The sequence below is a fragment of the Anas acuta genome, chromosome 1 (assembly GCF_963932015.1).
Source record: "Anas acuta chromosome 1, bAnaAcu1.1, whole genome shotgun sequence".
NCBI lineage: Eukaryota > Metazoa > Chordata > Aves > Anseriformes > Anatidae > Anas > Anas acuta.
In genome coordinates, this window is record NC_088979.1 from 95,058,404 (window position 1) to 95,184,588 (window position 126,185).

The following is a 126,185-nucleotide window of genomic DNA, read 5'->3' on the forward strand; positions in this document are numbered from 1 at the left end:
ACCAGGCAGCTGCCCTTCCAGCACCTACAAGCCCATTTTTTGTACCTTCCAGGTATTCCCACTTCAGCAACAAGTGATGAGACTCCAGGCAGCACTCTCCTTCACTACACCATTATTATTCATCTCTGGACGAATAATCCTATCCTACAGAAGGTATTCTGTTCAAAAACCCTGCATGATCCTATTATATGGCATTATATATTTGCACAAGATAGGCATGTCAAGGCAACTCACGCAGTGCTCAATCTGGCCATGCCTAACTTCTGAGTGAACAGGAAACAGGCCTGTGTGCTTAAACCAGCTTTTGTTCCAGAGCTGTGCACCTCACAGACTGGACGTAGGCTGGAGATCCCAGACAGCTGGTTCTGTTGCCAGCTGTACCACCAAACTGCACAGCAACTGCAGCGAGGTTTTCTAGTTCCCCAGGCCTCCCCTTCCTCTTCTGTGGAATGGAGACATCAATCTTGACATCATTTGGAAGCATTTTGAGAACTATTGAGGAAAGATGCTAAGAGAGAGTTAAGCATTATCACTGCCCTCGTGCATAGCAGGTTCAGTGTGCAATCCGTGCATACATGCATTTTAAATGGCTGCTGGAGGCAACACAACAGGCCAAACAGAGTACAGTTTGGGTAAATCCTAGATCCAGGTCTTCAGGCAGCTCATCATCATGATTCAGGGGCCTGAGGCCAGAGATGTATGACACATGAGTTTATGCTTCAGTCCCAAGCTGGCTGTAACTACCATATGATGAAGATGAAAGCATGAGTTAGAACAGCAACAACCAATGGAAGGGCATAAAATAGTGCAAGAAAAATGAGTGAATCATGCTTACTATGCCAGTTTTGCCAACTCCTACCCACTACTGGCCTGAAACTTACACCGTGGTTGAAATTACACAGGACTTGTTCTTAGTCAGCAAACAAGCTGTGTGCATAACTGATCTAGATGTCAGGATATTTTTTTCACAGTTATTTTATGTGACACATCTGAGCCAACACGTCTGGTGTACAAAGCAGGGAGAGCGAGCTCTCAGATTAAACAGAAAACTAGCTTAAGCCTTTGAGTTCAGAAGCTTTTTCTTTGTTTGACCTATTATGCCATTAAACCAACATTGCAATGATGCTTAACTTTGCAGCCAATTGCATCAAAAATCGAGATTTGCTCTTGATGGCCTTTTTGAAGTGCAAAGCATCCTCAGAGAGCTTGCCTCTAGCTGACATGGGTTGCACTGTGCTGTATTGTTAGAGATTGGTCAGAAAGAGATTTAGCTGCAAGTTTAAACTTCATGAGTAATTTAATGAAGGACTTCCATTCTGATACTTTGTTTGAAAAATACAGCATGAGTATGCACATTCGTGGATGATGATATGGTCACACTTCACATAGCAAACTAATGGCACTTTTCTAACTTACTACTCTCTGTAAAAAAAAAAAAAATGTTATTTTCTAGATTTCAATTTTCTAGATATAAATGATATTAAAAAAAATCATTCGAGTTGATGAGATTTAAAAGCAGGATTACAGAAAGATTGAAAAACTCCATTCAACTGGAGAAAGTAATTCGCTACTCAACAGATTTGTGCTTTGCTGCTGATCAGAAGACAGTAATACCCACATTAATATCCACATTACCAAGCACCGTAATACCACACAAGAGCAACAAGCACACACTTGATGAGATTACAGCTCCATACATTTGGAACTGGTAAAAGGAAATAATTCTCAAAGAGCTCCAGAGCCAATCTGGGGAATTTTCCGCAACAGAAAGCCATTGTGATAAATAGCACAAGCATCTCTTTGAAAAGAACAGGATCATTCTCTGGACACTAAACAGCTATGCTAGTGAAGATAAGGACAAATAGAAACACACACATCCTTTCCAAGGACAGCCTTATTTTTTCAGTCTTGTCTGTGGCCTTCAGTGAAAAGAGGCAGCTCCAGAAATAAAGCACTAGTCTGCTGCTGTGGTAAATCCATATTCATGTCTCTAAGTAACCTAAAGTTTCCATTGTCTGCGCTTGGCAGAGAGCTAGCCTCAAGCAGGATTCAGGCCTCTAGATAAGCTTTAGGTCAAGACTGAACCAGAAGCAAAGTGTTCATGGAGTTCGGGGACAGCAAATCCCACAAAGAGTAGAATGAGAGTTCATGTAAATCTTAAATCTTATGAGATCACCTTTCTCATACACTCGGTGCCTTCTTGGGCTGCGATGGCATGAAAATGGCTTCAAAAGAAACCTTCTGAATACATTGCAACCCAAAACCCAGTGGGCCGTGCCTGGTATTAGGAAGTGTTACTCAGCTCAACGCTGCTGCTCCTGACCAGAGGGGCAGGATTGAGCCTAGCTCTCACCTAGCAGAGGCCAGGTCACTTTGACCAGGCAAAAGGAGGAGGAGCAAGGGGAGCCAAAAAGCATGATATTCACACACATTCACCTCAGCACCTGCAAAACAGTCGCAACACATCCTGCACAACCCACCAGAGGTTTCTCAGCCCTGAGCTAGGTATCACACCCAGGCAGAATATCAGTTAGTCCTGCTCCCTAAATGCAGCTCCCTCCACCTCCTCGCTGCTCAGCCGCCCCACCACACGGAGCAAAAGCAAACAAAGCTCAGCGGGGAGCTTTGCCGCACGCGGGTGCAGTGCCGAGCCCCCCAGGAAAGGCAGTTGCACCCCCTGCAAACCAAACAGCACTTCCCAGAGCCCACAGATCCCCCGTGCCCCACCACATCTGTTTTTCACAACCTGGTTTAATCATCACATTGCATATGTGAGCGAGGGCCAAGGAGGGACAGAGATGTTGTGCCACCCTCGTAAATGCATCTCCATCCCAGAGAGGATTTCTGTCATATCACAGAGATTTACAATTTTCTCTTCTGTTGGAAAACACATCTATTTCTCAGCAGCACGAGGCTAATTCCCTGCCTTGCCGCCTGCAGCTAGACTTTACCACGTTTTACTACACTGGGCTACCCATTTTAATGCACTGACAGTTTCACTTTCTCTGCGCAGTGTGTGTTTTTGAACTCGCTCCACAGCATGCTGCGAAGCAGACAAGGGAGGAGGGAGGAAAGAAGGAAGGAGGGAGGCGAGGGAAGGTGGATCAGCCCCGTGGAAATGTTGCACTTCCCTGGAGATTAAGCTTCTGTTTTCTCAGTAGTCCCAATAAGGGAATCTAAATGTTTAGCAGAGCGAATCTTAAAATAAGATTACACGTACCGCGCTGTCCCAGCCAAGAACACTACCCCTGCTCAGCAGCAGCCCAGATGCACTGGCATAAGTTCACACCAACTTGTGGTGGGTGCAGAGAGAATAACTGTTTGTGTTGTCCGCTCGCAGCTCCTCCATTACTCATAAGCCCCAAGAAAACACCTCAAGGGGCTGTTCTGCAGTATTTGCTTAACGACACAAATGTGGACGGCTCTTTGTGAAAGAAGGGAAGGTCTGCTTCTCTCTTGCAGAAAATACCCATCACAAAGCAGCAGAGCCCCCACTGGTTTCAACCACAAAACTGTTGTGCCCAGTAGACCCAGCTTCAGCCCACACCCCTGCCCTGCACACCTTACAGCCTTGAGCCTGCCCTGTGGTGTTTTAGCCTAGGTTACTCGAACAAACACCGGCTACTGAGCTAAAAAACTCACAGCCCCTTCCATTAGCCCACAGCAGGTCACCCGGCAGGATGGACGACCAGAGCATGGAGCTGGGTTAGCTCAGAAAACCACTCAGCGGAGGGGAAAAAAAAAAAAAAAAAAAAAAAAAAAAAAAAAGAATAAGGCCACAGCAAGTTTGTAGTCCTTCTCCATTCATTTCTACTCACTGCATTGACCGAGTCATATGCAGTCAGTTCCCAGCTAATTTCCTAGGTTCAGCTAGTTGAAAACAGGCCAGACTCAACTTACCCACTGTACCCTTGCAGTTCCCACATGCAGTCTATTACATCAAGGAAACATCCTATGGTTTCGTGCCAGGGAGTACAGTTTCTGGGAAAGATGCCACCACTTCTTCTAATCAATTGTTTTAAGATGACACTACTTCACCAATGGCTGAAAGTGCCACTCTTGGGGACATATGAAAATAATTCCTTCATTTTTAGGTCAAACATTGCCCTACAGCACCGCACAGCCCACATTACAAGAAAAACTGAAGTGAGAAGAGGCCCTTTCTGGTATTGCGACGCCCAGAACAGAGCACAGAGCTCCTAGTGTGGTCCCATCTGGAATGTCCTTTAATATCCAAGTCAATGAGGTTTCAAGTCAAGAGGATTAGCTTAATCCAACTAGTCCTCCCTCCTTGGGGGTAAGGGAGGGGAGAAGTAGTTTAGGTTTCAACCTCAAGTGATATCTTAGAAGCCCCCCAGCTAAGAGAGGGGATATAAGGCCTGAAATTTCTCACATTAAAAAATAAAAAAAGGAAAAAAAAAAAAAGGAAAAAAATTCCAACATTAGCAAGCCATAATCCATTTGCCATGAGAGCTATTTATCATGCCATAAAGAAGCAAGGAACAGACTAATTCAATTTTGCCTTAGTCAAGTCTCAGCTGTAAGGGAAATCTGAGGTTGCCATAGGTTTCCTACTGAACAATGTGAAACGTTCAGACAAGATGGACAGGGGTGTGAAGCCCACGGTCTGAGGAGCAACTTGCAGTACCTGAATCAGCACTACTCCCCTTTACTACACCCATTTGGCTAAAGAGTAAACAAGGTACACCTCATTTGCACTAGATCTCTCTACCTGCTGAGCCTTAATTAGCAGCTGAATGTATTCAACAAAGCTGGGATCAATTATCTCAGACAGCATTCCCAGGAATTAGATCAAAAGACACACTGGTACCTAAGGAGGGCCAAGGAGGAAGAGCAGGAGCCAAAATTACCCACTTTGTCCTGTAGCCTGCTCTGTTTCATACACAAATAATCTACAGCAGCAAGGCACACCTCCACCACAAAGCTGCAAAAAGCCTTTAGCCTGGCATCAGCAAAAATGTACAGAGGGGGCAAAGGATCTGATGGAGTGACTCCTTCTGAGAGACACCTCATCCCTGGAAAACTCGCCAGGAAGAAGTGCCAGATCACATTTGTTGCCAAAGGGTGTCTTCACTGTAGAAAATTTCCAAGTCGGGCCAAAACCAGAATTTTGTGAACTGTCTTTTTGGTGCCCTGCACCCTTGAGAACCAGGCCACATGTGCTCACAAAACAGTTCTCATGTACACAAGCAGAGCTTCGCCTAAGCTGCTCCAGCAGGCAGGTTCATAATTAGCTAATTTTGATTTGATGTTAAACATGGCTGAATTGGGGAGTCAAAATTTAGGCTTCTTTTAGACAGCTGATGCACTTCTTGATTTCACAGGCTGCAAAAGATGACAGGAAAAATGCCAGCGCTACAATAATTTTTCAGTAAAGAATCCAGTTCTTATAATAATACCTGCCTGAAGTTTCCCCGTTGCTGAGCACAAATGAGATAATAACTCAGTGAATTGTTCACATACAATCAGCCATCTAATTGTGCGTGCAACTGCCAGGCTGGAATATGCAAATATACCTGCAGAATGAATATGTGCAATCTTCAAAGTGAACTTTAAAAGTACTGTGGTGACAGGGAGCCAGTAAGGTCTAGTTCCAAATGTCTTCTATGACCTTATCGTGAGAATAAATGGCGCTTAGTTAAGGAGTTCTCAATCCATTTCTGACCATTTGACTTTGAGGTGACTTTTCCTACCTACTAAACTGCCTTCCCAACACTCATCCTTCACACTGCTGTGAGGCTGCGTGTAAAATGGGACTTCGGTAAAGTTCTTCATCAAGGTAAGAGCACTGGCTCTGCTCCATCTCCTGGACTAGTCCAGAAAGCTGGCCACCTCGTTTCAGTCGCAAAGCGGCTGACAGTAATTGCTTGTTCTGTCTTGCTTCTAAGCAAATGAGAACAAGGACCTAAGGAACAATAGAGTAGAAATGACACTTGTGAAACAAGCATGTTGTAAGTCCTAGATAATCAACTATGACAAATGCATTCATAAATGTATAATTGTTACATGGAGTGCAAGGGGGAGGGGGTGGGACTGCAGAGGTACTGTGTTCAGGCTCACAAATCATTGAAATTAGAGAAGGAAAAGTAACAAGCCACCTGGGGCCAACACAGAATCATCACCAATGAGAGTTCATTAATAAAAGGCCCTAAGGAAACAACATATGGCTAAATGGGAAGATTCAAGAGGCTATTCAGGCCAGGCTAACATGCAGTTGCATGTTTGGAAAACCACTCATAATGAAGGCAAAGATAAATGACTGAGCAAAAAAAAAAAAAAACAAAACAAAACAAAAAAAAAAAAAAAAAAAACAAGAGAGAAATCAGAACAGCCAAAATTGAGTTTAAAAAATAAATAGCCTGAGGTATTAAAACAAATCAACTAGAGGTCCTTTAAGGCTTTGTCTGCATTAGTGCTTCAGTTCAGATCAGCAGCATGCTTTTGAAGGAAATCACATCATTTTCACTTAATATGTTTCGTTCGTATCTCAGAGCAGACAAACTGGATTCTTGTTGGATGAAATTAAACCAGATGTACACGGGGAGAGCAATGAATGTGCTGCAGTTGCTAGGTTGAGGTCACTTTGCAGGACCAGGCTTGAGCAAATCTAAAATAAAATCCCCTTGAAATTTGTAGTGTGTGTGGGTACTGCATCTTCATCAGCACCAGCTGTTCTGCTTTGCAGGTCTGCTCCTACTGGACATCACTTTGTGCTAACATTTACATAGCCTCAGTGTCTCCAAATCTTGAAATGAGAATCTTAAATGACATCTGAAGGGAGAAATGTGTGAAGTAACCTGAGAACTCACTCAGTTGGGGAGCCTTTAGCAAAATAATCAAGGTAAACACTACATTTCTGAAAAGCTAAAAGACTCCTTTGCACCAATCTTTAGCACTAAAGATGTTGAGGAGGCAGGTAACTATCCAAAACCTGCATTTTTCAATACAGGTTCCAGCTGACTAAGTGATGGATGCATCAATAGTAGTGACTTGTGCTAGGGCACAAGAATGGGTTTAAAGAGCACTCACTTTCTGTTTACCCTCTTAAGTCCAGGGGAAACTTCCATGTGAGTCAAGTCAGGTTCTTAAAGAAATCAGTAAATTCATTGGAAACATTCTCTGTTTCAACAGCTGGGAAGACAGCACAGGTTTGTGCCTTTTTTTTAAGAGAGCTTTGGAGCTGAGTTACAGACCACTAGGCCTCATGGCTCAAAACAGTGTAAGAGCAAGAGGTCCCCAGGAATATCACTTAGACATTATCATTTCTAACAGAATTCATTTCTGTCCTACAAAACTCCTGGGTCATCTGTTCCCTGGAATGTAGAAGTAAAGGCACTGGAGAACTGGCTGAAAAAGTTTTGCAGGTACTCAAAAGACCGCCAACAAAAGTCCTGAAGAAGTCACCACAGGTGTGGGGCAGATGTGGCAGAATTGCTCCAGTTTAATGAGGCAGTACTTGACTGATCTGCAAAGCATCTCCATGCCATTGTAACACAGTGACTGTCACTCGGGTGTCCATGGTCTGCAGTCACAAAATGATCCTAAGCTGTAAGAATGGGTACTCCCGTGCAGCAAAAAATATCTAAAAGCAGGAAACAATGACATCAAAGTCAATAGTCAATTTTTCTCAGGGCCAAAGGTGGTAATGAGAGTCTTATGGTGCCACACTAGGTCTGCTGTCTTTAAAGACGAGTGCTGATGACCTGAAAAGGTAAATATGCAGGGAAGCAGCAACATTTCCATAGTGCACAGTTATCTAGGTCTGTCAGGCAATAAGATTTTCCAGAAGGATGGACAACAGTTATATGATGCCAAGCAAAATTTAATACTCATGAATAATGCACAGTGCAGGGAAAACTGCCTTTCCTTGTTGCAGGGAAAACTGCCAGAACTGCATCAGCTCAGCAAAGGGCTATGCATGCCACTTCAGATGAGTCCAGGCTACCCTGACTCAGGGTTTGAGAGCAGTCAAAATACTAAGATGTTCTGCCTGTAGATGTAGAAGAACTGGCCTGTAGAACAGCACAGAGAGATTATCACCCCAGCTCCCTACCTAAGCAGAGTTACAGAAACAGCAGCAAAAAGGCCCTGATCACCTCATTTCAGAGGCAGCATCACAGAAGCCACTGCAGGTCACTGCCCTCCTGTTGTCCTCTTCCATCTGCCAAACTCAGTCAAAACAAGCTAAGTTAATTTAAACTGTTTATACAATAGGGTTTTGCTGCCACAGCAGACGCGCTCTGATTGGAACAGGTTAAGGGGTATTCACACAGACAACTATGCCATCAAATCAAGAAAAAATGACTTCTTTATGTAGTGAGGTTTGAGAAATAGCAGGGGATAGGCTTGGAAGAGTGGGAAGGGGTCAAGACCCCATTTCTCTGCACCATAAACAGGACAGATTGACTGTACCCAAAAATTGCAAGGCAATTCTAATATAACTGTTCAATTATCTAACACCAATAACTGTAAGTACTGTTAATGCTTTCTAATGTGATGGTGGACAAAATGTTTTGAGTTCTGGTCTTATGAATCAATCTTTCCAGGCCTACTGTGGTAAATGCTAAGCCAAGAGGATCCAGAAGAGTAAACTGAGAGCATGTTCTCATTGAAATCTCTTCTTGGACATTCTGCAAGGCATTAGTGACTTGTCCCAGCTTTAAACCACCCAAGGGTAAAATGCTGACAGTCACCAGAAACTCCAAAATATGGCTAAGGTTAATGGCTGCTGAGGTGACGCTCACCTTCGCCTCTTCTCACCACTCTCCAGGCAGCAGACAAGTAGCAGCCCCACCACTCAGAGGGGAAGCTAGGCAATGTTTGGGGACGTTTCGGCAGCTGCAAGGCCTTATCTGTTGAGACCGATAGCTTATTTCCCACATACAAAGAGGGCCTGCAAATGTCAGCACTCTCATTCACTTATGCTGCACAGGAGTTATCTAATGGACAGGCAGAGAGCAGTTCGAGTTCAGCAGGCACTGCCACTGGAGACGGACGGAGAAAGAGTTAAAAGTAGATAGACATTGGCTATCACATGATACACCAATTTTTCTGTTCTCAATGCTCACATTTTTTGGCCACAAAAGGATACGTACGTTGAAATTGTTTGTTTGGGGGTGGAGGAAATGGGTGTTATGTTTATCTGTAACCATCGCTCTCACACAGCGTGTATGTACTTGTTCTTTTAGCCAGGAACCAGTATGCCCAAACAGTCTTATGAACACAAGTAAACAAAGCCTGAAGTTACTTAGGCTGTGCTTACATGGTTGCTTGAATCAATACAAGTCTATGCTGCCACTGACTGAGTCTGCTTGGCTCTTGTGTTTAGCACACAGCACATCAGCACACTTTTGCTCGCTCTGCCTGGGGCCTTCGTGCACCAAGAATTCAAGAAGTCAGATAGTGATACAGATGAGGGAACTGATTTATCTGTAAACAGATCTTTCTTGTCAGGTTGGTTTTCAGACAGATCAGGTTGGCATGGTGTATGACTTCGCTGGCATTAATACCATGAGTATTCACTGGAAAGGAGAGGACAGGGGATTGTGGTCGACTTTTCAGCAGAATCAGCCTCTTATGTGTAGGCTCATATTTGAATTCCCTTCCTGTCAAAAGGAACTTAGGCACATATTTAAAACTGGCCTTGTGTCTCAGATGCTGAATAGAGCTTTGTAGTGGTTTTAAATTCTACCATAAATAAAACTCTATTGTACTCATAAAATCTCTACAAGCAAGTTTCAAAAAAGTAAAATTCTCCATGTATGATGGCTTCTAATATTATGCAATATTGTTGTAGCAGCATAAAGTCATAAAATATGAACACGAACATGACCTGAGATCATTTTGTGACTGTAGTTCCAACAACATGCATTCATTTCAGAGCTGATTGAAACTCAACTTTTCTCATTGAAGTCTGACATTTTGAAATTTGGTTTTGATCCAAGCATGAAACCAAATGTTTTAGCAATTTCTCAATAAATGGACAACCTAGAGGGGAAAAAAAAAAAAAAAAAAAAGAAAAGAAAAAAAAAAGTTAAAAGGCATGTTGTTTCCAGAGTCAATTTCAGGACGCAGAATTTTAATTTTAAAACATATTTTATTTTATGGAAGTTTTCTTACTTCATATTTTCCTGATATTCCATGACTAATCAATAGAATTATGCACTGACTAATACTGGCATGTCATAATATGACATATCATAATGTAAATATCCTTCTATTCAACCAAAAAGCGTTATTTTTAACACCATTAAGGGCAGTTTCTGCCTAGTACTGATCAAAACATCTTTTTTTCTCTCATAGGATAGTTTGATGCTTTGACACAGAAAGAAAGGAAGATGAAATATTGCAGTCAGCACTAAGCAGAAGCTCCTCTAAATTACGTTTAAAATAAAATAAAAAGTAAAATTTAAGTGATAGAATGTTTGAACTGCATGTCATACTGTATGCACTACATCAATGCTAACAGTACATACAATATCTAGAAATAGTTTAAAACAATGAAAAATACAAAATAAAGCAATAAAAATACTTTGAAATAAAAATAACATTACAAGTATACAAAATTATGTTATTTTTCCAAAACAAAATGTGCAGCAGGAGGAAGAGAGTAGCAATCTATTTCATTCTGCTGCAATTTCTGAGCCCAAATCTGGCTCCATCTTACTGATGAAAGCATTTTTCTTTGAAGCTGATAGAATCACTTCTGTGAGAATAGCAAAAAAAAAAAAACACAGGCTCAGAAAATGTCTTTCTCAAAGAGAATGAAGGCATTAAAGAAAAAAAAAAAAAATAATGTCAAATTTCTATTATTTTTTAAAAAAATCATTTCTGTGTCACTACTAATTAACGATCACACCTTATCTTTACTTTTTCTCTAATAACCTTCAGGTGATCTGGAATATACTGGGATAATACCCAAGCAATTTGTCCCAGTATTTAAAATGCACAAAATAACTGAATCCAGTGAACAGTTTCTACCTGACTTTTTATGTTTGCAGGGAAACATTTTTCTGCAGCATCTCTAGCTTTGCTGATGCCTGTGCAATGGAAGAAGAAATCCTGACATGGTGTGTACCCACTCCAATTTGCACACAGCGACCCTTCAGGGACCTGCCAAAACTCCAAGAAAACATAAAGCTGGAATTTGCAGCTGTGAAGCATGCAAAAGACACAAATCAGCCTGAGTAGCAGTCACACAGAAGCACATTCCTCACTAAAGATAAGGCCACAAGCAGCTCCTCAAAGTCAGTCCCAGGCCCATGACTAAGTAACACATTCAAATATTGGCATTTTTCAAAGAGTGCTAAAGCATCTCTGTTGCCTGAACCACAGGGCAGATTTTATTCAGGTGGGGTTCAAAGAAAAAGGCCAGGGCTTCTGTGCAGGAACTCAACATTTGCAACATGCACAGTGACATGTGGCAGCCATTACATCCCCTAGGACCATCAGGCCTCTACCTGTCCTGCAGGCCCGGACAGGACTTATTTAACTGGTGTCCTAAGCAGCTAAAAATAAATAAATTAAAATAAAAATGCTTAAAATCAGGGTTATTTTAAATTTCAGGTCAAAATGGGTGGACAGTAGATCCCAAACTCCCCAGAGTCCCCACTGTTGGGAAGTGGCCAGCTAGGCCTCACTCACACCATGGCCACCTCCCCCTGTATCTCCGGGCACTCTGAAACCACCATAAGCCCAGGACACCCTCCTGCTGTCAGCTGTCCAGCTCCATATTGGGGTGAACATCAGATTTTTGGGCATGGCTGTTACTACCCTTTGCGAATGGTGTAGGGAGCAAGTCAGAGTTGGTTGGGTGCTTGTTTACTTTCTTTCTCCCCTTTGCTGACAGCCTGAGATGTTAAGAAGCCCATTTACATAAAGTAAAGAAATTCTCCTAATGAAGAGTGGAAGAGAGAAAATAGCTTCATCACCAGAAGCAGCCCCCTGCTGTGTTTGAGATTGGATTCAGAGCGTCTACTCCAGATAGACACTGCAGTGGGCTGAGGTTGGAGCCGGTGTCTGGCAGTAAAAACAAAACCCCACAACTTCTCAGGGGAAATAAATGTTGGGAGCTGGAGGATATTAAGATCTGTATCTTAATATTATGTCTGATTTAACAGGAAAGCATCTCATTAATAGTTGGTGGCTTTATGGGAGAAGAGTTGCTTGTGTTGTAACATCTCCCATCAGTGCAACAAATCTTACCCTAAATGTAGCTGTGGACATAGAGTAATGATGGGGACTTTGTTTCACAACCTGAGAATGACAGAGCATTACACAGAGGGAAGGGCTGGCACCTGCTCTCAAATAAGCAGTTAATTTTATATGTGTGTGTTTATAAAGCTCATACAGGTTATGATGGCACATGCGTAGATGCATCCTTTCTCCTCGAGTGTTTTTCAGTTTTACAAACTTAGCTGGTTCTGCTCTTATCTGAGCATGCGTGGCCATACTGGAACTGTACTGACCCAGACTTCATGCAGGAACCTAGAGGGTGCTCATGTCCTGGCTCTGTAAGGTACATAGGTAGCCATTCCAGTGAAGCCACGTATATGCATGCCTGCAAGGCTCTAAATTCCAGATATCTCAGGCTGAACAGCTTACAGACTCAGAGTGGGATGAACTCCCTGCAGAAAAACTAATAGGCATAACCACAGTTACTATTGCCTGCTTTGCAGTGGGCATTCCTCAGCCTTAAGAGCTTCTCAGACCACCCTGATGCCAGTCCCTTTCCAGACAATTTTCCATACAAGTATGGGAACTGAGTGACCCTTCCCAAAGCACATTCCCTGTTGTAGTTAGCTACAAGCCAAAACACGTTCCTCTGGTCAATTGTCAGTAGACTGGGACAGCATCATCTACAGCTGGCTGAAGAAAGCAGAACAATGCAGAAATGGAGTATCACAATATCAAGAACAAAATGCTAGGCAGGTGTGCATAAGCCAGCAAGCAGCTTTAGGCAAACAGGCAGTGAATGGGCAAGTACAAAAGCCAGAAAACACAGACACATGTTGCTGTGGAAAGGCCTCAGAAGACCATCAGAACCTGGTTTACATGCCTTTTTGCCCAGATTTTGGTTAACTTCGTACTGCTGGACAAGCATTTGGAAACATTTTGCTTTACAGTGAACCTAAAGCTCTAGTATCTGTCCCCAGCCAAGTGCACAAGCCCAAGCTTTTCAAAAAAAAAAGTGCCAGGAGTTCAGTGTAAGGAAAGAGTCTCCAGTGTAAAGGGAAGCGATCTGTGACAGGAGAGATTTACCTAGATTCAGATACCTGGTCATTAGGTATAAAATCAAGAGCCTAGCCTTCTATCACCATTCAGGTGCTTGCCATCACACTTTCCTCTGTGTCCTTACCTTCTTTAGTCCAACCGGCAGTATCTGCAGAGGATGTGGTCTTAGCCACACCAGCCCAAATGCAGCACCTGGATTTGTCCACACAGGCAAGGTGGCTGGCCTGGAGTTCAGACCTGAGCTTGGAGGTGTAAGTAATGTGAGTTGGCGGTATCAAAAGTGCCTGTGGAAGCAGAGCTTGAGTGTAAGCAAATCCTTCCTTGCACCTAACCTTTCGTGCCCAGACAGCCAATTGCTGCAGCCCAGGTAAGGGCCAGAGAAAGTCAACTCACAGGGAGTTCAGGCTCAAGTGTGAACGTAATGCCTGAAATAAGTAGGCACTGCATGTTTTCTGTGTTTGTGCTTTTTGATCTCAAACAGTTTATGGATACCTTAGGAAATCAAATCGAAGAGTGATGACGGCCATAATTTGGATGATTGTTTTCTATAATTTCTTTCCTCAGTCACTCTTGAATTTTCTTTTCTCTGATTAGAGTACTTGGTTGTTTTAGTCAAGTGTTTCCTCATACTATTTCATTATTTTCCTTTGCTTCAAGTCTTCCCATTTTTTCCTTTGAAAATCACTTTTTCCATTAGTCCAAGCTTTGCATCTATTCTTTTACTTCCCCTGATTCTCTCCCTTTTTCTCTTGTTAAATTTCTTGCCTTCTACTGATCCTCCAGGGAAAGCCTCTTGGAATGTATATACTTATCTGCCATATATATATACAAAGCTACAAATAAACAATATGTGTATAAATATAGATGACTTCTGAAAAGCGTCTAATAAAACTGTTCACTCTAATGGGAAGCTGTACATCAGAAAAATATAATCATGAGCAGTGTAAGACTTACAAACGAGCATTCTTACAATCACAACTTGACTTCTGTTGCTGAAGGTGACAGGCACAGTGCCCTGGGCTGCCTTTGTTCTGGGCTTATGCCTTCCACTTCATGCTTCTTCCACTCTTCTACCAGTAGAGGATGTGGAGAATCTTGTCTACAAGAAGAATACCAGAGACAGTATGAAGGGTATAAAAGACAGTGGGCAGATCTGGAAAAACCCAGTACCTAAAAATCAATACATCAACATCTCATCTCGCTTTTTTTTTACTTTTTTTTTTTACTTTTTTTTTTTTTTAAGGTCAATGGGGCAAGGAGAATATGCATTTTAGAAAGTAAATCTATATATTTCTCAAACCCCAAAGTGGGAACCTGCCTTTTTCAAACAGATGGCAAGTTGTAGGAAGCTCGGCAAAAACAACCCTCATATTTTACAGTGTGAGTGATTAACCAGTGGAAGAGGCTCTCCAGGGGAGGGACTAGATTAGCTTTCACTTGAAATCTTCATTTCAAGTCTGGCCGCCGTTCAGAGAGAGAATCTATGCCAAACCGAACTTGTTGGGCCAACTCATAACTGTTTGGAGTATGGCAGTAAGTAGAGCCTGTGATAACCAGTAGATTAAACTAAATGATCTAAGGCACTTTCTGGCCCTTGAGCTGTCTATGACTCTATGATGCCAGGAGGGTGCAGTTCTGAATGTTTCAATGGCTTGCTGTGCAGCTTACCTGATCCACCATAATTTCTGCAGAGTCCATCTTAGCAATGTTAAGAAGGGCAGTTCCTCAGACAGCTCACTGGCCATGGATGGTAATAGAAGAGCTCAATCAGAAGTCAAAAGAGAAGAAATTAATTCAGGAATACATGAAGACAGAAGTGTAGAATATGAGAAAATTTATCTAATTATAGGAAGACACCTGGAACAGCTTGAAAATCAAGTAAGTGCAAGTACCTTTGAATTGCAGTTTCCTACAACAGCAAGAGGAGTGATATATCCTGTTTGAAACGATTTGTTTCCTGACAATAAAGCTCAAACTAAAAGATATAATTGGACTTCTTTATGGTAAAATGTAGAAAAGGTGTCAGAAAAAAATGGTATCGGCTTATTAGAAATCAGAAAAAGACTACATCCTTCCCTAAGCATGCCTACAAACACACAACCCTGGAGAAACCAGCAGGCTTTCCATAAACCTCAGGAGGCTCTCAAATGAACTCTACAAGTTAATTTCAGATAGTGGACACACATAGCAAAGAGGAGAAAACTCATTAAACTTAATTGGCCCACCCAGAGAGTGTTTTCTATGCCAACATTTTTTTTTTTTAAAAAAAAAAAAAAAGATCTCTGTTGCTAACACAGATAGGTATCAAAATAGATGAATGCTCAGTGAGAATTTCTAAGACTTTTATTTTCACCTAGGTTTAAGGAGAAACTGACATCTGGAGGACATAATTGGTATGCAGTGACCTGCTGGACTTTATTTCCAGGATTTAAAAAACAAACAAATAAACAAAAAATGAATATTTTTCAAGGAGGATTTGGTAGAAGTCTTTTTGGAAGAACTCTGCATAAAGCTCTGATTTTCAGTCCTGGATGCCATGAAGCAAGTTGCTGGTCCTGCAAATTTTCAGGTATGTGCTTAGATTTGTGCAAGTAAGCAGTGAGGCTGAAATCAATAGGGGATCCAAAGTAAATAGATGTTTTTCCCTCAGATCCGAGAACAAAAATCAGTGGCATAGGAATAAAACAAAGCATATGTATGTGTTTCCAGGAATGAGATACCTTGCTGACCATCTGGACTTCTTAATTTTCATCGTTACAAAAATACCTTAGCAAATACTTTTGGTAAAGCCGTATACCATGGACTCCAACTGGCTTCAGTGGGTTGGCCACATTTACCATTAAAAGAACCCATAACATTTCTGTGGATTCTCACATGAGGAAGACCACTATTGTACTTTTTTAAATGCCAGCATTTAAGGACCATGTAATTCAAATCATAATAACACTCAGAGGGGGCTCTTGCTCTTACCAATTCATTTTCACAATGCAATTAACCAGGGGGTTTTAGACCACAGCTGTTTTTAGAGTCCCCAGAGGTCAACAGGAATGTCACATGCAGGAGCGATCGCAACGCTGTGATTTACAGTCCTCTTCACAGTCATCGGCCCCGCTGTCTCAGAGCAATTACTCAGTGCCAGCGGAGGCTGTGGAGAAGCCAGAAGCACAGACCTACACAAGAAGAACTGCTGCACTTCTCGACGGTGATTCACCCACTGCGCACAGAAAGCCTGTAGAGAAACCCTCCAGAGCCTTCCTCAACTGGAAGGACGGGCTGTGTCTATGCTGCCTGGTTGGTGCCCCTTCCCTGACCCTCCATGCTCTCCTGGCCTCAGGCTGTCTGTGGGGATATGATGAGAGCCCCTCTGCTGGTACGACAGGCCGGGAACCTCATAAGTGGCTGTCCCAGAGCTGCCCAAATCCCTTACACCCGCAGGATAACACAGCACAGGCCAAACCACTGCACACCCAAACTGCTCACTGTCCCACCACAGACAGCATGTCTCCTCCAAGGTCCCACATCCCCCCGTGCACCAGTGCATGGGGACCGCACTGGTACCAGGGATGAGTCCCACTTGCTGCTCATCCTCAGCAAAGACCACACCAGCCACCATGCCAGTGGCCTTCCTCCACCCACGTGTGGTGCCTCCAGGCACCACACACGGTCCTGACACCATTTTGTCACACGCAAGGCCATTGCTCCCCATCCTCCCCATCCCAGGCAGGCCCTCTCCACCTCCCCGGATCCTAAGCTACAAAGCCAGGGTGAAGGAAATGTTGGACGTGGTGCTTAGGGACATGGTTTAGTGAGTGATATTGGTGGTAGGGGGATGGTTGGACCAGGTGGTTGGACCATTTTTGTCCAAGCAGGGGTAGCACAGGATGGTGGGGTAGTGCTTGCTGGGAGGTGGAGGAGAAAGGCAGGTGTAGCAGCAGCCCTCATTGCCACTGCCTCTCCACACACTCCATAACCCTATGGTATATACAGAAAGCATAACCCTATGGCCCATGCCTCCATACACATGGAAAATGGAAGAGCCACCACGCCACAGCTGGTGCAGCTGATCTGGAGACCAGAGTGGGAACCCCAGGCTGAAAGTCCCTACGAACAAGTAGCTGAACATGACCCAGTGTGCCAATGCCCCACCTTCCAGCTCGGCCTGCATACAGCACAACAAACAGAGCCTTGGGGTCTGGAATTTCTTGAAAACTGCTTTTCCAGCCGAAGATTACGCAGATTTTCCTTCCTGATGATAGTCCTCCTTTCTCTGGCTGCGATCCTAAGCTCTCCTAATGCGGCTCAGATGAAGCTGACCAGCATCACGAGTGCATTGGATGATTTTTTTTTTGTTTCGTTTATTTTTTCCCCCTTGGCTGGGTGTAGCTGTTATGTAATTTTTTTCATCAATATAGGGGAGGGCATTATTTATAGGGGATTACAGGGATTACTAAAGCAAACCATTTGCACTTTCCAGTGGCTGGTACAACTGGCAATATCCTACCCTGCCTCGCAGTTAGCAAGTTGGAGGATCAAACAATTTTGGTTTGATTCTTCTCCAGCGTGCTGACGCAGCACAAGTCTTGTGTCTACACTTTGAACAAGCTGGGCACAGACCCATACCCACCAGCTGCTTCCAGTGCTCCTCTGTGCAAACACACAGATTACTTCAGGGCAGGAGGCAGGGATGCGCTTGGTTTTCCCCCCCCCAGCATTCCTACATGCCGCTGTGGCCTGTACTTAGCGCGGGTCCCATCGGCTTCTCCACTCAGACCCTTTGCTCCTTTGACACCCTTCCCCATTGCCCCTTTCACCCGGTGTGGCCCATTATCACCACTACTTCTGAATGAGATACTCAACCCCACTCACCCCTCCACGCCACTCTATGGATCCTAGCGTTTTGGAGGTGCCTACCTCCTTGACATTTAAGCAGTGAGTGTATTTCTTGCCTGACATTCCCACTCGCTGAGCAAGAGAACGGGAACGATGCCCGTGCGCTAATAAGATAATAAACATCCTGCTCTTTACATTTTCCCCAGTCATCTCTCTCTCTCTCTCAGGTACAAATGCATACGGATGACACAGATTACGTGTGACATTTCCATTCTGCCTGTCGCACACAAAAAGCAGACAGCCTGAGAGATTAGAGGACGCCACGAAAATCCTTCTCCACCCTGCCTCACCCCACGGCTGCATTCAAGGTGAAGCCGGCCCTACCAAGGTGGCTTGATCTTAGGAGAAAGTAAACCTTAAGGTCAGGATACCTCTGTTCCTACAGAACTCAGCAAGAGGCTTCTTACCGACTCAGTGGAACCGCACCATCCCCCAAAACTGTCCCAATGTCAACGTGTTGAAGCTTTTAATAAGCCAGAATTTCTGTGGGCAAGTTAGCACTCTTCAAACAAGGTTGGCTTGGCAGCCTAAGCACAATGCAAAAATAACAGGGATGAAAACTCTCCCGGGTTTACAGCAAGCGTTACCTCCCCTTGAAAAATGCTTTTAGGAGGCAACCTTGAATACTCCAGCACTGGAATCTGTCAATGCATCACTCCCCCTCTTAGCCAGCACTCAATAAGTGGTGACTCTCCCACTCCTCCGCAGCACTGCACAAAGAGCTGCGGCGTTAGCCTAACGGCGTCCACCAGCTGCAGCCTGCCTGTGCTTAAAGGTCTGTTGGAGCAGCACTAAGAAAGCAACACATTACATAGGTCACAGAAAATAACACATTTTTAATCTTCCCTTTGTGCAGCAGTTGGGAAAAATGCATGTTTTGGCTCCGCGTCAATTCGCACTTCTACGGTTATCTGAAGCTCAAAATTGCAGGCAGGACAAAATAACAATCCCCTTTTTAATTTCCCTTGTTCTGTTTCAGTGGGTGTAGGGCCATAGCACCAGCCCCAATGAATTTATCAAGGATCTCATTTGCTATAGCTGTGTTATTCTAAATGCTCTTCAGTCAGATGTTATGTGAAAATCATGCCAGCCACAAAGTTTAAAAAAAGTGAATCATAAAAGCTCAAAAGTCTAAAAGGCCAATAAAAAGAACCTCGCATTTGAATCAATGCTCATTATTTTTAAGGCCATGATTACATGCCATGGCTTCAAAATATCTGTGGGGCTTGCCTCATGATTTTTGAACATTTGTGCCGGAGACACTGGCAGTGCTGGACAGATCCTAAATGCTACTCTGAGAAGGAGTAAAATGTGGCAGATGGGTTAAGTCTCAGGAAAAAAAAAAAAAAATCTGTGACTTTAACAGGACTGCTTTAAATTTTGAAGTCTTGCTTCACAACCATGTAGCAACTTACTAAACAGAGACTGATCTCTGGGTCAGTGGGAGCAAATCGCTGCGTGCACAAACTTCCTAGGGTCAAGCCACACCAGGGGCTTTGCAAGCGGAGTGCTAAGTGCTTTGACACTGCAGTGCCCTCAGCCTGCCGGAGAAAGCAGCCCAGTGCAAGATTCAAATGAGTGAGAGAGAGAAAATCGGGGAAAATGAGTGACTGAAGATGTGCCTGGGATCTTCACCATGAAACCGCTTGTGCTCGTTTGTTTGCTGAAGGTAGGAGAGAGAACAGAAAACATTTCTGAGGCAGGAGAACTACCAGTTGTTACTTTAATACTTACCAACCTCAGTGCATCTCCACAGTCCACAAGAAAAACAGAGCATTTAGGAGTATAAAACTACTCATTTATTCACTTGGGAACATGATCAAAGGCAGGAAGAGCTTCATTATCAGATAAACAAAATTTAAGGTACTGGTATTCAAATTGTTTACGCCTTCGGGAATGCCAAAAGTGGAGTTTGACATTTTATTATTTTGCCACGGTCCAGCTGCATCGACCCTCCTGGCTCTCCACTGACACCACATAGCATCCTGAAATTTTATTCTTGGAGATCAAGAGTCCAGTGGGACAGAGCAGCTATCAGAAAGGCAAAGTGAACCCCCAACACATCTCAAAGATGTGCTGAGATCACCCCTCTCTCTGTAGGGAGAATTTGCGACTGCTCAAGGTATAGTTTGGGACAACTCGGGCTGCCCAAAACCAAAACTGCTCAAATCTTCTGACATAATCCAATGCCCATTCCAGCATTTATAGCTACCAAGAGAGAATGCACACACTGTTCTGCATTACTTTCCTGAAATAGCTAACTACCAGTCTGGGTGGCTGACTGGGCTAAACAAATTGCAACCCAAGACTCCTTCCTCATCCTCCCCCACCCAATCCCTATTAAAAAAAAAAAAAAATCTGTTCATATTAGAAACTATCAATTATGAAGAAAATAGTACACCCAGTTAAGAGCCAGCTATTCAGCAGACCTTTTATAAATAAATCCTGCTGCTGAGAAAGCATGAGTGCTTGTGTAACCACGCGCCAGGCCTGCAAGCGCTGCAGTGCTTGTGGCCGGTGACTTTCGGTGGTCACTATTTCCATCCCAAAGGCAAAGATTTTCAGTTTTCCCCTTTTGCACATTCAGTACTTCAGAACAGAGGAGAACTGGATTGGTAACATCTCCACATGCTTTGTTTTGTGGCCTACTGGGGACTGCTGTCTCAGAGTGGGTACTGCCACGTTTCTTTGGGGTCAGCTGAGGCTCCAAGAGATTCACTGCTTCTGATCCGTTCTTGGGATTAGCCAGGCTCAGGTGCCCAAGTCTTCTGCTCTTGGCATCCTCTGTTCAGATCAGAAATGGTACCCACAGGGACATGAAAGTCTGGCTAACCTAAGGTCCTAAATTCACAACAAATCACACGTACCATAGATAATAAGCTAACACGCTCACCCCTAACGAGCATCTAGGGTTTTCCTACTGAACGCGGGCACCTACTTCAAAATTGGAACAAATTAAGTGCAAGATTTAATACTACACTAAAGAGAATTGAATAAAGACAAACATACAACATTTGTATGTGTACAGCCTCTGCTTTCAATCTTCTTCATTTTGCAAGGCTGAAAGCTTATATACTCCTATTCAAATGAACAACAGGGCCCAAAGTCCTAGCCAGAGGGAAATTGCTGTAAGCTAGATTTGAAAGCAATTTTTTTAAAAGAATAAAAAAAAAAGCATCTTTGGTCACCTAAGCCATTTATTTAATTAAAAAAAAAAAAGAAGGCGGGGAGAGGTGTAGGTGAATAGCTTGCAGAGGTGGTGATACAAGGGAGAACCGGTCTTGTTTTACAAAAAAAAACATCATTAATTTGCTGTGTGATTATGTAGGTGTTAAAAACAATGAAGCCCTGATGCCACAAAACACTGGAACCATGACAAAAGATCGGAATCTCGATTTGACTTTAAGCTATAGGTTTTTGTTTGTGTTCTATTAAGAAAAACTTGAGAAACTCAAGTAAAGCACGTTCTTTAAAGCATTGCATATTTCCCTATTTGTAGCTTGTGCTTTCTAAGCTGGCAGTCTGAATTTTCAGCAGGCCAGAGAAAAATGACAGCTGAGGGATCCCAATTCACAGCACAAACATTCAGTCCTACAGCTCCTCCCAGCTAAGCTCACACCTGTATAGAAAAAAGGTCTGCCCTACAAGCAAAAATTATTGATAGGAGCAGCACTGGAACAGGCACTGGTACATAGCAGCCACATGATCAATACTGGCAACAGCTACAAAAAAAGTGAAGTGTACCTACTCTACTAAAGGTACACTTTTTTTTCCAGGAAATAAGAGACAAAATGTGACAGTCTGCTCTTAAAAGCAGATTTAAAAACAGAAGAAAGGAAAAAAAAAAAAAAAAAACACACACACATGTTCACATCTCCTAAATATGGACATACAGAAAAAAATTTCATTTTTCTACCTTACTTTTTCCTTAAAAGAAAAAACTCTGAAGAAAAGTTAGTTTCATTTCCCCCTGAAGTCCTGTATCCAAGAAAAAAAAAAAAAAAGCATCATCCATGAAAAAGAGCATAATGAGACAGCACGCTGGAGAGCAGTCACACCAATGAGACCCATCATGTTTCCCTGGGAATCTGACCTCAGCTGCTGGACGGGCCCTCCCTTTGGCATCATTTAGCATTGGAGTGAAGGTTTCTTGGTGAAGCTCATTCAGGTAAAGAACACCCTCCATGCATAACAACAGATCGATGTCAACTTAATTTTCCTACAAAAATCACCATACGCACACATATACACCTTCAGTGGGATAAATGGGAAGTGCATTCCTTCAGTAACATGGGGAAAATCTGGAAATCCTCTAGAAACTGATGAATTTGTACGTCAGACCAAGAGGAGGTCATATGACAGTAACATAAGCTTTCATATGCATTGCTGTTTGTCCTGTTTTTACATGAGGAAAAAAAAAGACAAAATATACATCAAGACTTCTTTCCTGACATTTTTCTCAGTTTGAATGTTCAGCCTGGGCCTGGTTGATAGTGAAATAAAACATTTTTTATTCTTATGTTCATATAGACGTATGGTTATTCTTTCACATGCCACTTGGAAATTCTTGGCTTTTTGTATAATTTCGTACAATTATTTGAATAATTCTTTACCTGTGCTTTGAACAGAGTTCTGATAAAACCTTAAAGAGAAGTTCGGCATGTCTTTTGGCAGTGTAAGCTATTTTTTCTTATACTTTTTTTTTTTTTGAAGACCAGAAAAGGAGTCAAGTTTTATTTTTAAGCACACTTTTATTACCTTTTTTCCAAAAGCAAGCAGAAAAATCCTCAAACAGATCACATACTATACTGCTATATTACACCGTAGGCTTCTTAATCTCTTATGTAAATATACATTCTTAAGTAATCTGTCTTTGGAAAAGAATGCTATTTTGAGCATTCTGATGATGGATAAATCTTATCAATGTAATGCTCTAAGGGAAAAGAAAATCAATTTTCAGAGTTGTCGTATATCAAAATAAGCAAACAGATTAAGTCTACTCAAGTTATTTTAAACAAAAAAGAAACCTCAAATATTACAATAACTTAAGATAGTGTACTATACCAAACACATAATATGGCTAAAATTGATAATTTTTGATGGACGTTAGTTATCACAATTGTATTCAAAAGCAGGACTAAAAAAATCTTCTAAAAGTTTCAAACATGCAATTTAAAAAGATTCATTTCTTCTTGGCAGTTAGTTTGTCTTCAAAGCTGACTGGGATTATGCCACTGCATTCTTCTGTCTTTGACACGGGATGCTTTATAAAAGCACGTCTAATTACATCAATATCACGTCCTAAATGATCCATCATGGTCGATACAATCGAAGGTGGGGCCTCTAAGTCTACCAAAAAATACCTGCAATGAGAAACATACACACACAATAAAACAAAATACCTGTACTACAACTGTAATTCAAGTAGCTGTTCTGTGGGACTTCTTAAATGAAAAGTTCTATTTTTTCCTTAAATATTTCTACCAAAATTGTTTTAAATCAAAGCTCGGTATTATTTTGATTTCAAACACAAAGAGTTCAGTTCAAGCAGCTTCAGTCTGAACTCTTCTTTGTTGCACAGCACTTCTTACACAAGGACATTAAAGAGACTTTACTCGTACCTACTCCATTCATCTACACATCTTGATTTGAACAGTTGGGGGAAAAACTTGATCTCCTTTGAATTCATGGCATTGTTTCTCTGGGGAACAAATGTCAGTGTGAAGCACCTCAAGCTTACATGTATATGGACACAGTTCTTTAAAGTTCTGTTTCAGAGCTGAATGTACATTACTGGTTTTTTTTTGTTTGTTTGTTTTAAATAAACCCAAAGAGATGGATTTATGCCAAATTAGGCACCTCTCCAATGTGAACATGGCTTAAATTTTCGATCTGAGGGCAGAAGCTGAAGACGCATGTAGGAAATGCCAGCTTGCACTTGACAAGCTTACTGTCTTGCTGATCTTGGCAGGACTGAAAAGGTCTTCCTTCCACACATACACGGCACGTACAAAATGCACCGCACCAGGTAAGCGCTTCGTGTCCACCACATGACTACCTTTGACATCTACAAAGAATAAAAAAAAATACCCCTACACACAGAAAGGAGAACGCTGCTCCCCGTTAATATCTTAGGTCACTAAGATCACTTCTGCAATAAATTGCTTTGAAGAACTGCACCTTCTTCTTCATTGCAACATTATGCTTACCACTCCTCCAAGTTATGGGTGACCTAGTGCCAGGTACCATGCTGATACATAAGCCGTGTCATTGGCCATCCCTCCTCCCTTGAAATTCTGTGAATAAACTACCATTGTCAATAGAGCCATAATTAAAAAACTTTATAGTAAGTCAGTCTGTGTTGGGCATGGCGCTAACGATGCTATTAAAAAGACACCACAACTGCCTCAGAAATCTCATGAAAGACATCTAACCATCCACCTTGTTTCCAAGACTAACAGGAATTTGAAGGATAGGTGTTCAGGAGAGGACTCACCACTCAGATATTTAATTGTAATTTTTACGCATCCTCCTGTTAATGCTCTCCTTTCCTTCTAGTCCACGCAAACACACCTCCCCACGAAGCATCGGTATAATTTCAAAGTGGCATCCTCTAAATGAAGTCATACATACCACACATTTGCCAAGGACCCTATTCCTAAATCACTTAAACTCAAGCAGGATCTAGCATCACAGTTTCATTTAAGAGCTGTATACCTAGTGGGACTTTGTGCCGTTGGAGGTACAGATTCTTACAAAGGCAGCTTTATCAGAGCACTGGGACAGGCTGCCCTGGGAGGTTATGGAGTCTCCTTCTCTGGAGATATTCAAGGCCCATGTGGATGCCTACCTGGGCAGCCTGCTCCAGGGAACCTGCTTTGGCAGGGGGGTTGGACCCCATGATCTCTCAAGGTCCCTTCCAACCCAGTTCTGTGATTCTGCAACTACAGGGCGAACATCACACCACACAGTCCCCCTTGGTAAAGGCAACCTTTGAGGATTAAGTCCCCAAGACAAGAAGCTGAAGAGGAAATAAAGGAGGTGGGGTCACCAATAACAAACAGATTTGTGTTTTTCACACTGCTTATCCCACATGGGGTTCTTTTTCACCCAACTAAATGTGTTGCCCAAGTAACACCAAGATATACTACACACAGAGGAGACCCACCAGGTCAGGAATGATTTAAGCACCGTGTGCTGGATTGCTGCACAGGGTGGAATCCACATGTGGAAAACGCTGCAAAGAAGCTTCCCTTCAGCCAGACGTCCTAATCCCAAACCTCTTACGCAGGCATGTATATTAATAGCCACAATTCAGGTCTGAAGTCTTTCTTAGAAAAAGCAGATTGAAGCACCAATTTCTCATGTGTGAGGGGCCCGACAGCAAGAAATCTCCCTGCAGCCTGCCTGGAAGGAACCAGTCCTCCAGAAGAGGTGCCCAGCTGGCACGGGCTGTGGCCGAGCATCGCAGAAGCCGAGGGAGCGGTGCCAGTTCACGTCAGCTAAGGTGCTGCTCCTCTGATAGCAGCAGGAGGGCTGCTACGAGCTGCAGAAAAAGCTCACCTTAGCAAGGATTTGGAGGAAATATAGTGGGCTTGGTCCCCCTTGCAGATCCTCACACACAGAGCTTAATTTATTTGGAAAGCTGAGCTGCCTCTTATTTTCTGGAGACCAGTAAACAGGAGATATCACCTGGTTAACAGTTTAGGGAGAGAAACGAGCTTTAATCTTGGACAATTCAATAAAACTGCGGCATAGCAACTTCTGAAGGATGCACACCCCTTGAAAAGGGAAAGTCGCATCTTCTGTTAAAGCCATTAAAAGCCACTGGTAAATTTAACAGATGCCACTTCAATCCCCTCCTTTGGAAGAACCCTTACAAATTCTTAATCAGTTGCAGCTAATAAAAGGGACGACGGGGGGAGAAATTTGAGCTGATGATACACCACCACTCACCTGCCCCCTTCCCCAAGCAGTTGGTTCACAAGAGCATTCGTTCGGATTGCAACCTGTGCTCTCTGCCATCCCTTTTTATTCCCAGTTCTCCAGAATTTCATTTCATTTCTGCTTTCAAGTCATATGCTGCTTTTCATTGTGTTCCTAAAACGGCAATATTTTTTTTCCCCTCCCTCTCAAAAGGCTGCTTTGCAACTTTGTGCTTTCTCTCACATTAGCAAAGGGTGGAAATTTCCACTGACGCACTGTTGATAACTGAAGGAGAAGTGGGGGAAGGGAGGATGAGCTGTTGCAGCATATCTTTATATGACTCCTCGCAGAATAGGTATTTTATCTGAGGGTACAAAACTGCAGTCACTGGCGACAATGCCATTTCTTGAAACAACACCCATTCCTCAGCGTAACAAGCAATGATTGCCTCCCTGTGCCAAAAGAGAAGGAAGGAAAAGAGGGCCAGCATAAAAAAAAAATAAAATATTATTCTTTCATTAAAGAAAGAGCAGAAACTGACTGCTGCAAGCAAAACAACCAAATGCAATTGATAATGCAATTCCTGAGGAGATCTGGAGCACCTTTCCTCCAAACACATGCATTTAAATTAGCTGCCATCAGGCTGTGGGCTTTTTTTAAGCCCACTCTCCATAACGCATGCAGTAACCTTAATTTCAGCCGGCCATCTCTGACCCGACACACCACGCTGCCGCCACTGTTTGCGTAGTAAACAAAAGCAAATCCCAGCCAGACTCAAAGATGGGGAAAAATACAGGAATGCAGGAGGGAAACTACCTCATTCCTGCAAGCAAAAATGCAGAAGCGTTCAGGCTGCCCAGGAGTCAGCCGAGTCATCAGGGGAGAAATGCAGGAAAATTCCACTGATTCACTATGAGACCACAGTTATTTTTGTCATCACGCTCCACTGTAAATAGAAGGATGATTTAAATACAGGAGAGCAGCCTAACCACTGAAATGTACTGAAACAATGTGTTAATTGAAAAAAAAAAAGAGGAAAATCATAGGATTTCAGGAAAAGAAGGACATGCTTTTGCATATGAAAAAAATGCCATGTTTCATGTATCCTTTTTAATACATCCAAGCCAGAAATCATTTGAATTTGAGTCCTAAGGTCCTATGGATGCTTGTATATTTTGCTTTCACATGGACAGTCTGTGACTTCAAAGAATCCTGAAAGGCACCTGGATCAAAACTCACTTTTAAATCCTCCTGGATGATGACTGTGAGGCTATGTTCAATGTACCTGAGGAACAGAGGGAAAAAAGCACACTTACAGGGGACTTGGAAGAGGCTGTGTGGTGCCATTGTTGTGCCCAGAAAATGTCTGTATGCTTAAAGATTATAAGCTCTAATAATAAACTCAATTAGCTATCTTTCCTTTAAATTTGTCCTTTACGCAGCAACACGAAGTCTAAGTAAGCTTCCCCAGTAGGAGAGTGGAAGATACAAAGGCAAGAAAATGTACAACTAAAGCATCCCAGAAGGAAACAAGAAACCGTCTGGAGGAAAGCAAGCTGCAGTACTCTCATGGAAGTAGCTGGACAGTCGTTTTCTCCATGGTAATCCTCTGTTAATGAAATTGCTCTGCTACCAGAATGCCCACTTCATCTTTGGAACCACTGCGTTGCTCTTGAAGAGCAGTAGTTTTGCTTTTCTCCTTGGTTCTCGTGGTCACTATTCTTCCTTAGCAGGGCAGGTGGGTGAGTTTATGCTCAGAAGGACCATCATCTCGTAGCTGGAAGAACTAATACACGTGTTACTACTTCTAACTAAAACACTCCTATGGAATAGAAGAAAGACCTCTGAAAATCACAAGGACAGCAACGGAGACATTCCAGATCAAAACCAAAAGCCAGTGCTTTAGTAACTAGATTGTGCCACAGCAATGACACAAATAATTCACAATGAACCAATACTGGGGAGAAAAAAAAATACTTTTTGTTGTTGTTGTTTTGTTTTTTTTAAAAACTGTGCACATTCTTCAGAAATTTCATTTGCCAAATTCTATACCCAGACGCCTGTTATTAAGCTAATTAAATAACAGAAAGACATTCTGCAGCGTTGCAGAAAAATTCTGTTTCACTGCAAAAGAGAAACAAGCCTGACCTACTCGGAGTGTTTGAAAAGTCACGCTCACTGGGCAGCATTTGAGATGTCTGCAAATTTGTTATGAGCACAGCTGCAGTTACACAGCAAGTATTAATTCAGAGTTTAAAAAAAAAAAAAAGTGACTGCTTCCCACCTGACCAAGACCACTATTTAGTGCAGCCATCACATTTAATCACCATGCTTGCATAAAGATGCTACAGAATTTACCGCACCAGAAATTGATGCTGGCACCTCAGCATCACAAACTACTGTACTGTGCCATTCCTGCTAAAAAGCTTCAAAACTGCAAATCGCACCCTCAATGATAAGGTGAGGAAAAAAAAAAAAAAAAAAAAAAAAACAACTCAACATTTCAGGGCTCTGGTACCCAAGGTAGATGCACATTTATACATGAATGTGGACAAAAGCATTTGAAGGAAAAGTAATGGTTCAACTCATCAATGGAGAAAGCCCCATCTAGTGGAAGAAGACAATCAATTTAGTAGAAAATGCTACAAACATGCCTCATACTCAAACATTCAAACTGTGTCTGTTCTCATCCCAGTACATCACAGATCCTGAACTCCTTTTTGCTGAAACACATTAAAATGTTCTAAAATCTGAACAAAAATCACACTTAGGTTGTGCACTAACCATAAATTTAGGCTGGCAGTGTTAAAGAAGGAAAGTTTGCATCTTCCTGCCTCTGTTTTTCTTTGCCCCTGTTTGGCCTTCAGGAGCCATGAAAATCAAGTGAGCCTACCTGAGGGAAGCTACACATGTTGGTGTATTATCTGCAGGATGAAGTCCTTCAACTACATGATAGCTTGTATTTTATTGGGGAAGAGATAGTGTGTTGAAAGTTGAGAACACTCCTGAGAATGACTCTGATGGGTAACTATTATTTTACTCGTAAAACTGCATCCTGACAGCATGGGTTACTGGATGACAATTTAACATCTCTTGTCCTCAAAGAATATTACTCTGCCACAAGCTGCTTGTTTAAAATGAAGTTGTGTTAGTTCTGAAACCTAGATACTTTATGGAAAGAGTCAAAGTTTGAGCATGTGACATAATTTACACAGATATGTTCAGATCTCCTAAAGAGCATTATGTTCCATTACTGAAATACTCATCTTAATAACTACTTATTTCTTGTGTATTAGGCCATTGAGGCACAAAGAAATTAGGTAGACTCATGCTCCTTTCCTGAGCCCGTGCTTTGGCAATGACCACTAAGTCAGGTGCCATATAATAGAGGCAAAACACAAGGTGCTTCCACAGGAGGGGAAACTGCTTCAGACCCTAAACCACCAAGAGAAGCTGGGAGTGAGCTGTGGGAAGGCCAGGACAGCCTGTGGGAGGCATGTAGCCTTCCTCACCATTGCGGAGGGAATGCTGGTACTGAAGCCTGGTGAGCTGCTCCCAGTTCCTGGGGAGCAATCACAGCACTGCAGAGCCTAAAAACCTCATGCATCCTTAGGAAAGCATCTCATTTTTGGGGCCTTGCAGTTTTCCCACTGTCACACAAACATACCCACCTTGCAACTCAAATTGTAACTTTAATTTCCTGATGTCTGCTCTGGTCAGATGCTGCAGGTACATACATTTATATATACACTTTCCGTGCTACTTCACAGATCCCAGCAATCACTAGGATCCTTGCACACCTCAGACTGAAAATTCCCCATACACTTGTTAAGGTAAGCTCCCAAAATACAACTCAGCACGTACAGAAGTAAGACCTGAGCTTGCTATTTCAGAGAACAAGTGGGTTGATGAGATAACTGAGAGTGAACAGCAAAACAAAAAGATTAAGAGACAAGCAAGCAGATAACAAAAGAACATTGTTGTCTTCTCAAAAATCAAAGTTTAAAAGAGAAAAAGAAAACAAGGCAATGGAAATTGTTAGGAACAACCAGGGAGATAGGTCTAAAAACATTACCATGTTACAGGTAGATTAAGCAGGGAAAAGCACATGCATACACAGAACAAAGTAGAAGGGGAAGACCACGGTGCTGTGCTGATTTATGAAATGGTACTAAATCTGAGCACTGAGCAGGCTGATGCACAACAAAAACAAACTAAAAAAAAAAAAAAAACACACCAACTCTTACAACAAATCTCTAGTGGATACCAGGATATCAAATGGAAGGCAATAATCAAACCCCAATTACACTCGACCACATTCTTCTCCCCAGAGTCCCTGTCCTATCCCCTTCCAGTTTAACAGAAACCTGGTCTGCAAAAAGTTTGAGCCACTACCTTCCCAAAGGAGTGCCTGAATCATTTTTTTAAGATCTGTTTTGCAGCCTCTGTTGTAGCAGCTCCCCTAAAGCAAAAATATCCGGCATACCAACCGCCTCCCCCAGACCAGCTCCTCGGTCCGATGCCTTGAAGGACGAAGTGCCACAAGCGTATGATTAAGGCACAGCCTGGCAAGGCCAAAGAAAACAGGTATGCCACAAAGTGCAAACCCACAGACTGTGCCACTGAGATCTATCATTTTACGAGCAGTTGCAATATCCTCCAGTTCAGCGCTGACCAAATATGCAGCAATGGCTAGGCAATGTCATCCCCCAGCCCTGGTCTAGACCCTTTATTTGAAAGCAGCTTTGAGGGATTTGTTGCTTCTGTATCATTTTAAACAACAAACAAACTCAAAGTTTAACATTCCTTGAATTCATATCCTAATACACACCTTATTTAAATCAGTTCACTTTTGTTTATTCCAGAAATAAGCACCTCCTGATACGTGTGATACAGTATTAAAAAAATGTGCCAGTGTTAAAAGCAACTTCAGTACACCTCATTAAAAATGATAAACAAGTAGAAACAAGTAGTGGCTAGCAGAACAAATATTTGGCACAAATCTATTGCCCATTAGGAGATACAGCCAGGAATCCTTACTTACATTCCTCAGCTGTTTTTTTCCAGAGATGTGACTGCCACGGGCAAGTCGCTCAGGCTCAGTGCCCCAAGTACACTTCCATACCTAACCCACGCTGGAACCAATGTGTCACATTTCATTCATCCATAAGGTGACTTTGTATTTGTTACAATTTTGTGATATGCTACAGAATGTACTTGAATCATGCTCTTAAATACTTTGAAGCCAAAACAACGTTCTGCTACAGCAATTAGTACTGTGAGTTAGCAGCTACTTTGACTTCAGTTTAAAATATCAGTACACCAACAATTTAAAAGTTTTGTTCTTCAGATGTACCCATACGGTTCTTGAAACATACTATTTTCATAATTATCTAAATTCAAAGCCTGTCAACATTAGGTCTCTAAAAAAGGAAGGTGTTTTCTGTCAAAAGAAAGATGCATTTAAGAGAAAGACCTAAATTTGTTTTAATACACTCTCAATGCATATGCATCACCTGCTCAGTGAATACCATCTCCAGAGAAGAAACAAGTCAATTATACATGTGATCCGAGGTCTGCAAAGCTGCTGGTGGAGTAAAACTGTTCATCCCAGTGACAGCTGTGGGCCACAATCCCCTATGGCAGCCTTTGAAAAATCTCAGCTTTACAGAGAATGAGAATTTTGCTGCCAATCGATCCGCAAAGCGTCCTGGATACTCGTAAATTTGTAATGTGCCTGTAACGCTGTATAGCTGAGACAGATGATGCTGAAAGCACTGCAGAACTCAGAAGAAAATAATGTGTATTGAGGATAGAAAGTACCTGCTCTTGGACCTACAACTATGCATTTTCTAGGTTAATTCCTTCCTATTTACTAAAGACACTACAAAAAACCTGGTGGAGCCCAGTGGCAGGTTTGCTGTGTGTACTGCACCTCTTTCTCTGTCAGTCACTCGGTGTTATGATACACTGCATGTAAAGGCTTGAACTGCAGATAGAATTAACTAAATGAAAAGATGCATAGCAAAAGGCTGGGAGAGGGATGATACTACACATGCCACAGAGCACGTCTCAACAGAGCTGTGAGCAGCTGGCAGTGCCAGGCTGATGGCCCTTGAGTCAAGGTAAGGGGAACAGCCGAGATAACCCTGGGCATTTGTAAAGGAAGCAGGCTGTTTAGGAAAAACACTTTGTTTTCCCATGCAGCTGAGGGGACTCGGTGCCATTCTGAGTGACAGGAAGATGGTTCGAGTAGCGATCGCTAGGGCAAGAGCTGTCTCTAAGAGATGCACTCCATTAAGCTGTGACCTATGCTATGAATATTGTACTGCCCTAATTTTCACACAGGAAAACCAGCCGGGAGGTCAAAGGAAGTAATGGATTCAGCGTGCATCCTAAGCCCACAAGCGTCTCCACGTTCTCAGAAAATAAACTAGCCAAAGCTCTGCTGAGAATCACCAAACTAAGAAAACAAACAAGTCCAACCCCCCAAAATGAAAAGCTCTGAAAGGTTCGCCACTCTCCCCATACACACAGCCTCATTTGCACTCTCACAGAAGCCCTTTAAGTTATTTCAGAAAAAGCCCAGAATAAGGAAAAGGTGAGAGACTATACTGTTTAATACACCACCTCGGTACTGAAGGAGAGACAGGCAGAATTAAAAATTCATTATGAAGGAGAGAAGATGTTAGGATTTTTTAGTGAGTGCACTTACTGAACCATCTTGAAGAGCTTTTTTTTCCCCTTTCTTTTTTAACATTGTCCTGTTAAAAAAGAGATTACTTTAACAGATGTTGTAAAACAGAACTGACTGATTTTATGAGGTGGATAAAGAACTGACTTTTCACTCCCCATTCCTAGATTGTTTAATATTCTGAGCAAGTTACTCTCTGGACCTTATAAAATATCAGATCAGGAATCCACCATAGCTGTACACCAAACTGCAGCCTCTCTGGCATATCTACACAAATGCATTCCCCACATTACCAGGTACTGAAACTGCCTGCTGCTTCCCATTGCAATATCTGGTTTCTCCTGCATTTGAACTCTCTGAACAACAACCTTATCCTTTTCTGTAGTACCTACTTTTAATCGCTTCCTTTTAGGAAGTCAAACAATTTAGAGCAGGGAACTGCCATATTCATATACAGAGGATCCAAATCCAGGGCAAGCAGAACAACTGCTAAATTAATTTAGAGACACTTGAACTGGGAGGTGGAGAAACAACAGTTATGGTGACATAAATCTGATGGCTTCGTGCCCATGTTTCAAAACATGATGGCAATTATTTGTCACTAAAACCACACCTCAAGCAGAAAACAAAATGTGTCTCCTCTCAGCTCAGCAAAGAGGGTTATTATAGTCTACTGATCCCCTCCTCCTGCTTATTAAACAGGTAACCTGTTGTAATAAATGAGTTTAGCTAGCCTACATGTCTTAAAGATACCCTCAAGAAAAGGCTTGTATTCACCTCTACATAATTCGTGTGACATCTGGTTATGGTTTTCTCCTTTTCTCTTTTCCCTGCTGAAGAACCCAAGCCCTGACGGTGGAGTATTGCCACCCAATACTGGATGGATGGATGAGGTAATGAATCATTCTGTCTTGAGGCAAGGCTTTGATTAGCTCCCACATGCAGACAACAAGACTTCATCCTAAAATGCAAAACTATCAGGATCAAGCCATGTTTCGAAGGCAGTCACAGACACTAAGGAGCAAGCAGGAGCAGAAGACAACCGTGGCCACATCGCTGTTGCTTTTGGGTAAGCAACAGGCACACCATGGAGATTCCCTCCCCTCCACTTACTGTCTGCTCAAGCTGCCAGCTCCCACTTTGCAGGAGAAGGAAGGGGTCTTCAGCAAAGGGAGCGAAGCTGTGAGATACCCTCAGGAGACAACCTACCAAGGGCTTCCTAAAAGGCGCTCCGCAGAGCCACCTCATGCCGGCAGGCACCAGAAGGCCTGAACAGGAAGGCAGCAGGTCCACTTATGCCCAGTTGTGCTACGGGGATGAGGAGAAGCGGTCGGCTAATTGTTATTTTGATTACGGCAGGCAGCCCCGGCGCAGCACGGGTTGCTTAGCAACATTTCTCAGCCCTCATGGAGAGCCAGCATCCATTTCCATTTCGGAGGCAGCCTCAAGGAGCAACAAAACGCCAGCGCGGGCGGTCGGGGGAGAAGGCCGCGGCTCCTCCACTCTGCCTCGCAGGAGAAGGCTGACATCCCATGTCCCAGTTCTCCACCATGGGGACAAATGGAGATGTTTCTCCTCTAAACAAGCCAGTTGTGCTTATGTGGTCATCTCTAGCTAAAGCTGTACCAAAATCACGAGTGAGCCTTACAGGATGCGTATGGTAATCAACATTTAGCTCAGATGCATTAGAGAAAAAGGATCAATCTTGCCAATTAGCAACCAGCAGATTAAGTGAGACTTTTATCAGTAAACAGCCTGCCTGCCTTGGAAAACAGTTACGTAAAAACGGCCTAACAAAATAACATTGTGTACATTGGGGAAAAGCAGTCCTGAGGCCTGAGCTCAGGCCACTCACAAGACACAAGGAGCACATGAACAAGGAGCAGCCAGCACACAAAACAAAGCAGCACGAAACACTTGTGGAGCACGATCTGCGTTGCTGAGGCGACACACGTTGCACATCTGCTCCCCAAAAGCACAAGGAAGACCAAACAATGACAGCAGCTTATGGACATTTTAAGTGAGCACTGAAAGGGTTTTAAGGAAAAACGCATCGTGCATACCCTCCTCTTCTGTGGCGCTGCTTGTGCTTGGAGATTTTGTACGGCAGAGCCCTTTCTCCCAGGTTTTCGAGGTTCCTCACAACAGCTCCATTCTCCATGAGAGCCTCAACAGTGCGCTTCAGCACAGCTGCGGTCTCAGGCTTGAAAAGAAAAAAAAGAGAAAGCAGGAAATGTACACAAATCTGGTTATTCTGATTATGTGATTACAATCAACGCATGTACTTGCATGGCTAAGTGCTGGAAGGGAGCGTGTAGTAACCTGAGATGGCAAAATGGAAGCACTTGCTCCCAAGGAAAACATCTATTTAATTTATTATTATTATTTTTTAAACAACAAACAGCTGACAAACAGCCAATTCCTCTGTGACTTATGGCAATAGCAAAGTTTCCACTGATTTCAGAGGCAGGCCCCAACAACAAACAGGAAAAAGGACATAGTTAATGGCTTTAACTCACCTGGTATCACCTTGGCTGACCCTTGCACAGGTATGAGTAAATACACTTGGCAAAGAGCAATTTAAGGTCCCTGGAGCATTGATGCTAATTAATATTGTTCACCACAGCATTTAAAGTGAAGAGTTTGGGGGGTACACCAATCTGTGGCTTGCTAAGGGGACAATAATCAGCACCACGTTCATTTGGCATTATTTCTACTGCACATGCTTTATAGGTATTTGGACACTTGGTTAAGTCACTGCACCTCTCCTTGCATTTGCACAGCTGACATACGAGCCTTTTTAAGAGTTAAAGAACTGACATGCAGTAATTAGACTAACACACAGAGATTTCACTCCTCAGAAAAACAAGTTTGAGGGACAGGCAGCCAAAAAGCAGTAGGTAAAGCAGATGAAATATTTTCTTGCTTATTGCATAACAGAGCTCTAAAGCGCCGAATCGTTTCTGTAATAACACTCAATAATATCTATGAAAAATATTAATATAAGTATAAATTAGACTGTTTTGAAAACAACTACAAACTTGGCATACACTCTCAGTGACAAGAAGCATTTTAAGAAACAGATATCCTACAAAGAAAGTAAAATAAATGGATATCCTACTAAACAAAAACTGCACAGCTTCCTTCTCTGCTCCCTGCAACGTTTCACATCAACATATACTCCCAAGTCTACTGTTTGGGAAGATGGTAATCACTGTAAATGAAAAAGTAATGAAAGAGATGATTTTCTGAGTAGTTTGTATTTTGTGAAATCACATCACCATAATAATTTCACTGTCTTTTCTCAGCCAGGAGAAAACTTGTGTAATCTTTCAATCATTTCATGAATATGACGACTGAAAGTTAGTCTCCCAAGTCTAAAGGAGAGATGTACACCTAACAGTTGTTTAATGCCCCAGTCCCTTAATGGAAATTCATAAGAAAGGTGGTACTAGAACCTCACTATATGCAGACATGTAGAATTTCTTTCCTTTTGCTGAAAATGCAAGGTGATATGAAAGAGCCTCCAGATGCAGAGCAAAGATGTTCGGCATATTACATGCTGCAACGTTGACTGCTCTTTGAAAGACCCGACGCACAGATGGTCTGAAATGATTCCTTGCCTCCATGAGTTAATTGCCGTGTGGCAGTCAAGAGTCTGCACCTAACTGCTCCTATCAATCAGAAATTTTATTTCCCCCTCACCAGCTAGATGAACTGTTTGGGAAATTTATTTTCGACACAAAGAGCCTAAACAGTTATGAGGTCAGCAAAAATGCCTGGGATTTTTTTTTCCCCAATGTATATTTAGGTTGTGTTGTAAAACCATCACAGGGACCACATTTGAACTACCATCACAGGGCTCACATTTGAACTACCTCGCCAAAGTTTGAAGCATTAAACCTATTGTTTCTCACAACAGAGAAATACTAAAGCATCTCTTGTCACAGCATGAAAAGATACGATGAAGGCATTATTAAGAGAGTTTTGGATTACACTATATTACTTTAAATCACTCTTTAGCTCAAAAACAGGAATAACATTATTTTTCAGTTGGCTTCATGTGGTTGCCTCCATGAGTACTCATTAAATTTCCAAGTAAGCGCCTCTCATGCTTCGGACCTCCTTCCCCAAATGGAGAACTCTCTTGGTTTCCCTACAACTCTTTTTGCCCTCTTGCCACAAAGCAAGCTGTTCCCACAAACGTTACAGGTGTCTGAATTTGACTTCAGCTCCTCCTTCAAGTTTATCTGGAACAAAACCAGGGTGTTCAAAACTTACCGAGGAGAGACTGACAGATGGATAGGTAGACCACAACTATACAGGCCTCACTTTGCTAGAAAAATAGATCAAAAAATTCTGTGAAGTTATGTAGGCATTTACACATTGATGCTGCTGACCAACAGCTGATGGTGACCACATTAATACTTTCTCTTCCTCCTTTAAATCTCCCTCATCTCTCAAACCCTGCTGCTTACTACAACAGTACATTCAAATACCAAAGTATCCCACCAAAACAAGCATTATCCTCCAAGACTGGATTCTTAGTCTTCTCTATGTGCTTATATTTTGCATCGTTTTCCATCCCCTGTACATCTGACAACTACCACCAAGCAGTCACACACACAGACCTCTCTCTCTCTCCGCAAGCCCTAGAAGGACAAACAAATACTGTCAGAGAAGAATTGGGAAGCAACAGCTGCAGGATGTTACTACCTCATTACTTTGAATTACTTTGAACTCAAGAACTAGGAAGGAAGGGTCACTGTGACACCTGTTGGCTGACAGGACTGAAAGTGAGGAACAGAATTCTAAAAGGTTTTGGTTTTGTTTATTTTTAATTTTAATTTAATATACTAAATTCCACAATAGGAACATTCTTAAAAATAAGATCAGAATCTTGCTAATGAGGTACAGAGCCTGCCAGAGACACAGCTTTCAAGGTCTGTTCTACCCCTCCCTGTGTTACCGTGGCATATTAGTAACCAAAAGCTGCAGAAGCTTACCCAACTAAGATTCTCTCTGAAGGTATTTATTTGAAACAGAAGAGAGTAACAAGGGCCAGTAACATGGTATTTTTTTTTGAATGCTGGATATCTTCCTTAATATTTTCCTTATTTTAAGAGTCCTTAGTAGTAGAAGACTATGTTTAAGTCATGCCCTCTGGAAAGCCAAGTAGATCAAGCAGCGTTTTCATAGTATCTTCAACAATGGCCATAAACCAAAAATCTCTTACTTTCCACCACACCCATCTTTTGTTTTACCACAGCAGAAAGTGTTTGTTACGATTTCTGCTATTGCAGAAACATCAATGACAGCTAGAGAAAGGTAAGAGCTTTGCTTTACTTGACCCCATTCTCCACAAATGCTGTAAGAAAGGGGTAAGAGTAGAGCTGAGGCTCCTCTCAAGCCTTTCCCCAGGAAGAACTGTTTTTCCAAGTTCCTTATATGCCTCTTTTGGCTCACCTTACAGGACACAAAGGTGTGAGAAGCTGGTGCAAACTCTGGACACGTTTTTATGCTGCTTCTATCAATACACACCTCAGTACTCTTGCTTGTAACAGCTTCATGCTCTAAGAACCATACTAGAAACCTGTTTTCAAGAAAGAAGGGAAAAAACAAGAACTGCTGCCTTTGTGAAACAAGCACCGATGCAAATATTACTTCCTAGAAGGTTCTGACTTCAAAACGAGAATCTGACACTGACCATTAGGGTTTTACTTACCCATATTACAATGAAAAAAGCAGTTTTAGGAGAGAAAGGGCAGCTTATCTAATAGCTTTAGTATTTTGTGCACTACAGCACACCTGTAGAGCTTCCAGCACTAGGCTGGGAAACATACACTTGGAAAGCAACAGGATCTGCCATTCAACTCTTCTCCTGCTGTGCATGCTTCAGTTGCAGAAGCCTTCGTGGTGCTCAGGCAATTATCACAGGAGAAATCTGTCAGGTCAATGAATAAAAATACCGTTAAGTTTACTGTTGCCGCTTGTCTACCACTCAAACAAAAAATGCTGATCCATAAAAAGAGCTCTGGTTGAAAGCAACCGTAATTGATTGAGACCTTTACACAAGCAGCTGTACGTCCAGCTGTGGACTTGTTTGACATACCCTGCTATAACAACCGTGCATATTTGAGTTAAACGGTGTTGGATAAGCTTATTCTTCTGCATCCCTCCTACCCTCAAATGACACATAAGCTTTTCGTCTCTTTTATACATGCCAACAGATCAGCACATTCCCTGAGTGGCAGCATGTCCAACATGATGTGCAGTTTCTAAACACAATGAAGCCTAAGACAAAGTCCTATACATTTAAAAACAAAACAAAACAAAAAGAACAAGAAAAGAAAGCCACAGATTTCTACATTCAGGATTGTAAAATATTACGCTTTTTTGCAACCTCCCCATTTGTGGAAGTACTTTGAAAACATAAACTGTTGGTTTTGAAAGCTTGTCACTGTAATCCCTCTCATTCCTCCTCTCCAAAAAAGATCATGGTTTATCATAGCTTGCCTAAAGCCATCAACCAAACTATATATAGGCTAGCCTTTGCTAACCATAATATCCACAGACACAGGTTCCTTGGTTTGCCTCAGAGCCAGACCAGCTGAGGACATAGGAAATGGTATTGCCTGGCTCCCAACCCAGGAGCCACAACATTTTTTTCCTGAACAGCCAGCAGCAATTCCAGTACCACAGATATGGGGAAACAAGGAGGGGAAAGGAAAAAAAAAAAAAGAAAAAAAAGGCAGGAGAAAATGGCAGTTGGTGCCAGAATACCCATGTTGGAGAGCAGGAAGTGCTAGAAAGAGTGTGTAAACCTTGGTATGTAATTCTAGCTCTTGTTTGCCCTCCTGGGTGCATAATCAAGCCCTTTCGAATGGGTTCATCCTTAGTGAACTTGATGAACTTCATTAGCGAACTCAGTTCCCCATCGTTTGGTCATGAGTGAGTTACCTTATTCTCAGAGGTACAGATCTACTGAGCCTACCAAAGCTGTGAAAGGAAGACAGGGGAAGTCGCTGCGGACTTTCCAAGTGCATTTACTTGGAAAACTGCCCCTGGAAAACATAACTGAAGGACAATTATCCATGGATCAACCTTCCTCACCCCTCTGCCCTGCACTTTTTAAACTCAGAGCGGCCCAGAGCAAACGTGTCAACTAGCAAGTCAAGCCTGTAGCTGGCTGACCAAGCAAAAACAGCAGAGGCACGTTATAAAAGACACTTTCTGTGTAGGGCTGGCTGTCTCCAGAGATGAGGAATGCTGTGGCCACACTTACCAGGGTGAACCTGGTGCTGCTGCTGCCAAGGCCACAAGATCAGCAGGCGTCTTTCCACAAATAATCCAGCTAAGTTTACTTGAAACGCTGCTATTCCCGCGGCCCCAGAGGCTATGCACAGCCCCATATATCACAAAAACCACAGCCGCATACCATTCCCTAGGCATTTCCCCATACCTACAGCTTGTCCCTTTCTCCTCACCAGTCTTTCTTCTGTCCAGTCATAGGGGGCAGGCTGTAAGATCAAGTGCCTGATGGTAAATCCCCATAGCACAAGATGGCATCACACCGTACGAATAGGCCAACCTGGCTCTGGAAGGCATTTGGTCATATTCATACAGCATTACCACCATCACCACCACCTGCCAAAGCAAAATGCCTCTATGCAAACCCGTGCTGACTGATGCCCAAGTTAATGAGGCCTGTCTACACTGCACCCCTTCTTCCATGCAACCCAAAGCCACCCCATGTCAAAGGTTGGTTTGGGTAGATCTTCAGCTGTATGGTATGTCCTTTGTTGCTCTTTACAGTGTATCATAAATGTCACGAGGAAACAAAAAGCTATTTAATGCACAGACTTCTTCAGGATCTCAAGCGATTGCAAAAATGGGAACAGGTGGGGGGCACCCAGCCAATTGTCACCCAAGAGCAAAGCTGCAAACGCACAGCAATAACCAATGAGTACCAAAACACAGCTCCAACAACCTCTTTGTGAAGTTGTTATACACCACCAGAAGGAGTAAAAACTATAGTACAGTTTCTAGCAGTTGTAAAGAACTCACGTGGCAACCAGCAAGTAAAAAAAATAAAATAAAGGCAATATACTGATGGCAAAGTATCCTTTGCTCTACTGGAGACCAAATGAAGATGAGCTCATCAGCTATGAAGCTACCAGAAGCATCGCTGAGAAAGACCAGAAAATTGGTAAAAGCATGAAATAAAGCTTTTGTAATGCTGATGTCTCCTAAAAACCAAGGAGCCACCCGCTCGATCCTAAAGGAAAGGACAACTCTGTGGCTGTAATTAGAGCCACCTAAAAAGATCGCACCACTGCTCCATGTCCCACCTAGTGAGCTGGCCAGAGGGAGCTCGAGAGACGATGTCAGAAGAATAGAAATAAACAGAACTGGCTAAAAAAGAAGCTTTCTCAAGCCACCAGGGTTCTCCTCCTAAAAGAGTCTTTCTTCAGAGGTAGAACAGGAAACAGACACCAAAGGCCTAGTTTTAGGGTCAGTTAGGACTATACTCACGTCCTTCTGACTACTCACTCAGTTTATCGACAGCATTTAAAAACCAGTGGGCACACCTCTTCAAAATAACAAACAAAAAGGAATCCAGCAGTCTTCAAATTCCCTTCAGCGTAGTAGTAGTAGCATAAAACTGTGTATTTTTGGTTATTAAACAGTTAAAGTTCTTCTGCGACTACTCATTGAGGCGGAAATTAAAGAATGCAAAAAAACTATGTTTAAAAACTGCAATTCAAAAGCAGTAAAACTGGAAAACATGTCCATATCATTACTGAATACGTAATTAAATACTAAAAACTTATTAGCGAATATGATAAAAACACATAAGTTTGTGAACTTGCCAAGATCAACAAGAAAGAAAGATGATGAACTTTACAATGAGGAACAAGGGGAAGCTGGAGAGTCACTCAACTCTCGCACCCTCTCTTAGTACACAACAAGAGGCAGCAGACAGATGAAAAACCAATCAGCAGGTTGAGAATGGACAGCAAAGAACAAAATAGCGCTAATATTAGCAAAAAAAACGTACTGGGCATACAAGCCAGCTCATGACAGGTTAGTTCTTTATCTGCTTAGGGATCAAACTTGAAGTCCCGGTGCAAGATGCAAAGCTGCAATTACCGTAAAAGCACAAACAACACGGAGTAGCAGCAGCGAGTAGAGTACAACCGTGGAAGGACACGTAGGATTAAAAAAAAAAAAAAATCAAAGTGGTAGATCAAGTGAACAAAAAGCGTGCTAGGTTTGCTGCACCCATCCTAAAAATGATCTGCATGCAGCTTCTGAGCATAATAGGCAGGGTCTCTGGAAAGCAAGCAACAAGAACCAGGACTCCAGACACCTCATTCGAAGTTCAGAGCCAGGCAGGGGTGAGGAAGGAACTATCTAGGGGAAGGTGGGCATAGAGCAGCACTAGGTAGGAACTGATTTCTCTGACTATGATGGTGTAATTTTCCAGACAGAGAACAAGGAACAAATGACAAAACCAAGGATGATATTTTCACCAAAAATTTACTAGTCAAGAAGGCATGATACTGTTCTAGAAATGGATTTGGAAAACAGTGAAGTTATAGATGGCAAGTCTCTGAAGATAAGTTTGGGGGAGTGACCAACATCATCCCTGTCTGAATTAAATGCAGCACTGCATTCCCCCAAAAACAGCTCTCTAATTGTATTTTAGCGGAGAGTAAGCCAAGGCATTATCAACTTCACCTGATGCAAATGTGAAGCCCAGGGACTTGGATGCAAAGGAAGCAACTTTTAAAGACAAAGTGCTGCTAATCTCTCTTCTGTCCCCAAATCCACCTTTATTCTTCAAAGAACCTAAATTCCACAATATTTTTAACCCAATGTTTAAGATCAAAGCAAGTTATTAAAGCTACAAAACTGAACTAAAACACAATGAATACAAGTTCCAAATAAAGACCAAGTTTCAGTGAATTTAACACTTTAGTCTCACCACTGAACTTAGCTTACAACTAGTTCATTTTAGAAAGCGTCAACTCTTATAATTTCTAAAAAGAATTCTAGAAGGTGTCTTCTAAATCTGAACTGAACATCTTGGCCAACTATAACCAAATCCCCAGTGATGCAGGGCCACTTCAGTGGTTTATTATTAGAAACATTGAACTTAATAATTGGATACTACTGGAGAGCCATCTTTGTTACAATGCCACCTAGAAACTTACCCTCTTCCTCTCAATCACAATAAATTACAACACAGACTTCAATCTAATGTTCCTGATCAGCTAAAGTCTACTTACCAGAAACTACAAGTAAGCCTTGTACTCCATATCTAAAAGTCATGAAGAACATTTCATCAGGTTTATTTTAAATATTCATTAAGCTTAAATAGGCTCAAATGGTAAAAAGAAAAAAAAAAAAAAAAGGAAAAAAGCACGTTGGGAGTTATTCCCAAAAGCCTTTTCTCTGCGGTGTTTGAAATGTGCATGTGCATGCACACACATTCACCTACAATTCCTATTGTTTCCATATTTGTCACGTTTAACATGAAAAAGCAAATGCATTCTAATGAACGGAACAAAAAGTTAACAGTAAGAACAGAAAATGGGGGAAGTGAGAAGAACTGAAGTCTTCTGCAATTTTGTGATACAGAAGCTGAAACCACAGTCAAGAAGCTTCTTCTACCATCCCAGTACCTCTCATTGGTAAACCTCCACCTGAGGACATTAAGAGTGGGTAAGTGGTTGCACTATTTGCCCATTTGGGTAATCAAGTCTCGTCCCCAGAGCTATCAACTGCCAAATAAAAAATAATAATAATAAAACAAAACTGAAACTTCTTCTGACTTCACAAACTTTCCTTTTGATTCCTCAAGCTTTTGGTTCGGAATTGCCCAGCCTCCACCTTCAAAAAGCCTTGAGATGAGCAACATAAAGCCAAACTAAGCTGCCCAGCCTAATCTAAAAAAGATCTGCATCACGTCATCCTTAGACAAGTATGAAATTCAGTTCGCGACAGTATTTTTAGACGTCATCAGGATTTTAAACACCACAGAGAGAAGAGTTTTGTTCTTTCCTCCTCCCCATCTTCCAATATCACAGCTGAGTTAAAGCTTACTGCTTTCTTGAGAAAGCTGGTTATGGCTTCTCTGGATAAGAGGTCCTTTGGTGCAATTTTACTTGTTATGATGTTTAATAAGACGTAATTCCTACAAAAATAGGCTGCTGCTAACACAACTGGCTATTCATACTACCCCGCAGACTTAAATTGCGACTTACATACTTCCCAAGAATGTCATCTATGTTGTCAAATTTCACAAGACAAGACTAATTTCAAGTAAGAATTTTAATTCTGGGTTAAGATATCTATTCTTAGAAAAGCACTTTCTTCCAGTATCTCTCCTCTCATCCTTGTTTCCATCTCCTTACTTTTCACTGTGTGTATGCGTCCATATCTTGCTCCCCTAGTATTTTCTCTAATTTTCTTCTTTACACACATTTAACAACAGCTTGGTAGACTTACAGAAACTGACAGAAGGGGTCCAAAAGTGATGGCTGCTATTCCAAGGTAAGCCAAAACCATTCGTCCCCCTTACCATCAGTGTTTGAAAGGAAAAGGCTGCCTGAACACGCACAGCTGAGCAATTCCTTCAGCTGCCCATCACCTCGAATCCTTAGCCTCTGTGCAAGTCAGGGGAGGGAGGTGAATCAAACCACTGTCACATGGCTGCTGTGACTTTGCTGTCCTGGACACTTCAGGGACAAAGTCAGAGGGATCATGAGCAAGAAGGGTTTCGCTGTGTTGCAAACAGCACACAACATCACAAGCATTTACAACGCTGGCTGCCTCCCTGTCAGCCCCGAATAGGTGACACTGAGCCTGGTACTTTTCCCCACGGGGACCACCTCGCTGTCTGACACAGCACACGCACAGGCAGCTCAAAACCCACAGGGATTCTTTCAGTGTAACTACACCGGACACTTCCAGCACGCTAGGTATTTTTCAAGTCAGCTTTCACACTTCTGTAATTGGGGGAAATGTGCGCAGCAGCGAAGGAGGCTGGCACTGCACACCTTACAGAAGGCAAACACCAGTTTGGTAGAGAGTCACAGCTGCAAAGGCCACAGACTGTTAATTTTAACATTTCCTGGTCAAAGGCTTCCAGCCTCAGAGCTCCAGCAAGAGCCCAGTCCTTGAAGAATTACATGCAACCATCCAAAGCACCCATTGTAGCCATCAAGTCTTGGGATATATTCCCATGAAGCCCCAAACACTCTAGAGTGAGGGTGTACCGTTAGCACCAGACTAGTCTAAGCCCTTAAGTGAAAGAAATATTAAAGACTAGACTTAAAGACTAGAACAGATCTGATTCCTAATATTTAGCTGTTATACCCCATCAATGTCACACTTAGTGCTAATATAACAAATGTCAGGACTAAGAAAAACACTGAATAAGTAATAAACTTTACAAATGCGTGGAACCATGGCCATAGGTTTAAAATCCTCCTGCTTTTGCAGAAAATTAACTGTCCTTGACTCTGACCCAGAATAGCACGTAGGGTGGAAATCACACTGTTTCGACCAGTTGGTGTGCAGAAGTGAAACTGAAACTTGGTAATTTCTTGGTGAAACTCTCCTATGCACAACACGTATATTTAAATACACACATACATGTACAGAGATGTTCAAAGCTGATTTACAAAAACAGTTTCATGGTTTAGGTAAGCATTAAAAATAATTGACTAGCTCAGGGGTTATAAGCATGACAGCCATGAAATCAAAGCATCACCTTATCCCTATCAGTCTACATACTCCTCAAAAAAAAAAAAATCAAAAAAAAAAATTGCAAATTACACCCTGATTAAACGCACTTAGTAGGCAGGCAGGGGGAAAAAAGCACAGAATTCAAACTTTCTGCCACGCTGACTTTCCTGGCACAACACACACACAGCACAAACTAGGGCAACCACATCCAAGGAGGGAGAATTCACTTTAGCGCCAATAGGCAAAGAGTACTCATTACCACCATCTCCTTCAGTTTTTCCAGTGCACCCTCAAAATAAATGCTGCTGCAGCATTTGCAAAACGTGCCCACAACTTGCCTGGGCCAGGACTCCACACCCAAAGAAATATTAAGGTCTCAAGCGTCCACAAATTGGGGGTTGAGAGAGTGATTGCTAATTAACGCAAATAGAACCAGCTGGTGACAAAGGCTTCTTGAACCTCCTTTAAAATCAATGAAATAGAAAGCTGCTCACTGAATAATCACCTAATAAGCTAATTAGATAACCAATTAATTAACAGCTAACTAATAAAAACACAAGGGTTCCACTCTCTCACAGAAATCACAAATCCACACTAAGTCTGCAGGCAAGAAGCTCTGCTTATTTTTCATTCTGAGCCCAAGCCTTCCTCTCATTCCTTTAAACAACAACCAAGCTTCCACTTTTCTTTTAAAACACAGCAGTAAAAGAGAATATCAAGAATAATTTTGATGGATGCATCACTTATTGCACAGCTGAAAATCTGTGTTTGGTGTCCTTAATTTTTCCCAGCTCTGGAAGATCTTGGACACCACTCAACAGGTGTTTAATCACCAGGCCTGCCCCCTTCTTGCTGAACTTTCTTCCCTGGGCAATGAAATCATGATTCACACCACACTTTCCACAGTTATTAGCTCAAATACGTCATTATGAAGGACTGGGAGAGAAGTGGAAGACCCCCGTTTGGTCTCCTCTTCCAGAACTGAGCCAATTTTTAAATCTTTTTCAAGTACAAATCATGAGCAGGTATCCCTCCTAGCCCCAAGATGTAAGCACTGACTCTTGCAAGCTGTAACTGCTTCCTCTGAGGCAGTAAACAGCATCACACTCATCATTCTCAGAGCATGACCACCAGCACAGCCTGATGGAGGGCTCAGGCACCAGGATTGATTCAAGATCAGTGTCAGAAGTAAAACAGAAGAAAGCCACCAAGGCTGGTGTTGGCCCAGAGGGACAGTGGCAGCACAACTGCAGGTATTTAAGTACACTCCAGTACCAAGAATAAAGGTGCCTGTCCCATTCCAGAACTGCTTAATGCAGCAACAGCTGGCCTATAGGAGAAAAAAAAATGTGGTTTTACAGTGTCCAGGAAGACTGAGTTTAGGGCTCACCCATAATCTGTTTGCATGTAAGCTGCTGCTCTGCAAGGTGCATCAGGTGGCTAGCCTTCCCCTGCTAGTATCCTGACCTGGTTGCAGAAAGAGCAGATCACAGCACCCACACATCTCACCCACAGCATGAGTTGGCCTTAAATTTTGCAGCCAAGTTCCGAGACCGTATTTTGGATCCGTAAGTTCTTGATGAAGTTTTAAAGGACTTCATTTTTGTTGTGGTTGTTCTCTATTTGTTTTACTCCTCCAACCAAATGCCCGTACCCTGCTTCAAGAGGTTTGCCCTTCTGCAAGGGGGGAGGTATTTTCACATAGATGTGAGGCTTATCACAGGCAAGAATCCATGAGACACAATTACATACAGGTTCTGCAAAATAGCTTCACAAATATCTATTCTGTTTTTTCCTCTATTTTTATTGAAACTTTGTACAGAAGTTTTAAACATTTCCATACAATACTTTTAGACAGGACAAAATGCCATGGTAAAGGAATGTAAACTGCAAGAAACACAGTCTGAAGTATCCAAATACTCTCTAACAAGAGTTTTAGTTTGAAGACTAATGCAGTAGGCAAAATAATATGCATACAGTATACAAAGAACAGTATACACAGGGCCAGCAATGCTAACTATGAAAATTTGCATCAGATTTACTTCAAAGATTTATAGCAATATGATAATTCTATACACTAGACCAAAATTAATTTATCATACATCGTTTCTATGACAAAAAGCTTGTCATTATGGACAGTAGCAACTTACAAGTATAATTAAGCTGTATTAATCTCATTAACACTTCTAAAACTATATTCCTACTACAATAATTTTTTCAGTATATTGTCTTATAAGATCTTAATAGACCTTTAAATAACACTTTACCAAAAGAGAGACCTGGATCCATTATAGCGATCTTATCTACATGCCCATTTGGCTTATTTCAAAACAAAATAGAACCAAAAAAAAAAAAAAGAAAAAAAAAACAAGGGACAAGGAAAAAAGGCAGGTTTCAAATGCTATATGATATCATTTGGTTTTGGTCTGAAATGTATCTTAGTAGAATAGTTTAAAAAAAAGGCAGTTCATTAACTGGTATTTTATATAAAATCTGCAGAAAAATACAACAGCAACAAAAAATACTTCACAGATATTTAAAAAAAACATATCAGAGATACAAGGTAAAGCAGCATCACTTTGACACTGTGCTTCAAAAATAAGATGAATGAAGAGACTGCTCTAGTGATATTAGAAAATTTGCTTTCTTCTTGAAGAAGACTACTAACATTTTGCACAGCAACTATTTTTATAACCACCTCATTTAAAAACGTGTATTCATAGACACAGAGAATTGTCATATCATTACCATTTTTGCTCAAAGTGTCTGACTTTACACAGTGAAACTGATAATGCTAAGTGTCACCAGATGTCACTATACCATGAATTCAATATTAGAACAGAAGTGAAGCAAATGCCTTTGAACCAACACCATAAAAGAAATCATAGAAAGTGTTTTGTAAACAAAACAAACCACTTTGCAAAACAAGAGAGTTCAGAGATCTCACAGTGAAATCAGAAATCTAATTATATATGTTTACATTCTAGGACTACTCTTTACCTTAGGCCAATTAAAGCACATTAAACCATTTAATTATATACAAACATTTTCTTAAAAAAAATTTAAAACATTGCACACAAGTTTGCTTTTTAACATCACGTAACAAGGTTAGTTTTATTTTCAAAAACAATTACATTTAAGGGCACAGAACATACAGAATACCAAATTAACAGATGAGTATTTTTGCTTTGCTATACATGCTAAATCCAAAGATTTCCTCAAAAGAGTTGGAGCTTATCAACTCCAACTTCTTCCCCGTATCCTGTTCTCTGAAAGGGAGCATCTCCCAACGCCTCCTTTATCTCAGGATTTAAAAAAATATATATATAAAAAAAATAAAGCTGTATGTTTTAAAGTTGTAAGCATCTTCTGCTTTAAGTGTTCATGCAGAGATCCTTTGACGGCTCTGCCCACTTCACTGTAACCTTGTGGGAAATCCTTTCCACTACTCAGTTACAGTACTTTCATGACTTGCATCAGAAGTCTCATGCTGGCCCTTCTGGGATAAGGGTGAAAAGGGAAACACAGATTTGGAGAAGTAAAAAAATACAAAAGGGTATACTGAAGGCCATTTTAATTTCTTACAAAACTCTCACCATTTCCTTTCAGGTATTAGCAAAAGCTAACAGGAAAAACAAAAACAAAACAGTTAAAAAAAACCTTTGGCAGAGAATAGCTTCAAATCATTCATTTAAAAAAAAATTAAATAAGAATAGTCTCCCAGAACATACTATTAAGTGCTCAAGAAGCCTTCTTTTTTGACTTTTTTTTTTTTAATTTAAATAAAAGGCTTTAACAAATTTCTGGGAGAAGATTAAAATATCTTAACAGAAAAATAAGTTAAGGGGAATAACAACAAAAAAGGTGTCATTCCAAAACAACTTTTTCAAGACTGTCATTCTAAGTTCAAGGCAATAAATAAACCCCTCACTGCAGAGACAGAAGCCAAGTGTCCTCCTGGCTCTACCCCTGCACAGCTAGCCAGTCCCACCTCGGAGGAGGCCAGTCATTAAAATTTATGGAACCGATTGTCCATTGTGGGAGACACTCTGTGGTTTTACCAAACTGGAAAGTTGGTGCTTGAACCAAAACATATTAACTGGGGTTCTAGGTAGGTCATGACCAGAAAATTAGCAAAGGCATGTTTACGCTATAAAAAACCCTCAAGCAGCTTCTTACACTGTAGTCCATAACTCAAGGTGAGGTACTTGCTCACCAACAGTTTGCTTGAAGCCTTTTTTTATTATTATTATTTATTATTTTTTTTGGATAAAGGGTTTTCATTAGGTGGTTACATGCAGCGAAGAATATTAGCAAGTTTTACGACCTCTAAGACATACAAGCAGAACACAATTGAAGAGGCCGACGTTAGGCAGAGAGTAGCATAGAAACGTTTTCAACTAAGAGAAAAAAACACTGGAGAAACAATTTGCTTAAAAGCTTCTTCACAATAACAGTCTGAAAGGTGGGGGGATGCAAAGTAATACTTCTTAAAGATTCTGACTGCCTGCCAATTATCACTGTGATTAATTCAGCAACTTGTTAGTTTAGCAAAAAATGGAATATATTAACTGGAATGCAGAGTGTCTCAGATTCAACAGTCAAATGTTGCACTGCACATTTGGGGAGGATTGTGACTCCATATGAAGGTCAAAGAATCAATTTCATCATGGATCTGATTGTAGTTACACTGCCCAGGATACATGCATCTTATGCATTAACTATTTAAACAGAGCTCTGTTTAAAGAGCACATGGCCTGGGGGAAGAAATGAGGAAAAAAACAGGGAAAAGACATGAGAAGCAAACCACTATTCAGGTGGCAATAAAAGCCATGCCTTCAGCTTCATAACCACGTAAGGCACCCTGGAAAAATAAGCAAGGATGAAGCAACAGGGTCCCTGAGCTAACCTGGCTTCACTTCACAGGTTAGGTGGCAATGTATTTGTTAGTACTAGAGCCAAGAGGACTGGTCTGGAAAACCCAAGTACCAGCCACTGATGGAAAAATACGCCGAGTTGTTAAGGGACAGTGCCTGGCACCTGAGTCTCTTTCCCTGTGCCAAACCTGACATTCTAGATCCTAGGCTTTTCAAGGAGATATTACTGATCTGAGGCTTATCCTTACCCTCCAAATTTATCTTTCACTCCACTGTGATCAATAAAGTTTCATCCTAGGCTACTTTATCCTGAACAGAAGCAATTAATTATGTTTTGTATCTTACTTTACATATAATATCATCCTTCCCAGTTCCCTCCACTTATGAATTAAGATTCCATTAACATACCTCACATACTAGGGCTTCACCTAGTCCTATTAAAAAAAAATTTATTTTTTTTCCTGAATGAAGGCAGCCACACAAACTAAGAAAATGTGTCTTGTCACACTGGTATTAACGTTAAGACTCAGGTATGGTAACTCTCCTCCATATATTACAAGACAGCTCTGACACTTATTACTGTATTTCCAGTTATTCTACTTTCCAGTGGCAACAACTAAAAGTGGACAAAAGTTAGGCATCTCATCCTCCGATTAAAGGCTCAGAACTAATAGGATTCAACTGATTTCAAAACAAAAAAAAAATCCCCCACACAACTAGACATCGATCAGTTTATCTGAAAATATGCATTATATACATCATGCTACTATAAGCTCTTTCAACAGCCTGCAGCTTCTGGGACCACTCTAATGGAAAGCAAACTTTCTCTAGCAGTCAATGGCAAGATTAACTCAAATTTCATCTCTACAGAACTTCTTGAGTTTACATTAAGAAATTAGACTGTGCCAAGGAGACGTTTCTGGACCCTTAAATCTACACCGTTACACAGTCAGCATGGTCCCTTCGGCCGTCTTTGGCCTGGCCAGTTACTGCTCTCCCATACAATTCCCCAGAGAAGCTCAGGAGCAAAGACAGCTGCAGAAATTATTTTTGGAGGCAGTTCTGTGGGGTAAGGGAGCTCAAAGGTGTATGGCCACTTTGTCAGCAGGCCTTAGGGCCTGACACCCAGCCCTGACTTCATCCAGCCTGTGACTATGCACGTAACCAGGCCGTGGCCTGGCTAAGCGATGGCCACCAAGCTAAACACTGCTGGTTTCCAGTAAGGGTAAAAGCACCCAGGCTGGGGACAGGTCCTCCTGTTTTACTGAGGGGGCAGTGGCCAAAGCCCCCACTCTGCTGCCTTTTGGTCTGCTGGAGCCCATGGACCCGCCAGCACATGTACCCCACAGAACTGGAGGACTTCATCATCATCCTCTGGGAGGAGAGACCCTGACTGCCTCAACACCTACTAACCACCTGTGACTGCCCAGGAAAAGGCTCAGGTTTTGGGGTGTTTTGTTTTTTTTTTTTTTTGAGGAGTCCTCAAATGCCAGCACAGATGACTACTGCAGTCGCTCCTCATCTCCTGACAAAGAATGCCTCAGGACTCATTCCTTAAAAAAGGTCTGGGAGCAAAAGGAGAAGTAGGGTAAGGCATTAGGTAAAAGGACTCTAGAAAACAAGGACCACTTCCACCCCTTTCCCCAGCCTCCTCCTCCCTTCCCCCTTCTTTTTGTCCCTTTACAGACCCAGCAGTGGTAGGACTGCGGCATATTCCCTTTTAGACATACATCACAGAGGAAGATGGTTATTTTTTGGTGTGTTTACCAAACTGAAGACATGCAAGCTTCCCGTTTCTCTTTCTCCCATGTGGTAGAACCTATGTGGAGGCTTCTCTCTACAAAGAGGCTAACCCTAATTATGTCAATGACAATACAAGGCTAAAGGTTTGGGGACAGACAAGGTTGAATATATAATCTTTCAGCATACTACAAGTGTCCAATAAAGAGAATTCCTTCCCTCCTCCCCCCATTGAGGGTTTGTTATATCCAGGGTGTTTTTGTTTTCAGATATACCAATTTTTCAGTAATGAAATTAACAGTGAATTAAAAAGAAAAGACATTTCCTTGCAGGGAAAAATTACAGAAAGCTATTGACAGATATCACATTTTAAATACTACAAGATGAGAAAAAATATCATCCTGTTGTTGCCATAAGAAAACTGAGAAACTGAAATACCTAGAAGCAGTGAGCGAAATTCATATGTATTAAGTTGGCCAAGGTAACACAGTTACATTACAAAGAACAACTATACAATAATGTGTATCACAGCCTTACATTTAAAATCTTTCAACACAGCTTTAATCGTTTCAGATTTTACACGTAGGTAAACGATTACTTGTTGTTATCTTCACCTTCATGTTGACTGAACTCTAGAGCTGCCTGACTTCAAACACAGCCACCTGCCTGCCTTTGGTATATTTATACACGTATTTGTGGAAAAAGAAAAGGTTAATACTGCAAATGGGGAAAAGAAAAGAGAAGAAAAAAGACAAAGGGGAAAAGGGAAAGACACCACACAACACATTCTGCCTTCAGCAGAGATAGGACAACACGTCTCAAATGGTCTCTAAATAGGCTAAAGTTGAGTTGATTTTACAATTATAGCGTAAACAATGCCTGGGTTGCGGTTATGTTATTTGGAAAAAAAATAAAAAATCTCCAGAGACCTGTATCAACTTCTGTATGTTTAGCCATACCCTTAAAAGTTCACTATTCACTCACAAAGAGAAATAGACAAACATGAATATTCCAAGCGAACAGACACAGACCAGTCCAGTATTTAGTAATAGCTTAACTTTTGGAGTCTCTTCCAGCATTTGTAAACAAACAGTCTCTTCCTCAATCTCCCGAACAGCTCTCTTGTTCATGTTTTTACTTTTAAAGCCACAGAACCAATCTATGAATTTCAAATGTCTCTCTCTATCATCAGTTTCTTCCTCACGCTTTTTCTCACCCATCAAAGCTGCTTGTCCGTTCGAATAGCAATCCACTGGTGTCTCGACTTCAGAGTGACTTACAGAAATCACTGGGTTGCTGTCATCTCTGCAAGTGACCAGAAGATTGATATCCTCAGGCTTAATATTTTTAATGTTTTCTTCAGATTTGCCGTTTGGAATGATATGATTAGCGTTTTCATTGCACCTCAAGATGTTCTTTTCTTGCACTTTGTACAGCTCCCCCTTTGCAGTATGCTCTTTCACATTCCTGTTTCTCACGGCCCAGAAAGTGGTTGTCCGAACCTGTTCCTTTGTAGGTGGAGGTGTAAGCAGGCTTACTATAAAGGTCACAATCCCAGTGATCCAGAACAGGGCTGTAGCGACATACATGTAATGGATGTTTTTGATAAAGCTTGGCCTAGTATCCGGCTGGTTACACTCCGGAGCGCGATAGATAAACGCCAGTACCAACCGTATGGCTCCGAGGACAAACCCAGCCATTCCACCATAGAATGCCCCCTGTTCATTGCAACGCTTCCAAAATATACCCATAAGAAACAGAGCAGCCACCGGTGGGGTCAGATAGTCTGCTACCTCTTGAATATAAAGGTACATCTGACCGCCTTGCATTTCTACGATTATCGGGACCCAGGCAATGCTTATAACTACCATGAACGCCACAAAGACTCTTCCTACAATCATCAGTTCTCTAGACGTCGCGCTCTTCCGAATGAGTTTGTAGACATCAAGCGTGAATATGGTGCTGGCACTGTTGAATATAGAGTCCAAGTCACTCATCAGTGCAGCAATCATCACAGCCATCATCAGTCCCCGCAGACCAACTGGCACAAGTTTCATCACCAACCGTGGGTAGGCAATGTTAGAGCATCCAGCTCTGCTCCCGCAGACTTGAAAGCAGTGTTCTGGATTAATGCAGGCGATATCATCTGCAAACAGTATTCGTGAAATCATCCCTGGGACAACTATAATAAACATCGGCAGCAGCTTTAAGAAGCCTGCCATCAGAGTGGATCCTTTGGCATGAGCAATGTTTTTTGCAGCTAAAACTCTCTGAACTATGACTTGGTCAGCACACCAGTACCAGACAGAAGCTGGGGTCTGTCCCAACAGAAATCCAGGCCAGGGAATATCTTCGTCTGTTGGCTCACGCAACATTTTAAGAGCATCAGGCTTTGGGTCCACATTGCAGGAATCGGTAGTGGAAAGGTTGTAGGTTAACAAGATAGACGTGATATTTGGTGATGCTAACATGTACCTTCTTTTAACTTCTTCAAACCCACCAACCTCCAGAATACTTATGATCATAAGTGTGAGGGCACCAATAATCATAAGCAGAGCTTGAAGGGTGTCTGTGTAGATGACAGCCACAAGACCTCCAGTCACAGTCAACAGCGCAGTCATTCCAATAAGGAGGATTACTGACAAATAGAGGTTCCAACCTAGCGATTCTTGAATAAAAAGTGCCCCTGAATACAAGTCAACTGAAAGTTTGGTGAAGATATAAAGAATGAGAGACAACGCTGCAAAATAGATTTGAATTCTATGCCCTCCAAAACGCTTGGACAAGTATTCAGGCATGGTGTACACTCCTGACCGGATGTAGACGGGGACGAAGACCCATCCTAAAAGCTGCAAAAGCATTAAGGCGTTGAATTCCCATGCACCTACTGCAAATCCACTCGCCGCTCCAGATCCTGCGAGCCCAATGAAATGTTCACTTCCAATATTGCTCACAAACAAAGATGCACCGATAGCTACCCAGGTCATAGAACGCCCTGCCAAGAAGTAGCCACTTACGGTGCTTCGATTGTATTTCCACATGGCAAAAAAACCTATGCACATTACAAGCACGAAGTACAGAGCCACAATGGCAATGTCTGCTGTTTCCAAAGAAGCCCTCATTTTTGTAAACAAAATGACTTCGCACAGCTGACGTCCACTTCTCGCCCCCCAGCAAACGTCTCTTAAGCAACACGTGAACCAGTTAACATATATCAACACTGCGGATCAAATTCTTTGTCCCTTGGTTTGCTGTCCTGATGCTGGTGGTTGTGGTACATTTACTTTCTCCGCTTCTCAAATGGAAATTTGGAACTTAGCACGCACTTTTAATCCACATTCCACAAGAGCATCAGCCTTAACTCAGTTGATGTAGGAGAAATTCTTAGTTGCAGCTAAGTTTAGTGAGGCCTACTGTACCAACCCTGCAAGGCAGCAAAGACAAAAGACAAAGATTGAATTAGAGAAGAATTTCATGAAGTAATGAGAAAAAATTTGAAGTCTAGCAAAACAATCACTGAACACCACAGATTTTCCCCCTTATATTTCCTGCTGCATTTATGCAATCCATAACACACATACATTAAATACTTGTAAAACTAAGAAGTAATTCCTTTTATAAGTCAACTTTAACAAGTACCTTAAGAGGCGCGGCAATTCCAGACTATTAAGTGACCCAAATTCCCCAGAACAAGGCAAGAAACACAAATGCATTTTTATTATTTCATTACTTTACAGTCTCTCAAGTCTATTTCTCAAGCCACTAAAAAGGCCTTCCCCTTGCAGACAATCTTAGGAAAAAGAGAAAACACAAAGGAGCTTTACTCTGGCTAGTCATTTCCTGCATTCCTCTAGCACTTCACCCCACAAATCCTGATAGATCCTGATGTAACATGCATGCACTGGAGACACCAGCTGGCTGCTAGAACTAGGAAAGTGAGGACATAACGCTGTCAAAAAACAACATACATTTAAGATCCCCCGGAGAATCGAGGTTATTCTGCAGGATTTAAGCAAGTTTGCACCTGTCTGGGGTACAGATTATCACAACAGGGTTACATTTTATGCCAAAAGCTCTTCACGCATACCACACACACACACAGGGTGAAGAAAGTCCCATTCAGCCACATGACAAAAGCAAAACTATGCCTGACATCCAACTTCAGGGTATTTGTCTTCCACATGCCTTTTTATACCTGCACCCATGTGGTTTTGGGATCCTCTGGGAGCACTCTAGGCACCAGGAGGAAGAACCAGGTGGATTTTGGCAGCTTCCATTTGCTAGGATGCCAGGAAGTGCTGTTCCCAGCACCACTCCTTTGCACCCAAGCATGAAGAGGATCCCATTAACCTCAGGGGCAGAAAGTCTGGAAGGCAAGCATACCCTGTTGTTCTATTTCTGAGCCCCCCAGCCATACCCCATTCCACCAAAGCATGTCAGTGAACACAGGAACTCATTTAAACAACAAGGATTGCAGCACTCAAAGTGGAGGGAAGGGGATAATAAAAAGGTTTGCAGGCAGATAACCAAGACAGTGGGAAAGGATGAGGGGATTAAAGAGCTGCATTATGATTCCTGTCTCTCCCATGGAGAAAGGATGCTCATATCTCCTATTTCTACGTTGGAAAATATTTACCTATGCCCATCCAAAACCATTTAATGGGTTTACAAAGGGCTGAACATGAGGTTTTTCTGCTCCCATTACCTAATAGGCACAGCCTTGGTATTCAAGCTTATTCAGAACAGGGTCTGACCCCATTCCTCTTTCCCACATGTTAACAAAGGTAGGTACACAGATCACCAACTGCTGTTCTGACCATAATGTCTATCAGCCTTCTAAGTCCTACAAGCATCAGTTTTAGGTACTCCCCCTTCCATCTCATTTGCAGAATCACTGAAGCTCACATTTCCCCTTGAATTCATCTCTGATTAATACAAGCACCTAGATAACATACCAGTATATGGGTGGTTTCCTGTTCAGCACCCCTGTAGTATAGTCACTTGGTTAAAAATTTAAAAGTAAATAAAAACATTACACGTTCTCAAATAGACCGTAATAAGCTGTAGTTCAGGTTGAAAAACGTGTGCACACACCCCCTGCCTTACTTCATGCCTTACTGATGGCAGCAGAGGTGATGGCATAGGAATGCGCACTTCTCATTAAGGCAGATGCATTTTTAAAAAAGCTTACAGCAAACCACAGCTTCAGCCTTAAGGAGAAATTCACAATCATGTTACTTGTATGAGCTGGCTGTTTTTCAACAGTAGCTCAGAATCAGAACGAGATAATAAGGGTTCCCCACCACCACCATAAACCCACATGAGAATACAGATATTCATTCTGCGGGAGCTATAGCCAATAATGAGAGACTATGGAGACATGGCACAAAATGGACTGATTACAGTAGCGTGCTAAATTTATCGTGCTCATAAGCCTCAAGCCACAGATGTATTTTAAATTCTTCCATAGAAGAATTCGTATTTATCCCCACCCACAATTGCAGCAGAAGTTAAGTGGTCTACTCCACGGTTTAATTTAACCCAACATAAAATTCTAGACACTGCGGATGGTGTGGTGCCATCAGATGCAAGTGTTGCACGCTATTCTTGCTCTTAAGCACTTCCAGGTAACACTTCAATAGTGTTGCCTCTTTTGCTACATTTCCCTAAGTTTTCAAGTGCAACCACATTCTAACATTTATGCCAACAATGCAAGTATTTTAAGGGAAGTGGAAGAAGAGGTAACTGACACATGGTGGAAAAGAAGAAAAACTGCTACACAGAGAGTCAGAATAATGGGCAAGATAAAGAAATTGTAAGTAGTTACACTCTCCCTCTTCTACTGTCCTGCTCTTTTGCTGAAAAAATGTTGGACTTGAACTTTAGTTCACTTTCCAACATTTTCCCTGTAGGTTAATCAAAGACCTTGCAGAACTATGCTATACTGTGACATATATAAATCATGACAATGTTCAATGAAACTACATCTACCAGACAGAAGAGGTACCCAGCTCACGGTACGGCTATTACAGGCACATTCAATCCCTCCGAAAAATGCGTAAGTAGAAGATGCAGCTGCCCTTGAATAAGTTGTGACATTTCTCAATTAGGATACTTGCCAACTACTATGGGCTAGTCCTAACCAAAATAAACAATACGTGAAGTTTCTTGAGTATTTTCCACTGGAAGGTACAGCCAAATCATGCATTTTAAACAAGCAGTCTACAGAGGCTTTGTACCATCACCTTTGTAATCAACATCTGAAATCTGCAGGGTTCAGCTTGCTCTAGGAGGAAGGTGGAAAGTTTTCAGTAGCCGCTACAAATTTGCTGCACTGTCACTAAATTACTGCACTAAAGTAGCCTCTTGTACCAGTTTCTTATTAGACCTAATTCTAAAATAACCCTGGAACTTTTTTTTCATTACGAAAATGAGACTCGTCCCTCTGAACTTTCAGCAAGTTATGACCTCAAGTCTTGAGAAGGACTTTTGAGACGCCCCATGTGAGTTTAATCTCCAGTTATTAGAGCAGCATATATTGTGGCACTGACAGAAAAAAAAAAAAAAGACAGAAAGACAGCATTGCTGCCAAGGACTGTGAATTTTTTCCCTAGAGCTGTTTTCTGGCTGGATCATATCAAAGACGCAAAACAATGTTTTTCCCTCTTGTGTGAAGATAGAAGGCTACAACTCTGGTGAAACAATGCTCATGTCTCTCCAACAGGCAGCCCATGCTATAAGAGAAGAAAAGTCTCAATTCCCTCAAGAGATACTAGATAATGCGAAGCAGATTGAGGGTGGGATTTTTAGGAGAAATTCATATGATTGCTTTAAAGGAAAACTTTCTCCACAGTGCTTTTCTAATAAGATGGGCCTTTAAATATGCCAGAATCAAACTGCTCTAGCCCTGAAGCAACCATTTGGTTTGTGCTTAGTCTATTTCTCTTCTTTGCAGATGGGAAGTTTCCCAGTTTATTTCCCTTTCCTCTTGCAGCTAAAGAGATAGTCACAATGACCAAAGCTGTAAGGGTTAACCTGAGGATACAGACAGCCATGTATCACACAGAGTAGCCTCCACTCTCACTTGTTAGCAAATGAAGTATATACTTAACTTTGTTTATAGGCTACAGAGCAGTTTTGAGGGTCTTTTTTCAGAAATAGCATTTCTCCATTCTCACTTTTTCAACCAGGGGTATGGTAACTCATTCTAGCAGCATTTCACCCATTGCACAACTCACCTGCATAAGCAGAACGTACCCAGACTGCCAGGCTCAACACCTGATCTCTCCGCGATTTCACACCTTGAGCAGGCCTGTACAACATTCAACCCCTCGAGCGTGTTGTCTGTCCTTTTCAAACTGCAGGCTACCTGCTACAGAAACGCAAGTAAGTTCCTACCTGTTCAATGCTCCATAGTAAACACAAAGTTGTCTGAGGCAGCTTATCTCTCAGGAAAAAGAAAAAAAAAAAGAAAACCTCTATTCCATGTATTACATTTCAATACAGCACTCTAGAATACAAAAAAAAAGAAGGAGAACAAAATGTTCTTCATCAAAAATTGATATGTATCAGCTTATTCTTAATGTAGCCTTCTTAATGTATGCCCTTGAGAAAGCAGGGGCTGCTCAACACAACCCTAAATGTCCAGAAACTGAGTTTCAGGACTTGCCCTCAAAAATGACTGGGTCAGATGGGACAGGCAAGATCGCACCCGAGACAGACATAGGTACATCACAGGAAGAAGGCAAACCTCAGAGGCAGCAGTGGACCTGTAGCATCTAATAAACCAGTTAAAGCCTGCAACATCATTTCCAGCAGCTCAACATGCTGGAGTGGAGGAGTACAGCCTTACAGTTAACCAAAGCAGCTGCCTGGCTCAGCCTGTCTGCCACACAGTTCCAGTTCGGGGCTGCAGATCCTACGTTAACACTTCTGCCACCTTGCAGAACACAGGTGCCTCTGTAGCACCTGTGTAAATTGCTGCCACCATAAAAGCCTGATTTAAGGTGCAAAGTTCAAGTCAAGTCGGCCACTCAAAGGAGTTACTACAAACATGTAACGTGCTTTTATGGCTGGGGTCTCAGGAATCACTCCAATGCCGTTCTTCATCATTCTACAGCAGCATCAGAAGAAGCAGCTTACTCCATAATACATTCTTTTCTAAAGGACTGCTGAAGGAAACACGAGAGAAATAAGTAACTCACAGCACGCAGTTCAGCAGAAGAAACAGAGAAATGCATCTTCACAGAGGTGTGCTACACTTGCCCGTGAGGAAGGAAATGCTACTGTGGTCTCTTACAGAAGTTATAACTAGAGTATCGTGAGGTCAGATGAAGCTGAAGGCCAGTATGACTGACAGCATTAGCACAGTAGATCAAGGGTTTTTTTATTATTATTTAAAAATATAATATAAATATATATTACATATATGCATGTATATAATATTTATCTCCCAACCTCCTGTCCTCAAAGCATATAACTCTTTCGTTCCCCCACCAAGTCACAAATTAAGGGGAAAAAAAAATGAGCAGAAGAGGATGCAGCTTTACTGTAGTGCTTACGCAGCACTTCCAAGCACAGCAGAAGCTACAAGGCTACTAAAGAATGACAAAGCAAGAGGAAGATGGTTTATTTTCTGGAACCTACATCACTAGCAGTGCCTCAGCAAGCCACTTCATGCCACTGCCTGTGGCTTTCACATTCGGATGGCTTCTTTCCTCATAAATCCCCAGCACTGTGCCAGGAGTAACAGATTATTTGTTTGTACCGTTCTCAGAACTCCACACAGTTAAGGGGAGGAAGGCAAGGACAGAAGAAGGGAAGCAGAAATTTCCTTTTTATTAAAACAGAGGGCTACCAGAGAGAAAGACCATCTGCTCCATGCCTATCTAGGCATACCGTAATCTGCTAACTCTTGTCTAAAGGAAGACTAGTCCATCAGCTTAAGTCAAACTGACTACTAGTTCAATGAAAACACATAGGTAGGGACTTCCTCTTCTGCTTATCGGAGCAAAGAGCTGGCTGATGTTTACACAGGTAACAGATATTATCAGTTCCTGAGGAGAGTAGAAAGTACAGCTGCTCAGCACCGCTGAGGGACTGGACCATGCTTCTCTGGCACATTAGCAGAATCGTTCATGCCTTCACCAGAACTCCAGCAGATGGACACGAGGCTCAGATGCCCACAGCTGGGCTGTCACTATGAGCAGGCAGCTCCTTCCCTCAGCAAGGAAACCATGCTTTCCTTTGCAATTCCAGATAGACACATGACCTTCTTCCTCCTACACAGGAACTGGAAGCAAAAGAGGAAGGAGGGTACAGAGAACGCACGTGGTCAACAGTAACTAGGTAAAGAGCACAACAGGGGAAAGAGAGAAAGCAAGCCATTCTTACTGGGGTGGGAAGGGGTGCCTCCTCCAGGAGATGGCAAAAAAGAGAAGGTCCTGGCATCAGGCAGAATTTGCCATGCCAGGTAAGTTTGTAAAGATGTCAGCTGATATACTATGTTGGCAGCTGTGGAGGAACACTGAGCCTGAAAACTCAAATTCCTTCTTGTGGTGGCCTATTCGATGTTCAGAGGCACCAACATTTCCACTAGCAGGCACTACTTATCTGTGGATAAATCAGTTTAACGAAGTAGTTAGTGATTAAGACCAAAACAAGAGAATAGATGCAAGTATTTAACTTTCACAGAGGACTTGGGACCACATAATCAGGGGAGTAGGCCAGATGTTACCATCCTGTAAGAAGCACACCATCAGAAAGCAAATGCATCTCTCTACCACTGCTCAAGATGATCATTGTCTTTAGCTGAAAGGCACAAAGATGCAACTAGTTGGAGGTTACTACCAGCACTCACCAGTAACTAAAATAATTGACATAATTCAGATAGAAAAATGTGTTGGTTCACCCCATCTGAAAAGGATTTTGACTAGGAGCGTAGGGACTTCAGAACCTACTTGAAGAAAGAGAAACGAACACTGAAGTGAGAGTCACCATGCAACTGGGCAGAAGAGGAAGCAATTCTTCCCAGAATTTCCCAGACTAAAGAGAAACACACAAAACACACCCTCATTAAGCTTATTCAGGACTTTGCCATATTCCTATCACATTTATGGCTGCCCACCATCTTTCCAACAACATGAAACATCACAAGTTTAATTGATAGGTGAGACCGAAGTTTTTTTGGGCATATATAATCCTAGAATTCAAGTTTGAGGCCTTCCACCAAGCTTCTTAGTCTGCTGATGGTCTTGCCAGATTCCTGATCCTTCCAAGGCATTTCGAGACACCAAAATGAGGCATAAGTGAAATTATCTTGATTAAAGAACAACTAGTACTATTCTTTGTAATTATCTACAGTGAAAGCTACCCAATTTCTTTTAAAAGAGTGTCAATGCAAGAGCTTTATTGAACACATTCCCCCCCTCCATCCATGCTCTGCATGTACCTCTGCTTTTACTTATTATTCCTTAAACGTTTGTGTAACTGAAGTACAAAAACAGGACAAAGCAGGACAAAATGATTAAAAAAAGGCAAGAAATAGCAGAACAGCAGTTCATGTGTAGTTCCTCCCATTCACATTTCCAGGGTTGATGACACTCTATGCCATCTGCTGCCCCGTGCTTGTTTCTGTTCCCTCTCTGCAGCAGGAGCTTACATTTCTGTAGTCTCTCATTTCCAGTGCCAGTATTTGAGCTGGTGTTCCCACGGCACAGGTCCTTAGCTTGCAAAAAACCTTGCTCTGCTTTCTGAATTTAAATTTCTCTTTTTTTTTTTTTTCTGTCCCACTTCTACACGACTAGGTGTATTTCACCCGTCTGTCCTCCCCCTCCTTGAATCCCCCCCCCCCTTTCACCTCATTCTTGCCTCTTCTGCAGGATGCACACCAGAGCCAGCCCTGCTGGTCCAGCAGGTAGGCAGCTTGGAAGGGAATAACCTGGTGGTTCTTTATGCTCTCAGTTAAACAGCACAGAGGCTGATACAAGCAGCACTATCAGACAACTGTTTGCACATAATCAACATTTACACTACGAGAGATTTGTCACAGAGGAGCTCTGAGCAGCTGTGGCTCAAAAAATTGACAGCCTGCTCTGGTTGGAGTCTGACAAAAATAAGACAAGTGACTTGATCGATAGACAACAACCCCCAAAGCAAGTTTCTGGTAGAAACCACCAGCATTACGGCTCTAGAGCATGGGACTTTGAGAAATGAGATCCTGAAAGAATTGGTAAGACAGAAAGAACTTTCATTGTTACAAAACATAGAGAAGAAAGCAAGTGCATAAATACATTCAGACTTGAGCTAATTTAGCAGGTAAGTCTAACTGACGTAATGGACACCTTTAAGAGTCACTCAAGGGTTTTTACAACAAGAGCAATGGCATGATTTTATCAACACAACAGGTTCTCCTTCATTCATTTTACAAGCGTCTCCCTGATCACATGCGCTGTGTGTACATATATCCATATACAGACACAGGGAGCAAACGAAAAGATACAGAGCCAAAAGAGAACAGCACAGCTTGGACAGGTAGCAGGGGCAAAGAGGGGAGCTCTTATCTGAAAGTTTAAGCCGCCGTTTCTGCCTGCTGAAGAGCAGCTAGCCAAATCCCACCAAAGTCTGTCTGTCCCAGCATGGGCACAAGGTCCTGCCCACCGTCCTGCCTCAACACTCAGGCTCATGGCTTGAAAGCTTCAGGAACAAGAGGTGCAGAGTTAAACCTGGGCATCCCAGTACACACATTCATCAGCTGAAGAAGGCTGTTTAAACCAAGAGGCTTTTGGCTATCTCATTCCTGCCATCAGCTTAGTACTCGCTTTGGACAACTTTGCCAAATTCATCTCGCTAACAACTATCTGCTATAAAAAGGTTTAAACTACGTCGTAGAAGAGAATAATCCTCTACCTCCCCCATATCCAAGCCAGGCACATATCCCACACTTGGCAGAAACTTAAAAGACAGGCTATTCTTGGGTCTTCAGATAGAAAAACGGCAAACATCAGCCAAGAGGGTATCATTCCCCCAACAGGTCAACTCCAGCAATTCTGACAGAAACGCTAAGGGCAGGAAACAAAAGGCTGACTACTACAGGACAGTCAACTGCAGACCCTGTGGCTTTCCAATCCTCTTTTGGTTCCAGCTATTTGGCCTTCTTTCCAGCACCTCCCCCAGTACACAAGACCTTCCCAACCAAGTGCAGGAAGGGGAGGAAGAGTGTGCAGGAAAAACTGCACTTGTAATTCAGCTGCAAGAACAGGTAGGCTCACCAAAGAGGCAAGAAAATAAAAACAGTACCTGCCTGCTTACTGCCCTCTGCGCTTCCCCCACCCTCCTCCTAGCAGAAATCAAAAGCCCAATTGCTGCTGCTGCCTACGCAGCAATTAAGTGTAATAGTCAAGATGTCAAGCAACACTACTGCCCATTACTTTGGCTTTCTCAAAATAGCTGAACGATCTCCAAGGCAGCTAGGGCATTTCTGAAATGAGGCAACCTGCTCAGAAGGCAACAAAGAGGTGCTGAATACCAGCCACGCCGTGTGAACCTGCTAGCCAGACTGAGAGCCCAGATTTACCATCGTGTTGCAGCGGGGCACAGAGGGTCCCCCAGCCCAGGGCTTTGCTGAAACAAGGTGCTCAGACTATGGTACATACTGTGGATTCCTCCTGTGCTGCGGGTGAAGACCATGCTGCTTGTAAAGTCTCAACACGCTTTCTCGCTCTCAGTGAAATACTCTTCTATAAGGGGAGTCTTCAAGCTGCCCAGACACTTCAGCTGCAGTTGCAGCGCTGTCTGGCTGAGGACAGGCACCCAAACTCCATGAGCCACGCAGCAGTGAGAGCAGTGTGGGGGTCCCTGGTGGCCAGGGATTGAAGCAGGGCGCCTCGCATTGCCGCCTGGCTATCAGGCTGCTCAACAGCAGAGCACGAGGAAGCCATTTCCAGCTCTTCCTTCCCTTTCCCTTCCTTCCTTCCTTCCTTCCCCAGGCTCCCAGGGGAGTTTCAGCAGGATCAGGAGGGCAGCAAGAGGAAGCCTGCCTGGAAAACAACCCGTTCCCCAAAGGGAGAGCTCCTGCAAATTTGCTAGCAGGTCACTGCCCCTTCCTGCTGGCGGTCCCGTCCTGCCAGAACCTCCCCGCCGAAAGCTGCTCTCCTGGGAGAAAGTTGGAAATAATTAGAAAATCATCTCTGGCTACGGAGAGTGAAGTTTGGAGCATGAACAGCTATGTCCTCACTTCGTATCTCTACCCTCCCCACAACTGCAGTCTTTGACTTCAGCTCTGGAAGGTTGGCAGTGTGTCTTTACACACGTCTGTGTGCTGCTGATAACCGGCAACAAGCCTGCCATCAACCTCTCCAAGCTCCTCATGCTATTTGTCACTGGCATTTTGAATGTAAAGAGCCACAGACATAGGCAAAATTCATTATTTCCACCATAAGTTACACTTATTTCACTTCACTGGCCTCACATCCTTCTTTTTCCAATAGCATCTCCTCCTCGTACTCAAACACACAGCAATACAACCCAAGCCTCCCCCTGCAGCTGCTTCTCCAAGACAGTGAAGCCACAAAGAAATGCTGTGGGGTTTTGCTCTGTTTAAGGTATTTGTTTTGGGGGGCACTTTTAGGGATTTTTATTTAGGTTTTTCTAGGGAGTCAAACTAGGGTCCTTGCTGACTGAGAACTCTGTGCACAATCAATCTGCAAATAAGATTTTTACTACAAGTCAAATACCTGATCATACACTACCTACACAACAGGGCAGAGAATGGTTGATAAAGTCACCATATCTTTTGAGATAAGTACATGCAGGCAACCAGTGATAAAGTTTGAGAAGTTTAAGTTTTTCCCCTTGCCCCCCACACTGGGAAATGCATTTTTTAAGGCAACAAAAGGAAAGCTGAAGAGACTGAGGAAATCTACCAAGTGGACACAGGAGCATCAGGTGGGACTGCAGGGTCACAATGTCCTAGCAGAGGGCCCTGCAACCACACTGAGGCTAGCTGGATACGGAAGAGCTTCGCTGCTGCTCAACAGACTCTGCCAGTCCCAGCAGAAGGCACGTGCAAGAGAAGAATGACTTGAACCCACCTCAGACACAGGTAGTACTAGAGAGCAAGGGGGTTTAAAGCAACAAAAATGATCTGGGGGGAGAGTTTATTCTGCCTAGATCTACGAAAATGCCAAGGCAACTATTAAAAACAATTGTGGGCGGGGGAAATCCCATAGAATCACGATGTTTGCCTCCGAAGAAAGAGCTGTGAAAGCCTACCAGACTGCAGCTCTGCGAAGGTTTGCGCTCAAGCTGCTAGGGAGCCCGCAGGAGTTAACAACAGTGCTAAAAGCGTAAGAAAGACAGGCTGCAGGGGCTTATTTTTTTTTGCAGGGCAGGGGAGCTGTCAGATGAGGAAGAATACCGCAGACACCAAGAGAAGAGCCAGCACTCGCTCCAGCCTCAGACTGAAGGAGGTATTAGAGCTTGCAGCCACAGCACAGAGGGACCGGCGTGGTGAGCATCTGCCTGGGGTCACTGTATCGGAGAGCACTAGCGTTAAGAAGCCACGTAATTTATTCAGGACTGCATATGAAAACTCCAGCTTCCACAGGAAAGAAGTATGTAGTCACTGTGTAATTTCACACTGAATTCAGGTCTCTGTATTTTGACTAATTAAAGTTAGCATTATGCTTCAGGTTGTGCGTTGTTACAGGATCATTAGGATCATTTGTCAGGATGCAGCAACACTGCGTAGCATAGAACCAGTACAGAAATTTTCTTCAAGTGTTTTCACTGCTCAGAAATGGCAACAGTAGTAAGATACTTCAAAAAAAAAAAAAAAAAAAGAGCATCTAGAGATTAACTCCCTTGACTTTAGAACTATGACAAAGGCAGGTTAGAAACAGCAGTATTCCTGAACCAAAACTCGGTGCATTACCACCACCACAAAGGACACTTTAAGATACATCTACTACTAGGAAAGAGCGTACTAGAGAGTCAAAGACAAAAAGGTTGCAGATGTTAAATCCTGAGTGCATCAATGGCTCCTTAGAAGCATTTTGCAACTAAAAGCTTATCCCTGCATCTCAGTGCTCAAACACTTGGAGTCAAAGATGCTTTTCACCAGCACAGCACTCTATGGCATTCTTTCAGAGCAGTCAGTTTATTGGTGTCTCAGTATGTGAGATTTGCTATGCCTTCTGCCCTGTTCTGCATTTAGAGGCTCTGCACAGAGCAGTGCATCTCCCACACGAGCAGCATATATACAGAAAGCATCTCATCACCTTACCTACGGCTTACACGTGGACTGGGGGGACGGGGATGGAAGTCACCCTGTGACACAAGCCCAGCAAGAGAAGCATGTTTTGTCAGGCTGAATGCTGCTCCATGAGGTGGTGCAGCGATGCCACCAGATTTGCTCCAGTTGCCGTATTTCTCCACTAGGGGACTCACCTGAGAAGTCTACTACAGCTTCTGCAGTTAAGCCAAGTTGAAAAAAAAAAAAAAAGCCAACCCTGACATGTGGATGCTACATGTAAAATGAATGGAAATGTACTAGTATATGTAGCACATGTAAAGCATGAAGACGTGCTCCCGTAACTACGGAAGAAACAGAGCAACGCTATTTAGCTTCCTGATATGCTACTGCGGAGAGAGGTGATCCTGTAAACAAAGGTTAAAGGCAGCAGCGAGCGTGTCCACACCGGGCGAGATCAGAAGGGCTGCAGACTAGCAGAAGGGCTGCTACATTCCCACCCCAGCACCGCACATGAAGCGGGAAGGTGGCAGATAAACAAAAGGCTGCGGAAGGACTGGCGAAGGACCAGCACCAGCTACTGTTTTCCCAGGAAAAAAAAAAAAAAAAAAAAAGAGAGGGTCCTACCTAGATGGAGATGCTTCTGTGTTATTAATATTTACGTTCAGGTCCACTCGCACACCCCTGGCCCAGCACCGCGTCACCCCGGGCTTATCGCCGTGCCGCCACCGGTAGCCCTTCGGAGGGGCGATACGGCCGGCCCTATCAGCGGGGCTCAACTGGTGTTACCAACGGAAAATAAGCGCGTTAAATGAACTAACTACACTATATAGACGTATATATTTTAAAAAATGATGCCTTGAGGCTTCCGAGGGCCGGAGGGGCGCGGGGCTGGCAGCCTCCTGCCCGCAGCAAGGGGATGCCCGCAGTGTTGCCTCTGCTGAGGCGAGGCCAGGAGGCTGGGGAGGCCACCAGATGGGCACCCTACAGCACCCTATAGCACCCCACAGCACCCCAAGGGGGGGACTGAGGGGTGGTCATAGGGTCAATGGGGCTGGGGAGGGGTATGGGGGAGGTATAGGGGGTTAGGACCCTGGTGCTCGGGCTTGAGACCTGCGGGGGCTGTGCTGCTAGGTGCACGGCTACTAAGTCTTTTTGGGGGGAAAAATATGAGAAAAAATGAAAGATAAAAAAGGGGGAGAGAGGGCAGGGAGAGGCGCACGCGGGGGGCTGAAGCAGGCTGCGCAGCTCGGCTCCAAAATACTGGGGGTGGGGGGGAGGAAAATGAAGGGCCAAGGGGGTGCCCCCAGGGGGGCAGGGGCCGGGGCAGGGCGCTGAGGGGGGGTCCGCGAGGCGCCGTCCCTCCCGCCGCCCCCCCGCCACTCACCCGTTGCATGGCTTTCAGGATCAAAGCCAGTTCATAGCGGGGCATCGCAGGGCTCGGCGGCGGCGCGAGGAGGAGGAGGAAGAGGATGAAGAGGAGGAGCGGGGATGCGGAGGGGGAGCGGGGAGGAAGAGGGGCGGCGGTGCGCGGAGAAGGGAGGAAGATGATGAGGAGGAGGAGGAAGAGGAAGGCGCGTCCCCAACAGCGGCTCCTGCCCGCGCGGCTCGGCGGCGGCACAGACACCGGGGCGGGCGGGCGGGCGGCGCGGCTTAAAGGGCGCCGGCAGCTGCGCAGCCTCCGCCGCTCCGCCCCCTGCCCGCCGCTGGCGCCGCCTCCGCCGCTGCCCCGCACACGCCCGCCCGGGGTCCGCTGCCTCCCTCCTCCTCCTCCTCCTCCTCCTGCGGCCCCCAGCGGGGCGGAGGGACGAGGGGGGACGATGGCGAAGCCCCCCGAGCCGCGCCTCCTTCCACCACCACCCCCCTCCTGCGGTGGCTCCGGGCTTGCGCCCGCCTTCCTCCTTGCTGGTGCTGCAGGGAGTGGAAATTTCCACTGCGACCGCCCCTCGCTCCCCCCCTCGGCACCCGGCGGGGCCTCGCAGCCCACGGCGGGGAGGCTGCGGCCACGGCCCCACGCTCACGGGTGGGGGGCACGGCGAGGGGGGCCCGCGGGTGGGTGCCCCAGGTGCCCTTCCAGAAGCTTCTGAGGGCGGCGGCGTGGCCGCCCTGCTCCCTCACGGGAAGCTGCCTGCCCTTGAGTGGAGGCGTCCTCGTGCCCACAGAGTTGGGGTCACTCCCAGTGAATGTTTTCTTTTTTTTTTTTTTTGTCCTTTTTTCCTTCTTTTTTTTTTTTATCTCAGTGCAGCACGTGGTTGTGTGTAGGTGCCTGAGGCACACCTACGCTGAGGTACAGTGGTGAGGCGACCCCAATGGAGGGTCACCACGCAGCAGCTTCCAGCCCTGACCGTGTGCTGCCAGTCCACAAACACCCACGGCCCCAGAAGAGGCACGTTGGAAGAGCCTCACGGCATGGTCAGGCTGGTTTGAGAAGGATTTCTGTTCTCCACAGCATAGAAACGTGCCTTGAGGGTACCACCTAATCCCACGCACACGCTTAAGAGCATCCCAAAAACACAACACAGAGCTGGCTTTTAAAGAGAGATCTCGTGCTGAGTTTCTGACCTGGGTTTTGAAGCCCTCTTGGCCTGGCCCTGCCTATGTTCACAAGGTGGCACATCGCTCCTCTCCTCACCAGCCATGGCTCCACCTGATGAGGATGCAGGGAAGAAGGCAGATCTCCAGACTAAACAACTTTAATGAAATAATATCCGGGCACCCCAGCTTCTTGCTGTATACCCGTGTCCCCTTGTACACCAAGCCCACATTCTCTCCAAAATACGCTGGAAATCCCACGCCCCCTGCTCTTTTCTTCAGCAGTGCCTAACCTCTTACTCATCGTTTACGTACATCTTTAACCTCCTTGTAAAACAGAAGAGGAATTCGTACCTCACTCTGAATTGACGTGTACTTTCACCAACTCAGACTACCTGCCTGCAGCCCCACCCCAGCCAGAGAGGCCTCAGCTGCCCATCCCTGCCCGTCTCTACCCAAAATAAATAAATAAATAAATAAATAACCATCAACTTGGCATTGCTTTCTTTTGCTCTGTTTGCACAGCAGTGATATAGTAGCTGGTAAAACAAATCCGAGATGCAAGCACTGCTAACTGAAAACTTCTCCCACAGCGACTTGCAGCACAGCCTTCTCCAAATTCGAGTTCTAGGTCATTCCCTACAGGTGCTGCGAGGCAGCACCCACAGGGGCTTTGTTTTATTAGGCACTTCTGTGCACCACCACAAGTTGTCAGCTGTTCAGGGTAAATTGCCTGTGCACAAGTCTTTACACATACTCCCAGCCTACACCCCCCAGCTCAGGTAAACACCTGTGCTTTGGCACTCGTTGCCAATCTGCCAGCTGACAGGTATAATTTACTGCCTGTTGGTGCTTACCACATACAAGCCTTCCCTGGGTCGTTTTGCTTTGTGTTTTCTTTGTTGCTGGTGCTGGTTGGTTGGTTGGTTTTTATATGGTGTTGCGTGGAGAGAGCTTCTTCCTTGTCCTGAACAGCTGCCTGAGTTATTCCAGAGGAGATCCACATCGTCTGCAAACGGTGGTCCCCAATGGAGGGGAGAGTGTCCAGACACCCCTGCCACACGGACACAAATGGACAGCAGTTCCCACCCTGCTGTTGATGGTGTAGTTACACATGAACACACTGTTCTCGTCCCATAGAATGAAATCCGTGTCCTGCTGCTCTTACCCATGCTCTACCTGCTTAAAACACTCATCTTACAGAAAAAAAAAATAAATAAAAAATAAAAGAAAAAATGAAACACATTCAACTTCCCTTCCTGAAGTCTTTCTCATGCACAAAAATCCCCAAGTCTATAGACTGAAATTTCTAGTACCGCTCAAATGTCAGTATTTAATCTCAGTTGGATGTACATTTATATTCACCATTCACATGCACTTTTAGCTACATTCCACATCCAAGCCCCACCAATACACCTCTGTATGTGGTCAACAAGCCCCCCTTCCCCATTTGTGAACCTCACCCACACGTGTCCTTCAGTGCAACATCTCAAGACCTCACCAACATAAGAGTGAGCCCTGAGCCCATTTACGTCTGGGCCTGCCGTCTGTTCATGCACACAGAAATGGTTGTGCATGAGATCTAACAAACACACTCCCAGATATGTGCTCCCGTGTATATTCTCTGAACAAGATCTCCATGCTTGAGGGGCTCTTGATGTGCATATTAGTGACACAGGTACAGTGATCATCAACCTGTGACTGAATACCAAATATACAGACCTCTGGTCTCAGGCTCCATGCCCACATCCAGCTGTCCACACTCACTCGTGAGCTGGCTACTGCATGCATTTGCGACATCCCGTATCTTCGTGAGAGTTCCTCACACTTTTTGACTTTCTCACTGCTAATGCAGCGTGTCCACTGCTGCCTTGAATCTCACGGGTTGGTTTGTTCCTCAGAGCACTAACCACAAGTATCCAAAGACAGTAGGAAACTCTCATTTACCGTTTCAAAGCACACACTAGTAGAGGAAGGTCTGAGAAACATGTAGTGACCGTGCCCTGAGGACTCAGAAAGCAAACATAAACCGCTCCCACCCCCCAATATTGTATTTTATTTTTAAAAAGTAGTAAGTGTAAATATGTGACTTGAGAGGCCTGAGTCATGGCTTTTTCATGCTGGAGGTTGAGGGTGCTACAAAGGCAAGCCATCCTTTCTACCCCTTAGTGTCTTTCATACCCATCCCTGTGCCAGAGAGCAGCACAGAGAGCACTGATGAGTAACGTCACTCTTTCTAATAGAGCACAGGATAAAACTACGTCCTCGTGCATTCTATATGCATATGTAAATACAAAACCTATCTTCTGAAAAAGCTTTTGGAAAAGTTTTGGGGAATTCAGAAATGTCATGCGATATCTCATAGACTTCTGATGAAGAAGCTGGTCCAGTATGGTAGGAATTAAGGGAAAAGAAAAGAAAAGAAAAGAAAAGAAAAAGAAAAGAAAAGAAAAGAAAAGAAAAGAAAAGAAAAGAAAAGAAAAGAAAAGAAAAGAAAAGAAAAGAAAAGAAAAGAAAAGAAAAGAAAAGAAAAGAAAAGAAAAGAAAGGAAAGGAAAGAAAAGGAAAGAAAAGGAAAGAAAAGGAAAGAAAAGGAAAGAAAAGGAAAGAAAAGGAAAGAAAAGGAAAAAGGAAAGAAAAGGAAAGAAAAGAAAAGGAAAGAAAGAAAAGGAAAGAAAAGAAGAAAAGGAAAGAAAAAGGAAAGAAAAGAGAAAGAGAAGAGAAGAGAAGAGAAGAGAAGAGAAGAGAAGAGAGAAGAGAAGAGAAGAGAAGAGAAGAGAAGAGAAGAGAAAGAGAAGAGAGAGAAGAGAAGAGAGAGAGAAGAGAAGAGAAGAGAAAAGAAAATGTATTGTGTGTTTTTAAAACCTGAAGATTATATTTAATAGCCTGAGCATAACTATATTGTGCTTCTGTGATTTCTTTCTTATGATGGAGTATACCTCATTGTGAAACACGTACTCTGTGCACCACAGAAAAGCCAATACTCTCCTCTTAATCAAAGCTTTAATTTCTAGCTGTGATACTTCACACACTACCAACCCAAAATCAAAATTTATCACAGGTTTAGTAGTAGGATGTTGCCCATCTTGAACTCCAAATCAGGACAGACTTTCAGAGGCATTAGTAGAAAACAGGAATTGCCTGTGGAAAGAGATCTGCTGTACACTGATACACTGCCAAGTGTATTTTTGTTTGCTTGTACTAGTGTTTGTCTATAGACACAGACAGAGATATAGATACAGATCCAAACAGAAATACAGATCCGGATACAAATACAGATACAGATACACATGCCTCTTCTCCCTAATATCTGCTCACCTTCCTGGCAGGGTTTGTAGCAGAGCACTGTATACCTGCAGTAACAGGAGGTGAACTAGCTTGTATAAGGCCATCGTGGGAATACCTGTGTGGCTCTGCAGTGTGGCAGTGATTGTGGTCTAGACCTACTCCAAAGAAGTGATGGGTGGAGCTGGATCAGAGCTTTGAAATGCCAGAAGTCATCTGATCCGAGGAGAAGATGAGCAAGCCAGGCTGAAGAGAAGGAGATGATAGTAATAGCTGGAGCTGCGGGAACATGGGCAGGGTTTTCCCTGGAGGGAGGATTGAAAGGAAACAGAGCTGAGAAAGAAATGAAGGAAAAATCAAAGAAGAAAAAGGATAAAGTCTGGGGCAAAGAGCCCAGAGCAGAGATGACAGGAGCAAGGAGGAAGGAATGTGGAATAGATTGGGGTGTGATGCTCTCAAACTGGGAGTAGGGTTTAAGGAGAGGATATAAAAGAGGGGAAAGGGGAAGAATGGATGGAGAAAGACTAGGGTTCAGATAGGGCAGTCTTGAAGAAGACTAGGGTAGGGGAAGATGGGGCAGTAGGAAGATGAATGGGCCATGCTAGAAGCAAACAGGCAGAATGATGTACTTCAGAGCTTCTAATAAATATGCACGTCTGGGTTTCCCGCCTACCCACAGCCACCAGTCCTCCTCTGTCAGCAAATACCTGTGAATCTCCTGACAAAGTAATTTGTCTAATATTGCCCCTGTCCACACATGGATGACAAGCCACTGCTCTTATCAGCTTCCCTGTTAGTTCAGAGTGGCAGGGCTCTCTGCCATAGATCTAAAGGCTCCAGCCCTAATGACATTTACAGCAATATGATGCCACATGATGGAAGGGGTTTTCTTTTCTCTCTCTCTCTTTTTTTTTTTTTTTTAACTGTTTGCTTTTTTAAAAGCTAGCTAATTGCACATATAAAATCTGCTTTAAATGAGGATTAGGTCGCAAAATCAATACTACATAATGTGTGTAATTTTATCCTTCCTCTCACTTGCATACGCATTTTCAAATAATTGAAAATAATATAATTGCATACTATTCTTTCCATGGGGTCTATTCTACATTTACTTCTCAGGGCAGAGCTGCTCTGGAGCTATGTCAGGCGCTACATAGTGGAGAAGGCCACTATCTTTATGAGCTTTTTCACATTTATTTCAGAAAACAGAAGATGTGCAGCAAAGTGACAGTACAGGATCATGTGAAAAAGAAGGATGAAGTCCTGGCTAAAACAGCTGAGCTTTGCCTTAGGGATGGATTCAATCCCTCCTTTGCTGCACAGTTCTTCTGTAATGCTGGATAAGTCGGTTAAACCACACTTTTTGCAGGTGGCCATAAATTTCATGCTCCTAGTTTCTGGGTATCTCAATTGAGATTTTGTGGTCTAATTTGCAGAAGTGCTGAATGATCCCAGCTGAAACTGAATTCAGTTGGTGCTGGACATATAAAGTGCTCTGAATGGAGAGCACAGCAACTTCTTGAAATACTTAACTGTCTCAAACCAAGCTGTCAAAATCTACAAAACCTTAAACTTCAGATACTTCCAACCCAAGCCCATCCCAAAACCATTGCACCCAAGAGATATCAAAAAGTATTTAAGGCTGGGAATTCTTTTCTGCAGAAAGAGGAGGAAGAGGAGTTGTGCTGCCCAGCCTGATATCCAAGGAAGTGTCCTGCCCACCAAAATCCCAAATCCCAGATGGTGTGGGAAGGCTGCTGTGAACAGGTCAAACACAGTTACATGGAGATGGGAGTGGTGGCGGAGGGTCAGGGGGCTCTGACGGTGTCCAGTTTTTCCAGACGAAGGTACTGGCTCTGGCGCTGCAGAAATCAAGATGTGGTTGGGGAGGAGCGCTCAGGTTGCAAATGGTAGCTTACCAGGGATAAAAGATGACAAGGAAACACCTCTATAAAATGAGCATGTAGAAAAAGACCCTGGAAAGAAAGCTTCAGAGCCTCAGTAGGTGTACTGTCAGCTTCTGTGCCCCAGCTTACGGGCAGCCACGTCTTTAAACCTCAGCAAGTGGGTCATCGGTCCTCCAGTGTGATCATATGCTACAGCAAACTAAGGACAAGAACAAAAGAATAGTAGGAGCCTGTAGGAATAAAATCAGAAAGGACCAGGGAAAAAAAAAAAAAAAAAAGCAATGTAATTAACAAAGGAAAGTGAGAGTAACAGGAAAGTGCTTCTGTACGTTACAAATCAGAGCAAAACAATGGCAAATCAATGATCTACCCGTTGACCAGGATTGAAACCTAGTAAGAGGTGCCACAGAAAAAGCCAGAGTGATTAATGCCTTTCTCCCTCATTCCTCAGTTAAAAGAGTTAGTTATGACCAGCTGACTAACTGCTAATATATAAGGTTAAATAACAGGAAGAACAGAACAGACTACTTGAGTTATTCTCCAGCCAGCCAGACCTGACACAACTCACATGAGGGAACGTGGAAAACTGGGATCCTTTCCCACAACAACCTGGAGAACGGGAGACCAGAGACAGGCGATGGCAGTACCCATGCTAAGAAAAGAATAAAAGCAGTCTGAGGAGCATAGGCAGAGAAAACAGCCTAACTGGAATTCCTGGGAATACATTGAAACAAGTAATTCAACAAACTTTTATTTTGTGCATGGGCGACAATGACTGGATAAGTAGAGGCCAACAAAGATTTGCCAGGAACACATCATGCCAAACCAAGCTGATTTTCTTCTTTGACAAGTAACGGGCCATATGGACAATAGATATTGCGTATCTTCACTTGAACAAGGCTTTCAACACAGTCTGTTGTGATTTCTTGTAAGTGAGCTAGAACAAAACTGCTGTAAGGTGGACTCAGAGCTGCTTGGAAAGGAAAAAAAAAAAAAAAAAGTGTTAGAAGAGTAATTATCATCAACTCATTGTTGATGTGGAAGAATTACAGAAACCAGTTCTGTAGATGCCCTTTCTGGGACTTGCACCACTCACTACTTTTGTTGTGTTTAGGAAGGCGATGTGTAGAGACCAACTATCAAATTTGCTGAGAAAGTTCTGTGAGCATGATTGGCATCCTGGCTAATAGAAGAAAAGGTCTGAAAACACAAGGAGTCCATGCAGCAAGTACAGGTGTAATCTGTTAACACTTAGGCAATAAACCTGGGAGGGTTTGGTCAATCTCAGGCTGACTAGGAATTAGCAATGCTATACTGGTGTGGGAAAGCAAGTACTGTGCTGAAATGTATAAACTGCTTAGGTGAGAGGTGAAAAAATTTCTCCACTCCTACCCAGCACTGGTGAGGTCTCAGTCGGGGAAATGGGCTCACTGTGGGCTTAAGAGGGGAACGGGCAATCAGGGAAAGTCCTGAGAGCAACAAAAAACACTATAAGTCTTAAGAAATTGACCCTGGAGGGAAATCTCTAAGAACTGGATTTGTTTAGTCTAGAGAAGAGAGGACTGGGAAGAAACATGATAACGGTCCTGAAATATGTAAAAGGCAGCTGCTCGCTGACAGGCAGCAAGTGCTGCCCATGCTGAGAGGGAAGCAGGGCGCTTAAATGGTGCCTGGAGTTAGAGTTTCTGCTATGCATAAGGAACACCTGCCTACCTAGGAGGTGTTCCTTATGCTAGCTAGGAGGCTAAGGAAGCCTTGGTGCCAGAGGAGGTCACTGAGTCTCTGGTGCCGATGGTTTAAAACACCCTTGAAAAAGACATCATTGTGTTGGGAAGGGCGTACTAGACCCAAGGGCCGGAGCTTGTCAGGCAAGTGTGCGTAATAGCTCGCAGGCACATGTTTGAAAGGCTTATGTAGCATCTGGAGCTGGAGTCGTGGCACCGGGAGAGTGTCATCGCTGGGAAAAGCATCTCCCAGCTATCGCTAAGCTTTGCCCAGCACACGTAACCTCAAAGGAGGCAGAAAGAAATTGGATGCGAATTTTGAAAGGTTGCTGACCCCCAGAGAATTTCTTGAGGCCTCTTCCTACCTTCTACATTTGTAAGTAGACGCAGCCTGTGCCAAAAGGGCTGAATTACTGCTGCAGGGGATTCCTATTACACGTGAAAAACAGGCATTAAGCCTTCACTGGTAACTTATCTGAATTTTTTTTCTAGCTACATCATGTGCATTTCTGGCCAAAGGAGCTTGAAATCCCATCACCTGGGAGACAAACAAGCACTAGCATTTCTCCTTTATGAGGAGACTGGAAGGTTTTCTCACGAACCTGAAAAGCTGTTTTGTTGCATCACTTTGCAAACATTTGGGAGGCAAACGTCCTTGTCCTTGTCCTGGGGGCCTGATATTCTGCATAGCCAAGCCAAGAAAGTGGAGCGAGAAGCAGCAGAGGTACAAAGAGGGGAAAACAACTTGCCTCACGTTGCACAAAACTTTCATGACAGTAAAACCCAAGGCTTCCTGGTGTTCACACCAGCACCATCCACCTTCTAGCACTGCTGTCGTGCTGTAGCAGTGTTTGTGTCAACAGTTAGGTTTCCTCTACAGAGAACCCATGTGAAGGTTGCGTTGTATGTTGGCAATGGCTGCAGACTGTGTCTATTGCTGAGGCATTTTTCTAGTGCTATGAAAGCTATAATGCAATTCTGTGAAATTAAAATGTCACTTCCCGCATGCACAAAGCTTCTCCCTAGTTTTACAGCTGTTTGCCATGCTCTGTGTGAGGGCATTTGCTGATAATGAATTGTGTTGTGGAAATATAATAACCTACAATGATCCAATTGTGTAATCTAGTTTAAAACTACTTTCACTCAGAGGAATCCCTAACCCAGATTAATTTAGAGATGTGATGAGGTTTGACCCCATCACCCTTATAAATCACACAAGCAAAAAAATATGCAATTATTTTCCTATTAGTGATACTGACATGTATATGCATGCTCATAATCCTGTAAATATATGATTGAAGTGGGAAAAAATAAAAAATAAAAAATCCTAAAGTATAATTCTCTCTCATTTCAGTGTAGCCCACCTGTCTCCTATTTCCCAGGGGAAAGCCCTGCATCCTGGCTTAAGACTATTCTGTTCCCAAACTCTAGTTTATTGAAGCAAAGGATGTTCAGTCAGCTTTCATTTCTGACTCTCTTCTGGGCATAATAATTTCTGCTCCAGGTTACCATTTATCCAGGCTTCCCTGGACATTTATTCTTTCTCCGTTCAAAAATTGTGTCTGGGCAGAAAATGCAGATTTCATACATTTCTCCACGATTATCAGGTATCAGACAGCCTGACTGGAAGTGTGACTTTGAGCCTGGCTGGTGGGTGTCCAACGATCATTGACTCGCCTATCATGTAACCACAGATCACCTCTATGCTTCGTGCACTGGGAGGCTGATGCTTCCAAGAAGCTTGAGATCTACTGTGCAGGTATTGTAGAGCTGATCAGTACCTGTGCAGGAATTCTGATGCTGCACGGATGTTTTGGACTCACTATGCATTTGCAGACCACCTAAAACACCCTGCAGAGCAAGTCTAATAACTCCAAAAGCAGATTTAGCACACGTTATCCAGAACATGCTCCTATTTTTATTTTTTTTCTGAGCAATCTCCATGAATAAAAAATAGCCCCCATAAGTCTTTGTGGAGCTATTAGAAATACTGCAGAAATAAGAAACAATTAGAGCTAAATCCTAAATTACACTATGTTTTTTTTTTCAAAGGAACAGAGGAAAGAGCGGTTAAGAATCCATTGAGAAGAGGGAGGAACATTTGGAGGAAATGGTCAGCTTAAACCAAGTATGTTTAGCAGGTGAGGAGGCAAATCTACCTCTCCCCAGCCTGCCCACCTGGCAAGTAAGCTAGCTGTGACATGCTTTACTCCCACTTTGAGATGTGCTATATATCCCACATCTTTCGTTCCACAAGATTCAGGAATTCTCTCTTGGCATGACATAAAGAGTATTTGTCAGCCGGCTTCTCTGTTTGCCTCTCATGCTGCCAGCCACTGAAAGATTGTCATAGAAAAAGAAAAAAATAAAAATTAAAAATAAAAAGCCTTGCTGTTAGTCTTTATTATGGCGCAACAATTGATAAATGTCTGTAATAAACAGGACCCTATATTTTCCCCAGTATTAACTCCAGTTCACTGTAGTTATACTACAGAGGAATTTAGGAGTTTAGTCTTAGCAATATTGTGTTAAAAAAGCTATCTGGTGCCATATGAATGAGTTCGATTAGAGAATTCAAAATCTTTCAGATAATAGACTTATTCCTGCATATACAACCTACAGGAGATGTGTGTGTTGTTAAAACCAGAAGTTTCACATTCAGTTCTTACAGGTGACTAATGCAGTTGTTACTCAATTTGTCCAATTTACATTTGTGCAAGTGTATTATCCTTTACAAAGGGCAGGCCACTTACAGGTGCTTAACGTTACTGATATCATCTACCTGGGAAATCAGATCAGCTGAGAATTGTGTGAGTTTACAGTAACAGTTTTTTCTGCAATGATTGTGAAATTTCTGGTAATTTGTATTTCTGACTGGATGGGAGATCATTAACAAAATGCCTTTTTGGTAGTTCTTCAAAACCCCGTACAACAACAGGACTTCAAACCCGAAAGTGAAAGCTTGAACATCTGTCTGGATTCCCCCAAGATTTAGGGGCTTGGAATAAAAGTATAGATGCATGTCTGAATCTCTTACTTTTTTTACAGAAAAGAAAGTTCCAGGTCTTGGAAAAGCTATAAGACAGCCTGGTCTATGCTGCACTGGAATGGCCTGGACAGTCTTTTGGGTCTTATGAACAAATATAGTCAATTGGGTTGCAGAGAAATGGTAGCTAGCTTATAAAAGGTCAGCAGCAGGCCAAGGGAGCACTGAATAGCTTGGTCTGAAGTCAAGCAGGACCAACACGGTAATGGTGGGACAGAAAAAATGCCGCAAGAGCCCAGCAAGCACACCAGCTTCTACCACTGTTTAAAGCACTGCCCCTCCGGTTAGCAGGGGAATATGAAACCTCCCACTTGACTCACTCCTGGTTCTGGGTGCTCTGAGGAATGCTTTCTCCAAGTTTCACTTAAGCCATAAATCAAAAAGTCTGTATGTTCACTGGGAGGAAGTGGAATAGTTTATCCCTGCGTCATGAGAATAATCTCACATAGCACAACAAAGAGCAGAAAGCGAGGCTGCATCCCTGCCTAACTTTGCTCTTTCTGCACTTCTGAAGTCACACAAGGAAAAGCATAACCCTGTTGAAAACGCTCAGCTGAAGATCCTCTCTAAAGTGAAGGTATTTCTAGGTAGAAAACTGGTGTTTCATCCTGAGGACTTGCAGTCAAAGATGTCTCTTGAGATGTACATACCAGAGGGATGATGTCTGGTGACAGACCAGGATCATCCGTGACCGTGAACTAAAATTACAACAGATTTCTAAACCAATTACTCCTCCCTTCTCCTCTTTGCAGATACAGACCTGCCAAAACAACTGACCCAGATCTTAAATAAACACACACATTTGTTCCTATTTTTGTTTGCTTTCCTCTCTCACATTAATCGAGAAGATAAAACACTGCAAATGAGCTAGGAAAGAGTGCGCAGGTGGAAAAAATGACACCAGAAATTAAAGTATTACAGATGTTAAATTATCTTAGTGGATACTTGGGGAAAACACATTGGGGAAAAGCATGATATGGGATGTTTTCACACTACAAAATGCTAACGTGAAAAAGGATACTCAGGCAATATTCTTTCTGCCCTCGGGACAGACTGATTTGGAAAGAACTTTTGTGGTCGCCCGAATGCATTTCTTTCTCCTCAAAATATTTAATTCCCTACTAAATTATCCCAATGAAGCTTTCTAGCTAAACAATGAATATTCAACACAATGATAATACCTCTGGATATTACTTTTTTTTTTTTTTACCCATCTGATTCAAATACAATTAGATTTTAAGTTCCCTTAAGACAAGGAACTGATACATGCCTACCAGTTTTTTTCACAGAATGCAGTATAATGAAGCGTATATTAAATAAGTAATCTGCTGTCTTGGTTTTTATTGTATTTTTTAAATTTACTGTAACTAAAATACTGGATTCTGAGAAATGATTTATAGCAAGCAATAGGACATATCTGCGTGGTAAATATATTCAGCTATATATCTAATTCCCATCAAACAAAATCAGTGCATGGATCTACCATATTTAAATCATGGCTATATTCAAACCAATCCACATTAAGAACTTGGTGGCTTCAGAAAAGCTAATGAATCTTGTAATAAATCTTCAGCATAATATATTTCAAGTCCCTCAGTGAATGAAGTGACAGAACACTACAGTTCTGTGTAAGTGACAATTAGAGGCCAACTCTGCATTTGTGAGCATGAAACATTCAATTAGTTTGAACTTTTAAAAGGGATTCTGCCATGAAAAAAAAAAAAAAAAAAAAAGAGGAATCAGGGCTTCTGTGTTTTTATCTGTTATTTTTGCAGAAACGGTGCTCCACCTAGAAATAAAAGTGTATTCTGCCCCCCGGACCTGATAAAACCATAGGCACTGAGGATCAACCCAAAGGTTTTTTTAACAGCATAAGCATCATTTCCAGTCATAAAGCGTGTTGCCCTTTTTATGGCCTTAATGGCATCTTAGCTATCCCATTGCTTTCAGTGAATTTGCCGAGTTAACTCAATGTAATGCAATAATCAGCTCCGTCCCATCTGTAAGAGGGAAAAAGCTCCAGCTTGTTTGGTCCTTTTTTTTTTTATTCACAGTAAAGTAACAAAGAAAAAGCCTTGGGAAAAAAATGTACAAGCAAGAATATCGGAATGTGTGAAAAACAGAAGATCGGCTGTTTCTTCCATACTTTGAATCAGAACTCAGAAACCTCTCTCAGGACAGCAACTTCAAAACAGGAGACAAAAATGATACAAGCAACAGCTGAAAACAATTTGCCCCATCGTTTCTTATGGATACCAATCTACATCCCAAATCTCTGCCTTCTTCTTAGCTTTTGAGAAAATCAGTAGGATTTGCTTTCTATTTACAGTCCTGCTGGGTCTGTTCTGCAATTTAACACACAATTTAACAACACAGCAAGCCTGGTAAGAGCAAGAGTACATTGAACCTGAGTTACTAGGCACAGCAAGTCAGGGCAAGCATGGAGCCTGGCAGAAGTGTACATAGCCCTCCCCAGAGCAGGAGAGGGAGCATAAACGTACACACGCATGCATGCGTTATTGTTCAGCAAGTGAGAATGAATGGGACTCTCTTTATGAGGTACCACAGTGTTCCTCAGCAGTGCATCCCATTAAAATAAGGATTTTCAGGCTTGCTTCAGCAGCTACAAGTGTCTGGGAAAAAAGTCATACCTTTTTTTTTAGTGAAAGGTGATCTAGCTGTCACGTTTACTGGGACTTTCAATGCATGCAGAGCAATTATGGAGTTGGCAACGCTACAAAAAAAAATGAGGTGAATCGGAACAGGACATTGCTTTCAGAACTGTATATTGTATCAGCAAAATACCAGGCTCCGTGTAAAGAAGTTATGATTAGGTAAGTCACAGAACTATTTCTATAGCAAATGTGTGTGGAAAAAAAAAAAGAAACGCACAACAATATGTGGAAGAAATAGCAAAACAGATGACAGCTGCAGGAAAGTAGGAAATCAAATAGCCCCTTGCAGAGATGTCATGAATGCTGATACACTAAAAAACATCCTAGCAATTCCCATTTCCGCTGGTGAAATTAGATACAAAAAAAAGTGGACACCATGAAACAATGAACTGTATCATTGCTTTATGGGATGTGGAATTGTCTGTATTGTGTAATAAGATGTTACAAGTTGGCTAGGCAGAACAACTTGTGCTATTCTCAGCAGAACAACCCAGGACATAACAGCAACTCCTTTCCTTGCTTCTTAGCATTAAAGTCTGCGTGGTTCCCTCCCTGCGCAAAATTGTGCGGAGAATATGATACAATCACTAATTCTCAAGATCATTTTTTTTCAGCTGGCACTTCCTCAATGTGCCCCGTTCCTGGTTCTCATGGAAAATCTAGATTCTGAGATAGGAGGTACCAAACACCTACCTCATGCTAACGGTGCAGCAGTGCACATAATTATACCCAGCATTTTACACCCTCTTCCCCTCCAGTACTGGCCATGCAGTAGCTGACAGTTCTGGCAGGTTTCCATTGGCACCACCAACTACTCACGCTCAGTGCTGTGCCAACATCCCCTGATGTAAAATTAGAACAGCAACACCACATCCTCCCCTCCTTTGTTTGTTCACCTATTTAGATAGTGGTTTCAGCTGAGCCTGAGCTGTGCCCTCCCATGCACAAAGAGGGAACCAAGCACAAAGGAACCGTGCTGTCCGGGGCTCCCACTACAGGCTGCAATAACTCAGGTTGGTACCGACGGTGAGAACAACTTCTCCACGGTGGTCCCAGACCAGTGCAAACATCGGGGGTGCTCCAGGCAGTGTTCACACTAGGGATTTTCTTGGCAGGCAGAAAGCCCTCTACAACACTCCTTTAGTTTCTTTGCTCTTGAAATATCTGCCAGAGAGGCTAAAGTCTCGGCTGTAGTCAATGATTAAGTGGCACAATTTTTTTCCTTTACCTGGGATACTGATACAATGATCTTCCAGGGGTTCCTTCAGCTTCAAAAGACACAGATCCTAGTGATCATCCTTATTACTGGCTGTGGTCATTTCCATGGAAATGTTATTTGTCCAGTGCTCTGTGCATGCCAGGCACGCTGTGAACACAAAACAAGACAATGCCCAAACTATTTACAGGTTGGTGACCTGTGTCTGCCTCCTGTGGTGGCGACTCTACACAAACTCCAAAGGCATGCATTTGTGTGTGTGTGTACACACGGATGTGTTCATGGAGGGGCTGTGGGGCTGGTTTAATTTTCAGCCAGATCAACCCCATGATTTGGCTCAACATACAGCCAGATAGATGCTACTGTTGGCAGGCAGAGAGGGGAGGAATGAGCATGTGGGGAGGAAAGAGCAGCAGAGGACAGGTGGGACCATGTTTCTGGTGGCCGTGTAAGCACAAAACTGTGGAGCTGCACTACCAGAATTGCTGTAATTGTGTCTTTTTGGTGGTTCAAGCTGCTGTGGGAACTGTGCTACCCCTTGTCTACATCCACTGCAGAGATGTGCACAGGACACTCAGGCCCTGCTCCAGGTGAGTTCCTGCAGAACTGGGGGGTGGACACACAAAACACAAAGATAACAAAGAAAGGAAAGTAACAAAACAGAAGTTTAGTCGCCTGTAAAAAAAAAAAAAAAAAAAAAAAAAAAAAAAAAAAAAAACAGCAATTCCAACCTGCATAAGATTTGTAGTGGAGTTTTCGATAGCCACAGTTGAATGTACAATAAAATTGCACTTAGAAATGCACGGAAACTGACAGATCTTTAGCAGAGGGGTAAGACAAAATTTGTCTGTCTTAACCTTAACTTCCTGGGCTCTCAGCATTTCTAAGTCTTGAAGCTGAGCAAGCCCATTACCAATATGAAAATGCCAAAGAAACAGGAACACTTTAATTTTGCTTTTTCCTATCTTTCTTAAAAAAATAAAAATAAAAGGCTTTTACCACTTCCTAGTGAGGTTCCGAGTCAAAATTCTACCAAAATAGATAATTAACAATAATGAAATTGTTCCATGTCTTATAAACAATGGTCCCATATCTCATTTTTTATGTGGATGACTTATAGGTATCCTTTCATTTGACAAAGGAAAGAGGTTTATCTATATCTATAGATAAAAAGATTGATATAAATGTCATACAGCAGAAGACTATCAAAGTTCTGAACTGAATCTGTTGAAGTTTTGGTATGTTCAATCCCTTTTTTTTTTTTTTATGTAACATATAACAATCACTGTTTGTTGTCCACAAGGGATTTTCTGGTTTAAGCAGATTCTTTTTGGCTTCTCATGTTCCTCAGGCTCTGTCCAAAATGTCTCTACCCTGAAAGGATCCAAGTAATAGTTAGACTTTTTCTTGTTGTGTCACATCCAGAGATCACTCTTTAGATAGATGATCACTGCACAACACACCTTTCCAGGAAATTGTATGCTTTCTAATACTAGGTCTTTGTCAACAGAGCAGCTCAGCTGTTTTTCTATCTGGCCCGCATAGAAAAGAATGATGCATTTGTTTCTTGCTCTTCAGCTGCTTTTACAGACGACAAACAGGTTTCTGTACTGGGCCCAGGAATAGAACAAGAAGGACTAATTTGTAATATGTAACTTGGCATTGCGTGCTTTGAGAGTGGTGTTTGGAAGCAAAGAGAAAGCAAAAAAACAATATGTTCAGTGGAATTTTCCTCCATGTATATGTTTTATCTGCAGCTGCGGTGTGCGGAGGCCAAGTTATTAGAGGTGAACTGGAAAATGAAGCAATAAAACACCATTAACTTTAGCACTTTAGAAGCTGGAGATGGAAATGACCCATGAGACCTCTGCCAGAAAAAGACTGCTCCTTACTGCAATAGGTATGCCACAGAGGGAAGAGCAGGATGTGCGTGCACCATACCTTGCCCCTGCCTTTCCATCTGCTTGTCCATCCCCTGCACCTTGCCTCTTTTCCCTCTTCCGTGTGGTACGGTGCTGCAGCAGGCTCTGTTCGGATGCTGTCATTGCCCACCAACAAATTCCACATGAGCAGGAAGCCAGCTGTGCGGAAAAGAAAAGGGCGGTGGAAAATGGACCTTCAGAAAAAAAAAAAAAAAACGCATTTTCATGGGTGCTTTTTAGCAAACAAATAAATGTCATAATGCAAGAAAATGAGAGGTTTGTCCTCACTGAATATGGATGAGAGATTTAATATGACGCAAGTCTACTAGCAGTGTGTGGTTGCAATATTTTCGTAAGGATTTGTCCTTCAGAGATGGATTATACAACTTTTCGTATTACAGGAATGTGAAGATTAAAGATCCAAAACGCTCTATATTTCGAGTTGTTGTAATAAATGTGCCAGGAATCTGGGGAGATTTCCAAAATGCATTTTAATCCATAGTAGGCCGAAAGTTGTGTGCGGTAAGCAGTTTTCATTGTTAGGTGGAAGTAAATATAAATTACTGAAGAATCAGAAAATCCTGTTCCAACTAGCAGCTCACACAGTATTTCAATCACACGCGTACATCCTTTTGGAAGGAAGGAAGGAAGGCAAAAAATCTGTGACACACTACCACTTAATGACATATTTTCAAAATCTAGTTGTTAGTTTGCATATAGAAAAGCTTTCCCCACATCTTCTAAACCGCACAAATAGCTTTTCTACATGCAAACTAACATCTGCAGCGTGTGCACACCTATGCCTAGGATGGTGCATACGCAGAAATGGATGTGAAAATTGAGACTTACAGCTTCAGAGGCCAAGCTGAGGTCTCTTTTAAAGTACTCAGGTACTCATTTAGTTTTTGGGTACTCGTTTAAATACGTAAAAGAGAAGAAATGGGGCGATGATCATTCTCCCCTCCCTGCTCTACATAGTTCAGAGTTTCCCAACTGTGTTAGATATGAAAAGGTCCAAAGTGTTACCATAGGTAGTGTGGTGTCCAGTTTATGAGCCATACGTACATCACAGCATGCTCCTGGGCGTGGATGGAGGGCCTGGTTATACAGAAGGCTCTGGGGAGGAGGGACAGCCATTTCACAGCCCCCAGCTACTGGGAGGCCGGAGGTGGAGCTGGCTGGTGATAACTGGATGAATTGTTTCCATCTCGTGGTTAATGACTCAGCATCGTTATCCTAAAGTATTTTTCCAGCTCTACCAGCTATCCAGTGTACTTGCATGGAAAAGAATGGGGGGACTGGGAGAGAGGAGGTGGGTGGCAGAGTCCGTAGACTTTGCTGAGTGAGCATTAAACCCATTTTCCATGCTGCTGCTTTGCCATCACTAGGGCTGTAACACTCCAACTGTAACACCACCGATGGATTCCTGCGGGCTCCAAGGAGCCCCTCAGTGCATACACCTTTGCCTTCAACACCAGCAAGGAAATTTAACCCAGCTGGGTGTGCACACATGCACACATGCAGTTTGAAATCCATCACCTAGGTTGACAACAGCAAGGGGGCAAAGCAAAAATTGACTACCCTGTTCCTGCATTCTCCAAAATACCATGAGTTATGCCTCTCTGCAGCGCTGGCAATGCTGAGGAGAAATGGCCATGACAAGAGTGGGAGTAATCAGCGTATGTGCAGTATATACTGATATGTAGCTGCTGCAGCCCTCGTTCCCTTCAGCTGGTTCCTAAAATAAGAAAGTGATAGTATGTGTAGGTTTATTTTAAGTAGGGCTAGAGCACACATATAGCTGGCTTGTACACAGTCCCCTGCAAATACTGCTTGCTTGGTGGGATAGATTATGTCACCATGGCCCTAAATACCTCTCCACTGCAAACCAAACTTGACACATAACTTCCGAAAAACGAGAGCACTTCCAATAGCCTTTCTGTTGTCAATGAACTGGAGAAGTGCTAAAGTGGATTGTGGTGCCTCCCTGTATTTACTGCTAGCCCGCTGGCTCTCTGTCGCTAATGTTCATAAAGACACCCACAACAGCGAACAGTGGAGCCTTGCTAATGCCACCCACCAGCCAAATGCTATGCAGAGCGTAAGGCTGGAAGGTCACATTTCTTTTTATCCCCCATTTGGTGAAGACCAGCCAAGGAATGGCGCTCAGTCACCTGCACTGATTGGACCAAAAGGCATTCTTCCAGCAGGATGTACACCCACTCCCTCATCTTCAAAACCCCCAAAAAAAACAAAAAGATGAGCCCAATACTGCAGAGATGTACTTAAAACAATTGATTGCTGCCATTCAAGTGTCAGGCACCACCCTGCCAATGCATCCCACCCAGCTGGCAAATAGCAGAGGTACTGCTGGCTCCAGTTCATCGGGCGCACAGCCACGGAAGGCCACTTTGCACCAGGCAGCCTGGGACCATGGGATGCTCCGTGCCCCTCTTCCCAACTGACCTCACGTTGTATCAGCACCTGCCTCTGCAGCTGAGAACAGCACGTGCATATGTTCACGGAAGAAATAGTCCATTCGCTGTTTTCTAGCTCCTAAGAGCTACCTCAGTGCGCAGTCTGCTACATGAGCAATATCTCCCAGTGCAGAGAGCAGATTTGTTGGCTGGGCAGTCATACTGCGTGTAAGGTCACTACTTTAAACCGAGCTTTTCTACCATCTGTGCTTCTCTATGCTCTTACTTGTGGGGGCCAGCCAAGGGCAGAATCCAGCTCTTAATTTAGACCCCCAAACGTTATATAAAAGTTATTCATCCCAGATGGACTCAGTCCCAGAAGTCACTGTTATTCAAGACTTGTTAAGCAGTCGCTTCTACAAATGAAGATGAATCAATGTCTCCCCGTGTTATCTATTCATGTTTCCCATTCCCTGCTTCTAGGGATGTACTCGCTTAATAAACTACGCACCCAAGGAGTAGGAAGAGCCACCTTGAACTTAATAAATAGGCTATGTTACCGAGTAAGAAAATGCAGTCTGTGCTTAATTTAAATCTGACACTTTCCGTCACTTTGCACATCAGACAGAAACAGCCCACAGAGACTAGAAAGGCTATCAGCCAAATTATCTCCTGGTGAGGGAAATTAATACTTGCAGTGATTTTTAAGAAAAGCAGGAAGGAAGCGAGCACTTTCAGAAGCAGCACCCATTCTGAATCCCCCTAAGAAGGGTTCACTTGAGCCTGAATTCCTGCTGGACAACCACCCATCGCAGGTGGCACTGCAAGAACTTTGGTCTGAAAATCAAATCCCAAGTATCTCAGATTCACATCTCAGTAACAAGTCATCTTAAAACACAGCATGCCCTTGAAAATGTAGTCCTAAAATAGTGCATCTTGGGGAAGTCTCAGAAAATCTCAGAGTGGAAACTTCACCTACAAGTCCTGCTCTGAAGTACCAGACTTGTGTGCAGGTCAATGGCACTTACGCTGCCTGATCACCAGCAAGACTACCAGCAGTTATAGAAAGGATGTGCACAATGGCCGTGTCCTCACTTTTACGGCTAAAACCTTGGGAACTGAAAGGGGCAACATATCAATTGCATGAGCAAGTGCGGTATTTGTCCTCCCTTTAACCTAATGTTCTGAAGCGTGTGAAGGATTAGCATTAAGGATTGCCACGGGCCATTTGCTGTAACCCTATCTAAGACAACTTCCTGAAACAAAAGAACAAATTTCAGCTTCTAGGTAGAAGCCTTCAGGCACATGATAATATAACCAAAGAATAATTCACCACAAACGCGGGCTACGTGTAGAAATGAGACAGATTGGTGGTTTACTAAACTCAAGAAGAAAAGGATCTGAAGGTTCCTCAATTGCCTGCAGTTGGTGAGTGTAACCTCAGTGAGACATCTCAGATCTTATGATTATTTCCTACTCTAAACACAAGAAAACACTGATTTTCCTGATAGCATTACATGATGGCTGTGGATAAAAGATGCCTTTTAAATACCGAATGCATTACCTGGTAGACACCTCGCCTCTCTTTTCAGAGAATTAACGCTGGCCACAAAAAAAAAAAATAAAGAAGAGGAAATTCGCACGTAAAAATTGCTTGAAAAATAAATCACAGGGCTGAAGCATGCATTAATAGACTTAGAGTATCACAGCATAGTGGGAAGCCCACTAGCAGTCTTACAATATCAGTCACAACAGGCTGCTAATTTAACAAGCTTCACTAATACAGAATTTGTTGGCTGTTTCCCCTTTAAGTAGGCATTTTTGCCAGTTTTTGTTCCTCGCTAATTTTGCTTCCTCACTCTCGTTCTCCTGATTTATTTTTTTTTTTAACATGCTCGTTTCCTAGTTATTTGTTTATTTAAATGTAACAAATCCATCTTCACAGTCTGGGTGATTCTGAATGTACCCAGCATGGATTACAGGCTAAGGGCCTCGAGAGCATACCTGGGATGTTGCTGGCTAGTACCTGAAGTGACTGCAGGTGCACCTTGATTCAAGGGGTATGACACCTCCGTCTTTGCAGAAGTTTTTTGCAGGGTAAGGTGTCAGTGCAAAAGCAGGAGGTGAAAAGCTGGGGCTTTTTGTTCCCTGGTGAGATATGGGGTTGGTTGAAACAGAGAAAAGGGAAGGGAAGGGAAAAGTGGTGGAAGGTAGAAGTGAGCTTAGTGGGAACAGGCTTTATTAGGAGACTGTGAATTTTTTTTACCAGGTGATGGCAGGTTAGCCTGCATTCACTGCAGCTAAGTGCACATAGACTTGCTCGCCACACACAACAGCACCTATATTTTCACTTCCACAAGCTCAGCCCTTGGACAAGAAGTAGTGTGACCTTTTCCCCCCAAGTTCTGCTCCTTCCCCTCTCTGAAAGGGAGCAGTGTGAACCCAGAGGTGCTGTGGAGTCTCCCTTCTTGGAGATCTTCAAAAGCCACCTGCACATGGACCTGGGCAACCTGCTGTGTGTGGCCCTGCCTGAGCAGGGGGGTTGGGCCAGGTGGCCTCCAGAGGTCCCTGCTGATCTCAGCACTTCTGTGATTCCATGAATATTGGCTGTCCAAACCAAAGTGATATTCATATACCAAACAACCACCGTTAAGGTGTTCTGCAACAAGCAGACCCCTGAAGGACAACCAAAGAGACATGCAGAAAAAAGGTACTTGGGAAAGCTTTTGGCACCCAAGAGCCTCTGAGTATCACACAGAGCAGAAGACCCTCTCTCAACTAAGACAAATTTTGGGAAGGAGTGTATGTATCTCGCCTATTCATGGAAGAGAAGTAGACAACAGACAACTTCTGTCTGTCACCTGCCCACAGAGGAAGAATGAGGACAAACTGATCTGCCTCCAGTTCAGCAATGTCTTCAATGTTGTTGCTATGTCCTCTCCCTACCGCTGAGCTCCCCCATCATCCTGTTTCTCTCCTTTGCTGGCTCCCAAGTCTTGCAGAGACTATGTGATGAAACTTACGGGAAGGGTGTGCCCCACCAACTGGATGCAAGACTTGCTCCGATTGGATTTACACTGGAAAGTTGCAGGGATCTGCTCAGCTACCCAGGAGCACGGCCCTGTTCTGCAGAGCCCCCTGGTGTGGGCAGAGAGCCTGTGAGAGGTGCTCGCATTGCCCTCCAGAGCTTTGCAGGAGCTGGAGGATCCCAGGGAGACTCAGAGAAGAGGATCACGTCTCTGTTGGCGAACCCTACCACTCACTGTTACTGTGGTGGTCTTGGTAGTCACAGCAGAGAGGATCAAAGGCAGAGAGAGCATTTGCAGACCTTTTGTTATTTCAGCCCCGTGTCACACTGATGAACCGTATTCGCCCCACCACTTCCAGCCCTGCCAGCAACAGCCATGGAGCAGCAGGCAGATCTCCTCACTCCAACTTCTCTCCCCTGTGGGAAAGCAGCTGCTTTACCTACCACAGAATGTAGGCTTTGTTTTTGAATAAGCTAGGAAATAACACACCAAAGGGTTCCCCTCTGATAGATGCAGCAGAAAGAAACACAGCCATTTGGACCAGGCATACTAGAGAGTAGCAGCTGTCCAGAAATACAATCCTTTCCTGGGCTACTTTTTATTTAAATGCCTATGCCTTTGTTTTTGTTTGTATCACACTTCTGTAAGCCAAGGGAGGAAGACCTGGGCCTGTAATCTGAGACATTTTTGGTACTGAGTCAAAAAACAAAACAACAAAAAAAAATTAAAATGCAAAGGCTAAGAGGGAGGATTTCATGAAAAATGGCCTTTGGGATTTGCAGCTCTCTGGTGACACTGACCCTGGGCCTTCCCAACAGCCAGCAAGTGCGATATTTGGGTTTAGTCAATACTTTGCATTCACATCCAGGACAAGTGGAGTTCAAATTCTTCCCAACAGACTAATTAGGCAAAATATTTAGAAATGCTGTAATTCCATTCATGCTTTTGCCATAACATTTAGAGAAACAACAATGCTTTTCATATCCACTGGTACTAAGAGTCTCTGACCGCATGTCTACATTGGAGAAACGCGCAGTGTCCCCCATGTACGCATGCTGACACCCAGGCCTTCATAAAAGCTTCATAGCTTTTATGGCAGAAATGACACCTACCTGCCAGCCTATATCGGTAGCAGCACCAATGCACTTACACCTCAGCATCCAGACTTTCTTCATGTGGGCACACCTGAGAAGCCTTTAATTGGATTCGGAAGGGCTTGCATCTGTTCAATAAATCGGCAATATCATTTACAGCAGTAGCAGAAAGATAATCAGGTGGGTTTATTCTCTGCCAAAATGTGCAATGTATATTTACAAAGCTTTTCTAGTTCCTTTGTTGTGCATTCTTTCCACACACCATTACAGAAAGATCATGTTAGCAGTAGTGGCTGCTGTGTGGTATCATATTGCCTTTTTATTTTTTCTAAATCATTAAAAAAAGAAAAGAAAAGAAAAGAAAAGAAAAGAAAAGAAAAGAAAAGAAAAGAAAAGAAAAGAAAAGAAAAGAAAAGAAAAGAAAAAAGAAAAGAAAAGAAAAGAAAAGAAAAGAAAAGAAAAGAAAAGAAAAGAAAAGAAAAGAAAAGAAAAGAAAAGAAAAGAAAAGAAAAGAAAAGAAAAGAAAAGGAAAAGAAAAAGAGAAAAGAAGAGGAACCGTGTAAATGTTAAACAGTTCTATTTTGATTAGGCTGTAACAAAACCATTAAAAATGCTGCTCATCTTTGGGGTGGGGGGCAGTACAAATATTCGCCTGCCTTTTTTTTTGATTAGTGCGTGTCATGATGAAACCATCACTGCGTCACGATCAGCATGTTTAAGAGAGCAGCCAGCCAGCTCCAAAAGGGTATAAAAGCCAATGCCCAAGAGTTTATAGAGTGACAGAGCCAATTCTAGTACTGATTTATTGAAACTCAAATTGGAGCACTTAGATTTCATTTCTGCCAAATGATGTTGTTGGAATGCCTAGTTATTTTCTCATGCGAATAACTGAGGGGAAAAAAAAAAAAAAAAAAAAAAAAAAAAAAAAAAAAAAAGCCCTGGAACTCTTAAAATTAAAGGCCTTCTCTCTCTTTGTCAGACTGCAACAAAACCAGCACATTTCCTGGTGCTTCTCTTTTGCCAGTGCATTTTAAACCTTTAAGGTGTTGTTTGTTTGCTTCTTTTGACATAAATTCTGGCTGGGTCTTCTGGGTCCAGGTACGTGCCACAGCCAGACAGGGAGGAGCGGGCTCCTCCCTTGCCCTCCTCCACTCCTGTTCTCTGGTGTCTGCCCAGTCCTGTAAACGCCTTAAACAAGAGCTGGCTTCGGGTTCTACTATTTGTGCTATCAAGTGGGAAGGCATTTTACTTTTCTGAAATGAAAGAGCCAATTTATGCCCTTTTATGGACCATTTGAGAACTCGCTGCAGTGGAAACTTTTCTGCAATAAAGGTTTCCTTGTTTATGAGCCCTTTGTGTTGCGAGTTGCAGTACCACTTGTTACACTTAGGGAGCATCCTGCAAGCTCTGGTAAGGAAATCAGACCTTTTCATTCCTTCTCCCCAGGATTCAATGCATGTATTCCAACGTTGTCTTTAGCCTGCCACCAGCTTGTTACAAAGCTGGTGAAAAAGAAAAAAAAAAAATCAATCTAAAGCTAGTTGGTTCTACACATGGCACGACACAGTCTTCCACAATGTGAATAAGTGGATATTTATGAAATAAAAAAAAATATCATGGGATCCAACACAGTTAAATACCTTTTATTTAAAATAAGAACCTTCCTGTCATCCAAAGCTTGGTCATGTTCACTCAAGATCCACCTTCCCCATCCCCGTCCTGTTCTTACGGCCCCCCGTTTGCTCCCCAGAGCTCTGAGATAAGCCAAGAAGCTTTCACTAGCAGGAGCAGTTCTGCTCTCTGTTAAAACCAGTCCCATCAGTATTGATGCTGCAGTAAAAAAAGGAGTCTTTATGCATAAACTGGTCCTGCCAGATGTATTCTTGTTGTCTTTTCAGTTTTGAAACAGTGTTTTTGTTTGCAATTTACAAAAGGCTTCCTTTGCTGCTGAGTGAAAGACCAACCTGACAACCAGGGAAACAAAATGTAGCTAACAGGCTCTATCAAGGCTCTAATAAAACTAAAGAACACGTTTGTATTTGAATTAAAAAAAAATAAAAATAAAATAAAATAAAATAAAATAAAATAAAATAAAATAAAATAAAATAAAATAAAATAAAATAAAATAAAAGTAAAATAAAAATGAATGAGAGGGGGGGAAGAGACCATAATATCTACCTAGCTATTTGTCTATCTATCTAATTTTAAAAACTCAAGAACTACTTAATATAACATTATGTGGTTGGTGTTATTTTTTAAGTAATTTTTAAAATTTCCGTCAGTGATATTCTATTGACAGTATTATTTAACCACAAATGACAGATAATAATCAACTGGAGCAGCTGAGGGTCGTTTAATACCATTAAGCTATGAAGTTGTAAAAATGACAGCAAAATAATTACTGTTGTGCTTGTTGAGTGGTAGGAGCTAAGCTCCATGTTTCCATGGATATAGAGTTTCCGGTTTATGGTTTGGTCTTTTCCTATTTAAAGATCAATACTCTGCTAAGGAGAAAGCAGGATTCAATTCCACTTTTTTTTTTTGTGATGCCTAAACATCAATGCTGCAAAGCACGAGGCAGCCTGAACACTCATAACTACAAACTGAGCTCCATCCAGCCCTTTGTTTACATAGTGCAAAGTGACCAAAAAAAACAACCTAGCCACCTGGCAGAAGAGCTCTCATGTTCAGATCATGTTCAAAAACCTCTTGTCCTCCAGATACTGAACCTCTAGGACATCTTTATGCCTTCACCAAAACCATGATACTGCAAGAGGTCATGGCCCCTTGGCTTCTTCTAAGAAGCTGTGTGGAGTCACACACAACCAGCCGTAATTCCAAGTACGGTTCTCTGTTCACCGTGAGTCAGTCCTTTCCTTCTGGTGCACACCCTTGCCAGCAGCTAGCCCCTAAATTGCTGTGAGGACACTGTGGCCACACCAGCACTAGCATGACCACAGGAAATCAAAGCAGAGGTTATGTCAACAGGGAGTAGGCATGTGGAGGAAAGTGTTTGCATGGATGGAGATCAGCATAAGACTGTGTCCACAGACAAGGATGTGTCATGAGAGCTTTGACTTACCCAACAAGCCCTAAAGACGGAATTAAAGATGAGCCCAATGGTCACATCTCTGTGCCTATCCCACACTGGGCTCACAAAATGGGGTGGCTCATACCAGACAAGCAAATACCAAGTTATTGCTGGTTTATCCATTCAAGGCTTACAAAATCAGCTGGCATTTGGTCAGTGAGGGTATTATTTATTAACGTGTTTCACATTCAGAGAGCAATGCTCTGCTATTCAGTATAGAGGTGCCACCCCCGTTAAGTCAACAGGGTGCAGGAGAACAATGCAAAACCAGTCACACATGCCTCAGAAATACACGTGCCCCAGACTGAAGAGCTTCCAGAGCTGCAATCATGACACCAACAAGGCAAAGCAAGAGATGACAAGAGATGGAAGATGAAAACACTGAGAAGGTATGGAATACATGAGCAAAATGCAGTTTTGCATTTTGACTGGCACTCAAAGAGCAGAAAATGGTGACAAAAGCTATTTGACATTTAATGGTGCTGTTAACTTGTGTGGGAGTAGAGGACAGCTCAAGCCTGCACGTTGTTAACTGACCTAGTTCCAGACTCTTGATAGCGTCGACAGCAGGGTACAGCACCGCTGCTTGATGCCAGCATCTGCAAGTGTGAAGAAGGATCGTGGTATTTCCAAACACTTCCTGGCCCCCGTCTGCTGGCAGCCTGGGCTGTCTGTGTCCCATCCCAGTCGCTGCCCTCTGTGCAGCACTGCCTTCCTTTCCTCGCTATGTTCCTGGCCAGAGGCTGTCATGAAAAACAGCAGTTTTGAAGGAAATAAGACAGCCAACTGGACTAGAAGTCCTTGCTAAGGGTGGCAGTTTAGATCAAGGGAACCTGGCAGAAGAGGATGAACATTATCAGTAGCCATCACATAATCAAGGACATGAGAGAGAAATGGTTTTAGCAGTGCAGAAGGGGCTGAACGTCAGCTGTTTAATAGAGAAAGCAACCACCATACTCGGAAACTCTGCAGGTGGGGTGACTAGACAGAGGCATTGCCAGCCTAATTTGCCTCCCACTCCTGATCAGAATACACGAGCCCCTGGGGCAGCAATGGCTTCACTTTGAGCCACAACACTGTGGTTTTTTTTTTGAATCCCATTATCACGTATTCCTACACTTCTGAGCAATTCTTCGCTCAGGCTGGAGTTTCCCCACTTTGTGTCAGAAAAAAATTTCATTGGATCTTTTCATCCATGGCTGAATTTTGCAAGAGAAAAAAAAAAATACATCTGCAAGACATGCAGAACCTGACAGCCCTTCCTGTTGCACCAAGGAGCACAGCCCGTCGCAGCGGTCATCAGCAAGGCTGAGCGCCTGCCTCTTCCCCCTCCCCTCATTCTCAGTAGGATGTGCATGGTGCTCAGCCACTCTGGAAAAAAAAAAAACAAAAAAAAAAAAAAAAAAAACAGGCTATTTCCACAGAAATTAAGTCATCTCTTGGCTAAATCCTATCATGTGCTGTTCAGCAGATGTAGGGGGCCTCTTTTTCCGGCCCGTGTAGCTGATCAGGTTCTCCACACTCAAGAAAGAGCTAGCACAGAGGACCAGCTCACCATGTGGGCAAGCTCACGCAAGAGCTTACCGCGGCGTGTGGTTTTGGGGGGTGGCTAGTTTATTAGGCTTGCTAGCACGACAGCTGCCTTTGGAGGAAGGCCCGGGTGTGTTTTCGTTTCTAGAACGTACTGCCTCAACCATCCCAAGGAATCTTGGTTTGGCCAGGAGGAGCCCTGCAGCTCAGGGCCTTCCAGCAGCGCTTCCTCCACCCTAATTTGGGCAGGATTTCGCTCTGCAGGAGCAGTGCCACAGAACCTGGAGACCATTCCTTTTTTTTTTTTTTTTAATATATATTAATATTATTTTTAAATAAGGTATAATTACATGCAGCACACAGACTCATGAATCAACCTGATTCTGTTGTGACAAGTTTAGCTCTGGGCGTGTGATCTGTCCTAGGAGATCACACAATTTTTCTTTCTTATCCCTTTTAATGGCAAAATATTCTTGCCTGCCCTCTCTTTCTTCTTTTCTAATCATCAGCCATTAAAATGACACAAAGAATAACACCTCCACTTGCCCAAACTGTTCCGCCTGTCATTTGACATCTTTCTCTCACCACCATAAAACAGTTTCCCTGTTGACTCTCCAATCTGACATGAACCTTCTGGTTTCTTCTTTGCTTCTTCCCTTGTGTGTGTGTCTAATACCAACTCATCTACTGCTGTCCTAATCTGACAAAACAAAACAAAACAGAACAAAACAAAACAAAACAACACAAAACAAGAAGACTACTAACGGCTGTATTGAAAACAATCTCTGTAGAAAAAAATGGGGCTGAACAATCATTTATGTCTACAAATCAGCTGACACTGGGCAGGTAGACAGTATGCTAACATCTGTGATCATTGGGTTGATGGGTGTCCTTTCGTATCCTTTGCCACCTTCCTTTCTTATTGCTCTTTCCTACTTGCATTTTGTCACATGAATACATTGCCAAAAGAAAGGCTTTGGGACAAAATCTCTTTTTGTCATATATGACTGTGGTGGGTAGAAACATGGGATCCTTAAAATATAAGTAACACATTGTAATAATTTGTATCACCTTATGGGATGTTACACGCAGGTCAATTTTCATTATATTCCACACATAAAATTCACCTTTACTTGTAGGACTTGCCCTCTTCAATACCAATGTACACTATGCAATTCAGCGTGTGATAATTGTCTCATGACCTTGTAATTTTCCTTTATAAAGATCAATACAGTTCTCTTAAAAGATTTTACATGAGCAGAAATAAACACTGCAAGCTAGCAGCTGTCTTCATCAGGCAGAATGAAGACCACTCTCCATCATCACAAATACGAAAAGATCAGATGGCAAAGGACTCAGTATTAAAGAGTGAGTAATGACATCTGAACAGCCCTGTAGGTGACCTTTACAGCTCCTTGAAGCAAAAAAGTCAGCCTGGAGGATACGTAAAATGCTGCTGAGGTGCACCTTGAAGAAAAAGGCCACGTTCCTGAAATGAGGCAAAAGCCAATACCCTCCTTAAGCACTTTCCAGCAGAGCTGAAGCATGCCCTGCTGTCCCTGCTGGGCTGAAGCCAGCACTCGTGTGCTACCCAGAAGCTGCAGAGGGTGGAAAATCACCAGGTCTAGAAGCTGTCCCACCATTGATTTATTCTGAGGCATTCATTATTGAGCTAATCTCCGCTCTACAAAGAGACTGTCAATAATGCCCTTGGAAACAGATCTCTGCCTGCAGAGCAGGCACAACCCTACCACTTCCCCAGATGGCTGGGAAGCAGGCTTGGGCCCGTGTCCCCTCCGGCCACTCCAGAGAGTCCCACATCTCGCTGCCACCAAAATGGGCAGGGGCCTTGTTTGCCTCTTGCTACCATCTCTTGGTGAAGGTGGATGAGCAGTGAGAGCGGGATGAGCAGTGGGAGTAGGCAAGAAGGAGGAAGCAGGTGCAACTATCATGGTGGGAGTCAGCCATCTTGCTGAACACCCTCCGAGCCCTGCCACCACGGGCCAGGCCTGCTGTGATGACTCCATTACATCTCGTGCACAACTACATCTCGTGCAGCTCCCCATGCCTCCAGCTCCACCTCGCACCCCACCTTGCAAGGGAAGGTGCTGACAGTCCCACTGTCACCTTCTGCCTCAGCCTCATCGGCAATGCAAAACTTCCCCCATGGTGCCAGCACACAACCAGGCCCATGCATGCCTCAATGGGAGAGGGACTGAGGGGGGGTCTTCATGACATGAAGACAGTGCCATGACATGGCTTCATGACAGTGCCATGAATCAGCACTCCGAGCTGGAGTCCTCCCTGTCCACAAAGCTAGCAGGTGGCTCCCACTTCCCGGTCCACGGCCTTTGTGCCTTGACATACTTTGTTCTGGCCACCAACACAACTGGGAAATGGTTGCAGTAGATGTTCATCATTACCCTCCTGTAGGTTGTTAATTGTACATGACTGAAGTTATAAATCGCTGCAATAAATTGTCATCACTGAGTTACAACCTTTGACATGTTCATCAGTTAAGAGCATCCAAAGGATAGCCAGAGTGACAGGGATTAGGTTTTATGGCTCCTCTGTTTATGGATACAGAGGAGGCAGCATCTTCTCAACGGCATCGTATGTACAGGCTTATCTGCACCCTGGACCACCCAAGCCACTCAGCAAAGGAAAAACAGGCAAAGGAGCAGCAGCAGTGATGCACAGCACCAGGAGTAAGCACTGTTGCACTGCACCTTTCCTTGCGCGTCTTTGACTCAAGGCCACCTAAAGATTTCATGAGATCTGTTCTTGTTTAACAAGATCCACTTTCGTTTAATGATCTCATGGCCACCGGACCAGCAAAGATGGCCAGGCCTGGCCTCTCCATTCATCTCTGCCATAGCCAGCAGTCTTCTGTCCTCCAGACGAAGGAACTGTCTCTGCTGGGTTTCCCCATCGTGTGGAACGGAACGGCTGCCCTCTGGCCAGGGCTGAGCTTTAAAAATAATAGCTACACTACCACAAACTATCATGAGGCACATAAACAAGTCATCCAGACATCAAAAATTGTCAAGGAGCGAGTCTCCTGCTGCTTCTCCAGCGCTGAAATAAAGTCCTGCTACTCTGGATTTATACCAGTTATATTTGAGGCAAGTTTTGGCCTCAGGTTTCCAAATCCTTTTATTGAATTAAGGGCAGAATTCCTGTTTCCAGAGTTTCACATCAACATGACAACACTGGAGCAAACAAGAATAGTCTATTTAAAAGCAAGCAAACATTTCGCAGATGAAAGACAAACACTGTAGGTATTTATTAAGGCCCTAATCCAACCAAATCTCTAATCCAGTTAGAAAAAGAAAAAAAGCTCCAAACAAGCATTTTCAAGATCCTCAAGAACTCCAAGGCATCTGAAATGCTTTACTGCATCTCCTTTCTCAAAGGTATCCCCTCACTGAAAGCATCTTGTGTTTTCTGGATAATGCTGTGGTGAAGGAACACAGGACCTTTCAAGCTTTTGCAGCATCACAGACTTAGAGATCCTCTTTACAGCTCTTTCCTTGCACTGCTTTTTTTTTCTTTTCCTCTCAAATCTAGGCTGGTCTTGAAAATCTTCATAAATGGTTGGACTCAATACCATAGTTTGGTGTACTCCTGCCTTGATGTTTTTTATATGAAAAAGCCACGGAGGAAAAAGGAAATGGAAGCTGGTGTCTAAGGATATCTAGCTAACTTTTCTCCTAATGGAGAAGTGATCTTGAAGGCTTCAGTCATCACCACAGCAAAATAATTCATGCACAGGATGCTTTCTACATACACATGACATGAGAGACTCTTCTGCTTTTTTGTTTCTTTCATGGGCTCTTTCTGCTGCTGCTGTTACGGAGCTGCCACTCCCCTTCTTGGACAATATGGCAGCTAATATGGATTAATTATATTTGTTCCCATCTGATGCTTTTTCATTCTTGGTCTAGCTTCCTTCAGGTATCTTCAGTTCTGCTTTATCCAGGCCAGATCAGAATGACTGTCACAAAATCTTAGTTCTCTTTCTGTAATGAAACATACAAAATATATTATTTTGGTGTCTATTCTGAAAGCCCACAGAATAGTTCTCCTCAACATAGCTGGTATGGTAAAGGATCTTATATAAAATTCAAATTTTTTTCATTCCAATTGCTTTCCTCCTAACAAAAAATGAAATTTAAGTTTTAGCAGAAAAGCTGTTTGAAGAGCTGCCTGAAATATGAAGTTTTCCGGAACTGTGTTGTTTCCAAGAAGAAAAAGAACATTTGCCTGTTTTTAGATTAGCAGAGGAATAAATACAGATGATTAAATATATCATGAGTCTGAAATTATTTTTATTTTTCTGATGACCAAATGCTGTGCGACTGGCTTTATTGTGCAAGGTTTTTCCCATTAGTTATTTTTAGGGGTTTTAGATTGTATTTTCCCCTAACTGGTGACATAATGTCTTGTTAAGACAATTGACCCAGATAAGACTACGCCAACTTCATCAGAATTGGTCTTATACATCTGGATTTTTGATATTTTGGTGGGTCACAGACCAATAGTCTCTGTGGCATGGAAAATATTTAATTTTTTTTTTAGACTGCCAGCTTCAGCAAGACTCCTCCAAGTTGACACTAGTTAACAGTGACCTAATTCAAGCTTGATTGGACAAAGATGCCTGGCCCTAAGGGAAATAGTGCAAGGCAACCCACAAAATTCAAGGGTGAGGCAGAAAAGCCTTGTCTTATGGGTCAGCAAGCAACCTGAGGGAATACTGCTGCTTCAGAATATCAACAGCTATCATTTGGGGAAAAGCAAGTCACTGCACCGACATTAAAAAAAGCTCCTTCAGTAGCTGACTAATCCATCATCTCTTTCCTTGCTCCAGACTGAAAAATCCCTCCTAGTGGAAAGCAGTATGCCAGCAAAATAGTACCACATCTGCTGTGCACTCCCAGCCCCTGCTACACAAGCATGCAGAAGACTGAGAGCTGAAGAGCTTGCACTGCCCTCATATTTTTAGTATCTTCTTACTTACTCTTCTGTTCTCTAGCCTGGTTTCCCAAGGACACAAAGCTAAAGTGATTACATTGTTCTCCCAGCTATTAGCTCTGCAACCTGGCTGTTTATTTCTGCCCAAATAATGGAGAAAAGGAGGTGTCCAAGAGGTGAGGTATCTGTGCCTTCCTTCTGACCTGGCAAGGGAGAGGTCTGGGACCTGTGCTCCCGCATGGGACCAACAGCCAGGCAGTCAGCACACCTACGGCCAGCCGCCTGCACAGTCCGACAGGAAGAGAATTTAAGAAACCAGAGGCTGAGAGAGAGAGGGCATAAACCCACAGGAAGCAAAGCTTCTTCCTCATGGAACAACTTATCTCGTCTTTTGTTTTAAGCAGTTGTGTGGACAAACTAGCCTCTTTCTTAAATTTCAAGGTGCCGTGTAAAACTATAATGCAATTTAAAGAATATACTCTTAATCAAAGCTGAGGGGCAATCAAAATAACCCTTGAACTCGTTATAAGACAGTCAACTAAATTCAAATTAATAATTTCAGTGTTTAGTATAGTTACTTAGGTGAGGCTTGTAGCAAAACTTCATATTCTACCTTCTAGAGTTGGGCTTGAGATTGCTTAGAGCTGGCTTTCATTTGGTGAGTTAATTCTAACTCAGTATGAAGACTGATTTGCTCTTTATTTAATAAAGTATTTTAATCCTGGATTGTTGTAGTTTTACTAATAATTGTTTCATGCTGATCATGTGTCTCTTGGTTTTATTTTGCGTTTTAAAAGCATTTTAATTGCACTACTAAAATAAAAGCTGGTACTGAGTCACTTTTATTACGATATGTAAAACGTGTCCAGAATATTTCAGGGCCTGCTATGGAGACCAGGTTTCCATCTGACTAGGTCTCTTTAGGGAACAAGTGGTTTTATTCTGTTTTTACATTTTAGCATTAAATTTCTGGAGGCCCTGGTCCCCTCCCTCCTGTCACTGACTCACTGGCTGACTTGCTTTGCTATATTGCTATCCAACCTCAGCCTCCCCCTCCTTCCAGCCTTTCACACTCACTCCCAAAACCAGGTTTGTATCTGGTCATCATTTCATTAATAGGATAGCATGCTGTTTCTTCTAGCAATGACCATGGTTAGAGGGAAGAGAAAGCCACTCTGACCCTGAGAAGCAACTACTCTTTTGACTTGATCGCTGCATTTTAGTCCCAAAGTAATAGAAGCCATTGAATTCTTTGCTTTAAAAATTAGCTATAGAAGTATCTACTTCTTGAGCCTCCAGGATGGTGGCAAAGCCCTTTCCAAACTGGACTTATTCATCCCTAAATAAGTCTACTTAGAATTTGACTGGTGCAGGTGTCCTGGAAAAATACACTGCACCCTTTTAAGAATGAAGGACAAAGAGATATTCGAAATCTGAAGTATTATTGGACCTTGCCAATGCAAAATCTGACTGTAGGTACTGAAGGAAAACTGGGCAGGGCTAGAGCATTGATGTAAGTAAATTGCACGTGTCCAATTCCTCTAGCAACCCTAATGTTTACTCTAACAGAAACAGTGCCTCCAGGTATAAAATCCAACCTGCAGTTAGGAACAGCAATGAATGTAAACTAACTTCTTGGATACCAGCACTCCCAAGAGATATGTTATACCTGACTGACCACTACAGCTGAAGTCATGACACCAGAGTACAACCAAAAACCACAAAGAAGAGGATGAAACATTCAAAATGAGAAAAGGTGAACTGCATAAGCAACCCATATGCCAGACCTTCCGCCAGAGCAAGTCGGCAGTGCTCCAAAAATATCTGCGGCTCAGTTCCATCATGATGGTATGGGCACGTTTTGCAACAAGCAGCTCTGTTTACGAAACTCTGGTGATGAGTGTCCAGCTGGTCATGAAGTCACTGCACCTTTCTGGATAAGGCTGACTGTGCCAAAGTGGGCATCTGTAAAGCTATCATGGCACGTGCTTGGGAGCCTTTAAGCACCGCTTGTCACAGTATGTCAGCCAAAATGCTGTTGCAGAGGTTGACATGTCCTTTGCCTTAAACACTTTCACTGTCCACATGTGTATTATTGCTGCTCTAAAGCCCTCTTTTAAATCACGCAGGTTCAACTTCAGTAGCCTTCGACTTGACAATCTTGTTCCAAGCGTTTTGTATCATGGCTTGTGTTGGCCACTAAAGCCCAAAATCACAGGTGAAAAGCTTAGTCCACTAAGGAAAAGATGTTACTGAGGATTCAACCACAGTACTTTATTCTCATGTTGCTTGCCAATATAAGGCTATTTTGAACTGGTGGAGGAGTATCACAGGAAAGGGGAAAACAATGTGTTTGTTTCAAAAGTAACTGGTTGCACTGTTGTTTCTGTGCAGCTGAAGAAAAGATTTTTTCTAAATGCCTTTTTGGTGTGTCATGAAAATAACTTCAGATGACTTCTCAAAAATAAGCCTAGATGAAATACGGAGTATTTACAAAACCTTTGTCTTCTTGAAGAGACAAAAGCTCTAGAGCATCAGAAAGATCCTTCAAGCTCAAAACCAAAAAGACACTGAAGGCTCAGCAGCACCTTTCCAACATTGTTTTCCAAGTTTGTTTCTATACTACAACTCTGTAGCACTCTGTCATTCCAATACCGCTAACACTCGTGCTAATGCATCCTTTACACACCAGTATGAAGAGTTGTTTATGGTAGTGCGGCAGTTCCCAGGCACTAAGTGGGATACTTCACCATAGCAAGTGATATTTGTCCTGGTATAAATGGGCATAAATGCACTCCCACTAATGACTATACCTTTATAACAACAACAAAACAAAACCATAAAAACCCACACTTCCGAGACAGTTGTATTGGCAAAAAAATGTGAATGTAGGCCAGTCCTTAGCAATGATAATGTTGAAACACTGGCAACTTTATGAACAGATGAATGCTCTGTTGAAAAAACTGTGACTAAGAAGACTGAAGATTGAGAGTATGGCTCAGTGGGATCTGGCTAGCACTCCATAAAACAACATCACACTTCCCTTATAAAAACCCTGCCACTGAAATACCACCCAAACATTAGAGTGCTTGGGAATGAGCAATGAAGGAACCAAACTGCTTCCCTCCTGCTGAATATAATCCTTCATCACTCACTCCCACCTCATTATCTCAGTCACTCATGGCCATGCATGAGCTGCTCTACCCTAGACCACAGTTAAGCCTTCCAATACCCTCTGGTTCTCAGGAGACGATGTATCTGCTGCTAAACCCTGTTGCAGCCCCACTTCCCAACACATCCAGGACCTCCTCCTCAAGTCCCCACTGCTTTCTTATCTGTGATCTTTTTTCTGCCTGCTCTTCACTATTGTCGCCAATACAAGCATGCTCTCCCTGCAAACTCCTTCCAGTTTCACCCTTCATCCAGGAGCAATGCCTCAGCCCATACTGCCTGACGTTCAACAGCTCTCAGGCACTCATCTTGCCCAGAGCTGGCTTTCCTGAGTCTCCACATCCCTCACACCATCTCGTGTTCCCAAGGGAGTGTTTAGCCCCACACAAGACCATATAGTCTTCTCCCAGCCATTACACCCGTCTGCAGAAAAGTTTTCTGGGGCACTCACACATGTAGCAAAAATGGCTTTTTCAGATTTGACACATATGCTGAAACTTTAATGAAATGCTTAGAAACATAAAAGCATCTGCCAAACGTTGGTTAAAAATTTAATGTCGCTGCTTATGAAAAACATAAATGTTTGTCTGAGGCAATGCTACGGACTGTTGAGAAATGTCACCACTTCATTGACTGAGTTAACTTACCAAGTTTTTTTAAGCAACAAGCTGTGGTAAGTTGCTACCTCTTGCTTGAAATTAGGAAAACCAATTTCCTCTTTCATTCTAAAGTCTGTTTTTTGCATTTTTATATCCTGGTGGTAGGGAGGATCTAATTAACCCTTTACGTTCGCTCCACTAGGTCCATTCCTGCATACTTGCTTATCTTAATGTGAGCAAATAAACTCCAGAGAGGACACGGGAGCAACCATAGGATTCAGCTCACTAACTCCAGAAAGCCACTGCTGTTTCCAGGGCTAAAGCATGGCATGAAGATTATTGCAGAGTAGAACCTTTTGAATACGTGTGATCTTTATGCATATAGCCTTTTAAATATCATTTAGAAATGATTAGAAATAAGCTGCTCTTAGCATAAAAGCTGACAGCATAAGATCGGGATAATCTAGTTTGCTGCAGCCCTCGGTCGGCTGGTGCTGAGCCCAAGACAAAGCTAAGGACCCCAGGATTTACAGACACGCACACAGAGTTCCTCCAGATCTGTTGAATTTAATCCAATCTTTCCAAAGCTCTCGTCTGCTACTTTATACACTCCCCACTATGTTAAACAAAATCCTTTCCTTGGTATCATACCGCGTAGGCCATTAGTCTTTGCAACTCCTTGTAAGGAGGACGCGATTAAAACATTGCAGAGCCGATCGAAACGATTGCTGACTAAAACATCTCTCGCTTCCCCGCGGGTTCCTGGCCGGTAGCTGCCTCCATCCCGGCTCCCTGACATCCTCCGCTCCTGGGCACAGCGGAGGGGCTAGCAGGGGAGGAACAAAGGTGGCTCCAAGCCACTTTCGTGCCTCATAACCCGTGCCAGGGCTGCTTAAGCTGCGCTGGCTTGCAGGCAGCCCCCCGGGGGCCCTGATGTCAGCCGAGAGGAACCGGTTGCAACACATGCTGGTTCCTCCCTGCCAGCTCCCCTTGGCTCTGCTCCCGTGCCAGGAGCTGACGGGGGTGGCCGTGCACCCCTCTGCTGGCCCAGGAGCCGGCCGCGGCCCCTGCTCCAACACTCACCGAGCAAGGCAGAGGGGCCAGCTCCCGGCAGAGGCTGCGGGCCCCGTGTGCCCGGGAAGCAGAAGGGACAGAAAAGGGTAGCAAACCTCGTTTTCCAGGGAAATTTTCCTCTAAATGCTCATCCGAGGCAGATAAAAGTCCTGTTTCCATGGCATAAACATCACCATCCCTTACCGGTACTTATAAACAGGGACACACAGCATTGCAAAATGTTTGCCAGGGCTACTAGAGCGGAGGAAACACAAGGGTGAACGAGAAGCACTGTTGGTCTCACCAGTCCCCACATGCAAGCCACTCAGTTGCTCCAGCATCACCTGAAAGTATGGCTTGGATTCAGCTACGAGACCTCAAACCATGAAAAAAAAAATGTTAAAATGCCTAGATTCTTCTCCCTGCCCCTTTCCTATCTCTGTTTGTTTGCTTGGTAATGATTACTTCAGCCATTTGTGTTGCAAAATGTTGCCAATTTGGCTCTTCATTTTAAAAAAAGTCATTTTTTTGTTTGAAATGATGGGAGGTTCCCTCTGTGCTCCAGCCTGGTGCCTGGTGACACACGCTCAGGCCCACGTCCAGCCACAGGCTGCCCACATCTCCTTGCCCACCTTGGTTTCTCTGCGTGTGGCTGTGGAAGGGGGGTGGCTGTGTTTCCTGTGGGGAACGAGGACATAAACCAAGCAAGTGAATCCAATAAGGAAAACGAGATAGTCCCATGCCTTAGACAGACAGAAATACGTGCAAATGTAATGCGATCATTAATTTTCTAGTCACTGGATTAGCACTCTGAATAGGTAGTGATAACATTTTCTATAGCACCCCATTACCTGTATAATCAGTCCTGGCACAGGAGGATTACAAAGCCCGCCACCGTGATTACAAAGCCTCCTGATTTCTGGAAGCTCTAAGCGTCACTGATAACACAAATCTTTGTTAAACCTGTCTGTTTTATGCGGTGATGGTGTCGATGGGGAGAGGAGGAGGCAGACAAGACTCTGGGGCATGGGATGTGGGGAGGAAGGGAGTGGGATACTGGCAAAACAAGCGTGTGCCTCCTTTTTGTGTCGATACTCAGCCTGACCAGAGCTCATCAGAATAAGTGGAAAGGCTCCCACTGATTTCAGTGGACTTTGGATGCAGCCCCAGAAGCTTCAAAATGTAAACAGACAGATAGGGGTATGCGCCTGCCAGGGTAATTTCCCCTAAATAAAACCACTTTGGCATGAGAGGAGCCCCTCAAAAGCATGTCTGTGGGAGGCACGCGTGGGGAGGAAAAGCAGGCCAGCCTGCTGGCACGTGGCATAGCGAGGATCACCACAGCCCAGCTCCCAGGCTGTTGGCACCCTCAGAGCCCCCAAATTCTCTTGCTGTCCCCTCAGGGTCCGTCCGTCTGGGTGGCACGTACAGCGCGAGCTGTCCCTCCACAGAGGCTGCTGCAGATGGGCTCCAGGAGGGAACAGGGAGAACGGACAGGGATTGCCAGGATCATGCTGCTCCTTCCAGCTCTCTCCAAGCCTCAGGAGCAGCCAAAAGCACAGCACCTTAATGATAAAGGATATATTGTGAAATCAGTGTCAACACACCTCGTGTCACGTTGACTGCTCCTCCAGCCATTCTGCACTGGCGCCCCATGGAAAGTAACAAAGGAGACTGCCCAAACATTTTGGGAGGGCTGGGAGTTTCTATGCAACTCTGGCTTAAATTGCACAATTTCTTTAGGAATTTTACATTTGTCTCAGTCGGTCTATTAACTCTCAATGTTATAATAATGGGCAGAATATTAGCAGCAGGAAAATAATTTTGACCTGCCATTAAAGACATAATGATTAATGCCCATACTTAGCTGTTCATAGTAAACATTTTTCTCCTACTTTCAGAACAGGAAAGTATTTCAACACATACCAGGATTCATTGTAACATCATTAATCATGATGAATTACCCTAGTATTCATGTGGATGCAAAATATAATTCCTTGGGAATTTCACTGTAGCTTAATATTAATTCGTATTTACTCTGTTACAAACTCCCCTTCCCTTTCAATCCTTTTTTTTTTTTTTTTGCAGTTCCCCCAGGTTCTCTTGCGTAGCCACATACTGTAACATTTCATTTATTGCATATTGCTTTCTTTAAGCTTGTATTATTTGTTTGTTGTTCTTTGCTGCTTTCACCCACTCAGCTGTTCATTCATTCCTGTTAGAAATTAACAGGCTATGTCAAAAGCAGCTTGTCCTTGGTTAGAGTCATAAATTCACCGCAGCATTTCACTAAGGATACATGACAACAATACAAGACCATAGTCTCCTCTCTCTTTCCTACTTTCTCTACTCTAGATTTCAGATTTTCAGTCCTCAGTCCTGCAAGTCAATGTTGCACTTAAACACCAAAAACTTCCCATATCCCACACTTCTTAAATTCAAGCACAAAACATCCCAATCTTTACAAATTTCAGATCTCAAAGTGAGGGAGCTCAGTACCCTGGGGTCAAACTACATAATCTTTTCTGGGAATAGTTGCAATGACAAAATCATTCCCTCCTCCTTCAGATTTAATAGGGAAAACAGTAAAAAAGTCCTTGGAATTAACAAAAACAAATAAACAAACAACAACAACAACAAAAACATGATCCCTGCACAAGTTTATGCTCAAAAAGATGTCCTGAGGGCAACTACTGAAGTAATCTGGCTGGAAAGACCAAAGAGCAGATTTGTTTGAATTTACACAAGGAAAAAAAAATGGAAATTTTCCATTGCCCCAGAAAAAGAGAAATGCAAATTCATCCCAATGATTTGTCCTCCAATGGTAGCTATCATGTTTAACATAAATAAATTCTTTAGTCATAGCAAGCTTTAACAATATACCTCAAAATATTTCCTTGGTGCATCGATGTGCATTTTGAACATCTGACTAAGAAATTCTTAGCCACGGGCACTACGTATTTTTCTTCGTACATCATCCCTTTTACGCAATTATGTTGCGTGTCATACGTTTTTGATGAATGGAATATTTACGTGAGAAGATGTTAGCAGAAACATAGGCTCTGCCATAGCCAATGAGGCAGCTTGTCCATCAAGCCCCAACACCCAGCCTGGGAGGAAAACATTCCCTGCTGGTATGGTAGGAAAAAATTACAGTCCAAGAGAGTCCAGAACTAGAGTCCTGGATCTGAAAACACACGGATTTTGAGAAAAAATAAGACCCATCTCCAAAGCACACACCTGGGGCCCCTCTCTAAAGGCCCAAAATTCCAGTTCCAATTCATTCTACTGTACTTCCTTAAATAATAGGAAAGATTGACTACAGATCTGGGAAATTCCTTAAGATCAACTTCTTGAAGCCCTTAATCAAATCATTTTATTAGAAAAATTAAATGCCGAGAAGGAAAATATCACATGGGAAAACTCCACACCTTATTGTACAAACAGTAGGATGAATAAAAACAGCTTTTCTGCCATTTGTTGTCCTTTATCCCCTAACCAAACCAATTGACTGCAACTTTCTGGTGAGATTCCTATCAAGGAAGAAGCAGCACACAGTGCAGCTACTCCAGGGCTGCACGTGGGCTCACCAGCCAGCAAATCACTTGGTGGTGATGTGTTACTTTGACTGCCTGCACCAGGGCAGTGCGAGGGGGTTTTGCCCTCACCTTTCCCTTATGAGCACAGCCCTGTGTCTCCCCTGTCATGTCACACTGCCATGTACCTGCACCGGCTGCCTTGCCAGATAAGAGCTTCTCTTCCCCAGCACGTATAGTGATGGCATCAGATTGCTCACTGCTGTCACGCAGCTGATCTTCAGTTATCCATAAATCTTTGGTTACCACTTAGATTACACAAAACAGTGAGCAATTACTTAAATTTACCTTATGACTCATTACAGATTAGTTCATTAAGTGAATAACCCCTCCTCGATCATTACAGATACAATGAAGCACTGTACATGAGTGAATTCCTAAGCCATAATTAGGAACTCACTCACGTACGGTGCTTCTTTGTATCTACACCCATCTCCCACTGCACGCATTGGTATTTGCACACGTAAAACAACCTGTGGCTTATATTTGTATACAACTTGTGAAACATCAAGCTGCTGTGAGATACTGTTGTGTGGCTGTGGAGCTCACCATTTACTGGCAAGGACATCATTTCATAGAATCACAGAATCATTAGGGTTGGAAAAGACCTCCAAGATCATCTGGTCCTACCATCCCTCAACCACCAACGTCACCCACTAAACCATGTCCCTAAGCACCAATTTAATGCAAGACTCCCAATGGTTTTTCTATTCAGGCAAGGGCTAGGTGCAGCAAGTTTTCTCCTGTTCTGGATTGGCAAATGCCCTGAGACATGGTAAAGGAAGAAAGATGCCGACAGTAGTTGACAGAGCTCAGTGGAAAGGATGGGGAGACTCCCAGATCCACTGGGATCCAAGAGAAAAAGAGATAGTAAATGATCTCAAGACTGGATGGGTTTGTGTTACTTCAGACCATCCACAGTGAGAGAAAGCTGACCAAGATGGGCTGGGCAGTGCTGAGAAGAAGCACAAAGCTCAGCAGAAGAATCATTGGCACCCACAAGTGAAGGCTCCTGCAGGAAAAGTAATTCAGCATTTTATGCTTTATGGTTTTCTGTTTGTTTTGTGTTGTTTTTAGTAGCTCTGGGTACTTGCTGTGCTAGCAAAATAAGAATTAGGACCTTTTAGAATCTGTCTGACATCTGGTACCTCTACTATGTGCTGCACCTAACACACAACCCTGAAAACCATACTGCAACCAGAACATGGGTCTACTTCTGCTCTGGAGGGATGTGTGTCTGCGTGTTACGAGGTGTGGGAGGCATTAACACTAACTCTATAAAAGGGGTGAAAAAGAGGGAGCCTCTGCACTGGAAGTGGGCGAGAGGACTTGAGGTGTTAATGACATCACGGGACGTGCAGTGGAAACAAGTGGAAAGTATTTTACTCCCTTGACAATTTGTTCTCGACTCAGTCAGTTGGGTGAGTAAGGATGATTTGTGAGATTTAAAATTGGTTCAACCTTCAAAGTCCATGGAGGACCTAGCAGGAAATATAACTCAGATTGTAGGATTTGTCTCTGGTCAAAGCCAACAAGGCCAATAGCCACTGCTCTCATACGATAACTGAACGCCAAGGCAAAGGCACATGCCATGACACTTTGCTAAACTTTGAGCTTCCACATCTCCAAAAGGAGGGCATCACGAGGCCCCAGTCTGATACCACAATATTGACAGGAGGTGAACGTTCTCCCATCAACAGCAGCCAAGGGGCAAAGTCTTCCTCCTTAAAGATAATATCACACAAAACAGTCACGCTTTTTTTTTTTTTTAATAGACTAATGAGGTATTGTATCTGGGTGGATCACACAGCTATTGTATGAGTCATACCTGGAGATTTATTCAATTATTTTTCTCCATTAAGACAAACTGTCAATGAAGTCAGTGGGAGCTTAATCTGAAAGGGGAAGTGAGGAGTGGAACAAGAGAAACATTTACCCCCTGGCCATTTAGATCTTATTTCAGTCTTATTATATGGCTGAAGATCACCTCAGGTGGTCCATAAGGCTGAAATGTGCTCTTCTTAATGGCAGTCTGTTTCTGCGAACACAAAAGACTGCCAAATTCTGCACATGTTTTCACACACATTTAATTTTATTCAGGAGCACCCCAAAATAACCAGGATCAAGTTTAAGAGACATACGATGATATGGCCAAATGACAGCGTTTTACATTTGGACTTCTTTTTGCATCACTCATTTGTCTCTGAAGCATAGTTTATATCCTCATTACCTTTAGTCTTTAACTTTTTAAGTAATCTTCTCTTGCATTTGAAAAGCAATGATATACTTTAAAAGGTCCAGTTCTGCTTGCACAGCAGTGGCTGGCTTTACTTTGCTATGAAAGGAGGAACTGACCTTAATGCTCCACTTGATCAAAAGTGTTTTAAAGTAAGTTTTAAAGGTCAGACAAACCAAGGAGCGTCAAATAATTGCATAAGTAGCTGGCATAATAAATAGTTAACTATATGCTTTCTCCAACGCACTGGTAAACTGGACAAATTGGCAGGATGCTCGTGAGCTACGTCTCTTCAATAGAAGAGCTTCCAAAACAAGCAAACCCTGCATGGTTATGTTTGTATTATTCTTGCTTAATCTGAAGCAATCTTGTTTAAAAAAAGAATTGATCAGTGCCCAGCAAGATTTCGTGATTAAAAACAAAACAAAAACCCCACAACCAAGCGCATTGGGTCAACAGTCCTCCTGATGTCATTTTTCTCATTTCAATAAAACAACACCAGGAATGCCTGTGATCTGCACCACATACTTGCCAACAAACTCTGATCAATGTACTACTAAGATAGTAAGAATAATAACAAAAAAGCAGAGAGTGAAACTGGTCCCTTTCCTGCTGCCAGTGACGGGCAAAGTAAAGACCTGTTGTTTGCTCCTAACAGTCAGCATGAATGATAGCAATATGAATGCTAATTACACTATTTGTTTTCTCTTTCATTTCTGTTTGATAATATGAATGGACCACTTTTATCTTCAATGCCTCTCAACACAACATTCCCTTGTTTTCATCTGACAAACAGTGTGGGCTGGGTTGTACTGTCTCTCACCAATTTTATGGCTGTTGCAGTGAAATTACCCTGCGTTTACACTGACAGAGATGTCGGAGAGCAGTAAATCCCTACCTGTAACGATACACACTGGCATCCCTTCAATAGTGGCTGTGTAAGAGCTAGCCACAACTCCACTGGAACACGGGCCAGCGTTGCAAGATACGCTGCCAGCCTCATGGGGCAATGACTGGGGCATCTCAGCCCATCCCTGGGAGCAGGCTCCCAGCTCTACTCTGGACTTTGGGTGAGACCATCATCTTAGTTCTTGTCTTCTGTAAAACATCCCCTCACACGTGCTCTGATAGGTCCCAAAGAAAGCTGTGGTATAAGGAGAACTGTCTCAGGCAAGGAGTAATCAGAATAATTTAAACTACTTTCTCTTACAGCCATAGCTGCTTGCAGAGAGGACAAGAACCAGATACACTTGAGTCAGCTGTGACTTGCTGACCTCGGAGGAGGAACTAAAAGTGACTATCCTGTTTCTCTTGGCATTTATGAAAGACATGATATCGTATAAAGCAGGGGGAGGGAACAAAGGAAAGCACTACACTCATGCCATGATTGAAGGTTGACTAGGCTAAAATTGGATAGAAGATTTCAGTGTGATTCAAAGTGGCTCACCCGTTTTGAAGCACTAAAGGTCTGTTGCCTCTTCTTCCAGGAAACAAGTGAGCAATTGAGGTACAAGGCATTTGCTGGGATTAGTGACCATCTGGGAGGAGCTGGTGAACTGAGAAATTGTGGAAGCTCATTAACTCTCGTTAGCCAGTATTTAGAAGAAATTCCCTCCATAAAGGCTGCTATTGCTATTGTAGTCCGAAAGTGAGGAGAAAGGAAAGGAAAAAAGTAAATATAAAAGATGTGTGTGTTTTTGTTTCACAGGTGAAGCCACTTCAGTCAGTGTTTACTGAACCGTCTCTTGACAAGCACTGCCCTGCAGCCATCTGAGTCCCTTGAACCATTTCACGTTGTTCTCTCCCTGTTTCATATGAAGTGTATATGGGCAGGCAAGTAACAAAGGTACAGTTTGAGGTACGTGTATGCACGTATATGTATGTGTGCACATACATACTTCAAAATATATGTTACTTTTTAAAGTATAAATAGCATGTGTACATGTGTATTTACATAACTTTTTTGAGTAAACAGAAAACTACTACATCAAATTCTGCCAAAACACAAATTCTACAAGCAGACACAGGAAGGTCTGCCACACTGGTTCACCCCAGCATTTTACACTTAACCCTAACCCTTATTTTCAAGGTATTCCAGTTTTCACCCCTAAAATACTGCCAGTGGAGCTGCAGATCCCTCTGTAGTGATATAATGCTGGGGGGGGCTCACTTTCTTCCAACACCTTTCAATGACTGCACAGGAGCAGTCACAGCCCAACAAGAAGCTCACGATCTGCAGGTTGACAGTTGCTGTGCAAATATACAGAGACAAATTCTCGGTGGTAACTTTTTCACCCATTTGTTGTTCAGGCTTGTGAGAAGACCCATACAGGGCTTTTTTTTTCCTACTTGCCCATCCACCTCAGGCTCCCATTTTTCCATCTGGGAAATCTCAACAAAATGAGTTCATGCAGTGCTGGAACAGCCTGGGACTTGATTTGGGCACACAGATCAATCCTGCAGCCAAAGAGCAGGATGCTTAGCACATCCCAGACACATTGGACTCATTGCACATCCCTTGCACAGTTATTCGACGCAGGCACCGTGGCCATTTCTACAGGACTTGGGACATCTGCGTGACAGCTGCGAGTTCAGAGTGGATGCTTACCTTTTTTTTTTCTGACAGCACAACATTTCTGTGTGGAAAAAGGTATATCTGAACGTGTAAAAGTCGTGATTTTGGATGGGATGTTGCACACACAGAAGCAATGGCAGATTTTAACTGTTACGTTTCTGATGAAAATGAAGAGATTCTTTTTAAAACCTCTGTAAGTCTTAAAAAATCTGACCTGTATTTCCTTATTTGACCACATTAACAGCCACTGTTTAGTGCTTTTTCTCTAAATCATTTTACATCTAACACTTGAGCCATCCCAGTTGTTAACCACCATCACTGTTTCAATGCTACCTACGATTCGGCAGCTTTAGGGTTTGTCCATACAGAGTCTTTGAAGAGAGAAGGGAACCCACAGAGCATTTTCCCCCTCCTAATAGTTAATTTATCACATCTGATATTTGCAAGCTTTATTCCACCCAGTCTATCAAGCACCAGCACCACAAAATATTTAACAAGATTTGGATCCTGAAAAGATTTATTTCTAGACTTTAAGCAAAAAAAATTACTTGCGCTCTTACATCCAGGGATAGTTTTGTGTGGAAAGAGGTGTCAGAATGCCAATACATATGGCCAGGGACATTTTAGCTGATTGAGAAACACATGCTTTTTTTTTCTTTTTTCCTGGAAACAGATATGCCCATTCTAGAACTTTCTGTTCCCAAATTAACCCCGTTTAAATTTAAGCACTGGAAAAATTTCTCCCAGAAACGGGGTCTCTATCTTCCTTCTTTGCATCAGAAGTTGTTCCAGACCTCTGGCCAGCAATTTTAAGTGTTCTGTATTGATTTTCCTTTGCTGGCACCATCCAACAAGGCAGCAAAGCCCGGAGAAGGCGAGCTGAGCTCAAGGGTATTCGCAGCATTTATTGCAATAGACAGCCCCCTCGACGGGAACCCACATGGGAATGTTTAATCTGGCCAGTCGGAACAGGCCAGTTAACCATCATCAGATGGAAAAAGCACTTGACAATATCCTGTAGAGAAGTATCTAAACACTGACAGGGGCTGATGAGCAAACAGATTTTCCCAGCCCCGGTTCTTGTGACTTGCTCTTCAGAGCTGCTTGTGGATTGCAGCATATAACTCACAAATATTAATTTTTACTTTCTTGGTCGTTGTTATTTAGACCACCACAGTGGTTTGAAAGACACTTTAAATACAAATTAAATGAAATTCACCTGAAGAGGTCACTGCTCATCAAATACAAGCCGAAGCTATGGGAGAAGGTGGAAACCACCTGAGCGGAAGGAAAGAATGGCTGTGGTAATCAGGTGCCATGGATAGCTTTTGAAACCTGAAGATGAAAAAATCCTCTCCGACCTGAATGCAGAATTTAGCATACATTTTAGCAGACTGTGAAGGCTGGAAAGACAACCACAAAGGTCATCGAGGGCAGATTTAGAGAGGAGGAGTCAGTGGGAGAAGAGTCAGCACCAAATTACGGGCTATGTGAGAGGGAGCCTGGGCAAGGAGTTGGAAACTTCTGTCCTCATGTCTGTCCTCCCCACACCAACAAAGAGAATGAACTTGCAGGATCATCACTGTAAATTAAAGCACAGGTGTTAATCCTTCAAGCTCTTCATTAATTTTTGGGCACTGCAGCTCCATTGGTTGTAACTAAATTACCTGTGATTTTCATGGGGGTGAGATCAGAATCAGATTCCCTTTTTTGATTTAAAAAGAAAAAAAAAAGAAAAAAAAAAAAAAAGAAGTGTTGACTACAGTAGATATATTACATGGGTCTACAATTATCTGGAATAAGACACACAATAACATGCTGACTAAAGCAGAGGATGGCATCACTTTCATTGCCACGCTATCAGCACCGGGTTCACGTTACACCTGAGCACAAACGTTACTATGCTGCACAACAGAATAATATCAAAAGCTAGATCGCATTACTCATCCAGGCTGAAACAACAGATTAATTGACACACAGTAAGCTGGCTATGGTTGTGTTGCTATTACCCTGAATCCGTACAGCTACGTTCATGAATCAGAAAGATTTCTGAGACTGTTTTTCAATAATTGAGCGTTCCAGTGAATTCTTAGTTAGCAACAGCATGGTGCGGTACTGCGAGATGGCAGCAACATTAACACGATTTTAAGGAACAAACAAAATGGCCCCAGCATCTATGAACTGGCAATCAGCAGCCTCCCATGAATTGGAAAAATATTCAAGAGGGTGTTACTGTCACTTATCCAGGACCAGTGCAAAAAAAATGCATGCTTAGATATTTCTGTAATGAATGTTCATCTTCCAAACCAGATTTTAAGACTCTGGTATTAAAAATGACTGACTAGAGGAAGGAGTTATACTATTTTTATTTCAATTTTCCCCTCACTCAAAAAAGGAAAAACCTCTTAATATGTCTACATCCACAAAAATCCTCAGCGTCTATTTTCTTGTCTGCTTAGGAAGGTTATTTCTTCAAACAAACAAACAAACAAAACACAAGTTTTTCTTCATTCTTCAATTCACTGCAATCTGAAATATGAACATAAATATTTAATATAAAATATGGATAAATAAAAGAAGACATACATAAAAACAAGCAAAAATATGAGACTTCTTCAGCAGTATTTAACATGCAACTTTGCAAACAAAGCCTTTGTGCACGTCACTGTAAGCAAACCTGGGGGGGCTCCTCTGCAACACTAAATCAACAGTGCAAGGCAAAATGCAAGTAACATAATTTAAAACAAACAACAAATGAAAACCGTCTCAGCAGTCACTTGTAGTTCAAGCAGTAGTTTGATGGTGGAGGTACAAATTGTAGACTAAGGATCAACAGCCTGAATTTTGCAGGAAGTCTGATGAAGTGATCATTGTGGTCCAAATAGGTTTAAGTATTTTAACTAGCCCTTTAGTGCATATTATTACACCCTTTTATTTCAAGATCAGATTGTCTTTCAGCTAAGAACACCATCGTTGTTTTTTGTTGTCATTGTTGTTGAAAAACACCGGTGTTTTTCACTTTTTCTCCCAATTATATTCATTGCAGGAGTTCTTCCAGGCAAAGTAGGTGACATGTAACCTCTCTGACATACCACATATTCATCCACATCTTTATGTGGATGAAACTCCTCCACTTCCGAACATAACTTTATGTTGTTTCTTTTATATATACACATGCAAGTAAAGGATGTAAAGGAAAGGAAAATATGCAAATGGTTTTTGGAAGAGACCTGCACTGGGTTTAGTTCTTGTGGGTTTATCTGCAAAAAATTTGTTTTGTTAGAGTTGTTTTTACAGATTACATTGACCCTGAGTCATCTGGGGAGAAAGAAGACCGTGATATTTCTTGTGGCATGAAACAAGCCAACCAACTCTATTTCTTGAAAATCAATAAGAGAGATTTAAAGAAAAAAAAAAAAAAAAAAAAAAAAAAAAAAAAAAAAAAGAAAGATGTGATGATCAATTTAAGGAAGTAGAAAAGAAGTGTTGCTTTTTTAACAAAATAAATGTAGTTTCACAGTGACTATAGCAGAGTGCGTAGCAGCCTCCTCCCTTACTTTATCTCAGCAGATGCCTACAAAACCCAATTACTGGATGATCCTCTCTTCAAGCCAGGTGGTAATGAAATGATGATACAATATTTCCAGCTGTTAGCACAACCTCTAACTTGTAAAACACGGAGACATGCCCAGAAAACACGGGCAAAAGTAGGTAGGGCTGCTGCTTAATAGTAGTCATAATAATAAGATGTTAACGATACCGAAATACTGAGTGGTATTTACCATGAAACTCACAGATAGAAAAAGTCCTTCAGCTATTTTCTTTTCCAATGTCATTAGAGATTAGCTTGCTTCTTTTTTTACTCCTGCCCAGCATAACACCCTTCTGCTTTCTGCACAGACTTAGATACTTGCATGTGTTGTACTTGGCACTGTTTCGTGGTAAGATGTAATTTATCTTTTAACTTTTGCTGTGATAACTCTCAGCCCTCAGGAAGGACTGAGACAGATTGTCAAATTTGAATTAAGACTCCGCAGAGGTCTTGCAGCGTGCGTAAATGACATTAAAGCTCCCAGCAAAGCACCTTTCTGCTGCTGAAGTCGCGGCGTTGGCAGGCACCAGGCATGGCACGCTCGCTGTCCTAGACCTGTGCTGGGTCTGGCGTTCCTCTGCCAGTCACTGGCATCTGTCTGAACAATTCACATCTGTGCTTGAATAACAAGGGGAAACCTTGAGCCATTCATTTCCTTGAGGCATTGGTGAATGCACACAGTTACGGGCCTCGTAGTTTTTCACTTGGTCCTCGTTCACCAAAATATAATAGCTCCGTCAGCTGTCAAGTGCTCAAGCTGAGAAGCTTTGTGTAGTGACAGAAAGATTTGCAAATGGAGGGTGAAATTCTGCAGATTTTTCATACACCTTAAATTTTACTGTGGCTGCTGTCAATATTTGTCAAAGCATTTTATGGAAGAAATGTCTTGCCAAAATAAATTAATAAATAAAACTGGGCAATCATTCCAATTAAAGTCCTTCAAGTTAGAAAAGCACAGATGATAAAAATTCCTTTTTTTTTCATATCATCAGCAAAAATGGCTGCAAAACCAGGACAGGTTTATAGATGTGCCTGAAGCATGGGTATGCAAGGGACGGTATTTTACTTGGGATGTTTTACTCGTCTGTAGTAGTAGTTATCACTTCAAAGTGCTACGTTCAGATACTACTCTCAGTGCAAATTCTGAGCATCTTCTCCTGGGATTAAATTGGCCTTATGTACAAAGACCAAGGAGCCTGAGCCTTGGACAATGAATTCACTTCAGTCTGCTGTGATTTTGTGAAAAACATGAAATGGAAGTTGTGCTGTTTTCTTTGTTCTGTTGATGGACAAATGTCGCTGAACACTGTGAGATTGCTTTCAGTATCAAACTGCAGTCGCCGTACCCCTCAGAAATTTGTAGTGCGAAGACATACCGCCCTGTTGTAGGGAAGTCTGATTTCTCTGGTTCCACCATGTACCCCAAAATGCAGTAAGGTATGCCCGCAGCAGAATGGGGTAAGCCAAAACTAAATTTTGGCTCCCTTAAATAAGAATTGTAGGACAAAACGCAGTTTTGCTGACTCCATCAGTGCTGCCATATCTGCAAGCGTAGATGAGGGGCGATGCAGCTGTTCATCTCACAGACCGTTGTGTATTTTGACAGTGTGGTTTTCCCCTCTTGCTTCCCTCTTTGCTTTGGCTTAAACAATAAGTCTGTCCGCTGACGAGCAGAAGAAAAACACAGCGTTCAGACGCCAGAACCGATCTGCTGCCTTTTACCAGCTCTTTTGCATCCCTCCCTTCTTGCCACCTGGTAACACTGTGAGTAACAATATGTCCAAAAAATTAACGTTTTAGATCCAGAGATTTATTGAAACCCTGTCCTGGGTAGACCCTTTGCAAGAGGCTCCTTTTGCCCTCGAGCAAGGCAGCTCCTATTCTGGGTCTGCACACCTGAAATGAGCTGCAGATACATCTTCTCTGCAGCTCTGGAGATCAGGCTCTGTTGTTTACCTTCTGTAATAACAACTCCACTTCTTATAGAATAGGACTGTTTTTTTCTCTCCCTCTCTCCTTTTTTTTTTTTTTTTCTTTTTTTTTTCTTTGCGCATGCAACAGCTGGGTTATGCAATCATTTCGGGGAGGGGGCTTGGCAGACAGTCTCTGCTGAAATCACACCCATCAATCTAGAAAATCATCACTGGCGTTTGTGATATGGGCTCTTATCCACGGTGCCCTGGTGTGGAGGAGCCTAAAAAAAAAATAAAATCAAAATCTCCAAATGTCAACGAAATTTCCCTCTCTTTGTGTACACAGACATGTGGTCCTCGCATCAGGATCTGCTCATATGAGTCAAAGAAGGAAAAAGGGGGGGGGGGGGGGGATAATCTGCACCGCCTGGTTATTTATGTATTTATTCATGCCAAAGCCAACCTGTACCCCACCTCAGGCACGGAAAGTGTTTATATCTCAGGAATCACACCCACATTTTACATACCAGGAGCTCAGCCCAGCCTGGGGCTGCTCGTGATCCCCGCGACAGCCAACGGGAGCTGCACGCGTCCACCCGGGAGGGAGCGCCTCTCGACCCGCAGGTGCCGCCGCCCCTTTGTGAGCAGAAAATTAATATTTTATAGCCGGGAAAAAGAGCTGGGAACAGCCCCGCTATACCGTAGTAGCCGGCGCCATGCGTGATGTATAGCTTGCTGCCTAGCAATGTTGCTAGGAGACACGGCACCAGCCACGAAAATCCTGCATTTGCTCGTGGTGGCTGGCGGGGTGGGCTCGACGTGACGCTTTGCACACCCCGAGCAGTGCGGGAAGAGGTGCCTGCTCCACTCAGGATCTGGCTGCTGAGACGTCTCCGCCGCCGCGCTCGCCGCCCTGATGAGCTGCATCACGATGCGCCGCGCGCTGCAATAATTTTCCACTGGAAAAAAGCAAAAAAAATAAATATATATATATATATATATACACACACACACACATGCCGCCCTCCCCTCCCTGCTTCCTGTTTCTTAGTGCTCTTCGAACCTGATTGAGAGAGTAGTGGAATTTTACAGCTGCATCCCGTGATGCTCTCGCTCTCGCTCGCAATCCCATGGCCTGGCTCATACCTCAAACTCCCCGTAAAGTCGGATCACAATGATGTGACTCACTATTACAACTAAAGATAGATCTCGTCGAAGCAGTCATGAGCCCTGGATGCTAGATGTTTTGTTGTGATTTTTTTTTTTCCTCCTCTCTTTTCCTTGCTGCTCCCCTCTCTCCTGGCTCCATAATTTTTGACCTTTGGAGGTCCGTCCCATGCGAAGGAGTGTTTGAGTGGTACCTATGGCAGGTACACCAGATGCTTTTCCTGGCCTGAAGAAAGCCATGCACGGCTGCACAGAAGCAGCACACACTGAGCTGTGTGAGCTCGCCTGGGTCCCAGGTTGGAGTTTCATAGCTGAGCGACTCCTAACACCACATAGGCACAGGGCAGGATAGCCACAGAAAGGAGGGAGAAGCATTTTAAGACGGTGTTCTTCTAAACCTAACAACCCTTTTTTTCCCCCGTCTTTTTTTTTTAGTTATTATTACCTTTGTGTTTCCATACCAGTTGATTTCAAGTGTGAGCATTCACCTGGACCATTTAACACCCACAAAGAGCAGGGCAGCGCTGGTGCAGGAGAACACAAAGTGAAACAACCAAGACACCAACCAAGAAAAGAAGGGCTCTTGCCCAAAGACCAGCAGCTCCTGATAAGGCCACAGAAGGGCTCAGCATCAGTCAGGAGCAGGCAAGTGGCAGGAGAGGTAAGACCTGCTCTGCCATCAGCCACCCCGTGGCAGTGGGGACGTGCGGATCATCGGCTCTGGTGAAGCCCCACAGGCATATCCCTAATAGCTCTGCGGGGAAAACTCACCTGGCACCTCAGGAGATGTTGTGCTGAAGGAGAGCAGCTCCTGCTGGTGCAAAGCGATCTGAAACCCCCCCAGGCTCAGCTGGCCAAAGCTGGGGAATGGAGAATTGACTTTGATTATGCCATAAATACGGATACAGAAACCAGCAGGTGAGGGAGCTGGAGGCAGTCCTCTGTTTGGACAGATTGGACCCGTTTCAGCCCTGTATAATTCCACTACTGTCAAAGGCATTACACCGGGGATAAAACCAACCCATTATTTTTAACCTGGCCATTTCCTTTCATGCCCTTGATTCGGGAAATCCCTATGCAAGCGCATGGCCTTAGTCATGTGAATATTCTCACTGGAGGCAGTGTGACTGCTCATGTACTTGGGGCCTGAAACAGCAATGGAGGGAAAGGAGAAACAAAGGTATTATGGGAAGAACAACGTACTGTAAGGTCTGTGAAAGGTGTCTGTCCACCTGGGGGATTACAATATTTCCAGCTAGGTTTCCCCTTTTAAGCTTAACAATTTCTATGAGACCAGCAGTACCTTTAGGAAAACAGTGTAAGGTACAACTGCTCTAAAGGGACGGGGGAGGAGAACAAAATATCCCATATATCATTAAATGTTCCTAAAATATTTTTTTAAAAAAATCCTTTAACAAAGAAGCTAGTTATGCAAAGGTCCTCTGGGGACTGCAATCTATGTCTGTGACTTTCATAACCTTGCCCCGATTCCCTCTCCTGCACTTGCAGGGAACACCCTAGGAGGCTTCCTAGGAAGCCTCAACATGCGTGCCTTTCTGCAGTGCTTCTGGCTTCGCAGTTCTGCTGTTCCTCAAAAAATACACAAGCCAAATCATGACTTCCAAATACCAAGAATTGTGATCTTTAACCATTGTCATATGCCAGCAATGCTCTACAGAAATCTCTCTTGTGTTTCTATCTTGCAGCAATCTAGAAGACAAACCAGGAAAGCACTGACCAAAGAAATGTGATTGATGAATCCCTGTTACACCCAGGCTATTCTTCAAATTCCCCTACGCAAAAGCTCTGCTTTCGCCACTTTCCGAAGACCTTTCTGACAAGGGCTGTGCACATACCACAGCGTCTGGCCGCGGCATGAAATGTAACGACAAATCTTGACCTATCGGATTTAAGCCGTAGACATGTGATCTAAACAAGGGTGACTTTCACAGATAACATACCACAAGATAAGTGATTCAGTGAAGTTCCTGAAGCCAGCAGTTACTCCGGTCTGTAGCACAGTAAATGAGATCAGGCTCACCGTAATAAATGAATCCGTAAAGGAGGTGCTCACGTTCACTGCAGAACAGGCTAAGGAACGAGAGGCAGCAGACTTGCTGAATTCACTTATCATTACTACAGGGCAAGAGCTACTAGAAACAGTTACGTCTACGGTTCCTTGAATACTCTTTAATAAACTTTTCATATTCAGCCAAATGAGGGAAAACACCTTCTTTATTTTACCAGCTGCCGTGCCCACCAAATTTCCCCTTTCTTGCATGTGGACCGTTCAGATTTGCTATGAAAACAACCAGCTCGGTTCCGTCCCTACTTTCTCTTTCAGGTTTATGTATGCACCGTTCAAACGACGCAGGCAAATCCATGAAATTCATTTCACAGGACATTGAGCAAAGGAATGTGGAATAATGTTCCTCGGTTGCTGACATATGATCAAATGCAAGTTTGCTACAAGGAAAGAGGAGACACGCAACAGCCTTGAAATGGATCAAAATCTTGCCACAATAACCATAGTTACTACATGAACGCAGTTATAATATTAGTATTGGCTTCCCTCTTGTGGCAACGAGCAAGCTGTAGCTCTAATATGCAACCAGAATCCGCCGAGGCATCTGTCTGATACAGAATGCTGCAATATGCTCATTCGGCAAGACCCCTGCATCCACGCACAGGACAGCTGATTCCAGCTCCAGGCAGATGCAAAGACCTACACGCAGCAAGTGGATGGCAGCCTGGGGTCTCAGCTCTGCAGAGAAAACACTGACAAGATCAGAGATTCACCCTGCTATGACTCAAGCCAGTATCTGGCCCAAGTTTAAACTGAAGCAAGAGATGTTTTCCACTCACAGGTGCACTTTTAATCCTGTAAAAGAGGTACCTAGACTGTTAGCTGTCTCTGGCTGAGGTGTGGCTCATCTTCTAGGCCTGCTCAGTAAAGGATTTCTGCTGAGCCTGTCAGTTCAGTGGTCATTCCTGTGACAGACCACCAGTACATGGACCAAAATCTCATTTTTTTTGCCATTCTGACTCTAGAGGTGGGACAAGGATTAACATCCCACTTTCCACAGCAGTAATGGAGCAGGCATGAAGGTCCTCCTCTACTTTATTTTCTCCATAGCCACTTGCACATTACCATAATTTGACTGACAGTCGTGAATTTAGTTTTTTTTAATGGCAGCGTGTGTGAGAAGGTATCATTGCTATTAATAAAGTGTGTTTCATCGACCAAATTTAAAGCTGTTTGTAAAGGATGTTGGTCTCATTCTTGCTTTTTTACAGATGGGGGAACTGAGGTGCAGAATAATTAGAAGCCAATCAGCAGGCCCAAAGCAGAGCTGAAAATAGATCCCAACTCTCCCGAGTCTCAGTACAATGTTCTAGCTGCTGCTCTGCCAATCTGTGAGATGGCAAAGCTCAACTGTTAGCACTTACCTACACCAGAACATGCCAATTATTTGTATATTTTCCAGAATCAGTTATTTTTACACGTAATATTTTGTGGACGTCTTCTAAAATGGTCAAATGTCCAAGTGAGCCCTCGTCACCATTTCCAGTATAAGGCCTTGCTGATTAGTGTTAATTTTGCTGATCTATTAAAATCATGTCATAGCTCAACCTCAATTTTTCAGGCTTATTAAATTATCCTAAAAGAGACTCAGAGCAGACATTTTGCCAATGAAGCTACAAGTACTTAATTGTGGTTGTCTTTCCCTCTTACAACAGATTACTATGGCAGCACAGAAAGTAAACTGTCGTACACGTGATACTTCTGGGGTGCTCGTGGCACAATAACATCATAACGACTTATCATTTTATCATATAGCAGTGCTAGATGGAAATCCCCTTTGGAGGGCAGGAAAATGCAGGCACAGGTGCTTGGTTTTGCAAATGCCCCTACAAATAATTTTCAGCGGAGTGCTCTGATGCTGAGGTCAGTGAGTTCAGCATCCTAACTCAATTAATAGGGCTGCTGCTCCTATTCTGAATTCCCCTAACAATCTATGTGGTTTTACAATCGCTCTTGCCAGCTTGGAAGGAAAAAAAGAAAATGTTGTCTGCCTGCTGTTACTGAGTGAAAAACCCTTTTGTTAATGGCAAAATGAGTCAGGTCTTGCCTAGGCAGCTAGGTTTTAGTGTGCGGGTCACTCCACCTGCGACAGCTTAGTCCCCAGGGAGCCCGTGTGACAGAGCACTTGCACTTACCTGCCCATGCAGAACAGTTTGCAGGGCAAAGGTACAAAAAACAACCAAGTGAATTAGATTCAGCAGGAGCACTCACTGCTTCTGGGAAAGAAAAGGGCAGACCCTGAAAGAAGGGAAAAAAAAAAAAAAAGCTTCCTTCAGCAGCCACAGGAGCAAAACCACAGTAGCAACAGAGAGGTGAGGTAGGTCATAGCTTTTCTGTGTCACGTTCCCTGAACCTAACTCGAGCCT

The 126,185-nt window shown here is 43.0% G+C and overlaps 2 protein-coding genes and 2 long non-coding RNA genes across 8 annotated transcripts; all 4 read right to left on the minus strand.

Moving 5' to 3' along the window:
• Window positions 1-22,875: 22,875 nt before the first annotated feature.
• Window positions 22,876-68,909, minus strand: MRPS6 (mitochondrial ribosomal protein S6). Of its 3 annotated transcripts, none has more exons than XM_068688691.1 (5): window positions 68,778-68,909; window positions 59,398-59,512; window positions 38,608-38,708; window positions 34,828-34,967; window positions 22,876-23,507 (listed from the first exon to the last, which is right to left on the minus strand). In XM_068688691.1, exons 1-5 carry the CDS (start codon window positions 68,820-68,822, stop codon window positions 23,327-23,329), a joined length of 582 nt encoding a protein of 193 aa, XP_068544792.1. In that variant the 5' UTR covers window positions 68,823-68,909; the 3' UTR covers window positions 22,876-23,326. The 3 variants fall into 3 exon arrangements, with proteins under 3 accessions (XP_068544792.1, XP_068544801.1, XP_068544806.1); XM_068688700.1 differs by having other exon boundaries at window positions 59,398-59,509; window positions 68,778-68,904; XM_068688705.1 differs by lacking the exon at window positions 68,778-68,909 and having other exon boundaries at window positions 59,379-59,509.
• SLC5A3 (solute carrier family 5 member 3) lies at window positions 47,307-68,917 on the minus strand. 3 transcript variants are annotated; one of them, XM_068688660.1, is made up of 2 exons: window positions 68,778-68,917; window positions 47,307-55,564 (listed from the first exon to the last, which is right to left on the minus strand). In XM_068688660.1, exon 2 carries the CDS (start codon window positions 55,260-55,262, stop codon window positions 53,121-53,123), a length of 2,142 nt encoding a protein of 713 aa, XP_068544761.1. In that variant the 5' UTR covers window positions 55,263-55,564; window positions 68,778-68,917; the 3' UTR covers window positions 47,307-53,120. The 3 variants fall into 3 exon arrangements, with proteins under 3 accessions (XP_068544761.1, XP_068544782.1, XP_068544771.1); XM_068688681.1 differs by lacking the exon at window positions 68,778-68,917 and adding an exon at window positions 59,398-59,504; XM_068688670.1 differs by lacking the exon at window positions 68,778-68,917 and adding an exon at window positions 59,379-59,501.
• Window positions 68,918-100,119: 31,202 nt separating this feature from the next.
• Window positions 100,120-114,116, minus strand: LOC137859545 (uncharacterized). The gene is made up of 2 exons (XR_011098369.1): window positions 113,934-114,116; window positions 100,120-100,879 (listed from the first exon to the last, which is right to left on the minus strand). It is a non-coding gene; the product is annotated as an uncharacterized lncRNA (long non-coding RNA).
• A 2,710-nt stretch (window positions 114,117-116,826) lies between these two features.
• LOC137859546 (uncharacterized) lies at window positions 116,827-121,759 on the minus strand. Its single transcript, XR_011098370.1, has 3 exons — window positions 121,630-121,759; window positions 121,094-121,525; window positions 116,827-120,847 (listed from the first exon to the last, which is right to left on the minus strand). It is a non-coding gene; the product is annotated as an uncharacterized lncRNA (long non-coding RNA).
• Between the last annotated feature and the right edge of the window lie 4,426 nt (window positions 121,760-126,185).

Excerpts from the sequence above, each read along its gene's own strand:
- SLC5A3 (XM_068688660.1), bottom strand. The coding sequence starts at position 55,262 with ATGAGGGCTTCTTTGGAAACAGCAGACATTGCCATTGTGGCTCTGTAC.
- MRPS6 (XM_068688691.1), bottom strand. The coding sequence starts at position 68,822 with ATGCCCCGCTATGAACTGGCTTTGATCCTGAAAGCCATGCAACGG. Across the intron at positions 59,513-68,777 it reads TCCTGAAAGCCATGCAACGG|CAGGTAGCCTGCAGTTTGAA; the intron begins GTGAGTGGCGGG and ends GCGTTTCTGTAG. Across the intron at positions 34,968-38,607 it reads GATCCTGTTGCTTTCCAAGT|CCTGAGACCGCAGCTGTGCT; the intron begins GTATGTTTCCCA and ends TTTCTTTTCAAG.